The 144,179-nt window shown below is 33.9% G+C and overlaps 4 protein-coding genes across 6 annotated transcripts in view; all 4 read right to left on the reverse strand.

The window, feature by feature from the left end:
• Nucleotides 1–28,701: 28,701 nt before the first annotated feature.
• LOC130050323 (short-chain collagen C4-like) lies at nt 28,702–95,113 on the reverse strand. Of its 3 annotated transcripts, none has more exons than XM_056150048.1 (5): nt 94,927–95,113; nt 34,661–34,901; nt 29,487–29,564; nt 29,152–29,388; nt 28,702–29,001 (listed from the first exon to the last, which is right to left on the reverse strand). In XM_056150048.1, exons 2-5 carry the CDS (start codon nt 34,716–34,718, stop codon nt 28,757–28,759), a joined length of 618 nt encoding a protein of 205 aa, XP_056006023.1. In that variant the 5' UTR covers nt 34,719–34,901; nt 94,927–95,113; the 3' UTR covers nt 28,702–28,756. The 3 variants fall into 3 exon arrangements, with proteins under 3 accessions (XP_056006023.1, XP_056006024.1, XP_056006022.1); XM_056150049.1 differs by lacking the exon at nt 94,927–95,113 and adding an exon at nt 35,638–35,727; XM_056150047.1 differs by lacking the exons at nt 34,661–34,901; nt 94,927–95,113 and adding an exon at nt 30,261–30,934.
• Nucleotides 76,434–81,263, reverse strand: LOC130050317 (uncharacterized). Its single transcript, XM_056150032.1, has 5 exons — nt 81,177–81,263; nt 80,195–80,435; nt 77,224–77,301; nt 76,889–77,125; nt 76,434–76,739 (listed from the first exon to the last, which is right to left on the reverse strand). Exons 1-5 carry the CDS (start codon nt 81,225–81,227, stop codon nt 76,495–76,497), a joined length of 852 nt encoding a protein of 283 aa, XP_056006007.1. The 5' UTR covers nt 81,228–81,263; the 3' UTR covers nt 76,434–76,494.
• Nucleotides 95,114–122,315: 27,202 nt separating the features above from the next.
• Nucleotides 122,316–127,161, reverse strand: LOC125657652 (short-chain collagen C4-like). Its single transcript, XM_048888373.2, has 5 exons — nt 127,055–127,161; nt 126,079–126,319; nt 123,095–123,172; nt 122,760–122,996; nt 122,316–122,621 (listed from the first exon to the last, which is right to left on the reverse strand). Exons 1-5 carry the CDS (start codon nt 127,103–127,105, stop codon nt 122,377–122,379), a joined length of 852 nt encoding a protein of 283 aa, XP_048744330.2. The 5' UTR covers nt 127,106–127,161; the 3' UTR covers nt 122,316–122,376.
• A 16,999-nt stretch (nt 127,162–144,160) lies between these two features.
• Nucleotides 144,161–144,179, reverse strand: part of LOC130050315 (short-chain collagen C4-like) — a 5,077-nt gene continuing 5,058 nt past the window's right edge. The window contains exon 5 of the mRNA XM_056150029.1: nt 144,161–144,179. This exon is cut by the window's right edge and continues 287 nt beyond it. The gene's annotated coding sequence lies outside the window, so the exon portion shown is untranslated.

Below are 144,179 nucleotides of genomic sequence, written 5' to 3' on the forward strand. Positions count from 1 at the left end.
CACCCGCCTTAAGACCTACATCTTTATCAGATTAATTTTGAAAATAAGGACCTCAATTCACTTATTCTAAAAAGTACTAAATACAGAGAACCCCGGTTTTTCATTTTGGAGACAGAACCTCATCTCTATCATGGATTCTGTCGAAAATTATACCCGACGATTGGCTAAATATGAAAAAAAAACCCTTGATGCATTGTAAGAATGGATTAAAAGTACATACATGTATGTATAAGAGGAATATTAAACTCCCGCATTAGACACAATAAAACAAAAGTACGTACAATATATCATCCTGAGTTTAGTACACCAGAAGTGATGAAAGAATTGAATAGGTTACATGACGAATATATTTTGGTTCCAGGTGACAAAGCTTGTAACAACATTGTCTTTGTTGGGCTCATTATTTCAACTGTATTTAAACGAACTTGGCATTAATTCCACTTTTGGTAGTCGTACCTATACTCCAACTGACCTTTCAAAAGACGAAATTCTTCAAAATCATGCTTCAGTTTTAGAAACATTTAATATCCCAGTCAATGTGACGGATAAATATGAGTTACCGTACCTATAATAGAATCCTAAAGTTCATGAAAACCCTTAAAAACAGAGATGCATTGCTGGATCCAGTAAATGTTCTACCAAGCCCCTATCTTTACTCCTCAAGAAAATATTAACAGCAGTGAAGGAGAAACTTCAAACGTACTGTGCGACTACATATGCCAGAAGTGGTGTAAATCAAATGTGGATACTAAAATATTCTAAAGCACTTTAAGTAAACTTGAAATTAAAGACTAGACATTTTGACATCATAGAAAGTTGCTCCTTCTTCATAAAAAGAAAACGAAAATATTCCTCTCTAGTGAGCAGTCATCCAAAACATTACTTGTTAAACGCCACTCTGATTCCACGCACACGTATTCCGAAGTTGAAAAAGAAGACATGCTGGAATTCATTTCAAAATTAAGGATTATCTCCCTCATGCATAGCTCTTATCCTTTGACGAATTTGGCTCAACTTTTTTGGCACGCTGTTTTTGGCTATATTTAGCTCTAAAACTTCATAGTTATTTCGGATTTCAAAGATTTCGGTTGAGCATCACTGAAGAGACATTATTTGTCGAAATGCGCATCTGGTGCATCAAAATTGGTACCGTATAAGTTTTACATTATGACCCCTGGGTCGAGGCCTCTGCTGGTGGACTGTTAGTCCCCGAGGGTCTCTACAGCCCAATAGCTAAGTACTTCGTTACTAGCTTGAAAATACGGATGTATATTTAATTGCTGTTACAAAATTTAGAAATTCATTTCAAAATTAAGGATTATCTCCCTCATGCATAGCTCTTATCCTTGGACGAATTTGTCTCCATTTTTTTGGCACGCTGTTTTTGGCTATATTTAGCTCTAAAACGTCATACTTATTTCGGATTTCAAAGATTTCAGTTGAGCATCACTGAAGAGACATTGATTGTCGAAATGCGCATCTGGTGCATCAAAATTGGTACCGTATAAGTTTTACATTATGACCCTTGGGTCGAGGCCTCTGCTGGTGGACTGTTAGTCCCCGAGGGTCTCTACAACCCAGTAGCTAAGTACTTCGTTACTAGCTTGAAAATACGGATGTATATTTAATTGCTGTTACAAAATTTAGAAATTCATTTCAAAATTAGGAATTATCTCCCTCATGCATAGCTCTTATCCTTGGACGAATTTGAGTCCACTTTTTTGGCACGCTGTTTTTGGCTATATTTAGCTCTAAAACTTCATAGTTATTTCGGATTTCAAAAATTTCGGTTGATCAACACTGAAGAGACATTATTTGTCGAAATGCGCATCTGGTGCATCAAAATTGGTACCGTATAAGTTTTTACACAATAACTTCGGTCTTTAGTGATCAGTTCTTCCAATAGTCTGCTAGAATTCCCATAGACACGAATTTTGCTTCTTTGTTAACTGATCTGTTTTTATATTCCTATGAAACAGAATATATTCAAAAACTTCTACATGAGAAGAAAACATATCTTGCTATCTTCAATTTGACATTTAGATACATTGACGACGTATTATCTATTAACAATAATTTTCATTCATATGTGGATTCCATATATCCCAGTGAACACGAAATAAAACAAACAACAGGGTCGTTCATTTCTTCTTCCTACTTAGATATCTTATTGACAATAGATATATACGGCAAACTAACAACTCAACTTTATGATTTCAGCTTCTCCATCGTCAACTACCCATATTTATGTAGCAATATGCCATTATCACCTACATATGGTGTTTATATCTGTCAACTGATTCGATACTCAAAAGCATGTTTTGATTATGGCCAGTTTTTAAATCGAAGCAGGCTTCTGACAAACAAGTCCAACAGTCTAGTTCAAACAGCATTTCGCAAATTCTATAGTCGTTATAACGATCTAGTTTGCCTTTACAATCTATCATTGGGTCAAATGCTGTCTGGTGTGTTTCCTACCGATTGTTAGGTCGTTCTTGGCACACTGATTTTGACTACGAATAACTTCGTTTACTTGATGAAGATAGAGGGCTCACGGCGGGTGTGGCCGGTCGACATGGAATGCTTACTCCTCCTAGGCACCTGATCCCATCTTTTCGTGTCCAGGCGTCCATGTTTGCCCAAATCTCTTTTGTATTGCTTATAGGAATTGTGAGAATAATCATTGTTCGTTATCAACACCTTACATGGAGTAATTCGCAGTTAACATCAGTCTGTAAAGAACGGCCTAGTAATTGATATGAAACATGTCGGACAGCATTTGACCCTTTCTAGATTTACAAACTGACCGTATGCATAGCAAGCTCTTGTGCATAGAATCACTCGAGAGATACAAACGCCATATACAGGTAATATTGAAATATTGCTATATGGATATTGGAAGTTAACGATAGAGAAGTTGAAGTCACAAACTTGAGTTGCTCGTTTGCCGTTATTATCTATGTTCAATAAAAAATCTAATTACGAAACTGATGTGAAAGATTATGTGGTGTCATTTATTTTGAGCTAACTGGAATATATCGAATCGATATATAAATGAAATTGATTATTGTTAATAGATAAACATTTTTAAAAGTCAAGTTGAAAACCAGAGCAAGATACTTTTTCTTCTCCTGTAACAGCTTTTGAATAGATTTTGTCTTGTTAGGATATAAAAGCAGACCAGCTAACAAAGGGGCACAATTCACGCCCAGGGGAAGTCCAACAGACTGTTGGAAGACCTGATCATGAAACAGTACGACGATATTGTCAGTCGATATTACGGTAAACTAACAACTCAACTTTATGACAAACGGGATTAGTTCAGCCTCTCCATCGTCAACTTTCATTATTTATGTAGCAATATTCCATTATCACCTGCATGTTGGGTTCAAATATCTCAACTGATTCGGTACACAAGGGCTTGCTCTGCTTATGGCCAGATTTTAAGTCAAAGTAGGCTACTGAGAAACAAGTTGATGATGCAGGAGTTCCAACTGTCTCGTTTAAAGTCAACATTTTGCATTATAACGATCTAGTTTGCCTATACATCCTATCATTGGATCAAATGTTGTCTGACGTGTTTCATACTGATTGTTATACCTCGGGTGTGACTAGTCCACAGGGGATGCTTACTCATTCTAAACACCTGATCCCACCTCTGGTGTATCCAAGGATCCGTGTTTATTGAACTCTCTATTTTGCATTGCTCACTGTTCACCTTTCAATTAGGAACTGCAGCATTTTGTTATATCAACTTAAGCGTAGAATCAGAGTGCTGTTTGAAAAAGATTTTTTTTGAATGACTGGTCACTAGCTATGAATACTTCCTCTTTCCATTTTTGGTGAAGAAACAACTGACTATAATGTAAAGAAATATAGTCTTTAATCTATCTGAGGAATGGTCATGGGATATGTTGAAACGTGATACGTTTAAGACTTTTCTGAAATGTTTTGTAATTTCAAACTCACTGCACGTACCTATAACATTTTTGTCTACAGGAATTCGGGGCATTAAAGGTTTATACTGAAGCGAATCAAAGTCTTTGGTATAGGAAATGGAAACATCAAGTTGATTTGTTTTGTCATTCCACATGTTTTATAGTACTACTGTATGCTGTACTGTACTTCGATGCAATGTCCCTCTAAAATGGTGTATTTTATCATATAGACTATCCGTAGCTTCAGAACAAAAATTGCAGAAGAACTTGGACCAATCTGCCTCCCTATCCTATCGATGAAAGTACCCAAACACTTGTACCTGTTACTCCGATTTCTTGATCCGCCCATGTAAAAGAAGTTTGTTTTTATCATACAGTATTTGATCGAAAGTCTCAATGTTTGGATTTTACATTAACAATTCTCTCCTTCTGTCCTCAAGCACCTTATGTGATATATGATCTACATGTAACATGCACTGGCTCAAATTGGATAAAGCCATTTAAAATATATACCTCATTAGATCAGTGTGGTTCAGATGGTAAACATTTAAAATACAGATTGATTGTTTGTATGAAAATCACAATGATGAGCAACGGATAAAAGATCCCATACATCTACCAACAGAATAACTTGGAGTTAAATAGCATCAATTGATTTATTGCTTTCAACTGCAATACCATGCATAGGAGATATATAGGAACTGGTCATTTCACCAATTTAGTTTGGAAGACACCCTCATACTCTATAAATTCCTGAGTGTCAAATCGATTTATATTTTGATTCAAACTGTTTGATTTCACAACAAATTTCCCCCAAATACATGTTGCAAGATGTAACTTATACCTCGTGTCTATTGATTGGCATGTGTTCAATATTCCACCTGTTACAACATATTGATTTTTTCATGGTTTGTTTATGAATTCAAGGTTATGTTGTAGTCGAGGTTTTGTAGCAATTGAGAAATATGTGAAATAAGATGTTTGATAGTAAAGTTAAAAAAGTTTTAGAATTAACTCCACATTTCTGCCACATATTGTTTTTTTTTTAATTGGTAGTTCAAACTCAGATATTTCTTGATCTTATTGTATATGAATAGGTTGTATTTTATTTTTTTCAAAATAATTTGCATCAGTATCTCTGGGAAGGTCGTAGAGAACAATTTAACATTGACCATTAATAAATGTTTCTAAATTAGAATGTAAAAGAGACATGATTTCATGACTGCGTTCTAAGGCATTCAGTTCTGAGGTTTTGATTTGAAATTACGAACATTCACTTTTTGATGTGGGTAGACAATATGCCTCGTAATAAAATCTAGGTCATGGCCATTCTTCCTGTTTTCTCCTCACAACAAATGTTACATCGATCACATATGTACCATCCCATTGACGTCAACTTCTGTAACTCTGTTTTGGTTGTAACCGACGGTGTGTAGCTAAGTAAACTCTATAGCACTCTTCTATGTACCCTTGCTGAATATCCTTTAATTCGATATTTAGTGTGAATATTGCTTTTAATGGGGTTTCGCTCTGTGTTATACGTCGAATAGCTTGTCTTGAAACAAATGCATTTCGTAGTCCAATCATATTCACTCTAATCCAGTTGTCAGATAGATCGCTGTCCGTTACCTTCGCCTTTCATGCTCGAATAATAAATGTAACATCTTCACTAAGAAGAATTTCGAACGTGGAGGTAATTGTAAATAGTAATACCTCGCAATGTCATTTTCTCTGTTACTCTCGATTGTAATGAAAAAAGAAATATATGTGCATATTTGACCTATATGATCCTCTCCCTCAATATATTCCGTGATACAGAAATCTATTGCTGCCTATTATTTATATTAATGTTGTATAATTCAAATACTGTCCAAGTAATACTTGATTGTCAGTGACCGATACGATGAGACAGATCAATTTTAGATATTTAATATAATACAGTCACAATCAATTACGTGTAAACATCAAACCAAACTATGAAACACATACCGCGTATGAGCGTGACATGAAACAAACAGAAATAGTAGCGAAAGATCTGCTACACAAATCAGAAAATAAAAGCAGTCCCACATTATCACGTTAAAATTCTCTAAACTACAGCATCAATGATATGGTTACGGATGAAAGATTTACACGACTCATTGAATATTAATTTACAAACTGAATTTGATACTAAAAGTAGCACGAAATCGAGGAAAAGGGTGGCGAGGACACTTCGTTAGTATCTGATGGAGAAGGAACACAAAAAATATTTTGAAATCATTGACAAAGTGGATCTAATCGAGAAATTGCCACTATTTTACCTTTTTAAAATATTCATAAATTCACTGTGGAATCAACTACAAGATAAATTTGTTCTGTAGTCAATTTGAGTCGTAACAATTCTATACTGGAAAAAAAGTTCTGTTCACCAATTCACATAATTTTCTCGATCATGACCTTCCTATTTATTTTCAGACTTAGTATTGGAACATCTCCATCAAATTAAGATTAGCTTGTGTCATAGTGCATATTTTGATAGCTAATTCGTGTTTTCACAAGTATTTCAAGAATTGTATATTGCAAAATATACCTGGCTTTCTAGATGAAAAAATATCGTGGGGATCCGGGTTAGAATAGGTCCTCAGTATCCCTTGCTTGTTGTAGGAGGTGACTAAATGGGGCAGTCCTTCGGATGAGGTTGCAAAAATCGAGGTACCATGTTACAACAAATGAGGCACGATAGAAAATTCCCTTGCTCAAAGGACGTAAGGCCTTCACTGGTAATTGTGACATCTCCACATGTGAGTAAAAGATTATCGAGATTGACGTTAAACAATATACAATCAATCAATTAAAGACGAAATTGCTTTACTTGTTTTTTATGCAGCAGTATTCTGATTGTATAAAACTTAAGACAGGGTGTATTCTCTTCTCAGGGAAGTAGTTGTAAGTTTCAAAAGTGAACACGAGTTTTAAAATCACGTGCATGCAAGTTGGGTGACAGGAACGATAAGAAGAAAATGGGTTCGTCGTTTGTGGAAAAGAAACAATTATCTACGAAATACAGATAAACAACGCATAGAACCCTTAGCAGTGAGCATTACCTTGAGTTACTCTAGGTTAATTTTAATATAGATTTGGATTGTTATGTCTCACTGCGAACTGTGGAATCAACTAATCAGTCACTCGTTGAGCATTTTCAAAATGCAGTGGAAGAACTCCAAATCAGCAACACGGAAACACAACAGACAAATGTATTCAAAAACCTTAGCTACAAAAGAGAAATCCTGGTTAGATATCGTAAAACACGTATTAATTCAATAGTTTTCTATGAACATAAGCCTTCAAATGAAAATGAACCCATGGATACTACTAATATGTAGAAAAGTATTGAAAAATATGACAATTTGTTTCACTTGTAAAAGTATGTTTCTTGAACAAAGTTAGATGAAAATCTTTGAACTTTTACAAAAATGATATTACGATGACATTCAAGACCTACTTCGGAAGACTTGTATGTTCTTAAAACACATGAAGGAAAGATCATACCCACTGGCAATCCACAAAGTATCAACACAATAGAAGCAAGATAACTCCCAGTAGCAGCGCGGCTTTTCCATGATTTTAAAATCACTTTTCCTGATAATGTGTAGTAATTTATGCGTTAGATAGACTATGCCTTGGAAATGATAATCTTGGATCAAACCCTTTCTACATCGCTCCTTATTAATGTTTATCAATTACCATATTTAATTTTTAGAATAAAAGATTCAGTTTTGTATAAATCAATCGCTCACGTTTAGAGCACACGTTGTCTTCTGGGTTATAGGTTATTGGTTAGCTACAATAATAGTCACCTAATGATACGTGTATTAAACAATGTTTACAGCTAAATACAAGAGTTGCATGTTGTTGATGAAAGGTGAAGATAACGAACAGTTATCAATATCATAGCTCCTATAACCAATACAAAATAAATAGTTGGGTAAAAAGAGACCCCTAGACACACCAGAGGTGGGATCAGGTGCCTTGGAGGAGTAAGAATCCTCTGTTAATGCAATGAATGTATCTTTCAAACTTTACCCGAATGTTGTCATTCAATTATGATTGGATGTAACATTCATTTCTTTTCATTTTCCAATGCAAAATCACGACCAGGACAACTATTCATAACTTTTTACCATCATTCTTTATTTCAGTCACATTAATACATCACATTTTCTGGTAAAAACCAATAAAGATTGTTTGATTCAATCTCTATTTGTTTTACGTCCTATTGAGAAATTGTTGCTCACATTAAGATTTCAGAAATATCATATATGCTTAACATTCAGGACCGTAGCAGTGGCGGTTCAAATAACGTCCAAACACCTGCCTCGACACTGGAGCTCCAATTTTAATGTGATTCTGTTATGGGGCAGAAAAATCCTTTATATAGCGCAGCAGAATTTACTAACAAAATGCAATTAAACAATTAATAGGATTTAATTACAATTAAAAATTGATAGAAAAATTGTAAAAATAGCAAACTACTAACTTAAGGTAGTTGAACAATAATCCAAACAGAATCTACAAACTCAAAAGTAGTAATTCCAGTATAATAATCCAGAGTGTATACAAAGTGTCTAACCAGAGCTTTTTTAATCCTAACAATTTTAATGTATATACATGTATACTAGGCTTGAATTTTCTAGTACAATCTTGAGAGACAATGATGCATCAATTACGTCATCTTTCTCAAAAAAGAACATGAAGCCTTGACCAACCTAGGTCACAGGTGTTAATGACAAGTAAACATATTTTTCTAGAACTATCTAGGCCATTTTAATGCAAATATTAAGATACACAGCACCTCCCCGTTATAAAAGATTAAATGACAATGAAAACTCAAATATAAAATGTACATCAATCAAAGCAACAACAAAATCAGAAAACATACTCAAGACACTCTTGATGAGGCATCTGCCGTAACACGCCCTTTTCCTTTGATATCAATATCATACTTTTTCAATAATAAACTCCATCTTGTGAGTCTTTGATTCTTGTTTGATATTTTATGCAACAAATGAGAGTTGTGATCCGTAAATAAAGAATTGGATGCACAATAACATTCAAATAAATGCCAAAATGTTGCAAAGCTAATGATAAAGCAACACACTCTTTTTCAATGGTCGAATAATTATGTTGAAATTTTGTAAGCTTGCTTGGAAAATAAGAAACAACTCCTTCTACATTGTCACTATGTTCTTGAAATACAACAAAGTAGCACTGATTCCTATATTACTAGCATCTACAGTAAGCTTACTTTGCTTAGAAAAAATCTGGAGCTGAGAGAAGTAGAGTACTCATAACAACATATTTGATTTTACAAACTGATTCGTCTTAGTCCTTTGTCCATACAAATGTAGCCCTCTTTACAAATTTAAAATACGGTATTTTTGTTGGGTCTTTAAATTTGCTTTTGACAGAATGTTGAAGAATGCACGCATGATTTGGAGATGTTCCTCCCATGTGTCGTTGTAGATGATAGCATTTCATTAATGTATGCTTCACATCTTTGAAGGTAATAAAGAAGGGAATGAATTTTCCACTGAAAGGTCGCTGGAACATTTTTAATACCAAACGACATCACTTTGTATTGAAAAAGGACATCAGGAGTCACACATGCAGAAATTTGTTTGGCTCTTTCAGTCAATGCCACTTGCCAGTAAACCTTTTAACAGGTCAAATTTACTCACAAATTTGGCATTTCCAATTTTGTCAATACAGTCATCAATTCTAGGAATCGGATAAGAGTCTGTTTTCGTGACAGAATTCAGTTTTCTGAAATCAGTACATAATCGGTAGGTACCATCAAGTTAAGGTACGAGAATGCATGGTGAGCTCCAGTCACTTTTACTTGTTTCGATAATGTTATTGTTCAGCATATACTGCACTTCTGCTCTTAAGTACTGTAATTTTAATGGATTTAAAACGATGGGGATGCTGCTTGATGGGCAAAGCTTCACCAACTTTAACATCATGAGAAGCGGCATTTGTCTTTTGTGGAACATCCAAGAAGGTTGAAGGATAATTAGCCATAAGACGTTGAATTTGTAAATATGAATATTCAAATGTCCAAGTTTGTTATCCAGATTTGCAAAAATTTCAGAGATGTTTAAAAGTCTTTTTCAAAATATTCTACATTGGTTTTATTCTCAGTACAATTTTGTAATGCTTTAACATTGGTTAAAGTGGAAATTGATTTTACAGAATTTCGGTCACATCTATCAAAATACTCGTTCAACATGTTAATGTGACACACTCGTTTTTCTTTACGTCGACTAGGTGTCTTAAGTATAAAGTTCACATCACTAAGCTTGCTTTCAATTTCACAAGGACCATAATACCTGGCCTGCAAAGGATGACCAGGAACAGGAAAATAAAATACAAGAACCTTATCACCTGGTTTAAAAACCCTGTTCCCAGCACCTTCGACATACCAAACTTTCATTTTAGCTTGAGAACTCTTGAGTGCTAATTTACAAGCATTATAAAGTCTCTCTTTTAAATTTGATAGATAGTCTAAAGATTAAAAACACTAGTTTCAGTTAGCCATTTTTCTTTCAGCAATTTCAAAGGACCTCTAACTGTATGGCCAAACACTTATTCAAAGGGACTGAATCCTAGATACTCTTGAACTGCTTCTCTTGCAGCAAACAAACAACAACAAGGTAAACCCCTTCATGCCTGTCTTTATCATATTGATAAGAGTATGTTTTCATTATAGTTCCAAGGGTTTGATGCAAGCATTCAAATGCCCCCTGAGACTAAGGATGATAAGCAGTAGACTTCAATCTAATTAAAACTAGATCCTATGATCCGCTCATCTACTATTGCTATACTAGGATCTAACAACTCCGCGTTAGGGGTCACCTCAGGATGACCTATGATGTTATCCAATCAGAACGTCGCCTAAGAAATTTTCGGTGTCGTCTCGATCTCTCGAAACAACATACCTTTTCTAAAGCGTCCCAATAAATCCGAGTAAATAAAAAAGAATATGGTCACGCCTTAGTTTCGCTGATAGCACAACAAAGGGTAACAACGAGGATGCATTATGATTAATGTTTTCTTGTTTTGTGAAAGAGAGGGGTGGCGAGGGTAACGTTCTGATCGAGAAATTGTTCAGATTGAAAATGACAGACGAATCAGCAATACACGTCACTTGTGTGTGAAATGTTTCGGTAAGAAATAATCAAATGCAGAAGGGAAATAAATGACATATCAACAGTGTGAAGAAAGCAGAAGGAAATTCAAGTTATAAACACCAGGATTAACCTCATACAGCCTCAAGAAAAATACGACAACCGTGAGTCTGCAATTACTAGAGGTTAGTTATCATTTTGGTTATTCATAATCTTGTTTAGACAGATTGAACAATGGAATTAGAAATTAAAGCCTTTAAATAACACCTATATGTCTATGTTATAGATTCTGTAAACTAAATATTGTACAGCTTAATCATCAAATTATGGTACGTAAGTAAACTGTATTAAACAGGTGTTTAAATTTTGCAGTCCTTCACCGGCAATGGTGACGTCTTTACGAGTGAATATTCTTGAGAGGGATACTAAAAAACATACAACTAACAATTCACAATCAAATTAATCACATGCATTTGTTGTCAAAGTTACAGTTGCATGTTTTCATGGATGTAAGTACAATAATAAATTTCTCGGTCATAGTAAACTCAATTTCATCTTTAAATTATGAGGAGTGGGCAGGTATTTCCCATTTTCAATAAAATGAAATTTAATTGACTGTATCTTGATTCTTGAAACTACATGTACTAAGTAAAGAAAATAATTTGGAAATATTTACATCATTCTGATTAATTTGAACAAAAACAAAAAAGATTTTCCGATTTCTATTCAGCAACATTGTATCAAATGGTAATGAATACTGGTCAGTGAAAGATCCATCAAAGGGTCAGGAGAGTCCCACTTTCTAGCAGTGGTACACTCTTAGTGCTATACATGGCACTCAGTGGGTGCGGGGTCGAGAAAACCACTTTGCCAACCCATTATTTAAAATACAAAGTAAACTTGTCTGCACCCCCACCAACTTTTATAGGCTTTCAATGCATGTACTGTAACTCCCTTTCTTGGTGAAATATGGCTGTATATCGTTACTGATTATCATTCTTCATTTCAGTATACCTCTGGACTATTTAATTGTGATGAGAATAAAACAAAAGAAACTGTTCAACGAATGAAAAGAAAAAATGTGTTCCAATGAAAGACAGAACATATGATAAAGCCAGTGTTTTATGGAGGATTTCTGAATGTACCCGTATATGAATACCTGATAACTATGTATGGACACTCCGATATAGTCCTTGTAAAAGTAATGGAGAGGTACACGGATTTCGAACTACTTGCACTTGCACTTATCCCCCGTTTGAATTTAACTATAATTTTCTCATTAGATTAAGGTTTTTTTTCTAAAATGTAAAATTGCAGTCAAACATGGTATACGCAATACTTCATTTTGAGTGTGTTTTATCCAACAATTTCCATCAACCTCAGTAGATAGCTAGAGTTTATGACTACCATGTGAAAGGTCTTTGGTTTGAATCCTGTCAATGCCTTTGTATTTTAAATTGAAAATGATTTTTAAAAGCTCTTTAGTAACAGAAGAGTATTAGAGTGATTTTATACATAAAAATGATAAAATTGAACTCAGCAGAACAACACTAGTTAATCAACTAATACTCTCCATTCCAGAAGAATAATGTAGCACTCAACCAAAATAATGGATTTGAAGTTGAATCTAATATTTTTTCTTAGATTCTTCCTTTATTCTGTCATTGTTCAAGGCCATTTCCATTTGATAATGGTGACAGATGAACTTTCGGTATTTAGGTGTCTAATAGAAATATCAAATTTGGAATATATCAAAGGAAATTTGTTAAGGGTAAAACTGTATTCAAGTGTATAATGACAAACAAGTTGATGGTACAGGGATTTCAACAGTCTCGATTTAGGTCAGCATTTCGCAAATTCTATGGTCGTTATAACGATCTAGTTCGTCAATACAACCTCGCATTGGGTCAAATGCTGTCTGACGTGTTTCATACCGATTGTTAAGCCGTTCTTGGCACACTGATTTTGACTGCGGATAACTCCGTTTACCTGATCAGGATATGGGGCTCACGGCGGGTGTGACCGGTCAACAGGGGATTCTTACTCCTCCTAGGCACCTGATCCCGCCTCTGGTGTGTCCAGGGGTCTGTGTTTGCCCAACTATCTATTTTGTATTGCTTGTAGGAGTTATGAGATTGATCACTGTTCGTTATCTTCACCTTGCATGTATTAGATACCTCTAGTGTAAAAAAAAAATGACAATTCTCTTTGTATTTTAGGCTGACGCTGTTCACAAACTGACTCACGACACAGGAAGTGAATGTGATCCTTGCACTATGTATTACTACAGAAACATTTTGAATGGGAGAAGTGTAAAAGGACATATGGATAACTCTATAGAACTTCGTCATGTTTATTTTTACTGTATCTACATTCTTTGAGATCAAATACTTCTCTAACAATCAACCATGTCAATAAAATACTTTTCATATACACATAATAACTGTATGTTATGATGTTTATATCTCATAAAATATATCTAATAAGTTTATAGCTTTTTTTAAATAGATATTTAAAAAAAAATGAAAATAAGGAATTTTCTGCATGTAGATTTACTAGATAACATGGATGAGTGCAGGTATAGTTCTTATCAATTTTAACTAAATCTTTGAGACAGTACATGAGAAAGTCACTTCCAAATTTATTGGATTCGAATTTTCCAAAATGTTTTGCATCAGAATCTGACTCTAGTTCATCCATATGTTTGGATTCAATTTTCAAACTTTTTTCTAATGGTAACATCTGGCAATTACCACATTTGAATGCTTTGTAAAACAAACAAACAACTAATCAACAATCCATTTGCTAGTGAATTTTATCTACTTCAGAGTATATCAACAATGACTTCATGACAGAAAGTTCTCTCCATCTGGTATTATGAATGACACTTTAGTTTTACATCAAAATCAATGTCGTGTACATTATATGAATTGTGTAGCAATAATTATATTGCACATGATGGAATACAATCCCTTCCAAAACGAGGGATGTCTCTTGTCATTTGTGGAGGTCCATACAAGCGAATAAAACCCCTGAATGACCACTTCTATGCCCATAGCACGTGTATCAATAATTATCCAGACATCACAATCTGAATTTCCCCAAGCAGATATTATGTCTGTTTAAGTATTTGGTCTTGTTTGCAGATTCTGAATGAGACATTTCCACTTAATGGATAGAATTAAGACACTCTGCTAAAATGTATTAATATATAACTGAAGTGTAATAGAATTGTGTATGTGGTATACTTAAGACTTTGGAAATCTTCTTAAAGCGTTACAAGTCCATCAACTAGCCACAATGAAGTCATCTCAACAGAATTTGACACTTTTTCACAATAAGTCTTACGTTTAATTTATTTCAAGGATGATCCAAATTCTAAACTTTCATGATTTTCTAGTTTTCAAAGACCAGTTTGTACCAAGAGTCAAGTCTCAATTCTGAGATGAAAGTGGAAACCAACATTAGTTGCGGAAAAAAAGAAACTGTGCACTAAAAAATTTAGAATAATTTTTCTATATTTACTGTTTATATTTATAAAATCTAAACAATCCATAAAGGTGATGTTTTTGAACAATATCTGATATTACCCGACTCAGATGCACGGACGTTTTCATGGTAGTGAACACATGTTGTTTGTTGAAGTGTTGGTACGCACGAGTTTTAATGGCCAATACTGTTTGGAGTAAGAGGTGTAAAAAGGTTTGTTTGGACACTATTTGTTAAGAAAAGTACTTTAGTTTTGACAAAATTACCTTCTGTCATGCCACGACTCAGCGAAAACAAACGTAATCGTGCTGTTGGGATGCTTCAAGCTGGAATGGCCCAAAATATCGTAGCAAGACACTTTGGAGTTCATCAGAACACCATCCAGTCATTATGGAGACGTTTCCAACAATCTGATAACACTCAGGATCGACTACGTTCTGGGCATCCTCGTGTGACGTCGTGTCGACAGGACAACCACATTTGACTTGTGCACCTGAGAAACCATTTCTAGACAGGAAGTTTGACTGCTTGTAGCATACCTGGACTTCGACCAATCAGTTGAAGAACTGTGCGTAATCGTCTGCGCGAACACAACATCAGACCAAGACGTCAAGCGGTGTGCCCAATACTGCTTCAACGTCATTGTATCGCTAGACTAGTGTGGTGCAGACGACATCTGCGATTCAGAATACAGGACTTGGCCAAAATTCTGTTCACTGGTGAATCCAGATTTCATTTGGATAACAGTGACGGTCGTTGTAGAGTGTATCGTCGCGTTGGGGAGCGGTACCAGGACGCTTGTGTTGTGCAACGTCGACAATTCGGTGGAGGTAGCGTTATGGTGTAGGGTGGAATAACAGCACATGGAAGGACCCCATTAAAATTGTCAATGTAAATCTCACAGACGTACGCTATTGAGGCGAAATTATTCAGCGCTATGTGAAACCTTTCGTACAGAGACAGCAAAATCACATCACTCTGCAGCAAGACATCGCAAGGTCACATGTTGCACGTGTAGTCAGAAACTTTTTTGTTCAACAGAATGTCGATGTCTAAAAATTTTCTAATTTTACTTTGCCAGTCCTATTAATGAACTAAGGTTTACCGGCATCGGTCAGCAAACATGTTATGTCAGTTGTCGCTTTACAAGAGAGATACAGAGCCCACAATTCTTAAAGCTCTGTTATGTTGACTGATTGATTGATTGGTGTTTTCCGCCACATTCAACCATTTTTCAGTTAGCTGGTCGCGCCCAGGTTTTATTGGTGGAAGAGAGAACCCAGACACAGTTTACCTGGGAAGAGACCACCGACTTTCCGAAACTAAACCCGGAAACTTTCTCACTTACCGGCGCGAGCGGGATTCGAACCCGCACCGACTAGAGGTGAAAGGTTGTGTGATTTTGAGCGCGATGCTCTAACCACTCAGCCACGGAGGCCCGTTTATGTTTACGTAGGTTAAATGTACGTAAAACAATTGGTTTAACCCTTTCTCTACCGCACCGGTCAATTTGACCGGTGGTGCATAAACACAGGACTACGCAAAAGAAGTACCTCTAAATCTTTGAAACTACGGCCATAAGATATATGATCTATATATCATATTTTTGGAAATTTTCTCTATTTTTTACCTATGTAAAAATCAATTAAGTAAATAAAGCCATTAGATAAAAAAGCATTTAAAGCGAAAGATGGCTTCGTCTAAATATGACGCAATGCTTTGTCGCAAGGTCATTTCCCCCCTCGATATGATTTTTTTTTATTTTCGGTATGAATTCAATATTTTTCTATATTTTTGAAAAGCATATACATGTATGTACGTTTTCTTACGACTTTATTTCTCAATGTTTAAACAGATCGGCGTTTTACCTATATTTTACCTTATTGATGGGCCATTATTCATGTTCTAATTCTCCTTAGTTTTTATATTACGATAAGATGAAATTGGGACATGCTGCGCGGTTTTCTTTAAAATTAGCGACAAAACATCGTCGCTAAAAGCAATCGACGCGTGTCACAAGAAAGTAGTGAAAACTATTTGTATTGTCCTCTATTAGTAAATTCAGTACCTTTTGATACACTAACAGAATATACATATATGTATGAAATAGTCTGCCAGGTATTCTCTGCTTTTTTATAAAAAGCATAGAACCATTAATGGTATATAACAGTTACACAACCTACTTGTAACTTTATAAAACATGTTACATCGACAGAGTAAATTTTTTAAAAAGATAAATAAAATACTTCAAATTCAGATATAAACGTTATTTTATTTGAAAATAGTAATAGTAATATTTTTTTACTGCCAAACAAAGAAAATTAAAATTCGCATATAGCTTATATACTTTCATTTTTTCGTGATCCGGATCGCAGGCCCCGCTGGTTATCTGAAAGTGTGCACGAGGAACATACGTGTTTCCGTTTCAACGAAAACAACACAGCTTCACTGCACATGACTGTCACAGCGAACGCTTGTATTTTGCATCTTTAAAACAACCTGGTATCAGAAGAAGATGTCCTGGATCTCCTGTTGCAGGATGACTCAAACGATCATGCATTTAGTATAAACATGTACATGTAAGTTGTTGTAGCCACATAGGCCGACTAGACAGGAAAAAATTGCGGTTTCTCTTTTATCCAAATGCATATATTGTATATACACTTAGTAGCTTATGACCATAAATTACATGTGAACCATACATGCTGGTACTGGTATGCTATGAGCTGATGGGCATGTGTCCCCTTCTTGCCTAGAATTTCTCTAATTTTGACTAAATCCACACCCCATCAGAGTACCATGCAAGGGATTTAGACACTGTGTACCATGAAGAACCAATTTAATTCTACTTTTATACCTGAAGTCATTCACCTACCCTTACAGTTGCAGTATTTTCGCTGGACCCTGTAGGTTTTAACCTGAATTTCTTCAGTATTTGCCCCCATGTATATGCTAGGAATAATGCTGACTCATGATGCATATCTTTTCTTTCATTACGCACTCTGCTACATTCGCAATGTATAATAAAATATTCCATTCGTTTCTAACACATGTATGCAATCCCTTACCAAATGTAACTTCAAATACAGGACATCTCTATCTTTAAATAAATTTATATTAATGCAATAAGTCTTTTTATTGTCCAGTAACCCATTAATTTGCTTCTTTCTTTCCAAAATCCTCTCATCAATAAAATCACCATATCTTATCCTCCTCTAATGAATAAAAAGCCTGAAGAACAGTTTGTCGTGTGTTGCCACCTTTGTGACGTTTAATAATTTGTTTGAAATTCCCAAAAGTATTATTAACAATGTCATATAATTTTAACAGACACAAAATGTAAATATGAAAAATAAACCAATTTTGTAAAGGGAGATAATCCAAATTTCCAGTAATTAAAACTTAGACTTAACCGAAAAATTATGAAAATGGGTCTGAAAACGCTTTACAAATTTATTTGAGCTGTATTGGAGTGCGAAACTGTCCCTTGCTACCATCATACTTATATTTTGCTTTAAAACATAAACCAACAATTCTTAATTGTAATTTCTTTTCATCTTTAAAACGGGTATTGACATCCCAATATTTAGTGGGACGTTCCCAGTTATCATCCGCTAGGGACAGTCTACTGGCAAATCGAGACATGCATTGGAAGGATGCTGATGTGGAGGACACAGGGACACCTGATCTAAGAACTGTAACAACCTAGCATTCAGTTGGTATGACTCTGAGAGGTTGATTATAGGGTTAAATTGGTATACATTTTGGTTAGCATTCAAATAAATCCAGATAATACATTCACAAATGGAACCATGACGTTATGGTACACTGATTTGCATATACCATTTTACTGTTTTTACTGCATTATTAGGTATCACATACATATAAAAAGAGATAAATCATGGAAAATCATTATTCTGTTTCTAATTATAAGGTATGACAAGTTTTCTAAATGCTGACAAATAAGGTGTGGTGGCCAATAGTGATTTTATTTGCAATTTCCTTTCAGATATGGGACCCGATTATTCAGAGAACTGCAGATTTTATGAAGCTGTTTTTGACAGAAGATGTGGTTTTCTCCATCTTTATTGCCACCAATCATTATGCGGAGATGGTCATATCTACGGGAAAGGATTGTCATATGCTTCCCAAGGAAGTTCGCAGCCTCTCACTGAAGAGGAACTGTACATGTATTATTAGTTTTAAAAAAACCGATATTGTGACAGTGATTTCCAGTTTAAAACAAATAATAAAATGCATAATATAAATAAAAAGATAAGCCTTATTAAAATTAATCTGGCTGTGCATCTAACACATTTATTAAATGTGTACTACAATTACCTCTGATAAAATTTCATAAGTAATCAAATGCATAATTTTCAGAGGGCCTTGAATATAGAACACATTTACAGAGACAATTGAGTATTCAAAAGTTCTGACAATACATTAGTATTTAGGGCCAAGTATTAAAAAATACTTTCCCCCTAGATTTTTGTGCATTATCTTACACATGTCTGCCGTGATGCTCCAGTCGATAGACAGATATTGGTCAACGCATGCCGCTATCGGAACAACCTGGTACAGTCTATCAAGAATGACGTCCATAAATAGGTTTTAAGAGGTTGAATATAAGAACATTTTTGTTAAGTATAATGCAAATACATTTAAATCTAGTGATTGAAAGTAAGTAATTGAACATTCGTATACATTGAACTTGGGGAGGAAAAACGGTTAGTACTTTTTGATAACATTTGAGAAGGTGTTGTTGCTTAGCCACCAAATATATTTCAATACAAAAAATTAAATTATTTTAGATTAACAATTAAGATCTTTGTTTTAATGTTTCAATATTTATTCTAATTAGTGGAACATAATGGCAAAACGTCATATCATTAGAAAATTATGGATATGTATATAAAGTACGAAGTTTCCATTTTATGACCTTTGACCTTAATTCTCTTCATCATATTTTTTGTTAAAAAAAACCTTTTAAAATGATTGAGATCTATTTAAAGATTATTTTTGAAATAATGTGACATCTACTAATCATCATGAAATGTAATTATGTTTATATTGTGTCGAATAGATGCAGAAAGGCAAATTATGGTCAAAATTGTACTACGAGTGTTGTTACTTAGCAACCACAAATATTTGTTTGTCAATAAAATTGATCAATTTGATTGTGGTGTTTTTGTAGTATTTTAAAAGGCAAAGCAGATCATACATTTAGAATTTCCTATTTTTGACTCTAATCTAGTGAGAGGGGTCGTAATATATATATATATATATTTCAGAGAAAAAAGATTGCAAAAATGTGCACTTATTTGACCTTTGACCCCGTAGACCTCTTTGAGGTCATGGGATGCCTTGACAAACTTTATAAGAAATTGTTCTCTGTCCAATTCATAACAAAATTATATATCAACTGCCAACCCCAAATCGTGATACATGCAGATTTAAATCGATGTTAAAATATTGTCATTTAGTCTTTAAAAACCTCTAAAAGGTGCCGGTGGAGAAAGGGTTAAGTTAATAGATTTTTCAATTACAAGTTAAATTGTGAAAATAGCTAAACAGTTTCCGGTGTTTGTCACATCTCATTTTGTTTTAAACATGATATTTTCTATTAAGCAATCTATATGTAAAAAAAAACCATGGCATGAGCCTTATTTGCATAACAAAGAATTCTGATTACTGTATCTCAATTGTAACTCGACAACTGGCATTCAAATTTTGCTGACCATAAGAGATACCAATTAGTTAAACGATGCAAATATTTAGAATGTGGAAAAGAATACTTCAGTTCAGATTGTGACCATGCCTCTTTAGCACTAAAACTTTTGATTTATTTTATTTTCTAAATGAGGGAGAGGGGGATTAGGCATGATTTTCACTCTTCTTTATAGTGAGGTGTTAACAGTTTGATATTCTTTTCTCATTATTATTTAGTGTATTCTCTTGGTGTAGAATGGTTGCTATCAATACATTTCCAGAGTTTTTCACTCCAATTTTAAAAGCTATCCAATACTCTGAAAATCACCAACATTTAAAATGAATTTTCAGATGTTTGAAAATTTTGATTTTAACATTAAACATAGAATTGGATTATAACATAGAATTATAACAACATAGGAATACGAATGAAATATTGAATGTCTAGATCATTAGATCATACTTAAGATATTTGTAGAATATTTTTATAAAATCATACCCCACAAGTCATTACATTTCTTAAGTTAAGGGAGTAATATGAATATATATAATTCTCGAAAAAGATTTTATGGAAGAAATTCAGACTATAGAAAAGCGATTTCCAAATTGTGGTTTAAGGAATAAAATCACCCTCTGATATCGCGAAATATATTAGATATGAGGAACTTACAGACAATAGGTCTACGTTAACGTTGTTTTTCTCGATATATTAACTTCAATCACTCAATCTATTGGGCATTTATTAGGAACCATTTTTGAAATCCGGAAGCAATTCTTAAGCTACAGGGGATGCTTACTCCTCCTAGGCACCTGATCCCACGTCTGGTGTGTCCAGGTGTCCGTGTTTGCCCAACTCTCTATTTTGTATTGCTTGTAGGAGTTATGAGATTGATCACTGTTCTTTATCTTTACCTTTCATGTATGGAAACATTGATTGATGATATCCTTTTGTGAGTAATACATTTGTAGCCATCGTAGAAATAACTGACGTGGGACAATTTTCTTCCGTCTTTAAATTAGACATATAATCCTTCGACCTGGTTTGGCATTAACTCACATCTCTTGTATATCTAAACACGTTTAGGTAATTTGGCATTTGATTATTCAAAACTTTGAACGGAAAGACAACCTTTCCAAACATAAAATAATAGGTTTATCTACCATCAGGCAAAAATGACAAGACTTGCAAAATTCAGAAACATCCTTTCTTAACCTAGGCCATTGAAAATAACTCAAAATTCGGTCACAAGTCTTATTGACTCCTAAATTACCTGTCATTAGTGTATCCTGAGCCAACTTCATGATGTCTCTACGATATATCACTGGGACACTATCTGGTGAACTACCCGCCATACCTCATCCGTTGGTGCATCAGGTGGTCGCCACTCTCGCATAAGGATCCCATCGTTGGTATTGAAACAATCTCCAGCTTTGGCGGCCTCTTCTGGTAGAAGTGCCCTTTTGCATGAGTTGGATAATATCAGGGTCCTTATTTTGCTCGGACAGTAGCTGCTCTCTACTGAGGGTGACCTGGCCCTGGTCTAACTATATATTGGGACCAACATCATCACTGGTTTTCAGTGGAGACTCATTGTTATATGGCTGTCTGTTTTCATGTGTACTGTCATTAAGGTCAAACAGGAAAGTGTCACTAAGGTCGATTTTCAAAGATGAACCAGCTGTGTTGAGGGGTTGAACAGAATCAACCTCGACTTCTTTCCTTCTGGTCATCGATCTAGTAACAGTACAGGCTGTATATAGGTCGTCGTCTTCTTCATCGGACGCGACATTAGAAGTGATTTTCTCACAGACTATAAGATATGGTATGACATTACCAACATCTAAATCGTTGTCATTGCCTAGCAATAACGAACTGCCTTGAACAGGAAGAGTAGGTCGAACACCGACGACAACTGGTCCTGTAAATAAATCTGATTTCAGATATATTTTATGTAAAGGAACATTAATGACGCCTAGCTCAATACCCTGGAATAAGACTGACCTACTAGTAGAAGTCTGCTTAGATAAAGGCAAAACATTATCTAACAATAAAGTCTCTCAAAATCTGATCAGGTTTAACTTCACTACAGCCATTGAGTGAATCAAATTCCTAAGACAAAAATGGCTTATAATCCTCCATAGAATTTACAGAACTTGACTTTGACCCCTGAACATTAGGAGTGTCAGAACAAAACGAAACAAAGGCTTTCCTATCATTTCCAAATGCTGTACAAGCAAAATAATAAATTCTTGAGTTGATATTTAAACTGTAGTTTGTTATTATACTTCTGTCCTTTCTATGTTTCGAATTATTCCTAAGGGTTGTTTTAAATTGTTTTATGTTATTAGGGTAATTATATCATTACATTAGGCGCTATATATTAATGATAATAATTATGCATTTTAATTCTGACACTGTGGATATTTTATTCATATGTATTTGAACATCGATTTTATATTATCTTTTCTATCACATTTGTAAAACGCTTTAGAGAACTAAAGTTGATAGGGCTCTATATAAATCTTTTAATTACATTTACAAAATGGCTGCGGTTTGTCAAGGTCACTATTTTCTCTTAAGCATAAACCATTCACTATTCTCTAGCAAACTCTATATATAATTGATAATCAAATTGTCTGTATTTTCTAAATTTTTGTCTTAACGCTTTGTGTACTAATTCATAAGCTTTTAAAATCGCGACCTCGACCTTGTCATAATCTGAACCATCCGTTATGGAGAGCGCCGAGTAAGCATCGATCGCTTTGCAAATCAAAACACTTTGTAACAAAGTGGGAAAAACATCTTGCGGCCATTTCAAATTTTCTGAAATTTTCTCAAAAATGCCGCAAATATTGATGCACTGATATTTCTTGAAATTGTGGTATTAATCTGATATTTTTAGCTGCATCGAAATCAGTTCTGACAAATACAATTTCAGGATTTTTTTTTGGTATTTTTAATTTTTTCTGATTCAAATTATCTTTCTCTGTCTGCTCTTTCAGTCTCTACATCTATTTTTTTTTCTCGCTCAAATTATCTTTCTTTTTCCTTTTCTGTTACTACTCTGTCATTTTCTTTTTCTCTCTCAGTACGCTCTTCTCTTTCATTTTCTAGTATCATTTTCTCAATTTGCTTTTTCTTTTTTCTCTTTCCCTTTCAAATTTCAATTTTTCTAATTCTAACTAAAATTCGAATTCCGACAATTATGCTGGTTCAAATGATTGTTTTGGAAAATTGTTTAACTCAAAAACATTTTCTTCTACAAGTGTTTTAGCGAGCGTAACTTTGATATCTTGTTTACGTATTGAAGATTTAATCTCTAACTCGAAGTGTACAGCTAAACGTATCAACTCAACATTTTTTGAAGGCATCGAACACCTGAACATTTTCTTATGTTTCTTATCTCGGACGAGCCCCCAATTATGTTATGGGTCAGAACAAAGCCTTTATATAGCGCAGCAGAATTTACTAACAAAGGACAATTAAACAATTACTAAGATTTATTGATAATTGATAATTGATGAAAAAATTATAACAATAGCAATAGTTTGTTAGTTTGCAGTTAACATCCATGTTCAATAAAATATCCAAAAATGAAGCAAATATGGAAAACACTGGTGTATCTTATTTCAAGTTTACAGCGATTTATCAGTTCTTAAAACGAGGGAAGCTACTGACAAGTAAGTTGGTGTTGCAGCAGTTTTAATAGTCTGCTTTAAGATCAGCATTTCGCAATTCCTATGCTCGTTGTAACGATCTAATTTACAAATACAACGTGTTATTGGGTTAAATGCTGTCTTACCTATTCCATACGAATTGTCAGGTCGTTCTTTATATATTATTTTGATTACGGATCACTACATTTACCTGATCATGATATAGGGAACACAATAGGTGTGACCGGTCAACAGGGGATGCTTACTCTTACTAAGAACCTATCCCATCTGTGGTATGTCCAGGCCCTAAGACCATAAATTGAGAAAAGACTTGAGTCAAAAATTTGATTACATGTACTTATATCTTAAGATTTATTTAACAAAGATGTTTTAAAAAACTGCAGATGTATAAAACATTGAAATGCAAACATATTGAAAATTTTATTTTTTATTTCTTTATGAAAATTATTTCAAAAGTTAGCTATGATCAGTGTAGATTCTGTTGGAATCTATTGTTCAACTACCGTAGGTTAAGTATTTTGATATTGTTACTAAATGAGCCCACAAATATCTGAAAACGTAATGAAAAACATAACTATATATTGTACTATAAAAATTTTGTATCTTGAATAAAGTTAAACGGAAAATATTTAAGTTTTTACCCAAATGACATTAAGATGACATTTAGGACATGCTTAGGAAGATTTTGATATATACTTAAAACACTCTTAGGGCATATTTAGGGGAAAGGATGCCTGCTGGCAATCCATAGAATTGCAACACGACATTTCAACACGAGATAATCCCCAGTAGCGGCACAGTTCCCCAATCATTTTAAACTCATACGTTAGATAGACTAACATATATAACTGTCCATAAATGACTTGAAAATGATGACCTTGAAACAAACCCATTTTATATCGCCCATTATTAACGTTTATTTACATATTCAATTTATTATTTTCAAGAAAATCAGTTTTCTATTAGTCAATTGCAAGGTATAGAGCATTATTATGTTGTCTGCTAAAATAGAAGTGTTACGTGCTGTTGGTACAATGAATGAAAGGAGATGATACCGAACAGTGATTGTATCTTTCAAATCTTACCTGAATGTGGTCTTTCCATTTCAATCTAAAGTGGTATTCATTTGTTTCATTTTTCAATGCAAAATGAAGACAGGGACAAATATTCGAAATTTTTAATTACCGTTCTTCATTTCAGTCACATTTCAGTCAGATTAACACAGTACACTGTCTGGTAGAAATCAATAAAGATTGATTGATTCATTGTCTGTTTCACGCCCCGTTTAGACGTGAGAAGTACCACATACTTAGATCAATACTTAATGGTAATCGATCCTCGTGTGATGTCATAGGTTTTCGCAAAAATCTTTATCAAATTAAACCTTGCGCATGATAAAAATATATCTTTCAGAGGAATTTTATTTGCTGCATAAAATAAAAAAAAAATGGTAAACTATTGATTTTGAAAAAGTTTATATTTTCCATAGATAATCAATTCTTTGTAATTAAAACATGTTCTCAAGGACAATAACTCCTATGCTGGTATTTCCTCTTTTGTATGCAAGGTGAAGATAACGAACAGTGACCAATCTCATACTCCTATAAGCAATACAAAATAGACAGTTGGGCAAACACGGACCCCTGGACACACCAGAGGTGGGATCAGGTGCCCAGGAGGAGTAAACATCCCCTGTTGACCGGTCACACCCGCCGTGAGTCCTATATCTTGATCAGGTAAACAGAGTTATCCGCAGTCAAAATCTGTGTGCCAAGAACGGCTTAACAATCGGTATGAAACACGTCAGACAGCATTTGACCCAATGCAAGGTTGTATTGACGAACTAGATCGTTATAACGACCATAGAATTTGCGAAATGCTGACCTAAATCGAAACTGTTGAAACCCCTGTAACATCAACGTCTTTGTCAGTAGCTTACCTGGATTTAAAAACTAACTATACGCAGAACAAGCTCTTGCATATCGAATCAGTTGAGATATATAAACACCATATGCAGGTGATAATGGAATATTGCTACACAAATATGGGAAGTTGACGATGGAGAAGCTGAAATCATCCCGTTTGTCATACCTTTGAGTTGTCAGTTTGCCGTTAATGTCTACTTTCAATAAAATATCTAAGTATGAAGCAGAAGTAGACGACTCTGTGTTGTCCTTTATTTCGAGCTCACAGGGATATATCTAATCGACATAAGAATGAAAGCTATATCTAAATGTATATATGTATGTATGTATGTATGTCTATTATACATGGTTTCCCTAATATCCACAATTAATTTATACAAATTTATGAATTAACTTTTTTTTAACTGTTAACATTTGAAATTTGTCATTTCAACAAGTTTTTATCTATTTTAATTATTCTGTATAACGAAAATGTTTGATTTTCTGATGTTAACATATGCTTCCGTTTTTTATGTCTGACATCTTTAAAGATGTGGCAACATAAACATTTTCTTTGGTTATTGATTAAATTCAACTATATTGAATGGATATTGATACAGATTTTGCACTTTTAACCATTAATATTGATAAGTCACACGAGGATCGACCCACCTTAACACTCAGGGCTGTAGCATTGAGGGTTCTGATAACATTAACACCTGCCACGACGAGAAACCTCCAATTTTAGAGCATATATCCCAAGGACCCGTGATAGTAGCTGATCCCACCTCTTGTATGTTCAGCGGTCCGTATTCGCCCTATTCCTAATTTTGTATTTCTTATAAAAATTATAAGATTAATTACTGTTTATTATCTTCATATTTTCTAAATGCCGAGCGTTTGGGGAAGGAACAATCGCTATGTATGCTTACTTCTTTGGTTTGACCATGGCAAAAGAAGGTCTCGAATTTGGAGACCTACTAATTACAAAGCGAGCACTCTAACACTGCGTTACCACATAGAGTAAAATTATTACAGGTGCCATACCTTAAATCAACCTTAAGCCATTTCTTTGAATGGAGCAGGTGCTACCATTAAAATTAAAAGTTTTGATGTGCCTCCTTACTATAAATATAGAAACTGTTAATGCAAATTCACTGTCATGACAACATAATTTAGCCAAGAGCGATGTTTCATATATTTCCAGGTGATTTGTGGAACTATGCGATGCCTGTGATGGGCACATCCATAACTTCATCATTCTGTCTGCATTCTGGTCCTGAAAAGTCCAAGTATGGGCTTCATTTCGTTTCTTCGGATGCTCTATTCATAACTTTTAACGCAACCAAGTATATTTTTGGCTAAATATAATTTAGATATACTTACCTACAACCATATGGAAAAGAAGTGCATAGTCTCCTAATCCAATAATATCCTTCTTGTCTACAAGAAGCATTATTTTTAAAATAAAATTCTAGACGTTGAATAGACAAGAATGGAAAGATCCAAGGAATTGAACTGTTTAAAAGAATTTTATTACCGTCATTACTGACTTGACAAAAAAATACAGGAGAATTTAGCAACCATTTATAGACTGTGATCATGAGTTTTCCCAATTGTGCCTGGGTTTCTGCACCGATGTCACGGTTTTATGTGAACCATTTTATGTTTGATAGAACTTCATGTGAAATTCAGCAACAATTACTGTAAACGTATTATATTTGGCGTGTACGATATTTGGCGGAAATCGTTTTTTCTACAAGTTAGCGTAGATTTGATTTAGCGCATTCCTGAATTACTTTAAACATCTAGATTTACGGATGGCATTTAGCGATGTACTTGATTTAGCGGAAGCTGCGTTCCGCCAAAGGCGCTAAATAGAATACACAGCCAAATGTAATACATTTACAGTAATATTCTAACATTGGGACTAATAGTCCAAAATACAGGTATATCGGGCAAGTGATTTACAAATAACCAAATAAGCGGGCAAAAGTGATCCTCTGTGTACATGTTGGTATCCTCCAGTATCATTTACCCATTCCTTGTACCTAAAGCATTACATTTTGCAGTGTAGAATTCCAACATGAGTTACAAATTACCACAACCCTTTTGTATAGCTAGATATCCAAATTGTTTGATGTATATGAAATCAAATCGTTGTGATTAAAACGAAATATCAACAATAAGTCCGCATTAGAATTACAGAGAATGAAAAAAAAAGTTTCATAAATCCTGGTTATGTCATTCATGCAATATACATGTATCGCCTGAAATTAGTATACTCGTCTTACATTTAAGGGCTAATGTTCAACTAATGAAAGGCGAATATAAAGAACAGTGATTGGTTTCATAAATCCCACAAGGAATACAAGAGATGGGGAAACACGGACCCTGGATATACAAAAGGTGGGATCACGTGTCAAGGAGGGATTAGCACATCTTTTCGTAAGCCCCATGTCTTGATCCGGTAAACGGAGTAATCCGTAGTGAAAACAGTGAGCAAAAGGCATAACACTTCCTGTGGTTTTAAAGTATATCCTTTGTTCAATTTTACAGCTTGCAGGTGTATTTCATAAGACTGAAATTAAACGATCTGTGTTACCATGGAACAAAACTGCAAACAACACAAATATTCTATTTAGGTCAGATCGGAAATATTTTGTTTGGTATCTGCAACACATTGTTGTTTTAAAAGAATTGTGAACGATGCAATGAAACAAATATAAGACATTTCGACGAAATAGATTATATCATTATTCTTATCATTCCCTCAATCAAGTTTGGAAAAGAATAACACATCTATTAATTCTGAAACAACTCTTTTTATTGTGTGAAGATATTTCCACTGTCCTATCGGACACCTCTATGCCTTGGAGCAGACAACGCATACAAGTTCCCGTCCGTTTACGTATGGTGGACATTTCAATGAGCCACATCTTGCTTCCACGGAATAGAAAAGATAACCATTGCGATCAGAATGACCCCCAGTAAAAGTATCAGGGTTTTTATCCACACATTTGTACGTTGTGGCAGCAACATGATTATGACGTCCCGCCATTAGATATCCATCATATTCCAATTTCCAACCTTTGTAACACGTTTTCCTTGCTAAAGTAATGAGAAGCAACAGTTAGATCTTTAGTATTTTGGAAACTATTTTGTATATTTTTCATCTTTGATATCTGTGTGAATGCTTTAAGGTTGGTTAAATCATGATATATTGAATATTAGGAATTGCATGCATTGGTTCAAACTTACCTGGGAATACTCTAAGAACAGATCTATTATGAATCAGACAGACAGCGCACGGTACGTCATGGTCATGGAGTCTACGCAAGTTACTCAGAGAATTGCTAGTTTGGTATTCTGCTCCATATACATAAGTTTTATGGCCGTCGACTCCATCTTTGTACCGACCCCATTCAGGATCTCTTGGTAAACAAAGGGGATCAACAGCCGCTCCCGAATCGGAATAATGTGACCCACCTGTAATTCCTGTCAAAGTAGGATAATGTTTACATGAGTATTGCCACATTGCAATATATCAATTCTTGATAGAAAATCCAGTACCTCTTATCTACATGTACACTTACCAGAAAGAACCAGCTCAGCATTTGAGGGACATGTCTTCTTTCCCCATCTTGTATAGACAACGCTTTTGTTTCTTCTAACTGTATCAAAAAAGACAATACAATCAACAACTTGATGTACTTCAAAAAGGGACTGCAAGACCCGGACCATAAATGTCTGTTTCTAACAGACTTAATATGCTAGGTTGAAATAAAAATGTGCTTTTATTTAACACTTTTAACATCCCTATATCATGATCAGGTAAACGGATTAATCCGAGTTATTATGGTGAGTCTATAACATTTTCAAGAATATTGAATTTTCCATAATTTAAACATGATAGTGATCACTTTTATCGATGTAAATAAAACTAAAAACTGAATTTTGAAAAATTCCCGAATGTAATACCACTTCTGTTTTAGTAAAATTAAAACCCAACCATTGAAATGAATTTCATTTTCATTTTTAATAAATATTTTCTTGAACAATGACATTTCTCCGTCCGAACACGCATTCATATCTATTGGTCATTTAAAACATTACTTTGTTAAACACCATTTTTATTCTACGCACACGTACTCTTAATTTTATATCAAATAGATCCCGAGTAGGGGCGGAACTGGGTATCTAAAATGAAATAAGTGAAATGTCATGTGCTATATATCAATTATTTCACTTAGTGTAGTTATGTTTATTCAACAGTTCATTGCTATTTCCGTGCTTTATATAAATATTTCAAATGCAATCTGCATCTTGTATGATTCTCTGAAATGTGCATTTGCGTTAAATAACTGTACCCCATTTCCAATCTCGATGACCGTGTAGTATGTGACGGCGTGGCGAGAATTCCATCGTCATCAAAAGGAAGTTTTTTACTTGCCTAAATGGTCGAGGGGTTTAGCGTGCTTGTTACATGCTGCTATGAGATTTGGTTCCGCTGGTTGTGAGTTCAACCTCGGGTAGGTGAGGAAGTGGGTATCCAAAACAAAATAAAGGGAAATTTTCTGTGCTTTAGATTTAATATGTATTCATAGGGCAATATAGTTTATCCAAGAGTTCATTGGTATTTCCAATTTTATAACTCCTATAAGCAATACAAAAAAGAAAGTTGGACAAAGTGTGTGTGTGTATATGTGTGTGTGTATGTGTGTGTGTGTGTGTGTGTGTGTGTGTTTCTGATACAAAAAAGCATACAAACCACTAAAATGACCGACGACACGGAGAAACAGATCGTCAAATTTTTGGGACGACTTGTCATTTCTTCAGGACAAACGAAAATAACTACACAATGTAGCCAATTTTAAGAGCGAGTGATAACAAAACAACAAAAACTACATATAAATACACCTAGCATTGCAACTATACTAAATCTACAAACGTATTTACATCGCAAACCTTATGTTTTTGGTTTTTAAGCTTCGCAATCAATGTTAAGGATGGTGTCTTGTCAACTTCAATTTAATTGAAAAGGTTTTCATTTTTTTCACAGAATGTACATTAAGATACACTTAAATCAAAAACATGAAGAAACCATGGGGTGATCAGCCTTAATTTTGCGTTAAAGTGAGCGGAAGTTCACTTTCTAAAAATACCTTTTTTCCGGATAAAATTGCAAAATTGAACCTTACCTTACACAAGTGTTCATAGACAAAATGCTTGATGTTGATTTTCAAATATTTAGTATCAATATACAGTGCACTATGGTAATTGTATATTTAGGGAAAAATTCATTGATATATACCCCAAACTTTTTCCTACTCTAATTCGAATTTCCTCTGTCTAATTTCAACATTTACTTTTTGGAGCCAAACACAATAAAAGTTCTTATGAAAAATATATAATGACCATATAATTACAAGATAGGCAATTCCTTATATTTTATTCTGCAAGAAAAAAATACAGGTCATCACTCATTCAAGAAAGTAATTTTACTTAAGATAATGAGATTTTTTCAAATTCAAAGTTTGCATTCATTTAAAGCAACTATATTTACAATATCAAAATTATTTAGTGTTATAAGCAAATTACTAGAGTTTTCAAGCAGTCTTATCCGCATTTTCTCCATCACTTTATTCTTAAAACTGAAATGCCGTTCTTTTTAAACATTTTTAATCATAACTTAGTTTGATGCATTTTAATGAATAAAAGCCCATTGTGTTGAAATTCAATCACTTTTAATTGAAATGAAAATGGAAATTTATTAGGATAATTTCATTTCTTACATTTGTATCAAAATTCAGAGAACAATATCACCACCGTGTACATCAATACTGATGCAGTTTGCACATACAATTTGCTGTTACTTTCCAATTCTCGCAATGATCTCTCTTTCTCTCATAAACAGAACATGTTAAATTGAGTATAATATACAATAAACATTCATATTGATGCCATTCATAGATTGCAATTGTAAATACAGAATTACTTGGTTTGAAATTTTGAAACAAAATTAAGCAGAACATCCATTGTTGCTGAAATTTTCAATGGATTGACGTCGAAATTTTTGCTAAACATATATCCATTAACAATTTCGTTCCTGTGGTTTCTGAGGCTTTTGCTGTGATAGGGACTTTTGGAAAGGTATAGGTGAAACACTTTTCTTCACCGCACACGGCAGCCAACTGTGTAATATGAGAATATCTGGCTGGAAATTGAATTAACACCAAGATATAATACATCCATTCATTTAAGAACTTATTTTCTCAACTGAACAATATATTTAAATATTGGGCAGGTAGTAAAAAGTAACAAACCTAATCCTGTTGATTCCAAGTCAAAGAATACAAGAGGAAAATGTTGCTGGCTGAAGTGCTGTTTGGCAGTTGCCTCTGGTACCATTGTCATATTAGTCTCATCAAATGCAATCTCACACTTCAAAGTTTCTCCTTCTCCCATCTCCATCACAACTGTTGATTGCTTGCTAAAATTTTGATATTCATCATTATCTAGATTTAATGAAATGTTGTGATGAGAATTCTACATTTTTAATCAAAGAAATGCATCAAGTTTGTTTTTTAATTTGGAAATTAACTCTTCTGCCAGTTCTCGACTGTGAATTTACCCTGGGGGGTTTATATATACCTTGTGAAAAATGCAGTTCAATAATTTAAACATGCATAGAATGTTTTTAATTTTTTTTTTGCAATTTGTAATCAAACAGTGAATACTTATGGGCATTTAAATGCTTATTGTCCTTACCACAATAATTTAGCACATCCTAAAAAGTGAGCATTTAAGTAACATTGGACACATCTGATCAGTTCACCATAGAGAGAACTGTTATTTCAATATAAAATGAAAAGAATTCTATCGATTCATCAAGACATTGCATTTTCACATTTGAAAAAAAAATATTTATAATAGTTAGAAACAATTAATTTCTCAAAGCAATCACTTATTTAGAAAATCAAATCAAAAGACTTCTGTAATGTGTTCATGATTAACCCCATTCCATTCAATAAAAACAATTAAGTTGGTTTTTTTAAAATCGACATCATACATTATGATTTACTATTTTTAGACCTGACTGGGACACCATACTTTTTTTCTTTAATTATAAACACATTTAAAAAAGGGCTTTTGTTGGTAATGATCAACCCTATTACTTTTAATAAGAGCCAATTTGAAAAATCCCACATCAGATAATCTACTAATTTTAGACCTTACTGGGACACCATACTTTTTATTACAAATTATAAACTCATTCATAAGCACTGGATATTTTGTAACTAAATGGCGTTTTGAGAAAATTTGCATCTTTAATGCACGCAATTATCATTATTTCATTGACGATGTTTAATTTGGTTGATACATAATTACGTCAGTTTACCCGGGTATTAAACATTCATGTGAATGTGTGAACAGGTGAAGAGTCATGACGTACAAGCTATAAACAAGTAGGCTTGTATGTGTACACATGCATTTTGCAGGCCTACGATTTAATAGAATATATTCAGGAGTTGTAGTGACCTAACAGAAGAACAAATTAAAAATTTACTATTCCCAAAAGAAGATATGGTGTACATTTCACTTACATTTTCTTTGTGTGCAATAGCATTATTGCCACTTGACATGTCGCCTGCCAGTACCAGGTGTGAAACGGTGCTATTGTTGTCTTTATCGGAAATTCCATAATTTTGCTGTAAAAGAACGATGCTTTTCTCCCATCTTTTTTGCTTGACTTTGGCGACAATGTTGTATCTGTTTGGGGTAACAGACTTCACAAACTGCCTTCGCCGCCTTGATGTTTCCATGTTGTTTACGTTCGCAAAAGCTAAGATGATTATCGTAAGTTTTTTTCGTGCGTTTATCGAAGCAATAAAAATTCATAAATTTTGCTAGTAAATGATACAAATTTGCTATTTCTATTTCAATGTAATCATTTATTAATGGTTTATTCTCCAAAAACTAACAGAGATTTTACGTCACTCAAACAATGGAGACCCACCTACGTTAAAAACGCTGACAAGTCTCCATCCTTAAAGCGGAGAAAATTAGGACATGTTCTATTCGTCCAAAGAGCTGATCCAGAATGTACGAAGTAGTAATAAGTAGTAATAATAGACTTAATTTATCTCAGGTGGAACAAGTTAAGAATATTGCGTTGACAAAGTGTAAAGTTAACTCGTAACCGGAGAAATTCTATTTTACGTGTACAAGATACATATCTATATGAGGGCGGATACAAAAGAAAAGGACTGGAGGTCCGGTTCCCCCTTTTTGCGGACGGAAATGTTTATTCAGTTTTAACAATACGTTGAGTCGGAAGTATATGAGAGGTGGATAGTTTCATATAATGAATTTCAAGATGGTGGCTTTAATTTAAAATGTATTTTATGTTATATATTTATACATATATATTCTTAGGAGATAACGCTCAAAAGCATATGAATTGATAAATATTGCAAGCAATCTTATAGCCACCTGATTTTTCATTATAAATGATTATAGTTGATTCAAACATAATTGTTTACACGTTCCTGTATCTTACATGTAAGGTATCAAACATATATACTTAATCTTTTTGTATTATTTCAATTATATGACGACTTTGTATCTCATCACGTTTTAAATCTCTTGCTGAAGTATGTTGTTTTTTATCAGTTAGAAGTCCTTAGTGTAAAAAATGCATTAAAGAAGCATATATAGAACGGGGGAAATAAACCGAAGTAATTCATGAAAAAGTATATTCATATACCTCTTTTCTCAAATTCAGCTTTCATTTGTTCCTTGAATACATTCATAGATCGCTGCATTGTATTCGTGAACGTTTTAAACTCCTGTTTCAAAGCTTTAATCTAATAATCTTCGAGAGCGGACGACAATTGTCCAGACAGGAAGCCATGTAAGATGTCTTTGCAGCTTTCGGTTTGTGTTTCAGCTTGTAAAATGTGGATCATCAGTAGGAAGGTTGAAAAAATCATCATTTTAGATGGGGTCTATAAAAAAGCGACATAAAAATAAGTATGTTAATAATCATTTTCATCATATCATCACCAAACAAACATAGATATAGCTAATATTCTACAACATACAAGCACATTATAGTATTCAACACGTATTACCCGTACGTGAAAAGTATCTGTGTGGCTTTCAACACTAATACAGCGGTGGATCCAGGGAATTAAAACAGAATACAATGTTGTAGGTCACATATGCGAAATGAAAAACCTCAAAACTTTTCAGAAAATTATTTTCAATTATGAATGTTAGAAAATTTAGGTGAGAAAGATGGGATCGAAGAAGATTACTTTGAAGGTTTCAGAAATATAGCTTTCGAAATTTTCCATTGAATGAAAGGTGAAGATATCGAACAGTAATCAATGAAATACATAACATATCCTAAACATGTATTCGTTCGATTTAGACAATTTACACATTGAATTGGAAAGGGAAAATGTCAAACGCACTTAACTGGTATGATGAATTCTAAGTTTGATTTTGTAAACAATCAAACCAATTAAGCAAATCATATTGAAATGCATTGTTGGCTTTCAAGTATGATACAAATGTCTTTCCTGGAGGAAGGAAAAATTTCGAAATTAAAAACACATCACAATTTTCATAATCCAGATCAATAAACTGACTGGTTCTTGGGAAGGTATTGGATATGTACTTTCTTAATTACAGACAACTTCATTTATGTTGATAAGAAAGTAATATTTATACACTTACATCTTGAGTTATGTTCCAGAATCAAGAAATCAAACATGCATTTATTACACATGCACCAGTCTCAATGAAGAAGTTTTAGGACATATATTTAGGTAACAATATGGTGCATTTCATATATATATGGTACGTGACAGAAGAATATCATTAAAATGTAACTAAATACTAGTATTAGTATATACGATCACTGTTCGTTTTCATCACTTATCCATGTACACAATAACTGAATTATACGTTTTCTAATATATGTTTGCCTTGATAACTAACCTGATTAAAATGAAATTCTTGTGGTGAACGTTTGCTCTACAGACATAAATGACAGAACATGTAATGATATTAAACTGATTTGTTGATTTGCTTTAGAAAAGGTCTTCTCTGGCATACATATAGATAAGTACATTCTTCATTCAGAAAAGTATTAAATTACATTCTTTTCTCTTGGAATAAAAAATTTCGTGATATCTGTGATATACGGGTACGAAACAAAGTCTGCTGCTAAGTATATGTATTATTGTAATTGTAATTATCAAAGATGAAATGCAGAAAATAACTACGGGGAATCACCCAATGAAATGATGATTACGCAACATATATTTTGTAAGTTTATTGGCGAAGATTGGTCATGACTGGTTATAAATGTGGGGACCAGGCATCAATTCTTGCCTTAGAGGGCATCCCCCAAAACAAGCAAAACATTTGAGCCTTGGGAACAAATGCCCAGATTGCTTGCTCACCTAGTCCATGATAGAAAATTGAAAATGTCAATTGTAAAGTTACCATAGAAGCACTACTGGTAAACTAGAATGCCGCCAACATGGGAAAACGTTGTCCGAAGCCATGACGATTGGGACTCCTTGATGGAAACAGTCAAGTTTGACTTAACCTATAATATAAATCAAAAGAAAACGAAACAGCAGTACCCGTTGGAAAGAAATAGATGTAATCAAACAGAATGATAATCATCAACCAGCCTACGAAATTATGCACACGACTATCAGGGTGTCAGATCCCCCCACCCCCTTAAACGAGGGGATTTGGGAGGGAGGGTGAATTTTTTCCAGATGAATGTGACGAAAGCACAATATGACGTCATAGGATAAGCAAACAGCCTGACAGTTACGGGCAGCACTAAAAACCCGGTAACGACTTGTTATCGCTAGTGCAGCAGAACGAGTGAAAAGAAATGGATACAAAATTAACTAATCTGAGAATAGATAGAATCATGTACGAGCAGCAAATCAATATACGTTTCCCTTTGAGAAATGGATTTAACCCCAAGTGGTTAAATCTTATTAAAAGATTTATATAGCGCCCTATCAACATTAGTTCTCTAAAACGCTTTACAAATGTGAGAGAAAAGATAATATATAATCGATCTGCACATACATGTGAATAAAATATTCATTGTTTCAGAATAAAAATGAATAATTATTATCATTAATATATAGCGCTTAATGTAATGATATAATTACCCTACTAACATATAAACAATTTAAAACAATCCTTAGGAATAATTAAATACATAGAGAGGACATAAGTATAATAACAAACTGCAGTTCAAATAGCTACTGAAGGCTTTTGTTTTGCAAAATATGTAACAGCACTGTAAGAACTGTAATGTAAGAGCATCAAGTATGTATCACAAGTTAAAAGCTAATATAAAAAGATGTGTTTTAAGATTCGCTTTGTGAAGTACATTGTCTGAGTTTAAAAGGCAGAGAGTTTCAGATACTCGATGCGGCCTTATCCAAACATCGATCCCCATATGTTTTCGTACGTGCCTGGGGAAGATTGAGAGATTCGGATCTTAGTGATCGTGTGGGATTGTAGACTATGCGGATATCCTTTATGTAAACTGGAGATAGGTTGTTGAGAGATTTGAAAGTATAAAGAAGGATCTTGTACTGAAGGCTGTATTCATGCAATGGGAGCCAGTGAAAATCTATTAGAACAGGAGTAATAAGGTCGATTTTTTTATCGTGTTATTAATCTTGCAGCTGTGTGTTGTGTCCTCTGAAGTTTGGTGGTGTGCTGAGAATGAAAACTATAAAGCAATGCATTTCCGAAATCTAATATGGATGTAACAGAGTATTACATGCTTCATCATTGGTTTTTTTTTATTTGCAAATGATTCATTCATCATTGTTAAATGGACGGATACAGCCAATTCTGCGAATGTTCACATATGCTGAGCGGATAATACAGAGACAGTGTTTTTCAATGGTAAGGGATTTGTCAAAGACTACGTCTATTTGTTTTTTCAAAAGATGAATCACTTACAACACATTCACTAAATTCAAGATCAAAATTGCTCATATCTCTAAGTCTGTGTTTTGGTGCGAAGACTACAAGTTCAGTTTTATCTTCATTGAGTTTGGGAGGTTAATATTCATTCACATACGTATATCCGATAAACAACTTAAGAGTCTTTTAGACATATAGGTCCGATTATCATCAGGTTCAACGATGATATATATCTGGGTGCCATTGGCGTATATATGATAATTCATATCATGACGTCTGCATACTTCCCCTAAGGGTTTTGAAAAAAGACAGCAGAGTTTCGGACCCAGGACTGAGCCTTGCGGTACACCACATTCGAGGGGACAAGCATCGGACAACAATAAACCAAGGCAACACGTTGATATATATCACTACGATAGGATTTAAGCCATTTCAATACAGATCCAGTGACACCGAACATGTGATCCATACGTTGCAATTGGATATTGTGATCTATGACATCCACAGCGGGGTTAAGGTGTCCCGGGTAAAATAACAAGTAAAAACAGCAAATTCATATAAAAGTAAAATTCTTTCAAGCGTCGCATATTTTTAGTAAAAATCGTTTGTCAATACATTAACAAACATCGTATCACGTGGGGAAATCCTTTGCTCACCTATTACGTCGTCATACAAGTGACGTAGAGCTATTTTTATCCGCTAGACTTTTAGTTGTTTATCACCTCGTTCCAGGTGAAAGATGCACTCAAATCATTTGCAGCTTGGGCTTGATATGTCGACATTAATATGGTAAATTTAAAGAGTGATACGGATCGGTACATTATCCTCTCAAATATAGCAATTTCCATAATCTCAACTCAAATGTTGGGCATTTTCCACATTCACATCCAAATCGTATCTAAACGAGGCAAAATATTGTACCTTCCGTATCAAAATCCTAAATCTGCAACTAGTTACCTTTCTGAATATGACTAGGTCGAAATAAAATATCGTCATCTTTCACCTGTAACGAGTCGATATGTACATGCGTTGGTTTTCTTTATTCTAAATGACTACACATCGGGGGCGATATCAAGGTCACAAGGTGATGTAAAGATTACTTTACAGTCTTTTGTTCACATATTATATATAAATATATGAGACTTATATATTATTGAAGAAATTTAGGGGGGGGGGGGATCATCTGACAAACAGATTAAAACACATACAGCTTGAACATTAGATAACGGCAATAAATAGCGAGAAAATATTATGACATTTTCCCCGCGATACAACTATAGACCTGTACGTCGTGACGTACTTTTATATTGTGACGTCATATAGTATGAAGTGCACCGAGGTACATTTTATGATGATTATTTTAACTTTACTCGGGACACCTTAACCCTGCTGCGTCGAAAGCCGCTGAAAGGTCGATCAATGCATGGATAGCGGAACTGTTGATGTCCAGTGCACATACGATGTCATGATCTACCTTCATGAGCGTCCCGTTCTGTACGCGGACTGAAAATTGTTATGTAGTTGATGTATCTCCAAATGAGCTTTGATTCGTTTTACATTAACCTTTTCAAGAATCTTTGAAACGAACGATATATTTGACACAGGGCGAAAGATTTTGAAAATTTCTTTTTCAAGCCCTGGCTTTTTCAGTAATAGTCGAACAATTGCCTGCTTAAAGTCACTAGGAACAATGGATTGCAACAGCGAGTTGTTCATGATTAAAGTAATGGATGGCAAAAAACTCTCAATGCATTATTTCAATAGGTATTATTCCTCAAATCGGATTCATATTGAAAAGCTTTAAATTACGGAGTGCTTTTATCTTCCTAGTTTCCCTGATTGTAGACTGACAATTGCCTTGGTGCAACATGAACTGCACTACTCCTTCTCATTGAGAAAGCAAATAAAGTCACATTTGTTTAATCTTCTATTTTAATAGCAACATCGACATTATGTTTTGAAAGTAGTACTGAATTATGTAGTTCATTTGATATTTTGCTTCACGTTACCTTCTAAGGTAGTGTAACATTTTTCTTCGATGTTTGCATTAATTTTATTTACGAATACAACCTGTCATGAAGTGCGATGTTATCTGACGTGTTTAATACAATTGTTAAACCGTTCTTTACATAATCATTTGACGACAGACTACTTCGTTTACCTGATCAAGAGTGGGACCGGTCAACAGGGGATACTCACTCATCCTACGCACATGATTCCACCTCTGTTGTTTCCAGGGGTGGTTCTTAAATATTTTTAATGTTTATGATATTATGCAATTGATAACTGTTCGTGATCTTAACCTTTTAAACCATGGATTCTGTTTCTCTTATCGTGGATAATCTTTTCCCGAGGATACTTGTCGCTTAATACATGTTTTACCCTGATACGATACAATGTTGGCTGATTTGTCGTAAAGTTTAAAACATTGTCATTCCAGGGAGTCAAAGATTCACACAACTTCATGACAACTTTAATAAATTCTTCATCATCAACTTCCCATATTCATATAGCAATATTACATCATCACCTGCTTTTGCTTATTGTTTGTTGGTTGATTGATTGTATATTGTTTAACGTCCCACTCCAGAATTTTTCACTCACTAGGAGTTATGAGATTGATCACAGTCCGTTATCTTCGCCTTTCTTCTGACATATTTAATACCAACTGTTAGACCTTTCGTTACAAATTTATTTTGTTTGAGGAGTTCGCTGTTTGTCTGATAGTATTTATGAAATTGATCACTGTCCGTTGTCTTTACTTTTGCATGGTATTATAGGTAAGAAGATACACGACTATGTCAATACCTGGTCTTAAAATGAATAGAATGCAAAATAGGTTGATGTCAATACTTTTCGTAAGAGGTTCATATCCATGAGCAATAACACTAATCTCATTAAGTGCTCAATAAGCATACATGTATATATAACAATACGGATGACGTCACAGTTGGCGAGAAAACAACTGATCAAAAACTCATATCGTATATCAGGCCGGCGCTCAAAAATGCATATCAATCACGAAATCATGTATTATCTCATAACAACTCTGGTTTTACTCGCTTGTTACCAGACGAAAACAAATAGCTGCCCTTGGGCCTTTGGGCAAGAAACGATCACTTACGTGCGAACTGAAAGTAGTGAAAAAAAGGTAATTGAAAACCATTGCGTGTAATGAATGATCAGTAGAGGTTTTTAAAGCAAGTTCTGCAATAATATTTACAACGCTTAGTATTATCAAAGTACGAAATTCAAAACAGTAGATTTTTGGTCACATAAAAGGTGAGGATAACGAACAGTGATCAATCTCATAACTCCTATAAGGAATACAAATATATATTATTATTACAGTAACTTGATCCGAAGAGTCGGATCACGTCGAGTTGATAGGCGAGGATCATCAGATCACACGAGACGCGAAGCATCGAGTTTGATCTGATGATCCGCACCTGTGAACGAAACGTGATCCAACTCTTCGGATCAAGTTACTGTAGTAATGATAAATTTATTATGTACCCTCATGCATTTTAAAGCCATTTTTATGAGATAATAAATGTAATCCAAATTATCAAAAATACAGACATACAGTGAAATTATGTTTTGTGTACGCAGTTTTGTTTGCGATGCGGCCAATATTTTAAGCAAAAAAAAAAAAAAAAAAAAAGAACCAAAAAAAAAAAAACACCAAAAAAACCAAACAAAACAACAACGTTGCGTTGATGCATTGTGACATCATTGTGACGTTATCAGTTTCCACGAATACTGATACGGAATCAGAAAACCACAGGGTGGTGATCCGGATCACACGCTGTGAAATTCACAGTATCAAAGAACAATACATTGATGGGTATATAATAAAAAATAAATAGTTGCGCAAGCACTGACCCCTGGACACACCAAAGGTGGGATCAGGTGCCTAGGAGGAGTAAGCATCCCCTGTCACATGTACGTTTGCCGGACTCAAGACCCACCTTCCCTCTTAGATCCCTCTTGCTGGTGCTCTGTATACAATAATACAATACGATACAACATTATAATAACACAATGCAATAAGTTCCTGAATATGTCATACCTCTTAGAAAACTACATTATCATTCATATAATGAAACTAACCAACCTTATATAGGCTTCTGAACCCATTCGAATACGTTTTCGGAATATCGATTTGAACTAATATAATTCTACTACAAACAAAATCGACATAAGCTATTAAACTTATTCACTTTAGCAGCACATGTTAATAGATATACACTGTTGATATATTTCAAAGTAAAGTTCAAGTCCACTGTGAGATTTTTTTTCTATATATAATGTAAAGAAATATAGTCTCTGATTTATCTGAAGAATAGTTGTGTAATGTCGTACGTTTGATACTTTTCTAACAAAAGTATTGTAATTTCAATATTAATGAACGTTCATATCAAGCTTTCAACTACAGCAAATCGGATAAAATGTTTATTTTTAAGTGTATCAAATTCTTTGCCATAGTGAATCGAAAGATCAAATTGATTTGTATTGTCATTCAAAGTTGCACATATTTCATAGTACAACTCTATACTGTATTATACTTAAATGAAATTTCCCTCTAAGATGGTGTAAAGCTTATACGGTACCAATTTTGATGCAACAGATGCGCACCTCGACAAATCATGTCTCCCCAGTGATGCCCAACCGAAACGTTTGAAATCCGAAATAACAATGAAGTTTTAGAGCTATTATATGGACAAACAGTGGTGTATTGTAATTACAAAATCTTCAAAATAAGAACTTCAGACGAAATTGGGTCAATCTGCCTCTCTATGCTATCAATAAAACTACCCAAACACCTGTACCTTTTACTCCAATTTCTTGATCCGCCCATGCAAAATAAGTTCGTTTTCTCATACAGTATTTGGTTGCAAGTCGCAATGTTTGGATTTTACATTATCAATTCTCTCACTCTGCCTCAAACACCGTATGTGATATGTGATATATATGTAACATGTACTGGTGCATATTGGAGAAAGCCATTTAAAACATATACCTCATCAGATCAGTGTGGTTCAGATGGTATAAACATTCAAAATACAGATTGATTGTATGAAAATGAACATGATGAACAATGGATTAAAGATTCCATACATCTACAAGCATAATAAGAGTTTCATAGTATCCATTGATTTATTGCTTTAAGGTGGCTCACTATATCCAGAAATAATTTCTCAAATCAGTACGAATTGAAAACATATGAATGATATACAATAAGTATACATTCCAAAGAGGCAAAAATATACAAATTTGGATAAAAACAGGATATTTCAACACATATGAACAAAAGACTGTGGGATTTGAACTCGAGATCTGCGGTTCACCAGCCCAATGCTTTAACCGCAGATCTACTATGATAGACAAAGAAATCGAGCGACACAATTAAGTTCACAAAAAATCGCCATCTCGTGATGTGGTGCCATAGAGAGTATAAGTTTTAGTGTAGTAAGCTACCTTAAAGTGTAATATCATGAATAGGAGATATATAGCAACTGGAGATTTCATCAGTTTAGTTTGGAAGACATCGTCATACTCTATGAATTCATTGGTGTCAAATCAATCTGTATATTGATTCAAATATTTTGACTTCACAACAGATATCCCCCAAATGTATGTTACAAGATATAACTTAAACGACTTGTCCGTTGACTGCCGTGTATTCAATATTACACCTGTTACAATATATCGATTTTTCCTTGGCTTGTTTATGAATTCAAGGTTAAAAAGTAGTCGAGGTTTTGTAGCAATTTTGAAATATGTGAGATAAGATGTTTGATATTGAAATTGATAAAGTTTTAGAATTAACTCCACATTTTTGTCACATATATTTTTTTTAATTCGTAGTTAAAACCTAGATTTATCTTGATTTTAAAGTATATGAATAGGTTGTATTTTACTTTTATTTGTTCAAAATAATTTGCATCAGTAACGTTGGGAAAGTCGTAGAGAACAATTTAGCATTGACCATTAATAAATGTTTCTAGAATAGAATGTAAAAGGGATATATATTTGGCTCCACTTTTTTGGTACGCTGTTTTTGGCTATATTTAGCTCTAAAACTTCATAGTTATTACGGATTTCAAACATTTCGGTTGAGCATCACTGAAGAGACATTATTTGTCGAAATGCGCATCTGGTGCATCAAAATTGGTACCGTATAAGTTTTACATTATGACCCCTGGGTCGAGGCCTCTGCTGGTGGACTGTTAGTCCCCGAGGGTCTCTACAGCCCAGTAGCTAAGTACTTCGTTACTAGCTTGAAAATACGGATGTATATTTAATTGCTGTTATGAAATTTAGAAATTCATTTCAAAATTAAGAATTATCTCCCTCATGCATAGCTCTTATTCTTGGACGAATTTGGCTCCACTTTTTTGTCACGCTGTTTTTGGCTATATTTAGCTCTAAAACTTCATAGTTATTTCGGATTTCAAACATTTCGGTTGAGCATCACTGAAGAGACATTATTTGTCGAAATGCGCATCTGGTGCATCAACATTGGTACCGTATAAGTTTTACATTATGACCCCTGGGTCGAGGCCTCTGCTGGTGGACTGTTAGTCCCCGAGGGTCTCTACAGCCCAGTAGCTAAGTACTTCGTTACTAGCTTGAAAATACGGATGTATATTTAATTGCTGTTATAAAATTTAGAAATTCATTTCAAAATTAAGGATTATCTCCCTCATGCATAGCTCTTATCCTTGGACGAATTTGGCTCCACTTTTTTGTCACGCTGTTTTTGGCTATATTTAGCTCTAAAACTTCATAGTTATTTCGGATTTTAAACATTGCGGATGAGCATCACTGAAGAGACATTATTTGTCGAAATGCGCATCTGGTGCATCAAAATTGGTACCGTATAAGTTTTACATTTATGAGTGTGTTCTAAGGCATTACATTTTGAGGTTATGATTTGAAATTACGAACATTCACTTATTGATGTGAGTAGATAATACACCTCGTCACAAACCTTAGGTCATGGCCATTCTTCATGTTTTAGCAATCTTTAGATTTTACGTTATCAATTATCTCATTCTGTCCTTAAACACCTTATGTGATATATGATCTACATGTAACATGCACTGACTCAAACTGAATTAAGCCATTTAAAATACATGCCTCATCAGGTCAGTGTGGTTCAGATGGTAAAAACATCTAACATGCAGGTTGATTGTTTGGATAAAAATCAACATGATAAACAATGGATTAAAGATACCATACATCTACGAACAGAATAACTTAGAATTCAATAGCATCGACTGATTTATTGCTTTTAAGTGCAATATATAGGAACTGGTGATTTCGCCAATTTAGTTTGGAAGACACCCTCATACTCTATAAATTAATGAGTGTCAAATCGATGTGTATTTTGATTCAAATAGTTTGATTTCATAACAGATTTTCACCAAATATATGTTGCAAGATGTAACTTACACCTCGGGTTCATTGACTGTCAATATTCCACCTGTTACAACATATTGATTTCTAGATGGTTTGTTGACGAATTCAAGGTTATAAAGTCGTCGATATTTTGTAGTAATTGCGAAATATGTGAGATAAGATGTTTGATATTGAAATTGATAAAGTTTTAAAGTTAACTTCAAACTTCTGCCACATGTCATTTTTTTAATTCGTAGTTAAAACTCAGATTTATATTGATTTTCAAGTATATGAATAGGTTGTATTTTATTTTTTCAAAATAATTTGCATCAGGATCATTGGTAAAGTCGTAAAAACAATTTACCACTGGACATTGATAAATGTCTCTAAAATAGAATGTAAAAGGGATATGTATTCAGGAATGAAAGGCGAATATAACGAACAGTGATCAATCTCATAACTCCTATCAGCAATATAAAATAAAAAGTTAGGCAATGTATTCTAAGGCATTAAATTTTGAGGTTATGATTTGAAATTACGAACATTCACTTATTGATGTAGGTAGACAATACGCCTCGTTATAAACCTTAGGTCATGACCATTCTTCCTGTTTTCTCCTCACAACAACTGTTAGGTGTCACACTTGTGTACCATCCCATTCACATCAAGTTCTGTAACTCTGCTTTCATTGTAAATGATTTTTAGTTATACTCTTCTATCTACCCTTGTTTAATATCATTTAAGTCAATATTTAGTGTGAATATTGCTGTTAATGGGGTTTTGTTCTGTGTCATACGTCGGATAGCGTGTCTTGAAACAAATGTGGTTCCGAGTCCGATTATATCCTCGAATAATAAATGTTACATCTTCGCTGAAAGAAATTTTGACGTGGAGGTAATTGTGAATAGTGCTACCTCGCAATGTAATTTGCTACTGTTGCTCTCGATTGTAATGAAAAAGGAAATACAAGTGCATATATGACCTACATGTATATGATCTCCCTCAATATATTACGTGATACAGAAGCCAATTTGTGACCCATTCTTTATACTAATGTTGTATAATTCAAATTCAGTGACCGATACAATGAGATAAATTTTAGATATTTAATATGATACAATAACATTCAATTACGCGTAAAATCATACAAAAAATATCAAACATATATCATGTATGAGCGTGGCATGAACCAAACAGAAATAGTAGCGAAATATCTGCTAATCACAACAGAAAATAAATGCAATCCCACATTATGCCGTCAAAATTCACCAAACGACAGTGTCATTACTATGATTACGGATAAAAGATTTACAAGACTCGGTGATTATGAATTCGGAAACTGAATTGGATACTAAAAGTACCACGAAATTGAAGAAAGGGATGACGAGGATAGTCCGTCAGTATCCGATGGAGAAGGAACACAGAAACTACGTTTAAAGTGGATGTATTCGAGGAATTGCCACTTTTAACCCTTTTTAATATAATATAAGTTCACTGTCAAATCATCGACAAAATAGATGTGTTCTGTAGTCTCTTTGAGTGGTAACAGTGGCAACTTGGTAAAAGGTTCCTTTGATCTTTTCACATAATTTTTCTGGATCATAACCATGCTATACATTTTTGGTTAGTATTGGAATATATTCATCAAGTTAGAATCGCTTGTGTCATATTGCATATTTTTGATAGCTAATTCTTGTTTTAACAAGTATTTTAAGAATTGTATATTCCCAATATATTCGGTTTTCTAGATGAAAATTTCTCTTGGGATCTGGGTAAGAATGGGTCCTCCGTAACCTTTGCTTGTTCTAGGAGGCGGCTAAATGGGACAGTCCTTCAGATGAGACCACAATAATCGAGGTCCCATGTTACAGCAAGTGAGGCACAATAAAAGTCCGTCCCTTCTCTAAGGCCGTAAGCCCTTCACTGGTAATGGCGACATCTCCACATGAGTGAAAAATTCTCGAGATAGACGTTAAACAATATACAATCGATCAATCAAAGGTGAAAATCTTATAATTTTTTTCATTAGTATGCAGCAGTATCCTGGTTGCATAAAACTTAAGGCAGACCACATTCTCTTTTCAGTGAAGTAGTTGTAAGTTTCAAAAATAAACACAAGCTTTAATATCACATGTGTACAAGTTGGGTGACAGGAACGATGCATAGAAAATGGTTTCTTCGTTGGTGAAAAATGAAGCAATTACCATACCCGTTTCCAAGAAATACAGATAAATAACTCATAGAACCCTTAGCTGTGAACATTAGCTTGAGTTACCCTAGTTTAATACTTAAAGGACACATCTCGTGTTTCGAAAGTATACAGGATTATATGCATTTTGTCTTCCTTATGCTTATAGAAATTAATTGTACTAGTTAGCTTGCTGAAGCATTGCAATAATTAGCCACAATACCGACTTAAATCTAAGCCCCAATTTCAAAAAGCCTAGTTGATTAGACAGATAGTCACGTGGTAGTGACATCATATGCGACCTTCGTCGATCAACTTGTTGTAAAAGTAGTGTTAGATAGTTTTAAAAACTCAGGTTTTAGGGGCTTAATTTATTTACCATGGATAACATTTATATCGATGTTGACAAATTTCCCTAGTCTTATATCTTTTAGGCACCAGTGCATATAAATAGCAACCCAAATGTAGCGAGGAAAGCGAATACGAAATCTGCATTTGCGAATGAATAATGTTTACATGGGATCGCTGTCTAAACACTATTTGGTAATGCCATTTCTTGAACCCTTTCTTTACCGGCACATTTTAGAGGTTTTCAAAGACTAAATGACAATATTTTTAAATTGAGTTAAATCTGCATGTATCACCATTGTAGGTAGGCATGTGACATATACTTTTGTTCAGAATTGGACAGGGAACATTTTGTCTATAAAGTTTGTTCATGTTATCCCACGACCCCAGAGTTATACAGGCTCAGAAGTCATTTAAGTACACAATTCTGCAGTCTTTTTTTCTCTGGAATATATATATTACGACCCCTCTCACTAGATTCGAGTCAAAAATAGGAAATTCCAAATGTATGAGCTGAAGTGTCTTTTAAAATACTACAAAAAATCACAATCAAATTAATCAATTTTATTGAGAAACAAATATTTTTGGTTGCTAAGTAACAACATTCATGGTATACTTTTGACCATAATTTTTCTTTCTACATCCATTCGACACAATTTAAACATAATTACATTGCATGATGATTAGTAAATGTCACATTATTTTAAAAATATAATTTTTGACTAGATCTTAATCATTTTAAAGAAAAAATATAATGATGATAATAAAGGTCAAAGGTCATAGAATGGAAATTTCGCTATGATATACATATTCATCATTTTCTAATAATATGACATTTTGTCATTATGTTCCACTAAATAGTATAAATATTTGCATTATTAAAACAAAGATATTTACTGTTAAAATCTAAAATAATCTATTTTTTGTATTCAAATATATTTGGTTGCTAAGCAACAACATTATTATTATATCAAATGTTATGAAGAAGTACTGCCCGTTTTTCCTCCCCAAGTTCAATGTATACGAATATTCAAGTACTTACTTTCAATCACTGAATTTAAATGTAATTATTATATTTAACAAAAATGTTCTTCTTATATTCAACCTCCTAAATGTAAAACTTATATGTTACCAATTTTGATGCACCAGATGCGCATTTCGACAAATAATGTCTCATCAGTGATGCTCAACCGAAATATTTGAAATCCGAAAAAACAATGAAGTGTTAGAACTATTATAGGGAAAACAGTGTGCCAGAAAAGTGGAGTCGAATTCGTCTAAGGATAAGAGCTATGCATGAGGGAGATAATCCTTAATTTTGAAATGAATTTCTAAATTTTATAACAGGAATTAAATATACATCCTATTTCTAGACATTATTCTTGATAGTGCGTTGTTCCGATAGGGGCATGCGTTGACCAATATCTGTCTATCGACTGGAACTTCTCAGTAGATGTGCATAAGATAATGCCCCTCAAAAATATGGGGGAAAAAGAGATTTCTTTATACTTAGCCACAAATACTGATGTATTCTCAGAGCTTGAATATTCAATGGGCTCTGTAAATATTTTCTATAACCAAGACCCTCTGAAAATTATGCGTTGAATTACTTATGAAATGTTATCAAGGGTAATTGTAGTACACATTTAATAAATGTGTTAGATCCACAGCCATATTAATTTTGGTAAAAGTAATCTTATTGAAATGCATTTTATTATTCGTTTTAAACTGGAAATCATTATTACAATATCGGTCCTTTAAAACTAGTAATACCTGTACAGTTCCTTTCCATGCAGTGACAGACTGCGAACTTCCTTGGGAAACATATGACAATCATTTCCCCTAGATATGACCATCTCAGCATAATGGCTGGCGGCAACACAGATGGAGAAAACCAAATCCTCTGTCAGAAACAGCTAAATAAAATCTACAGTTCTCTGAATAATTCGGTCCCATATCTGACAGGAAATTGCAAATAATCAGTAATAGCCATCATACCTTATTTTTTAGTATTTAAAACACTTATCATACCTCATAATTACAAACAGAATAATGACCAGCGAAAATACAGTAACTCTGAGGGAAATTGAATGGCCCCAGATTTAAAGTAGAATTGAATTGGTTCTTCATTATACACAGTGTCTAAATCCCCTGACATGGTACTCTGATGGGGTGTGGATTTAGTCGAAATCTAGGCAAGAAATGGAAACATGCCCATCAGTTCATAGCACACCAGCATGTATGGATCACATGTAATTTATAGTCATAAGCTACTAAGTGTATATAAGCTAAAAGAGAAAATTATATGATTTTTCAATAGCCTGTCATAACCAGACTTTGATTGATGTTACCCCCCCCCCCCTCCCCACTCCCCGACCTTCTGTCCCGAACACACATATCGTTTTTATTTCGGTTACAATATGAAGAAAACACTCAAATTACGGAAATAAATTCTATTATTACGAAAATACAATAATTTGATATGTGCTTTCCTAACAGATTGTGTTTTCTTTTCACACAAAGATAATCTTTTTATGAACATAGAAAAATCTTGGGAAATAGCCTCCGCACCAGCGGTAATGAGTGTCCAGTCTGATTAAAACCACCCAACCCCCTTCTCATCGTACACTAAATATGACCCCTTCTTACACTCGCGCATCAGGTAATGAGAGACCAAAAATGGCGGGGGGGGGGGGGGGGGCTACATCACCTTACATGTTCATACTGAATGCATGATCGTTTGGGTCACCCTGCAACAGGAGATCCAGTGCATCTTCTTCATCTGACATCGGGTCGTTTTCAAAATCTATGTAAAATACATTACAAGCGTTCGGTGTGGTGTTTTCGTTGAAACGGAAACACGTATGTTGCCGGTGCACAATTTCAGAAAACCCCGTGGCCGCGATCCGGATCACGGGAAAAAAGTATATAAATATGCAGACTGGTTTGTTTTTCTTTCTTTCGCAGAAATAATTTTATTTCTATTCGGAACAAATATTACATAACGTTTATATCTGAATTTGAAGTATTTTATTATTCTTTTTAATTCATTCTACCATGTAACATTCTCATTAGGTGTTTGATGGAGCTACAAATAGGTGGTGTAACTGTTATTCACAAATAATGGTTTTATACTTCTTTTCTTTAAAAAAGCAGAGAATACCTGGCTGATCATTTCATACATATGTGTATATTGTTTTAGTGTATCAAAAATATTCAATTACCAATAGAGGACACACAAATGGTTTTCACTATTTTATTGTGCAACACCCGTCGATCGCTTTCAGCGACAACGTTTTGTCACTAATTTTAAAGAAAACCGTGCAGCATGTCCCAATTTCATTTTATCGTAATATAAAAACTACCAATAATTATAACACGAATAAGGGCCCATCAAAACGAAATTTCCCTCTACTTTTACAGGCTGTGTTTACTTTTCCTTATTTCCATATATAAATGTTAGTAAAACGCCGATCTGTTTAAACATTGAGAAATAAAATCGTAAGAAAGCGTACATGTGCAAAAAATTGCTATTTTCTTATAACTGTGCCAAGCATTAAAAATAATTTTTATATTTTTAAAAGCAGGGAATATATTCTTTTCAAAAATGTGAAAAATGGTGCATTCATACAGAACATAGAAAAAAATCGTATCGAGGGGGAAAATGGCCTTGCGACAAAGCGTTGCATCATATTTAAACGAAGCCATCTTTCACTTTAAATGCTTGTATTAATTTAATTGCTTTATTTATTTAACTGATTTTTACATGCATAGATTATATATCTTATGACCGTAGTTTTAAAGATTTAGAGGCACTCCTTTGGCGTTGCCCTGTTTTTACGCGCCACCGGTCAAATTGACCACCATGGTAGAGAAGGGGTTAAACAACTGTAATTAGCGTTGTTGCTTGTTCAAAATGTACAGTGCAAATATTATTAAATTTATTTTTGGATAAGTTAGATAGCCCTGTATTATGATACGAGTACGTATCATTGATAACTAGGCCTATTGTCATGGGTGCATTTCGAAAAATAAATCATCAAATTTATAGTGAAATTCACAATACTTTTAAATTATTTTATTCAAGCAATTTTATTAATAATTATTGTTTTAATCTGCAAGTTGATACTTAAGAAGTGGGAGCGCTGCGTGCTGTTGTTGTTACGTACGCGTTCCTTAAAAAGATGAAAGCAATATAATTCATTCCAAAGTTGGGAAATATCATATTTCATCATTTATAATTGAAAGTTCAATCATCTTTTATCTTCAAATTTCTTTTTTAAAACTATCAGTTGGTGGAAACTGCGAGCATAAGTTATGTTTATATGTTATTACAAGTTGAAGGTCAGTTGATGCGAGTGTGTATTGAATTTGAGAGCAGAACGAAAAGCATATGCCGTAGGGGATGCTTACTCCTCCTAGGCACCTGATACCACATCTGGTGTGCCCAGGGGTCCGTGTTTACCTAACTATCTATTCGTATAGCTTATAGGAGTTATGAGATTGGTCGATGTTCGTTATCTTCACCTTGCAAGTAACAGTGCGTAGCTTCGATAGAACCATTTTCTCGCAGTTTATCTACGTCTTTGTCCGAGTGCTTGTTTGAAAATATACAGGAACAAATTCTACTGATTTTTTTATGGCAAAGTCGTTGTGCCCCCCCCCCCCCCCAAAAAAAACCCACGTCTTCTCCCCCATACCTTCCTTCGGAAATTGAAAGAAAAACACAGTCCAAATCCTCTCTACTGACAGTAAGTATACCCTTAAACGGCACAAACACCATAACAGTAAACACAGTGTTATTTACAAGCCGTTAATGTGATAATTGGTTGGGGTTTTTTTTGTCAATTAAATCTAATCTGTTTATGAAATGGCTAACAACTGTTTCCAAATCTTATCGCTCGAGATCGCATATGACCTCACAGATAATGGCGCGTAAAATATCGAAGAAAATAAGCATATCCCAAGATTTGAATTTCGTCGCTTTCAAACTCGAAAACTACACAAACTGTTTCATTTAAAAAACATATAAAGTAGTTTCAGGCATGAAGTGAATTAATATTGATGAAAAAATTAAAAAGTTTAGAAACATGCGATATGTCCTTTAAAATAAAGAATTGGATTGTGATGTGTCACTGCGAACTGTGGAGTCAACTAATCAGTCCCTCGCTGAGCATTTTCAAAATGCAGTACAAGAACTTCCAAATCTGTAACGTGGAAATACATCAGACTAATGTATTCGAAAGCCTTAGCTACAAAAGAGAAATCCTGGTTAGATACATTGTACTGTAAAATACATATTAATTAAATTGCTTTCTCTGTGAACATAAGCCTTCAAATGAAAATGAACGCACTGATACTACTAATATGTAGAAAAGTATTGAAAAATATGACCATTTGTTGCACTTTTAGAAGTATGTGTCTTGAACAAAGTTAGAGAGAAATCTTTGAGTCTTTACAAAAATGATATTAACTGTATGACAAATGGGATGATTTCAGCTTCTCCATTGTCAACTTCCAATATTTATGTAGCAATATTCCATTAATACCTTCACATAGTGTTTATATATCTCAACTGATTTGATATGCAAGAGTTTGTTCTGCGAATAGTCAATTTTTAAATCGAGGTAAGCTACTGACAAACAAGTTGATGGTACAGGGATTTCAACAGTCTCGATTGAAGTCAGCATTTCACAAATTCTATTGTCATTGTAACGATCTAGTTCGTCAATACAACCTATCATTGGGTCAAATGCTGTCTGACGTGTTTCATAACGCTTGTTAAGCCGTTCTTGGCACATTGATTTTGACTGCGGATAACTCCCTTTACCTGAACAGGATATAGGGCTCACGGCGGGTGTGACTGGTCGACAGGGGGATGCTTACTCCTCCTAGGCACCTGATCCCACCTCTGGTGTGCCCAGGGGTCCATGTTTGCCCAACTATCTATTTTGTATTGCTTGTAGGAGTTATGATATTGATCACTGTTCGTTATCTTCACCTTTCATTAAGATGATATTCAAGACATACCTCGGGAGATTTTTATATCTTCTTAAAACATATTTTAGGAAAGATCATGCCTACTGGTAATCCATAGAGTATCACCACAACACCAGCGAGATAACCTCCAGTAGCAGTGCAGTTTTTCAATGATTATAAAGTCAGTTTTTCCTGATAATGTGTAGCAATTTATACGTTAGGTAGACTATGCCTTGACAATGATAACTTTGGATCAAACCCTTTCTGTCCCCCCCCCCCTTATTTTTGTTTATCAATTAACATATTTAATATTACATATTCAATCTGTACAAATTCAGAGATTCAGTTTTCTATTAATCAATCACTCAAGTTTAAAGCACATGCTGTCTTCTAAGTTAAGTGTTCTAACACTATATTTAGTGACAATAATAGTCACCTAACATTACCTGTATCGAACAATGTTTACGACTAAATACAAGAGTTGCATGTTGTTGGTGCATCTTTCAACCTTTACCCGAATGTGGTCATGATTATGATTTAACGTAGAATTCATTTTTTTTAAAATTATTTTTCAATACAAAATCACGACTAAGACAAATGTTCATAACTTTTTACCACCATTCGTCATTTCAGGCATAATAATACATTACACTTTCAGATAAAAACCAATAAAGACTGATTGATTCATTGTTTCTTTTACTTTCTGTTGAGGAATATTTGCTCACACAAGTCTTCAGAAGTACCACCTATGCTTAACGCTCAGGACCGTAGCAGTAAGGGCTCTAATTACGTCTACACACCTGCCTCGACATTGGACCCCCGACCTTTAAGGTGATTCTCTGATGGGTCAGAACAAATCCTTTATATAGCGCAGCATAATTAATAATAAAGTGTAATTAAACAATTGATAAGATTATTTTACAATCAATAATTGATAGAAAATTTGTAAGAATAGCAAATTATTTTTTTTTTTTTTTTTGTAATTCATTTATTTTTTTGCTTTCACAATAAATAAACATTTACATATTAACAATACATGATAATATAGTATATACATATTTCAAGCAAGCACAAACATATATGTGTATATTTAGGAGTGCATATGTACATGTATAATGTGAAAAGTATTTAATTTCGAAAAGATGGGGAGAGAGAAGGAGAGACAGGGAGAGAGAGAAAGAGAGAGATAAGGGGAGTAAGGGGAAGAATTTTGCCTGGTCTACTGATCAGTCTCAATCATTTCATATAAAGCAATTGTTATTTGTTAACTGTACATAATTAAAGCAAATCACATATATTCTGCCAGTATTTCTCATATTCAGTATATTTACAGCTTTTTAGCAACATAGATTTTTCTATATAAAATCTATCAATGATATGTTTTTTGACAGCACAAACATTTAGTTTTGAAGCCATTTTATACCTACTTGCAAATATGTAATACTTTACAATAAGTATTAGTAAATTTTGTACTTTGTATAAGTTTCTGTTATTGTATTTGGCAAATATTATGGCTTGTCTATCACATATAATTGGTTTATTAAATTTATTGAGAAACCAGTCTTCAATTGCACACCAGATCTCCTTTACTTCAAAACATTCTACAAACAAGTGATCAATTGTTTCTATGTTACTTTTGCAAAATGTACAAATGTGGGAGTCTATTAATTTAAGTTTAAAAAGATAATTATTGGTAGGAATTGTTCTATGAAGTATTTGAAATTGTAACCATTGATACTTCCGACTCTTTTGTTACCTTAAAGGGGAGAATAGCAAAATATTAACTTACGGTAGTTGCACAATAAATCCAAACAGAATCTACCCACCCAAAAGTAGTAATTTCAAAATCGTAGTTCCCAGTATAATAATCCGGAATGCATAAAAAGTGTCTAACCAGAGCTTTTCTTTCTATAATAATGATTCCAGTATATGTAATAAGAATGAATTTTCTAGTACAATCTTGAAAGACAACAATGCATCCATTACGTCATTTTTCCACCAAAAAGAACATGAAGTCTAGAACAATGTAGATCACAGGTGTCAATGACAAGTAAACATAACTTTCTAGAACTATCTAGGTCAATTTAGTGCAAATAGTAATACACAGAACACCCCCCCCCCTTAAAAAATTTTGAATGACAATGAAAACTCAAACATACAATGTACATCAATCAAGGCAACAACAAAATAACAAAACACCATCAAGACTCTTGATAAGGCATCTGCTGTAGCATTTTCGTTGCTTTGATATGTTTGATATCAATATCATGCTCTTTCAATAATAAACTTCATCTTGTGAGTCTTTGATTCTTGTTTGATATTTGATGCAACAAATGAGAGGGCTGTGATCCGTAAAACAAGTATTGGATATACAGTAACATTCAAATAAACACCAAAATGTTGCAAAGCTAACAACAAAGCAAGACACTCTTTTTCAATGCTTGAATTATTCTGCTGACATTTAGGAAGTTTCTTCGAAAAATAAGAAACAATTCCTTCGACATCGTCACTGTGCTCTTGAAACAAAAGGAAAGTAGCACTGATTAGTATATCAAGGGCATATACAGTAAACTTAAATTGCTTAGAAAAATCTGGAGCTGAAAGAACTCATGATAACATATTTGACTTTGGAAAATTATTCGTCGCAGTCCTTTGTCCATACTTTAGCCCTCTTTTGCAATACGTTGGTAAATGGACTAATAGTTGAAGAAAAAATTAGACAAAAATTTCTGTAAAACCCTGTCATGCCTAAAAATCTCATTAACTCTTTCTTGTGCGTAGGGATCAGGAACTTTGCAATAGCCTCCACTTTTGTTAAACACCACTCTGATTCCACGCACAAGTACTCTGAAGTTGAAATAAAAAATATGCTAGAGTTCCTCATTGACAATATCTTCGTGGTCTTTGGTGATCAGGTCTTCCAACAGTCTGTTGGAATTCCCATGGGCACGAATTGTGCTCCTTTGTTAGCTGACCTGTTTTTATATTCATATGAAGCAGAATTTATTCAAAAACTTCTACGTGAGAAGAAAAAAATCTCTCGCTGTGACCTTCAATTCGACTTTTAGATATATCGATGACGTTTTGTCTATCAACAATGATAGCTTTCATTCATATGTCGATTTGATATATCCCCGTGAGATCGAAATAAAGGACACCACAGAGTCGTCCACTTCTGCTTCATACTTAGATATTTTATTGAAAGTAGACATTAACGGCAGACTAACAACTCAACTGTATGACAAACGGGATGATTTCAGCTTCTCCGTCGTCAACTTCCCACGTTTATGTAGCAATATTCCATTATCACCTGCATATGGTGTTTATATATCTCAACTGATTCGATATGCAAGAGCTTGTTCTGGGTATAGTCAGTTTTTAAATCGAGGTAAGCTACTGACAAACAAGTTGATGGTACAGGGATTTCAACAGTCTCGATTGAAGTCAGCATTTCACAAATTCTATGGTCGTTATAACGATCTAGTTCGTCAATACAACCTCGCATTGGTTCAAATGCTGTCTGACGTGTTTCATACCGATTGTTAAGCCGTTCTTGGCACACTGATTTTGACTGCGGATAACTCCGTTTACCTGATCAGGATATGGGGCTCACGGCGGGTGTGGCCGGTCGGCAGGGGATGCTTGCTCCTCCTGGGCACCTGGTCCCACCTCTGGTGTGTCCAGGGGTCCGTGTTTGCCCAACTATCTATTTTGTATTGCCTGTAGGAGTTATGAGATTGATCACTGTTCGTTATCTTCACTTTGCATTTAGCCATAAAAGGTGTTACATAACCCTGACCTACTTTATGACCTACATACACTACAGTAGCATGAGAAAAGTCACTCTTTGCAAGTTCACTGTTAACTTTGCTTTTGACAGAATGTCGAAGAATGCACGCATGATTTTGGAGATGTTCCTCCCATGTGTCGCTGTAGATGATATCATGTCATCAATGTAGCCTTCACATCCTTGAAGGTCGTGACGAAGGGAATGAATCATCCGCTGATAGCTCACTGGAACATTTTTCATACCACATGGCATCACTTTGTATTGGAAGTGGCCATCGGGAGTCACAAATGCAGATATTTCTTTGGCTCTTTCAGTCAATGGCACTTGCCAGTAAACATTTGAACAGGTCAAATTTACTCACAAATTTGGCATTTCCGTTTTTGTCAATACAGTAATCAATTCTAGGAATCGGATAAGAGTCTGTTTTTGTGATAGAATTCACTTTTCTAAAATCAGTATATACATGTAATCGGTAGGTACCATCAGGTTCGGCACGAGAATACAAGGTGAGCTCCAGTCACTTTCATTTGTTCGATAATGTTATGCGTCAGCATGTACTGCACTTCTTCTCTTAAAAATTGCAATTTTAATGGATTTAAAGGATGTTGCTTGATGGGAAAAGTGTCACCAACGTTAACATCATGACAAGCGGCATTGGTCTTTTGTGGAACATCCAAGAAGATTAAAGGATAATTAGCCATAAGTTGCTGTCCTCTTTAATGAATATTCAAATGTTCAAGTTTGGTATCCAGATTGGCAAGAATTTCAAAGTTCTTTAAACGGACATTCTGGTTGAAATCTTTTTCACTAGTGTCTAAACTAATTTCACTCTCAGCACAATTTTGTAATGCCTTAAAGACCCAATTTTAAGTTAACACCCCCGAATTGTAAGTAGCCTGTCAATCAAACATTTAACAATATATCTCAGGTGGAGTGACACCTGCAGGCACTGTGGTCTGGAGCTACCCCAGAGAGGTGTTTTGATAACAATAACAGCCAGTATCTACAGGCATTCGTTAGATCTTGAGGAAGCCCAGTATACCTGAGTTTTGATAGCATTGACCTGTCCACAACTGCTATTTTCTTGTAATTCAATTGTTTTTAAAAAGACCCCTGAACAATGCAATTCAATATAATTGTAATTTCCCCCTCTATGTACATGTATTATAAATGACACAATCAGAAATCAAACAATAATTTGCACAATAATTTCTATAACTTGTAAGGTACATAAAGACCCAAATTTCGCCACAAAATTAGGATAAATTTAAAATGTGGTTTCACTTGGTTTAATCATTATGATTATGCACTGGGGCATTGGCCCCGATGATACATGCGGAAAATAGTGACGTAATATGTTCTTTGACGTCATTTTCCTTATCTCCGATTGACATGATTTACCGAAATCGCGGAAATAAGCCATTTTTTATGCCTTTGAAACCATTTTTAAGATAGAGCACATGCAACAACCACAAAGATGTTTTGTGTACAAATTAATCATGTTGAAAGTCAGTGATGAGCAAAATTTCGTCTTGGTTGGTAAATGAGCAGACTATTAAATTTAACGTTTAACCATTTCCCGCATTCATCTGTTATACAAATTTCAACGTTGATGGTGTTCATATATACAAGTTTAATGAATAAATTATATGCATATATACAGCATATTAAATTTTATAAAACTCTACTTAGTTTGCATTGAAGAAGATACTGTGTAATCAGAGAATTGGAATCTTCGACACAGATATTTCCGATTCCAATTTTACTCGTTTTATGTTTGATATAGATACGCAATGATATCAACGCAATTAATGTAACACATGTGTTTATAAAATAAAAAGTTTAATAATATCGAACATGAAAGCGCGATAGCTTAATCGGTACCTTTATACCAGAGCATAATAGTGCGAGAGTTCGAATGCAAAATTTGGTTATATTTCCCCCGTAAAAATTGAATTAGTAGAAAGTCAAACATACAGGCTTTAGATATATACACTTGAAAATCAATTCATTACAATATATTGTAGAGTCTGATGCTTCCAATATGCGTTTATATATATGTCATTGTCATGTTAATATAAATAATATACATGTATCTACTGGTAATACAATCGGTTGCTCATTTACTGTCATCAGCTGATTTTGAAATATTTTTGTGTTGTTATACGATCCCTACATTGCCATGTGGCCGATGTTTGTAAATATTAGGGACAACATGAATGTTCATGACTTGATTCATTGGTTTTTGTAACTTGTTTACATTGCACGAGCTACAGTTATTTTAGTGTTGCAGGGATCTTGTCAAACACTAATGATATGTTACAAAAATTACAAAGTTTTAATGTTCTATTTACCTTCGTCACATGTAGGCAGCCATTTTTACCGGAACTGATTATTGTATGGCGCGCAAGAGTTGTAATGTATGCATTTGACCCCGGGTCACTGTCTATTTTCGTCTGGCGGTCTTTATGAATGCATATTGCTATTTTCTTCCGGGTTGTGACATTTATTTGAGAGACGAAGATTGTTGGTAGTAAAACATTTACAATTATGTACTTTGATGTATAATTAAAGTTGTATTAATTGTTTTATTTGGAAGCATCGATAGTGTGTCCGGTGGTTTCCAACCTTGCGCGTGTGTTGCTCCGGTGGGTCTAGAAGTCTATATAAGCAGCCTGCAGATTTTCTCCGGGACTTTTCCTCAACCTAGCTTTTAGAAACGGACGTATAAGAATTAGCACAGTAAGTGTAAGGAAATAGAAGGTTATTCCTTCTGTCCTTAGTTATATAGTAATTTAATTAATGAGTTAATTCCTTATTAATTACTTAATTAGTATAAAGTGTCGGATTTCTCAGTGTATATATAAGACAGGGCAGGGAATTTGCGTATTTAATTAACGGGTTAATCCCTTAATTATTTACTATCTGCATTCTATTAGAAATAGGACTAGGAACAGTTTTATTTATATAAAAATTCAGTTAACATTGCTATTCTGGATAAATTAGAGGTTATTCCTCTGAATTCAGGAGTTTAAGATTGCTGAGATCTCTTGAATATTTTAAGAGACTTTCATAATACTTGTAGGCATAGGAATTTCATAAATATATATTAAGGGTAATTCCCAGGATATATGTTTCAGTGAAAGTCCCCACCCCCCCTCCCTTTCTTTTCCGATTTTTGGTAATGTAATAAAAAGCCAAGGTTGTGTTGATTTTTCTCAAGTTACAGTGTACGTAAAACAAGGTGAATCTTTGTTATATTGACATATTGTGTGCATTTATATCACTGAGATAGTTGAACTTGGACAATAAAGCTGTAAATTGAAAAGTCTGTTTCTTTAGCTGAAAAATCAGTCTGGTCATTCTGGACTTAAAACAAATCCTGACAAAGCTTATGGAAAAGTGAATAAAGAAACCATCCTGACAAAAACCCTGAAAATTAGACAGTAAACATTCCCCTGGAGAGCGCTACAATATTGTTCATTATTTACATGCTGCAGTACCTGTAGTTTTATGACATGCATGTTTCCTATCAAAACAATTCCAATTTCATCGATCTGTCGTTTAGATTACAAAGTTGTCGAACTCATTTAGGAGAGGTTACTCCATGATATAATTCGCATCTACCCTGCTATAAGAGTGAATGTTGGTAGTTGGTAGATGAACGATGTAGTATCTAGATACATGTATCTAAATTATTACTCATTTGTAAGCTAAAAGATAAAGTATACGCTTGCATTGTGTATTCCAAGAGGACAAAACTCGGTGAACCCCGATCATTACATGTAAAAATAGATAAAAACATTTCTTAAGAAAACATTTTTAGTAGAAACAAACGACTCTGACTGCATTTGTAATCAATGTCAACAAATCTACAACTCTAATCGATCCATGCTTAAATTTTCGCAAGCATTCAGTACTACGAAAAGGGGGGGGGGATAAATCAAAATTCGCATGTAAAATTTATGGAAAAACTACATTCTCAAAACAAAAGAATCCCCTGTTGCTACGTCGCTGTAATAATTATTTGTTTATAGAATCGCCTTTAAGTTACATTTGTCGATAACTGACACACGTGTTCTGTGACATAGTCTTATTTAAAAATACATGATAGCTAGTCATTGGTTACTATTTTCATCATTAAATGGTGGAACTGGTGTTGAAGTATTAGAACGCGATTTTCACACATAAGGAGAACTTTCTTTTCCTGTAATTACACTTTAACCATCCCACTCACCTTTGGTCGCTTAGCATTTAGTGGCATGTGCACAAAACACTGCATGCTTAATGACTATATCCGAATCATGCGCGGATCTAGAATGGAGGTCCGGAGACTCCCTCCCCTCTGGAATTAAAGTTGCATGTAATTTGTGCGCAAAGTAATGAGGACTAAACCAAAGCACAATATTATCATTTGTATAAAACTGGAACGATTGTTTAATATCCTTTTCCCAATCTACATAATTACCGGTGATTAATGTAAAGATTCTAACCAAGCAATATTCTTGGCTTTTTTCAATTTCAATTTCACTAGAAATTTTTGTGAAAATAATGTAAGTTCTCAACAAAGCACAGGAATTTGGATACAGCGCGGTAATACTATATTATATATTAATTTTAGCAAAGCATGATATTTTTTAGCATTAAAGTTTGAACACTCGATATTTTCTTTGTTTAAACTTCAAATAATTCAAATAGCCGACGTTATAGAAATAAAGTAAAAGTATTGAACAATTGTTCAATGTGGTATAATCGTACACTACCATTATTTGGAGACTTTAGTGAAATGAAGAATTCAAACATAACTCTCCGAAATTTCGCTGCATTTAGATAGATGAAGTACATCAGTCGCGTGTCATTTACTACAAACGAAAATCGCATATTCCCAGATCCATGGAAATCATGCAGCATGCAGAAAGTACCCTGAATAGGTGTCTGACAAAATCAAGTGACGAAGTCCTTGTACACAACGATGGCTTCGAAAAACATGTGCCGGTCATGGTCACGGTCTGATGATATCGTGGCACTTTTGCACGATGATGAATATCTAATATGAATGTAACACCCTTACTAACGTGTTCGGAACATATTCTTTATCGGTGTTAAGTAGAGCGTAAAATCAAATACTATCGAATGAAATATAATATCGCTGCTCCGAGACTCCAACGCGAGCTACCTGAGACCCGGTGAATTTTCTACCGGATATGGATGTGCTTTAAGGAATTCCAGTGTTAATGTAAGTATCAATTAGAAATTATGGTATATTGTACTTTATTTGTTTTTGCAATATATAGATCTACGTATCAATGCATTATTTTCCCAATGCCATCAGCTAATAAAGCTTAAAGAAGAAATGGTAAGAAAGAGTTATCGTCCTTAGATTTGGACCTAGGCCAACTTTGAAAGAACTCTTGATTATCGTGAAAAATAAATTGAGAGGACTTCTTTCTATTTCAAAGTGCCATAATTAAATTTTAATGTTGCATAGGAATTGTGTTCAAATTATCAAACACTGAAATGTTGCATACAATTTACCATTTTCACGCAGAAAATACTATAGTCTGTTTCATGTTTGAGGTACATGTATATATCACTGTATATATGTATCTGTGAATGTGCACGTTACAAGCAAAGAAGATGCATTGCAAGTATCTTAAAACTTCTAAACTTAATATTTCTTTGGTGGAAACATAATCATTTTCCTAATTTAGCAGTATAGATAAAGTGAATTTATTTTATGAAGAAAGTAAATTTTATTGATTGGATCCATTGTGGTGACCAGGGGGTGTATATTACCCATTCATAATTTTTTGAAATGTAAAGATTTTAATGATTAAACTCATTGATGCATGCAGCACACCTAAGAAAATTAGAATGAATGAAAAGTATATGACATGTGTTTGTATGATTATCATTTGGTACATATGTAAATGAAAAATTCCAACTTTTCCTTATATGATATGATTTAATAATAATACCATATTTATATAGCACCCTTTTCATACACTATGTAATAATGTACGCTCAAAGGTGACCAATTATGGATTGTTTTAAAGTGGAGGGAAAGCAACAATAAATGGAAATTAGAACATGACTAGATGTTGTACAATGCATGTATATATATATTAACCATTGCCAAAGTATATAATGTACCAGTGATAATTTTAAAAGTTGATCACAAAACTGCAAAGGACACCAGGGGACAGTGCATTATATTCAACAGGATCCTCCCTGTATCTAATGCAGGATTGTAATTGTCATTTATAACATGTATATCCAATCTGGTAAAAAAAATGTGCATATTAGACACCAGTGGACAATGCGTTAATTAAAAGAATTTTATCAGATCATACATCAATCTCCTTATATGTAGCAAAATATCGCAGTCTTTAATTTATATAAAATCATAGTAGAAAACATTTAAAATTCCTGAGTGTTGCAGGTCTCATACTCATTTACAGATTGACAGTTTATAGCTCTGAGTTTCTGTAACCACACACATGTATAATTACTAATGTTTATTTATGCAAGCATCTATGATATATATTAATCATTAACACATATATTAATGTGACGGGACAATATACATAGATATACATCATAACTTTTTCCTTTATTGATACATTAAGCAGTAAATATTTTCATAAGTCATTTCTAAAAAAAAAAAATCTCCTTTTATGAATGAAATACCTACATACATTTCTGATCTTTTTAATTAATTTAGATTTACTTACTCCAATTACAAACTTATAATTACAGAAACACACATGTAATAATATCAATAATCTTTTTCATATTTAGATTAGTCATGTATCTGTATGTTAGAGGACAATCTGTACAAAAATTTAAAATCTTAAATCAAATATTGAATCACAATTAGGATTACATTGCACAACACTGTAATTAACTATTGTTTTAATATACATCAACTATATTTTGTCTGTAAGAAACCTTTGCTGTTTCATTTTTAGTATTACATTTCGTAACATAATTAAACAGTTAAGTCTTAGAAATCAAAATTGAGCTGTGATATTAAGGCGTCAAATAAAAATTGTGTTTCTGACCCTAAATTAAACACACTACCCCTAGTTTTTAAAATAAACATATATTGTTGAAGAGATCATTGAAGAAACATTGTTTGGGGGACTTGACATCTGTAATTCAATTTTATCTATAGTAAGTAGTTTTAATCAAACTGAATTTAAAAGTTTCATTGACAAGTGAAAATAAGTTCAATAAGACATGATTAATTTGTTTAAATGGAGATTGTGATCAGAATGTTAAAACTTAATTGTTTACAGTTAAAGAAAACAGATACGAATTATATGTCCCAATCTGAATTAAAATTAGACTGTTATAATATTTGACTCGTCTTCGGTACAAGGAAGTGTATCATAGAGAAGTGGGATTCTTTTTCTTTTGCCATTATTTTGACTTACGCAGCAATTTATATTTTTAGCCTAAATTTCAAATCTTAATACATATTTGTGCATGTGTCTGCTTTCAGTGTACTTTTTGGGGACTTTGAGTGATTCACCACCCTCTGAACAAATGTATTTTGAGATCTTCAAAGGAATCCTAGATTTGTCAAGGTATCACATCTTCCTATAATTGAATGTAATGATTATGTTTTCAAGATTTTAATTAAAAGGAGATTATTCTGTCTACAAAGCGATATCATTTTATCTGTCCTTAAATTTTTAACCAAGCTATACTTTGCATGCAGATAATCATATACTTCTTTAAAAAATGTTATAGTATTTAAACATCTTTTTATGTATGGTTGTATATGTACATGTAACAGAACTTATGAAGTACATGTATATGTGTTCAGTGTTTTATTATGTAAAATCTACTTAGGAGTACAACTACATTTACAAATTATGTACATGCATACAAAGGCATAAACACAATTTCTACCTCAAAACTTTCATCAGATACAAGTCAAAAAATTTAAGATTATAAGAATAAAGCTAATAATTATACATGTAGCAGATCTTAGAAATATTTTCATGAAGAGATAAATTATTGTTTATGCTATCATTTTGCCTGCATGTATTTCTGTCTTGGTTTAGTATATAGTACATTTGCAGATGACACACACTGTTTCATGGAATACTGAATCTTAATTATTGACAAATCGTATAATTTCATAATATTACATTTTTTTGTTACATACTAAATAACTGCATGATTTTTTTCCTTTTAGAAGCCATATGTTTTAATTGCTGCCCATCAAATAGTACAGTGTCTTAGTATAAATGGTAAGTATTTTGAAGCATGATGTTACAGTTTGTTTATTATGTCTCTCCTCTTCCAGGGAAATTGAGCACAGGCACTTGTTTCATACATGAGTCCCCCCTCCTTAATAATACCGTTATTATTAAGGAGGGGGACTCATGTATGAAACAAGTGCCTGTGGGATCGAAACATTGTTTTTGTATTTTCTGTATGTCACAAATTCTTGTGAACGCTTCTCCTCCTATATGGCTTATCCGATAGACTTGAAACTTTGTACAATGCTTCATTGCAATATGTAGATGTGCATATTGTTGGGACGGGAGGATCCAGTTATTTTCCTAAAAGTTATAGTGGATCTAAGAGGGGTGGAAGATGTTTACATAGCTTGTGAATGCTTCTCCTCTGATATGGATTATCTGAGTTAGACTTACACTTTCACAATACTTCAATGCCATTTGCAGATTGGCATATATTTTAGGGATAGGAGGATCCAATTGTTTTCTTATAATCTGAGGGGTGGACGGTATAAAATAATTTGTGAAAACTTCTATATGGCTGATCGGGGTTCATAAATGCTTATATTCTTCTGCTCATGCTTTCTCCTAGCTCAATACCATACAGTACAATAAGGGGCAGTTTCATTTGGAGAACTTCCAATTTGGGGAGCTCAGGGAGACATTTGTATTTCCTAATAAACAATCTTTAGTTTCAAATTGTGATCGTGGTATTTTTGTTTCTCTTCTATAAAATGTTAGTTATATTAGATATCTATTTTTAAAAAATCATAAAATATATATGTAAAGTTATAAATAAGAGTTTTCTTTCTGGTAAAACAGGCATAGTGTATAAATCACATAGCAAAGAAAAATTCCAAATCGATTTTAGCTCACATGAGCTGAAAGCTTGAAAGAGCATTTCTGATCAATTTTTGCTGTCATCAGTCCATTTGTACAACCTTTTCAACTTCTTCTCCAGAACCATAGTGTTAATTTCAGCCTAACTTGCCATCCTTCACAGGGGAGATGATCACAAAGTAGGGTGGGGTCATCAAAAGTCTTCTCAAGAACCACAGGGCCAGAAGAGCTGAAATTTACATGCAAGCTTCCTGGCATAGTGCAGATTCAAGTTTGATAACATCATGCCCCCCGGGGGTAGGATGGGGCAACAATTGGGGATCAAAATTTCACATACAAATATATAAGGAAAATCTTTTAATTTAAAAAAAAAATCACTGGACCAGAAAGTCTTACATTTATGTCAAAGCTTCCCGACATAGTGCAGATTTAAGTTTGTTAACTAAGTTTGTTCAAATTATGCCCCCCCCCCCCCCCCCCCCCAGGGGAAGGGTGTGACCACAATAGGGGATCAAAGTTTAACATACAAATATATAGGGAAAATCTTTTTCTCAAGAACCAGTGGGACAACGAAATTTACATTTAAATGAAAGCTTCCTGACATAGTGCAGATTCAATTTTGTAATAATCATGGTTACGGGGTTAAGTTGGGGCCACAATAGGGATCAAAGCTTTACATGCAAATATACAAGGACAATCTTTAAATATGGGCCAAGGTAACTCATGTGATCAATGTGGTCCATGAGCCTCTTGTCTTTAATGCTATTGATACTAAATTGAAACAGAATAGATATCTAGAAGGAGTAATTAAGACAATTAATCAGTATTCATATTTCATACTGGAAAATAAAATTTAACTTATATTGATCATTGTGAATTTTTTTTTCTCTCAGAGATTCATTTTGAGGAAATAGCTGGTGTGCAGTGCACATTCCTAAATGAATTTATCAGTTTACATTAAGGATCTACCTTCAAATCCTGTAATCTGGAATGCTCTAAAGTGCATGTCACAGACTAAAGTTATAAAAATAACTTCAAATTTGTTTAAAGAAATTGTTATAACTTTAAAATGTATGTATATATACTGATATTGAATTAAATTTTATAAAATTTCAGCATCTGATTTTATGTATATATAGACATATTGTAAAGATTTTCCACTCTAAAGGTTTAATTTCTTTAATATTTAAGACTAAAAAAAATCTTTTATGCAGATACAGTGGGGTAACATTGTCTTACTTTTTGATCAATACATATAGAAAAGAAACCTATGTATATTTCAATAAATGTGGAAAATTTTCAACCATTGAATTTCCATTTATGAGCAGTAACTTGTACATAGTACTTCTTAACCAACTTTGATACTGTATAACTATAACTATACCTGCTTGCATGCATTGCAGAGCACAGCCGTAGTAATAATTCACATTTGCTGATGAATTGCTTTAGCATAAATAGTAAAATTGTTATGATCAGTTTTAACTTTATGAAAATGCATATTAGGCTTTTCACAGATATTTTGTAAGATATATAGAAAATATGTATATATTCATATAATTTGTATAAATCCTGCTAATCTAGCTTCTTCCTAAGTGAGGTGTATGGCACGCCATATTTATATCTACCAGGTATTCCTATAAGGATTTCGTATATAATTTATGAAATATCTTCTATTTCTGATAAGATATCTAATAAATCTTATAAGATATATATCTCATATAATTTACTGTTTATAAAATATTTAAGATATATATTATAAATTATGAAAGATATCTCCTAAGCTTTATAAGATATCTTGTATATCAAATGATATCTTATCATGTTTAACAGATATCTTATAAAAATAGAAGGTATTTTAAATTTATTTTAATGATATCTTATAAAACATAAGATATGTTAAATGTTTTATAAGATTTCTCACAAGCTTTATAAGTTATCTTGCATATCTTATAAGATATCTGATAAACATTTTTTTTTTAAAAATATAGCTCAAGCTTTCATATATCTTATAATATACAAGCAAGATATCTTATATGTTTTATGAGATATCTTATAAAAGTAAATTCATATAAAACTTTAGAAGATATCTTGTAAGTTTTATAAGATATCTTATAAAATTTATGAGATATTTTTAAAGAGGAATAAATCTAAAAATAGCATGCTATAGAAGTGTAGTAATAGTATCTAACAATAACATCAATTTTAATTTGTTAAAAACTTACTACCAAAGATAATTTTTTTTATACAAATTCTCCATCAATACATGCATACATGTTTGCAGTTCTGTCTTTACCCTAAATACCACTATAAATGAAAATGGAAGAAAGCAGTCACCCGAATTTCTTTATTTGCATATGTTATAAACAATGGAATTATAACCGTTGCCCCCCCCCCCCCCCCCCCAGACAAAAGAAAAGACCCTCCCCCCTCATGACACGACAGTAAGACTAAATATCAGTTAAACTACAATCTAGATCTTTAAATAAATTTAACTTTCTGAGCTTTTCACTATTTCAATCATCGCCGGTATGACAGTACTTAATTGAATTTTCTACGTAATGATGATACATATCTATTATACAGTATATAGAAAATGACTATAGCTTTGACAGATTTATTTTCGGTTTCCTTCACTGCGGAATTTGACCTAACCTCTAACCTTTTAATGGGTCAAAAAACCCACGTGGTGTAAATTTAAATAACAATAACGTTAGTAGGGGTGTGTAAGATCGAATGAAACTTATTGGTTGTTTTATAATAATGTTAAGTATAATATTTTCTACAATTTTACGTTCTGTAGTAATTTTCTTGAGATCGATTAGGTGAACAACGTGAACAAGCATACGATATGTCCCCGAGTAAAACATTACTTAACCGCCGAGTTTCACCTAAAAAAAAAACTATTTGGTAAACAATGCGCACCCCTTTCTCACACCAAAAATCCCTACATTTTGATTTTGAATTTTTTCCCCGGACCCTCACCCTTTTTAAGAGGAGACAAGCCCCTCCCGCACTCTTCCCCTCGTCGCAATGCGACTCGGCCGTCTACTTTCAGCAGCCGGACTAGTCACAAATCAGCAGGACTAGTCAATTATAGATTCTAGTAGTCCTTTTCACTAGTATAGTGAAAAAACTTAGTGTCAAAAACTGATTAGATCTTACACCTTTCATTATTTTGACAATTGCTGGAAAATATAAATATCTTTGACTGACGGCATTATATGTGCTGATGCACTGTCATAGTGATTGACGTTGGTACTGTTAATAGACAGTCTCTGCTTCATTCATCATTAGAAACTGGCCGAAAAGGAATTGTTGAATGCTTTATTAGACAGGGAAACCAAGGTTGTTTTCATATCTCCGACTAAATCGGCATGTATCAAAAGTCAGAAGGGGGGGGGGTAAAAATATACGATCCTCTCCCATGCGGACTTCGGACGTGGTTTGAGACAATGAATATGATTTTTGATTCAAACTATTTTCCTTTGCGTAAATACTAATGCATTGAAAGATTTGTTATATAAAGATAATTGTCAGGAGCCTGTATATTTTTTTTTTCAAATAAAGAGTGTAATTAATAGATGCAAGTGTATATGCTAAAACTTTGAATATAATACCGACAAGATATTTTTTATTAGGTTTTTCATGGTGTCAGTGTCAACTCTTGTGTAGAATTTATCACAGTGTTTGTAAATCTTATCATATCCTATAAGGTTTACATTCGGTCCATGTGTTGAATTAAAAAAAACAACAACTTTTCAAGTTCGATTTATAATATTTCTTTTCACATATATTCTGGATGAATTTCATGTTCTTTTTACTATATGTACAATCCAATGTAACATTGGTTAGTGCGTGTTCCTTCGCTGAAAACATTTAATTAGTGCGCTAAAAAAAAAAACAACGAAAGAAGTGTACATATACACACAATAATAACTTAAGGTAACCACGAGCTACGTACATATATGATATTCATTAAATTTAGATTAAAATACTGCAAATTGGATGCAAATGTAAATGCAATGTTAAAATTGAATGAATATATATGGGTTGCTTTACAATTCTTAGATACAATTACACTAATCGTCCTTCAATTCACAGCATCCAGCGCATCCTATCATCTACAATTGATTAAAACTTCTGAAAAAAATAAATTAAACTTTTCAAATAAAAATCATAGTGCACATTTGTTTAATAAAACTTTGAGCATATGGCGACATAAATTGGATTATTTTCATATTTAGCTCATGACATAGCTTTCTTGTTCATGACGTTGCATAAGGTAACGTCAAAATGGCACAACGTTATCGTAAACTATACTGTATTTACATATGTATTATATATAAGTAAAGCTTTTTACGAAGACATCATAATCATTTTATGGAAGTATACACCACATGAAGGAATTTTAAGGAATATCATTTAATTTGGACGCGGGGCCAAATTTGGCCCCAAACATACCTTGTCCTTTATGTCATCAATTTATGATACCTCTATATTTATAACAGATATTATTCATTGATTCAATGAGAGAGAGAGAGAGAGAGAGAGAGATAGAGAGAGAGAGAGAGAGAGAGAGAGAGAGAGGGGGGGGGGTGGGTGTAGAATCGCTCACATCGCTCACATCGCTCACCTGAGTCACCTTGGTTCATATCTGAAGACTTTCCATATATATTTGCATGTAAAACTGTAGTCCCTATTATGGCCCAAACTACTCTTTGGAAACTTGAATCTGCACTATGTCAGAAAGCTTTCATGTAAATGTCAACTTCTTTGACCCAATGGTTCTTGAGAAGAAGATTTTTAAAGCTTTTTCCTATATTTGTATGTAAAACTTTGTCCCCCCCCCCACTTGTGGCCCCACCCTACCCCCCGGGGCCATAACTTGAATTTGCATAATGTCAGAAAGTTTTCTTGTAAATATCAGCTTTTCTAATTCAGTGGTTATTGAGAAAAAGATTTTAACTATATATTTGTATGTAAAACTTTGATCCCCCTTGTGGCCCTATCCTACCCCCGGGGGCCATGAATTGAACAAACTTGAATCTGCATTATGTCAGGAAACTTTCATGTAAATCTCAGTTTTTCTGGCTTAGTGGTTCTTGAGAAGAAGATTTTTAAAGTTTTTCCCTATATATTTGTATGTAAAACTTTGACCCCCCCCCCCTTGAGTCCCCATCTTATCTCCGGGGGCCATGATTTGAAGAAACTTAAATCTGCACTATGTCAGAAAATCTTCATGTAAAAATCAGCTTTTCTGGATCAGTGGTTCTTGAGAAGAAGATTTTTAAAGATTTTTCCTACATATTTGTATCTAAAACTTTGATCCCCCGTTGTGGCCCCATCCTACCACCGGGGGCCATGATTTGAACAAACTTGAATTTGCAATATGTCAGTAAGCTTTCAGGGAAATTTCAGCTCTTCTGGCCCAGTGGTTCTTGAGAAGATTTTTCAATGACCCCACCATATTTTTGCATTTTTGTGATTATCTCCCCTTTGATTTGAAAGAGACATGACCCTTCATTTGAACAAACTTGAAAGTCCTTCACCCATGGATGCTTTTGGCCATGTTTGGTTAAATTGGCCCAGTGGTTCTGAAGAAGTCGAAAATGTGAAAAGTTTAACAGACAGACGGACAGACAGACAGACAGACGAGGGACAAAAAGCGATCAGAAAAGCTCACTTGAGCTTTCAGCTCAGTTGAGCTAAAAAGCATGGACAGGTAGATTTCTACCATGTTCTGTCTCTGTGTATTTCTTTGAGTGTCATGGGATATAGCAATTAACACCTTGGTAGACCATGTTCACTCCAGGTAATACCATCTGTTTAGATTAGGCTCCGCCTACATTTTCACTGACGTACGGTCATGAGATGGGTCTTTAATACTGGTTAAAGTGGAAATTGATTTTTACAGAATTTCGGTCAAATCTATCAAAATACTCTTTCAGCATGTTAATATGACAAACTCGTTTTTCTTTAGAGCCGGCCAGATGTCTTAACTACATAGTTTGCATCGTTAAGCTTGTTTTCAATTTCAAAAGGACCTTAATATCTAGTCCACAAAGGATGACCAGGAACAGGTAAAAATACAAGAACATGATCATCTGGTTTAAAGACTTTGTTCCTAGCATTTTTGTCATACAAAACTTTCATTGCAGCTTGTGAACTCTTGAGTGCTAATTTACAAGCATTATGAAGTCTCTCTTTTAAATTTGATATATAGTCTAAAGATTAAAAGCACTAGTTTCAGTTAGCCATTTTTTTCCAGCTATTTCAAAGGACCTCTAACTGTATGGCCAAACACTTATTTAAAGGGACTGAATCCTAGAGCCCATTGAACTGCTTCTCTTGCAGGAAAAAACAACAACAAAACACAAGGTGAACTCCTTCATTCCAGTCTTTATTATGCTGATAAAAATATGTTTTCATCATAGTTTTAAGGGTTTGATGCAAGCATTCAAGTGCCCCCTGAGACTCAGGACGATAAACAATAGACTTCTATTGTCTAACACTTAAGTCATGCAAGACCTGTTGAAAAAACCCTGACATAAGATTTGAACCTTGGTCTGACTGAATAGCCTTGGACACTCCTAAAAAACCGAAAAACTTGGTAAGAGCCTTGATTATGGTTTTCGCCTTAATATTCCTAAGAGGTATAGCTTTAGGGAATCGAGTGGACGTACACATGACAATACGTAAATACTGGTTCCCTGACCTAGTTTTTGGTAAGGATCCTAACCAATCTACTATCTGGCAAACATGACAAGACTTGCAAAATTCAGAAACATCCTTTCTTAGCTTAGGCGAATACAAATTACTACAAATTACGTTACAAGTCTTATGGACTCCTAAATGACCTGACATGGGTGTATCGTGAGCCAAACACATGATGTCCCTATGATATATCATTGGGACACTATCTGGTGAACGGCCCGCCACATCTCATGTGATGGTGCATCAGGTGCTCGTCATTTTCGCATAAGGATCCCATCGTTGGTATAGAAACACTCTTCAACTTTGGCGGCCTCTTCTGGGAGAAGTGCACTTTTTCTGAGGGTCTTTATTTTCCTCGGACAATAGTTGTTCTCTACTAAGAGTGGCCTTGCCCTGGCCTTTCTGTATATTTGGATCATCATCCTCACGAATTTCAGCGGAGACTCACTGTTATATGGTTGTTTGTTTTCATGTGAACTGCCATCAAGATCAGACAGGAAAGTGTCACTGAGGTCAATTTCCTAAGATGGACCAGCTGTGTTGAGGGGTTGAAGAGCTAGAGTAAGCATCGACTTCTTTCCTTCTGGTTATCGATCTAGTAAAAGCACAAACTGGATATATGTCGTCGTTTTTTTCATCGAACGCGACATTGGAAACGATTTTCTCACAAACTATAGGGTCTGGTATGGCTTTGTTACCGGATAAACCGTTGCCTAGCAACATGGGAACGCCTTGAACAGAAAGAAAATGGTTTCCTATCATTTCCAAATCCTGTACAAGCATGTGGCTGCGGTTTGTCGATGTCATTTTTTTTTAAGCTTAAAGCATTCACTAATCAGAACCAATGTAGGGTGGTGACTGGGAAGTATATTCAAACTTTGAAGCATTCTTTTTATCTGAGTCTACACTCTCTGATGAACTACTAACTTGAGATTTTGCTACAATTTTTTTCTTATAAGAGAGATTATAAATATATGAAATAACTGCGACTTCCTCAAGAGTTCTGACATTCTTATCTTCTAAATGTGTTCTCAAATCTTGATGAACATATTCCTTATAAAAACTCTTCTACTGAGATGAGTTGATGAATATTGTTAAAGTTGTCATTAATTCTATTAGATCTCAACCATTGATCAAATAAATCTTTTTCTCTTGCAAACTCTACATATGTTTGATTGTCAAATGTTCTGTATTTTCTGAATTTTTGTGTGTACACTTCAGGTTTTAATTCATAACCTTTTACAATCGCGGCCTTGACCTTGTCATACTCTGAACTATCCGCTAGGAAGAGCGCCGAGTAAACATTGATCGCTTTGCCAACCAAATCACTTTGTAACAAAGTCGACCAAACATCTCGCAATCATTTAACATTTTCGACAGGGGATGCTTACTCCTCCTAGGCATTTCCCCCCCACTGTTGGTGTGTCCAGGAGTCCGTGTTTGCCCAACCTTTTATTTTGTATTGTTTTAGGAGTTATGAGATTGATCACTGTTCGTTATCTTCACCTTTCACTTTCTTAAAATGCCGAAAATATTAATACCCTGATTATTCTTGAATTTGCGGTACTAACCTGATATGTTTAGCTGCATTGAATTAAGTTTTGACAGGTACAATTTTCGATTCCTTTTGTATTTTTAATTTTTCTAATTCAAATTGTTCTAGGCGTTCTCTCTTTCTGCTCTTTTGGTGTCTAATTGCATTTTTCCCGCTCATATTGTGTTTATATTTCCTTTCTCTTTCTACCCTGTCATTATCTTTTTCTCTTTCAGCACGTTCTTCACTTCCATTTTTAGTTTCATTTTCTCAATTTGCATTTTCTGACTTTCTCTTTCTCTTTCTAATTTCATTTTCTCTAATTCTAACTGAAATTCGAATTCTGACATTTTTGTTGGTTCAACTGATCGTTTTGCAAAATTGTTTGACTCAAAAACATGTTCTTCTACAAGTGTTTTAGCGAGCGTAACTTTGATATCTTGTTTACGCATTGTGAATTAAGCTCTAACCGAAGTGTACAGCTAAACGTGGTAACTCATTTTTTTTAATGCATCGAACACCTGAACAATTGGCAAGTCAAGAATTGAAGCATTTTATGTTTGATAGAACTTCATTTTGTGAAATTCATCAACAATTAATATTCTAACATTGGGAATAATAGTCCAAAATACAGATATATCGGGCAAGTGATTTACAAATAACCAAATAAGAGGACAAAAGTGATCATGTGTGTACATTTTGGTATCCTACATCATCATTTACCCATTCCTTGTACCTAAAACATTACATTTTATTGTGTAGATTTGCAACATGAGTTACAAATTACCACAACCCTTTTGTATAACTAAATACACACTTTGTTTGATGTATATGAAATCAAATCGTTGTGATTAAAACGAAATAGTAGCAATACTCCCGCATTAGAATTTCAGAGAATGAAAAAAAAAAGTTTGATAAAACCTGATTATGTCATTCATGCAATATACATGTATCGCCCGAAATTAGTATACTCGTGTTATATTTAAGGTCTGATGTTCAACTAATGAAAGGCGAATATAAAGAACAGTGATTAGTTTCATAAATCCCACAAGCAATACAAGAAAACAATTGGGGAAACACGGACCCTGGACATACCAGAGGTGGGATCATGTGCCAAGGAGGAGCAAGCTTCCTTTGCCACAAGCCCTATGTCTTGATCCGGTAAACGGAGTACTACGTGGTCAAAATAGTGTGCAAAAGGCATAACACTTGTGGTTTGAAATTATATCCTTTGTGCAATTTTACAGTGTGTAGGTGTATTTCATAAGACTGAAATTAAACGATCTCAGTTACTGTGGAACAAATTTAAAAATGCAAAGAACACAAATATTTCATTTGGATCAGATTGGAAATACTTTGTTTGATATCTGCCAACACATTGTTGTTTTAAAAGAATTGTGAGCGATGCAATGAAGCAAATATAAGACATTTCGACGAAATAGAATATATCATTATTCTTATCATTCCCTCAATCAAGTTTGGAAAAGAATAACACAGCTATTAATTCTGAAACCAATCTCTTTATTGTGTGGAAATATTTCAATTGTCCTATCCGATAACTCTATGCCTTGGAGCAGACAGCACATACAAGTTCCCGCCCGTTTACGTACGGTGGACATTTCAATGATCCACATCTTGCCTCCACAGAATAGAAAAGATAGCCATCATGACCAGAATGACCCCCAGTAACAGTATCAGGGTTCCTATCCACACATTTGTACGTTGTGGCAGCAGCATGATTATGATACCCCGCCATTAGATAGCCATCGTATTCCAATTTCCAACCTTTGTAACAAGTTTTCCTTGCTAAAGTAACGAGAAACAACAGTTAGATGTTTACTATTTTGGAGACTATTTTGTATATTCTTTATCTTTGATATCTGTGTGAATTTTTAAGGTTGGTTAAATCATCATCTATTGAATATTAGGAATGGCATCAATTGGTTCAAACGTACCGGGGAATACTCTAAGAACAGATTTATTATGTACCAGGCAGACAGCGCACGGTACGTCATGGTCATGGAGTCTATGCAAGTTACTCAGAGAATTGCCAGTTTCGTATTCGGCTCCATATACATAAGCTTTATAGCCGTTCGTTCCATCTTTGTACCGGCCCCATTCAGGATCTCTTGGTAAACAAAGGGGATCAACAGCCGCTCCCGAGTGGGAATAATATGACCCACCTGTAAATCCTGTCAAATAAGGATTATTTTTACATGAGTATTGCCACATTGCAATATATCAATTCATGACAGAAAATCCAGTTCCTCTTATCTCCATGTACACTTACCAGAAAGAACCAGCTCAGCATTCGAGGGACATGTTTTCTTTCCCCATCTTGTATAAACAACGCTTCTGTTTCTTCTACCTGTATAAAAAAGACAATAAAAGCAACAACTTGATGTTCTTCAAAAAGGGGACTGCAAGACTTAGACCATAAAAGTGTGTTTCTAACAGACTTAATATTCTGGGTTGAAATGAAAATGTGCTTTTAAACAATTTTTACATCCCTATATCATGATCAAGTAAACGGATTAATCAGAGTCATTATAGCGAGTCTATAAAATTTTCAAGAATATTGAACTTTCCATAATTCAAACATGATAGTGATCACTTTTATCGATGTAAATAAAAATAATAACTGAATTATGAAAAATTATCGAATGTAATATGATAACTTCTGTTTTAGTAAAATTAAAACCCAACCATTGAAATGAATTGATTTTCATTTTGAATATATATTATCTCTAACAATAACATTTTCTCCGTCCAAAATCGCATTCATGTCTAGTGATCAGTCCTTCAAAACATTACTTTGTTAAACACAATTTTTATTCTACGCACAGGTACTCTTAATTGTACATCAAATAGATCCAGAAAAGGGGTGGAAGTGGGTATCTAAAATAAAATATGTGAAATTTTCTGTGCTATATTTTAAATATTTCAGTTAGGGTAGTTATATTTATTCAACAGTTCACTGCTATTTCCGTGCTTTATTTAAAATATTTCAGATGCAATCTGTATCTTGTATGATTCTTTGAAATGTACATTTGCGTTAAATAGCAGTATCCCATTTCCATTCTCAATGACCCTGTAGCATGCAAGGTGAAGATAACGAACAGTGATCAATCTCATAACTCCTATAAGCAATAAAAATAGATAGTTGGGCAAACACGGACCCCTGGACACACCAGAGGTGGGACCAGGTGCCTAGGAAGAGTAAGAATTCCCTTGTGACCGGTCACACCCGCTATGAACCCTATATCTGATCAGGTAAACGGAGTTATCCGCAGTCAAAATCAGTGCACCAAGAACGGCTTAACAATAGGTATGAAACACGTCAGACAGCATTTGACCCAATGCGAGGTTGTATTGACGAACTATATCGTTATAACGACCATAGAACTTGCGAAATGCTGACTTCAATCGAGACTATTAAAACCCCTGTACCATCAACTTGTTTGTCAGTAGCTTACCTCGATTTAAAAAAACTGACTATACGCAAAACAAGCTCTTGCATATCGATTCAGTTGAGATATATAAACACCATATGCAGGTGATAATGGAACATTGTTATATAAATATGGGAAGTTGACGACGGAGAAGCTGAAATCATCCCATTTGTCATATAGTTGAGTTGTCAGTTTGCCGTTAATGTCTACTTTCAATAGAATATCTAAGTATGAAGCAGAAGTGGAGGACTCTGTAGTGCCCTTTATTTCGAGCACACAGGGATATATCAAATCGACATATGAATGAAAGCTATTATTGTTCATAGACAAAACGTCATCGATATATCTAATTGTCGAATTGAAGGCCACAGCGAGATATTTTTTCTTCTCACGTAGAAGTTTTTGAATAAATTCTGCTTCATATGAATATAGAAACAGGTCAGCTAACAAAGGAGCACAATTTGTGCCCATGGGGATTCCAACAGACTGTTGAAAGACCTGATTACCAAAGACCACGAAGATATTGTCAATGAGGAACTCTAGCATATTTTTTATTTCAACTTCAGAATACTTGTGCGTGGAATCAAAGTTGTGTTTAACAAAGTAAGTTTTCGAATGACTGATCACTATATATGATTATTTTCGTTTTCCGTTTTTGTTGAAGATGCAGCTGTATATGATGTCAAAAAGTGTAGTCTTTAATTTATCGTGAAGAATAGTCGTGTATAGTGTTGAAAAGACATAGGTTTTAATGTTATTGATTTGGGGAAAATTCTGCCCTATATCCTGATAAATATATATGTATAGGTCTGATAAAAAAAACCATACAAACCACTAAAATGACCAACGACACGAAGAAACAGTTTGTCAAATTTGTGGGACGACTTCTCATTTCTTCAGGACAAACGAAAATAATTACAGAATGTGGGAAATATTAAAGAGAGAGTGATGATAAAACAACAAAAACTACATGTGAATACATCTAGCACTGCAACTAAACTAAATCTACAAACGTATTTACATCGCAGAATGTATGTTTTGGGGGTTTTAGGCTTGCCAATCAATGTTCAAAGCGGAGCGAATTAGGGCATGCCCTATTCGTCAAAAGAGCTGATCAAGAATGTACGAAGTAGTAATAAGTAGAAATAATAGACTTAATTAATTTCAGGTAGAACGAGTTAAGAGTATTACGTTGATATATAAATAGTAAAGTTAACTCGTAACCGGAGAAATTCTATTTTACGTGTACAAGATACATATCTATATAAGGGTGGATCCAGAGGTCCGGATCCCCCCTTTTATGCGGACGGGAATTTTCTATTTGATTCATTTTTAACAATACGTTGAGTCGAAATTCTATGAGAGGTGGATACTTTCATATAATGAATTTCAAGATTGTGGATTTAATTTGTTTGACCTTAATAAATGTATTTAGGTTATATATGCATATTTGTTCTTAGGAAATAACGCTCAAAAGTATGTGGATTTGATAAATATTGCAAGCAATCTGATAGTCACTTGATTTTTCATTTCAAATAATTATAATTGATTAAAAAATAATTGTTTACATTTTCCTGTCTGTTACCCGGTATTATACAAATAAAAAATTACAGATATACTTAATCTTTTTGTATTATTTCAATTATATGACGACTTTGTATCTCATCTTGTTTTAAATCCTTTGTTAAAGTATGTTGTTTTTGACCAGTTAGAAGTCCTTAGTGTACAAAATGCATTAAAGAAGCATATAGATATAACGGGGGAACTAAGCCGAATTGATTGATGAAAAAGTATAGTATAGTCATGTACCTTTTTTCTCAAAATCAGCTTTCGTTTGTTCCTTGAATACATTCATAGATCGCTGCATGGTATTTGTGAACCTTAGGAACTCCTGCTTCAATGCTTTAATTTGATAATCTCCGAGAGCGGACGACAATTGTCCAGACAGGAAGCCATGTAAGATGTCTTTGCAGCTTCCAGTTTGTGTTTCAACGTGTGAAACATGGACCATCAGTAGGAAGGTTGGTAAAATCATCATTTTATATGTAATCTAACAAAAAGGGAAATATTAATAAGTATGCTAATAATTATTTTCAACCTACGCTGTATCATCACCAAACAAACAGATATAGATAATGTTCTATAACATACAAGTGCATTATAGTATTCAACACGTATTACCGATACGTGGAAAGTATCTGCAAGGCTTACAACACTAATACAGCGGTGGGTCCAGGGAATCAAAACAGAATACGATATTGAAGGTCACGTATGCGAAATGAAAAACCTCAAAACATTTCATCAAATTATTTTCATTTCTGAATGTTAGAAAATTTATGTGAGAAAGATGGGACCCAAGAAAATCGTTTTGAAGGTTTCAGAAATAGAGCTTTCGAAATTTTCCATTGAATGAAAGGTGAAGATATCGAACAGTAATCAATGAAATGCATAACATATCCTATACATGTATTCATTCGATTTAGACAATTTACACGTTGAATTGGAAAGGGAAAATGTCAAACGCACTTAATTGGTATGATCAATTTTAAGTTTGATTTTGTAAACAAAAAAACCAATTAAGCAAATCATATTGAAATGCATTGTTGGCTTTCAAGTATGATACAAATGTCTTTCCTGGAGGAAGCAAAAATTTCGAAACTAAAACCACATCACAATTTTCATAATCCAGATCAATAAACTGACTGGTTCTTGGGAATGTATTGGATATGTACTTTCTTAATTATGGACAACTTCATTTATGTTGATAAGAAAGTAATATGTATACACTTACATCTTGAGTTATTTTCCAGAATAAGAAATCATACATGCATTTATTACACATGCACCAGTCTCAATGAAAAAGTTTTAGGACATATATGTTGGTAACAATATGACGCATTCCATATATATGGTTCGTGACAGAATAATCTCATTAAAATGTAACTAGATACTAACAATAGTATATACGATCACTGTTTGTTTTCATCACTTGTCCATGGACACAATAACTGAATTATACGTTTTCTAATATATGTTTGCCTTGATAACTAACCTAATTGAAATGAAATATTTGTAGTGAACGTTTGCTCTGCAGACATAAATGACAGAACATGCAGTGATATTAAACTGATTTGTTGATTTGTTTTAGAAAAGGTCTTCTCTGGCATACATATAGATAAGTACATTCTTCATTCAGAAAAGTGTTAAATACCATTGTACTCGTGCCAATGATTCTACATTCTTTCTCTTGGAATTAAAAAAAATTCGTGATATCGGTGATATACGGGTATGGAACAAAGTGTGCTGCTACGTAAATGTATTATTGTAATTGTAATTATCAAAGATGAAATGCAGCAGTAGATATGGGGCTCATAGCGGGTGTTTGCCCAACTATCTATTTTGTATTGATTATAGGAGTTATGAGATTGTTCACAGTCCGTTATCTTCGCCTTTCTTCTGACATATTTAATACCAACTGTTAGACCTTTCTTTGCAAATTTATTTTGTTTGAGGAGTTCGCGGTTTGTCTGATAGTATTTATGAAATTGATCACTGTCCGTTATCTTTACTTTTGCATGGTATTATAGGTAAGAAGATATACGACTATGTCAATATCTGGTCTTAAAATGAGTAGAATGCAAAATAGGTTGATGTCAATACTTTTCGTAAGAGGTTCATATCCATGAGCAATAACACTAATCTCATTAAGTGCTCAATAAGCATACATGTATGTATAACAATACGGATGACGTCACAGTTGGCGAAAAAACAACTGATCAAAAACTCATATCACATATCAGGCCAGCGCTCAAAAATGCATATCAAACACGAAATCATGTATTCTCTCATAACAACTCTGTGTTTACTCGCTTGTTACCAGACGAAAACAAATATCTGCCCTTGGGCCTTTGGGCAAGAAACGATCACTTACTTGCGAACTGAAAGTAGTGGAAAAAAAGGTAATTGAAAACCATTGCGTGTAATGAATGATCAGTAGAGGTTTTTAAAGCAAGTTCTGCAATGATAGTTACAACGCTTAGTATTATCAAAGTACGAAATTCAAAACAGTAGATTTTTGGTCACATGAAAGATGAGGATAACGAACAGTGATCAATCTCATAACTCCTATAAGGAATACAAATATATATTATTACTACAGTAACTTGATCCGAAGAGTCGGATCACGTCGAGTTGACAGGCGAGAATCATCAGATCACACGAGACGCGAAGCGTGCAGTTTGATCTGATGATCCGTGCCTGTGAACGAGACGTGATCCAACTCTTCGGATCAAGTTGCTGTAGTAATGATAAATTTATTATATACCCTCATGCATTTTAAATCCATCTTTATGAGATAATAAATGTAATCCAAATTATCAAAAATACAGACATACAGTGAAATTATGTTTTGTGTACTCAGTTTTGTTTGTGATGAGGCCAATATTTTAAGCAAAAAAAACAAAACAAAAAAAAAAACAAAAAAAAAAAACGTTGCGTTGATGCATTCTGACATCATTGTGACGTTATCAGCTTCCACGAATACTGATACCGAATCAGAAAACCACAGGGTGGTGATCCGGATCACACGCTGTGAAATCCACAGTATCAAAGAACAATACATTGATGGGTATATAATAAAAAATAAATAGTTGGGCAAGCATGGACCCCTGGACACACCAAAGGTGGGATCAGGTGCCTAGGAGGAGTAAGCATCCCCTGTCACATGTACGTCTGCCAGACTCAAGACCCACCTTCCCTCTTAGATCCCTCTTGCTGGTGCTCTGTATACAATAATACAATACGATACAACAATACAATAACTCAATGCAATAAGTTCCTGAATATGTCATACCTCTAAAAAAGCTACATTATTATTCATATAATGAAGCTAACCAACCAAACATTTCGGTTGAGCATCACTGAAGAGACATTATTTGTCGAAATGCGCATCTGGTGCATCAAAATTGGAACCGTATAAGTTTTACATTATGACCCCTGGGTCGAGGCCTCTGCTGGTGGACTGTTAGTCCCCGAGGGTCTCTACAGCCCAGTAGCTAAGTACTTCGTTACTAGCTTGAAAATACGGATGTATATTTAATTGCTGTTATAAAATTTAGAAATTCATTTCAAAATTAAGAATTATCTCCCTCATGCATAGCTCTTATCCTTGGACGAATTAGGCTCCACTTGTTTGGCACGCTGTTTTTGGCTATATTTAGCTCTAAAACTTCATAGTTATTTCGGATTTCAAACATTTCGGTTGAGCATCACTGAAGAGACATTATTTGTCGAAATGCGCATCTGGTGCATCAAAATTGGTACCGTATAAGTTTTACATAGTGTAAAACTTATATGGTACCAATTTTGATGCACTCTGAACCCATTCGAATACGTTTTCGGAATATTGATTTGAACAAATAGAATTTTACTACAAACAAAATCGACATAAGCTATGAAACTTATTCACTTTAGCAGCACATGTTAATAAATATACACTGTTGATATATTTCAAAGTAAAGTTCAAGTCCACTGTGAGATATTTTTTCTATATATAATGTAAAGAAATCTAGTCTCTGATTTATCTGAAGAATAGTTGTGTAATATCGTACGTTTTGATACTTTTCTAACGAAAGTTTTGTAATTTCAAAATTAATGCACGTTCATATCAAGCTTTTAACTACAGCAAATCGGATCAAATGTTTATTTTTAAGTGTATCAAAGTCTTTGCCATAGTAAATCGAAAGATCAAACTGATTTGTATTGTCATTCAAAGTTCCACATATTTCATAGTACAACTCTATACTGTATTATACTTAAATACAATTTCCCTCTAAGATGGTGTAAAGCTTATACGGTACCAAATTTGATGCAACAGATGCACACCTCGACAAATCATGTCTCCCCAGTGATGCCCAAACGAAACGTTTGAAACCCGAAATAACAATGAAGTTTTAGAGCTATCATATGGACAAACTGGTGTATTGTAATTACAAAACCTTCAAAATAAGAACTTCAGAGGAAATTGGGTCAATCTGCCTCTCTATGCTATCAATGACAGTACCCAAACACTTGTACCTGTTACTCCAATTTCTTGATCCGCCCATGTAAAATAAGTCCGTTTTCTCATACAGTATTTGGTCGCAAGTCGCAATGTTTGGATTTTACATGATCAATTCTCTCCTCCTGATCTACATGTAACATGCACTGGCGCAAATTGGATTAAGCCATTCAAAATATATACCTCATCAGATCAGTGTGGTTCAGACGGTATAAACATTTAAAATACAGATTGATTGTTTGTGTGGAAATCAACATGATGAACAATGGATTAAAGATTCCATACATCTACAAGCAGAATAACTTAGAGTTTCATAACAGTCATTGATTTATTGCTTTAAGGTGGCTCACTACACCCAGAAATAGTTTCTCAAATCAATATGAATTGACTTAATTATAAAACATATGATGATATATAATAAGTATATATTCCAAAAAGGCAAAAAATCTACAAATTTGGATAAAAACATGATTTTCAAAAACAATATTTCAACACATATGAACAAAAGACTGTGGGATTTGAACTCGAGATCTGCGGTTCACCAGCCCAATGCTTTAACCACAGATCTACGATGATAGACAAAGAAATCGATCGACACAATTAATTTCACAAAACATTTAAATCGCCATCTCGTGATGTGTTGCCATAGAGAGTATAAGTTTTAGTGTAGTGAGATACCTTAAAGTGCAATATCATGAATAGGAGATATATAGCAACTGGAGATTTCATCAGTTTAGTTTGGAAGACAACGTCATACTCTATGAATTCATTGGTGTCAAATCAATCTGTATATTGATTCAAATATTTTGACTTCACAACAGATTTTCCCCAAATGTATGTTGCAAGATATAACTTAAACGACTTGTCCGTTGATTGCCGTGTATTCAATATTACACCTGTTACAATATATCGATTTTTCCTTGGCTTGTTTATGAATTCAAGGTTAAAAAGTAGTCGAGGTTTTGTAGCAATTTCGAAATATGTGAGATAAGATGTTTGATATTGAAATTGATAAAGTTTTAGAATTAAATCCACATTTTTGTCACAGATATTTTTTTTAATTCGTAGTTAAAACTTAGATTTATCTTGATTTTCAAGTATATGAATAGGTTGTATTTTAGTTTTAAATGTTCAAAAGAATTTGCATCAGTAACGTTGGGAAAGTCGTAGAGAATAATTTAGCATTAGCCATTAATAAATGTTTCTAGAATAGAATGTAAAAGGGATATATATTTGGCTCCACTTTTTTGGCACGCTGTTTTTGGCTATATTTAGCTCTAAAACTTCATAGTTATTTCGGATTTAAAATATTTCGGTTGAGCATCACTGAAGAGACATTATTTGTCGAAATGCGCATCTGGTGCATCAAAATTGGTGCTGTATAAGTTTTACATTATGACCCCTGGGTCGAGGCCTCTGCTGGTGGACTGTTAGTCCCCAAGGGTCTCTACAGCCCAGTAGCTAAGTACTTCGTAACTAGCTTGAAAATACGGATGTATATTTAATTGCTGTTATAAAATTTAGAAATTCATTTCAAAATTAAGAATTATCTCCCTCATGCATAGCTCTTATCCTTAGACGAATTTGGCTCCACCTTTTTTGGCACGCTGTTTTAGGCTATATTTAGCTCTAAAACTTCATAGTTATTTCGGATTTCAAACATTTCGGTTGAGCATCACTGAAGAGACATTATTTGTCGAAATGCGCATCTGGTGCATCAAAATTGGTGCTGTATAAGTTTTACATTATGACCCCTGGGTCGAGGCCTCTGCTGGTGGACTGTTAGTCCCCGAGGGTCTCTACAGCCCAGTAGCTAAGTACTTCGTAACTAGCTTGAAAATACGGATGTATATTTAATTGCTGTTATAAAATTTAGAAATTCATTTCAAAATTAAGGATTATCTCCCTCATGCATAGCTCTTATCCTTAGACGAATTTGGCTCCACCTTTTTTGGCACGCTGTTTTAGGCTATATTTAGCTCTAAAACTTCATAGTTATTTCGGATTTCAAACATTTCGGTTGAGCATCACTGAAGAGACATTATTTGTCGAAATGCGCATCTGGTGCATCAAAATTGGTACCGTATAAGTTTTACATTATGACCCCTGGGTCGAGGCCTCTGCTGGTGGACTGTTAGTCCCCGAGGGTCTCTACAGCCCAGTAGCTAAGTACTTCGTTATAAGCTTGAAAATACGGATGTATATTTAATTGCTGTTATAAAATTTAGAAATTCATTTCAAAATTAAGGATTATCTCCCTCATGCATAGCTCTTATCCTTGGACGAATTTGGCTCCACTTGTTTGGCACGCTGTTTTTGGCTATATTTAGCTCTAAAACTTCATAGTTATTTCGGATTTCAAACATTTCGGTTGAGCATCACTGAAGAGACATTATTTGTCGAAATGCGCATCTGGTGCATCAAAATTGGTACCGTATAAGTTTTACATTTATGAATGTGTTCTAAGGCATTACATTTTGAGGTTATGATTTGAAATTACGAACATTCACTTATTGATGTGAGTAGACAATACGCCTCGTCACAAATCTTAGGTCATGTCCATTCTTCTTGTTTTCGCAATCTTTAGATTTTACGTTATCAATTATCTCATTCTGTCCTTAAACACCTTATGTGATATATGATCTACATGTAAAATGCACTGACTCAAATTGAATTAAGCCATTTAAAATACATGCCTCATCAGGTCAGTGTGGTTCAGATGTTAAAAACATCTAACATGCAGGTTGATTGTTTGGATAAAAATCAACATGATAAACAATGGATTAAAGATACCATACATCTACGAACAGAATAACTTAGAATTCAATAGTATCGACTGATATATTGCTTTTAAGTGCAATATCATGCATAGGAAATATATAGGAACTTGTGATTTCGCCAATTTAGTTTGGAAGACACCCTCATACTCTATAAATTAATGAGTGTCAAATCGATCTGTATTTTGATTCAAATAGTTTGATTTCATAACAGATTTTCCCCAAATATATGTTGCAAGATGTAACTTACACCTCGAGTTCATTGACTGTCAATATTCCACCTGTTACAACATATTGATTTCTAGATGGTTTGTTTATGAATTCAAGGTTATAAAGTCGTCGATATTTTGTAGCAATTGTGAAATATGTGAGATAAGATGTTTGATATTGAAATTGATAAAGTTTTAAAGTTAACTTCAAACTTCTGTCACATGTCTTTTTTTTAATACGTAGTTAAAACTCAGATTTATATTGATTTTCAAGTATATGAATAGGTTGTATTTTATTTTTTCAAAATAATTTGCATCAGGATCATTGGTAAAGTCGTAAAAAACAATTTAACATTGGACATTGATAAATGTCTCTAAAATAGAATGTAAAAGGGATATGTATTCAGGAATGAAAGGCGAATATAACGAACAGTGATCAATCTCATAACTCCTATCAGCAATATAAAATAAAAAGTTAGGCAATGCATTCTAAGGCATTAAATTTTGAGGTTATGATTTGAAATTACGAACATTCACTTATTGATGTAGGTAGACAATACGCCTCGTCATAAACCTTAGGTCATGGCCATTCCTCCTATTTTCTCCTCATAACAAATGTTAGGTGGCACACTTCTGTACAATCCCATTCACATCAAGTTCTGTAACTCTGCTTTCATTGTAAATGATTTGTAGTTATACTCTTCTATCTACCCTTGTTTAATATCATTTAAGTCGATATTTAGTGTGAATATTGCTGTTAATGGGGTTTTGTTGTGTCATGCGTCAGATAGCGTGTCTTGAAACAAATGTGTTTCCGAGTCCGACTATATCCTCGAATAATAAATGTTACATCTTCGCTGAAAGAAATTTTGACGTGGAGGTAATTGTGAATAGTGATACCTCCCAATGTAATGTGCTACTGTTGCTCTCGATTGTAATGAAATAAGAACTACAAGTGCATATATGACCTACATGTATATGATCTCTCTCAATATATTCCGTGATACAGAAGCCAATTTGTGACCCATTATTTATACTAATGTTGTATAATTCAATTTCAGTGACCGATACAATGAGCTAAATTTTAGATATTTAATATGATACAATCACATTCAATTACGCGTAAAATCATACAAAAAATATCAAACATATATCGCGTATGAGCGTGGCATGAACGAAACAGAAATAGTAGCAAAATATCTGCTAATCAAAACAGAAAATAAATGCAATCCCACATTATGCCGTCAAAATTCTCCACACTACAGTGTTAATACTATGATTACGGATAAAATATTTACAAGACTCGGTGATTATGAATTCGCAAACTGAATTGGATACTAAAAGTACCACGAAATTGAAGAAAAGGATGACGAGGATACTCCGTCAGTATCCGATGGAGAAGGAACACAGAAACTACTTTTAAAGTGGATGTAATCGAGGAATTGCCACTTTTAACCCTTTTTAATATAAGTTCACTGTCAAATCATCGACAAAATAAATTTGTTCTGTAGTCTCTTTGAGTGGTAACAGTGGCAACTTGGTAAAAGGTTCCTTTGATCTTTTCACATACTTTTTCTGGATCATGACCATGCTATACATTTTTAGTTAGTATTGGAATATATTCATCAAGTTAGAATCGCTTGTGTCATAGTGCATATTTTTGATAGCTAATTCTTGTTTTAACAAGTATTTTAAGAATTGTATATTTGCAATATATTCGGTTTTCTAGATGAAAATTTCTCTTGGGATCTGGGTAAGAATGGGTCCTCCGTACCCTTTGTTTGTTCTAGGAGGCGGCTAAATGGGACAGTCCTTCGGATGAGACCACAAGAATCGAGGTCCCATGTTACAGCAAGTGAGGCACAATAAAAATCCGTCCCTTCTCTAAGGCCGTAAGCCCTTCACTGGTAATGGCGACATCTCCATATGAGTGAAAAATTCTCGAGATAGACGTTAAACAATATACAATCGATCAATCAAAGGAGAAAATGTTATAATTGTTTTCATTATTATGCAGCAGTATCCTGGTTGTATAAAACCTAAGGCAGAGCGCATTCTCTTTTCAGTGAAGTAGTTGTAAGTTTCAAAAATAAACACAAGCTTTAAAATCCCATGATTTTGACTGCGGATAACTCCGTTTACCTGATCAGGATATGGGGCTCGCGGCGGGTGTGACCGGTCAACAGGGGATGCTTACTCCTCCTAGGCACCTGATCCCACCTCTGGTGTGTCCAGGGGTCCGTGTTTGCCCAACTATCTATTTTGTATTGCTTGTAGGAGTTATGAGATTGATCACTGTTCGTCATCTTCAACTTGCATGTGTACAAGTTGGGTGACAGGAACGATGCAAAGAAAATGGTTTCTTCGTTGGTGAGAAATGAAGCAATTACCATACCCGTCTCCTAGAAATACAGATAAATAACTCATAGAACCCTTAGCAGTGAGCATTGGCTTGAGTTACCCTAGTTTAATACTTAAGGATGTTCTCTCCTGGTTTGAATTTTTTCAGAAGTATCAAACGTTTTTTATAAACCATTCTAATTGATACATCTTTATCCGAAAGACATTTAAAACATAAAAAGAGCATGTTAGTGTGGACTTGAAAGAATTGCAGCCTCTCAAAGTTGCCCCTTTGCTGAAACTTAATTTTTCATGAAAATCACCAATTTTCACAAGAAACACACTATAAAACAAATATTAAGGACAGAATAATCTTGGCTTTCTTTTATTTTATGAAAATTAAGCATAATTGATTATTTCAATAACTTTCACATAAAATATATCACCAATTCTACAAAAAATCAAGTATTAATTAACACAATTGTATAAAATATCGCACAAATTTGAAGACCTATTTCATCAAAAAATTCAACCTAGGGAGAATATCTGTATCAAACTTTTTCTGAAATTACTATTGTAGATTTGAATCATATTTTTGCTTAATTTAAATGAAAAAATGTGTGGGGTAGTGTGCATTGCAACAAAGATTTGAACCATTTTGTGTCCCCAACCCCCTTCTTACACTGACATACATTCTACACAATAACAATACACGATTTGTTATAAAATGTGTATTTTTAAATTGATACTTACAAATTCTATATATTTATTTCATTATATGATAAATAATCAGAAAACATAAATAATATATGCATATATACAATACTAATTCATTCATAACTACAGAATGTGTAAAACATATGCCCCCGCATCAGCATTTTCTAATTTCCATGCACTGTGACCTTGATCTTCGACCTTCTAACCCAAAATTGATAGGCATCTTTCCGTTTTTGTATGTATCCATATGTCCAAATTTGGTTTGAATAGAATGCAAAGTATTTGAGTTATTATCCAGAAACTACTTTTAACAGTCAACTTCCATGTGGCCATGAGGAAGAAATCTGCACTTCCTGGTATGGTTCTTCATATGATGATAGCACAACTCATCCCTCTCACTGTGGTTACCAAATGGATGTAGCTAAAAAGCAAACATTAGAACTCAATTTCTATCAATACTGTAAATTCTTAACAATAGAACAGGATATAATATTAGGTTTACCACCATACTGCTAATACACCAACTTCAACTACCGGTAACTCCAATTTTTGTATAGGCAGGGATTATGTTTTAATGCCTTGCCCAACAAATTGTTACTCTAAAATGATTTCTTAGGCAAAATGTTATATATGAATTTGTTAGTGCATAAATGACTGTTGATGAAATATATGCTAAAATTCTAATCTGGATTTTTTTTTTAAATATGCATTTTTAATACCCTATAAACAAATTTTAATGTTATCAAAACTTTTTGACAATTACACTTTGAAGGAATAATTAAAATAAAATTTTTATAAAATAATTTAATTTTAATTTTCTAGAACTGATTAGAAACACATTATTGATCTAGTAGCCCCCTTAAAAACATCTATACATGTATATATAGTCAACAAAATTATCTTTAGTTTTAACTAATTTGAAAACAAATGGCGCGCCATAATTATCTAGATGGAAGACCCCCCCCCCCCCTTTGAACTCTTTTTAATGAATTAAATTCGCTGTATACTTTGGCGATTTTTTAAAACAATGATATAGATTACACTTATTAATCAAAACGATGCTTCAATAATGATACATTGAACGTTAGGAGCGATATTCGCTCATGACCGACTAGGCGGGATCGGGAAGATCGAAGATCAATTTAGGTACAGATCTACAAAGTTTGAAGATTTTATTTTCATAAAAAAAATTCTTGTATATTGAAAAACTTACAAATTCATTCAATACTATATCAGCAGCCTCTGATTCGGGTACTACATCGCTAACATCCTTCCATTCCCCCTCTCGTCTGACACTATGTACAGTACTGTAGTGTGTCACCATGTGCATGGTTGTGTTCGCTTGTCTATAATTTTCTTGATCTGCCACTCACTTGTGAGAATATCGGATGCAGACTGATCTATAATTGCCGTTTTACTTCTAACGAATCGCCCATCTGGACTGCTTTAGAATAGACTAAGTGCGACATCGTACAGTGTGCGTCTTCGAGCTCGAGTTTCTTTACAATCGTAACGTCATCATGAATGTCGTAAAATGAGAAAATAAGTAAAAAATTGTCATGTTTTAATTAATTTTTGTTAGTTAATTAACATTACTTACAAATAAAAACAGATATTAATGTTTTTCTTTGTGCATACGAAATAAAACACACGCATCCCCATAGTTACGACTTTAAAAAGTATGGAGACTCACTCGCGGTAAAAGTACCACGAGTATAAACCCTTAAAGGACACATCTCGTGTTTCGAAAGTATACAGGATTATATGCATTTTGTCTTCCTTATGCTTATAGAAATTAATTGTAATAGTTCGCTGAAGCATTGCGATAATTAGCCACAATACAGACTTAAATCTAAGCCCCAATTTCAAAACGCCTAGTTAATTAGATAGGTAGTTACGTGGTAGTGACGTCATATGCGACCTTCGTCGATCAACTTGTTGTAAAATTAGTGTTAGATGGTTTTAAAAACTCGGGTTTTAGGGGCTTAATTTATTTACAATGGATAATATTTATTTCGATGTTGACAAATTTCCCGACTCTTATATCTTTTAGCCACCAGGTGCATACAAATAGCAACCCAAATGTAGCGAGGAAAGCGAATACGAAATCTGCATTTGCGAATGAATAATGTTTACATGGTATCGCTGCCTAAACACTATTTGGTAATGCCATTTCTTGAACCCTTTCTTTACCGGCACATTTTAGAGGTTTTCAAAGACTAAATGACAATATTTTTAAATCGAATTAAATCTGCATGTATCACCATTTTACGTAGGCATGTGACATATAATTTTGTTCAGAATTGGACAGGGAACATTTTGTCTCTAAAGCTTGTTCATGTTATCCCACGGCCCAGAGTTATACGGGCTCAGAAGTCATTTAAGTGCATAATTTTGCAGTCTTTTTTTTCTCTGGAATATATATATTACGATCCCTCTCACTAGATTCGAGTCAAAAATAGGAAATTCTAAATGTATGAGCTGAAGTGTCTTTTAAAATACTACAAAAAATCACAATCCAATTAATCAATTTTATTGACAAACAAATATTTTTGGTTGCTAAGTAACAACACTCATGGTATACTTTTGACCATGATTTTTCTTTCTACATCCATTCGACACAATTTAAACATAATTACATTGCATGATGATTAGTAAATGTCCCATTATTTTAAAAATATAATTTTTGACTAGATCTTAATTATTTTAAACAAAAAAATATAATGAAGATAATGAAGGTCAAAGGTCATAAAATGGAAATTTCGCTATGATATACATATTCATCATTTTCTAATAATATGACGTTTTGTCATTATGTTCCATTAAATAGTATAAATATTTGCATTATTAAAACAAAGATATTTACTGTTAAAATCTAAAATAATCTATTTTTTGTATTCAAATATATTTGGTTGCTAAGCAACAACACCATTATTATGAAAAAGTACTGCCCGTTTTTCCTCCCCAAGTCCAATGTATACGAATATTCAAGTACTTACTTTCAATCACTGAATTTAATTGTACTTACATTATATTTAACAAAAATGTTCTTCTTATATTCAACCTCCTAAATGTAAAACTTATACGGTACCAATTTTGATGCACCAGATGCGCAAAGAATGTCTCTTCAGTGATGCTCAACCGAAATATTTGAAATCCGAAATAAAATGAAGTGTTAGAGCTGTTATAGGGAATTTTATACATCCGTATTTTCAAGCTAGTAACGAAGTACATGTACTTAACTACTCGGCTGTAGAGACCCTTGGGGACTAAAATTCCACCAGCAGAGGACTCGACCCAGCGGTCATAATGTAAAACTTATACGGTACAAATTTTGATGCACCAGATGCGCATTTCGACAAATAATGTCTCATCAGTGATGCTCAACCGAAATTTTTGAAATCCGAAATAACAATGAAGTGTTAGAGCTATTATAGGGAAAACAGTGTGCCAGAAAAGTGGAGTCGAATTCGTCCAAGGATAAGAGCTATACATGAGGGAGATAATCCTTAATTTTGAAATGAATTTCTAAATTTTATAACAGCAATTAAATATACATCCTATTTCTAGACATTATTCTTGATAGTGAGTTGTTCCGATAGGGGCATGCGTTGACCAATATCTGTCTATCGACTGGAACTTCTCAGCAGACGTGCATAAGATAAATGCCTCCCAAAAATCGGGGGGGGGGGGAGATTTCTTTATACTTAGCCCCAAATACTGATGTATTCTCAGAGCTTTTGAATATTCAATTGGCTCTGTAAATATTTTCTATAACCAAGGCCCTCTGAAAATTATGCGTTTAATTACTTATGAAATGTTATCAAGGGTAATTTAATAAATGTGTTAGATCCACAGCCAGATTAATTTTGGTAAAGGTAATTTTATTGAAATGCATTTTATTATTCGTTTTAAACTGGAAATCATTGTTACAATATCGGTACTTTAAAACTAGCAATACCTGTACAGTTCCTTTTCATGCAGTGACAGACTGTGAACTTCCTTGGGAAACATATGACAATCATTCCCCCTAGATATGACCATCTCAGCATAATGGCTGGCTGCAACACAGATGGAGAAAACCAAATACTCTGTCAGAAACAGCTTCATCAAATCTACAGTTCTCTGAATAATTCGGTCCCATATCTGACAGGAAATTGCAAATAATCAGTAATAGCCATCATACCTTATTTTTTAGTATTTAAAACACTTATTATACCTTATAATTACAAACAGAATAGTGATTTTCCGTATTTAGTCTCCTTTTTGTATTGCATGTTATATCTAGTAATGCTACGATAAACAGTAAAATGGTACACGCATATCAGTGTACCATAATGCCATGATTCCATTTGTGAATGTATTATCTGGATTCATTTGAATGTTAACCAAATGTATATGTATTTAACCTTATATTCAACCTCAAAGAGTAATACCAACTGAATGCCAGGTTGTCGCTCCGAATGAAATGCCACAGTTCTTGGATCAGGTGTCCCTGTGTCCTCTACATCAGCATCCTTCCAATGCATGTCTGGATTTGCCAGTAGACTGTCACTAGCGGAAGATACCTGAAAGCTTTCCACTAAAGATTGGGATGTCAATAACCTTTTTAAAGATGAAAAATTACAAATGTTTATTAAGAATTATTGGTTTATGTTTTAAAGTAAAATATAAGTTTCATGATAGTAAGGGACAGTTTCGCACGAAAGTACTGGTCATATTCAATTTAAGATAGAGATGTCCTTGAAGTGCCATTTGGTAAGGAATGACATACATGTGTTAGAAATGAATGGAATATTTCATTATACATTGCGATTGTGGTAGAGTGGGTATTAAAAAGAAAAGATATGCATCATGGAGGTGTTAACATTACCCCTAGCATATACATGAGGACAAATACAGACGAAAATCAGTTTAAAACATACAGGGTCCAGCGAAAATACAGTAACTCTGAGGGAAATTGAATGGCCCCAGATTTAAAGTAGAATTGAATTGGTTCTTCATTATACACAGTGTCTAAATCCCCTGACATGGTACTCTGATGGGGTGTGGATTTAGTCGAAAGCTAGGCAAGAAATGGAAACATGCCCATCAGCTCATAGCACACCAGCATGTATGGATCACATGTAATTTATAGTCATAAGCTACTAAGTGTATATAAGCTAAAAGAGAAATTTATATGATTTTTCAATAGCCTGTCATAACCAGACTTTGATTGATGTTACCCCCCCCCCCCCCACTCCTCGACCTTCTGTCCCGAACACACATGTCGTGTTTATTTCTGTTACAATATGAAGAAAACACTCAAATTACGGAAATAAATTATATTATTACGAAAATACAATGATGTGATATGTGCTTTCCTAACAGATTGTGTTTTCTTTTCACACAAAGATAATCTTTTTATGAACATAGAAAAATCTTGGAAAAAAGCCTCCACACCAGCGGTCATGAATGCCCAGTCTGATTAAAACCACCAACCCCCCTTCTCATCGTACACTATATCTGACCCCTTCTTTCACTCGCGCGTCAGGTAATGAGAGACCAAAAATGGCGGGGGGGGGGGGGCTACATCACTTTACATGTTCATACTGAATGCATGATCGTTTGGGTCACCCTGCAACGGGAGATCCAGTGCATCTTCTTCATCTGACATCGAGTCGTATTCAAAATCTATGTAAAATACATTACAAGCATTCGGTGTGGTGTTTTCGTTGAAACGGAAACACGTGTGTTGACTGTGCACAATTTCAGAAAATCCCGTGGCCGCGATCCGGATCACTGAAAAAAAGTATATGGAATATGCAGACTGGTTTGTTTTTCTTTGTTTCGCAGAAATAATTTTATTTCTATTCGGAACAAATATTACATAACGTTTATATCTGAATTTGAAGTATTTTATTATTCTTTTTAATTCATTCTACCATGTAACATTCTCATTAGGTGTTTTATGAAGTTACAAGTAGGTAGTGTAACTGTTATTCACAAATAATGGTTTTATACTTTTTTTTAAAAAAATCAGAGAATACCTGGCTGATCATTTCATACATATGTGTATATTGTTTTAGTGTATCAAAAAGTATTCAATTACCAATAGAGGACATACAAATGGTTTTCACTATTTTATTGTGCAACACCCGTCGATCGCTTTCAGCGACAACGTTTTGTCACTAATTTTAAAGAAAACCGTGCAGCATGTCCCAATTTCATTTTATCGTAATATAAAAACTACCAATAATTATAACACGAATAAGGGCCCATCAAAACGAAATTTCCCTCTACTTTTACAGGCTGTATTTACTTTTCCCTATTTCCATATATGAATGTTAGTAAAACGCCGATCTGTTTAAACATTGAGAAATAAAATCGTAAGAAAGCGTACATGTGCAAAAAATTGCTATTTTCTTATAACTGTGCCAAGCATTAAAAATAATTTTCATATTTTTAAAAGCAGGGAATATATGCTTTTCAAAAATATGAAAAATGGTGCATTCATACAGAAAATAGAAAAAAATCGTATCGAGGGGGAAAATGGCCTTGCGACAAAGCGTTGCGTCATATTTAAACGAAGCCATCTTTCACTTTAAATGCTTGTATTAATTTAATTGCTTTATTTACTTAACTGATTTTTACATGCATAGATTACATATCTTATGACCGTAGTTTCAAAGATTTAGAGGCACTCCTTTTGCGTTGCCCTGTTTTTACGCGCCACCGGTCAAATTGACCGCCATGGTAGAGAAGGGGTTAAACAACTGTAATTAGCGTTGTTGCTTGTTCAAAATGTACAGTGCAATTATTATTAAATTTATTTTTGGATAAGTTAGATAGCCCTGTATTATGATACGAGTACGTATCATTGATAACTAGGCCTATTGTCATGGGTGCATTTCGAAAAATAAATCATCAAATTTATAGTGAAATTCACAATACTTTTAAATTATTTTATTCAAGCAATTTTATTAATCATTATTGTTTTAATCTGCAAGTTGATACTTAAGAAGTGGGAGCGCTGCGTGCTGTTGTTTTAACGTACGCGTTCCTTAAAAAGATGAAAGCAATATAATTCATTCCAAAGTTGGGAAATATTATATTTCATCATTTATAATTGAAAGTTCAATCATCTTTTATCTTTAAATTTCTTTTTAAAACTATCAGTTGGTGGAAACTGCGAGCATAAGTTATGTCTATATGTTATTACAAGGTGAAGGTCAGTTGATGCGAGTGTGTATTGAATTTGAGAGCAGAACGAAAAGCATATGCCGTAGGGGATGCTTACTCCTCCTAGGCACCTGATACCACATCTGGTGTGTCCAGGGGTCCGTGTTTACTTAACTATCTATTCGTATAGCTTATAGGAGTTATGAGATTGGTCGATGTTCGTTATCTTCACCTTGCAAGTAACAGTGCGTAGCTTCGATAGAACCATTTTCTCGCAGTTTATCTACGTCTTTGTCCGAGTGCTTGTTTGAAAATATACAGGAACAAATTCTACTGATTTTTTTATGGCAAAGTCGTTGTGCCCCCCCCCCCCCCCCAAAAAAAAAACCCCACGTCTTGTCCCCCATACCTTCCTTCGGAAATTGAAAGAAAAACACAGTCCAAATCCTCTCTACTGACAACAAGTATACCCTTAAACGGCACAAACACCATAACAGTAAACACAGTGTTATTTACAAGCCGTTAATGTGATAATTGGTTGGGATTTTTTTTTGTCAATTAAATCTAATCTGTTTATGAAATGGCTAACAACTGTTTCCAAATCTTATCGCTCGAGATCGCATATGACCTCACATATAATGGCGCGTAAAATATCGAAGAAAATAAGCATATCGCAAGATTTGAATTTCGTCGCTTTCAAACTCGAAAACTACACAAACTGTTTCATTTAAAACACATATAAAGTAGTATTAGGCATGAAGTGAATTAATATTGATGAAAAAATTAAAAAGTTTAGAAACATGCGATATGTCCTTTAAAATAAAGAATTGGATTGTGATGTGTCACTGCGAACTGTGGAGTGAACTAATCAGTCCCTCGCTGAGCATTTTCAAAATGCAGTACAAGAACTTCCAAATCTGTAACGTGGAAATACATCAGACTAATGTATTCGAAAGTCTTAGCTACAAAAGAGAAATCCTGGTTAGATACATTGTACTGTAAAATACATATTAATTAAATTGCTTTCTCTGTGAACATAAGCCTTCAAATGAAAATGAACGCACTGATACTACTAATATGTAGAAAAGTATTGAAAAATATGACCATTTGTTGCACTTTTAAAAGTATGTGTCTTGAACAAAGTTAGAGAGAAATCTTTGAGTCTTTACAAAAATGATATTAACTGTATGACAAATGGGATGATTTCAGCTTCTCCATTGTCAACTTCCAATATTTATGTAGCAATATTCCATTAATACCTTCACATAGTGTTTATATATCTCAACTGATTTGATATGCAAGAGTTTGTTCTGCGAATAGTCAATTTTTAAATCGAGGTAAGCTACTGACAAACAAGTTGATGGTACAGGGATTTCAACAGTCTCGATTGAAGTCAGCATTTCACAAATTCTATTGTCATTGTAACGATCTAGTTCGTCAATACAACCTATCATTGGGTCAAATGCTGTCTGACGTGTTTCATAACGCTTGTTAAGCCGTTCTTGGCACATTGATTTTGACTGCGGATAACTCCCTTTACCTGAACAGGATATAGGGCTCACGGCGGGTGTGACTGGTCGACAGGGGGATGCTTACTCCTCCTAGGCACCTGATCCCACCTCTGGTGTGCCCAGGGGTCCGTGTTTGCCCAACTATCTATTTTGTATTGCTTGTAGGAGTTATGATATTGATCACTGTTCGTTATCTTCACCTTTCATTAAGATGATATTCAAGACATACCTCGGGGGATTTTTATATCTTCTTAAAACATATTTTAGGAAAGATCATGCCTACTGGTAATCCATAGAGTATCACCACAACACCAGCGATATAACCTCCAGTAGCAGTGCAGTTTTTCAATGATTATAAAGTCAGTTTTTCCTGATAATGTGTAGCAATTTATATGTTAGGTAGACTATGCCTTGAAAATGATAACTTTGGATCAAACCCTTTCTGTGCCCCCCCCCCCTTATTTTTGTTTATCAATTAACATATTTAATATTACATATTCAATCTGTACAAATTCAGAGATTCAGTTTTCTATTAATCAATCACTCAAGTTTAAAGCACATGCTGTCTTCTAAGTTAAGTGTTCTAACACTATATTTAGTGACAATAATAGTCACCTAACATTACCTGTATCGAACAATGTTTACGACTAAATACAAGAGTTGCATGTTGTTGGTGCATCTTTCAACCTTTACCCGAATGTGGTCATGATTATGATTTAACGTAGAATTCATTTTTTTTAAAATTATTTTTCAATACAAAATCACGACTAAGACAAATGTTCATAACTTTTTACCACCATTCGTCATTTCAGTCATAATAATACATTACACTTTCAGATAAAAACCAATAAAGACTGATTGATTCATTGTTTCTTTTACTTTCTGTTGAGGAATGTTTGCTCACACAAGTCTTCAGAAGTACCACCTATGCTTCACGCTCAGGACCGTAGCAGTAAGGGCTCTAATTACGTCTACACACCTGCCTCGACATTGGACCCCCGACCTTTAAGGTGATTCTCTGATGGGTCAGAACAAATCCTCTATATAGCGCAGCATAATTAATAATAAAGTGTAATTAAACAATTGATAAGATTATTTTACAATCAATAATTGATAGAAAATTTGTAAGAATAGCGAATTATTTTTTTTTTGTAATTCATTTATTTTTTTGCTTTCACAATAAATAAACATTTACATATTAACAATACATGATAATATAGTATATACATATTTCAAGCAAGCACAAACATATATGTGTATATTTAGGAGTGCATATGTACATGTATAATGTGAAAAGTATTTAATTTCGAAAAGATGGGGAGAGAGAAGGAGAGACAGGGAAAGAGAAGAAAGAGAGAGAGAGATAAGGGGAGTAAGGGGAAGAATTTTGCCTGGTCTACTGATCAGTCTCAATCATTTCATATAAAGCAATTGTTATTTGTTAACTGTACATAATTAAAGCAAATCACATATATTCTGCCAGTATTTCTCATATTCAGTATATTTACAGCTTTTTAGCAACATAGATTTTTCTATATAAAATTTATCAATGATATGTTTTTTGACAGCACAAACATTTAGTTTTGGAGCCATTTTATACCTACTTGCAAATATGTAATACTTTACAAGAAGTATTAGTAAATTTTGTACTTTGAATAAGTTTCTGTTATTGTATTTGCCAAATATTATGGCTTGTCTATCACATATAATTGGTTTATTAAATTTATTGAGAAACCAGTCTTCCATTGCACACCAGATCTCCTTTACTTCAAAACATTCTACAAACAAGTGATCAATTGTTTCTATGTTACTTTTGCAAAATGTACAAATGTGGGAGTCTATTAATTTAAGTTTAAAAAGATAATTATTGGTAGGAATTGTTCTATGAAGTATTTGAAATTGTAACCATTGATACTTCCGACTCTTTTGTTACCTTAAAGGGGAGAATAGCAAAATATTAACTTACGGTAGTAGCACAATAAATCCAAACAGAATCTACCCACCCAAAAGTAGTAATTTCAAAATCGTAGTTCCCAGTATAATAATCCGGAATGCATAAAAAGTGTCTAACCAGAGCTTTTCTTTCTATAATAATGATTCCAGTATATGTAATAGGAATGAATTTTCTAGTACAATCTTGAAAGACAACAATGCATCCATTACGTCATTTTTCCACCAAAAAGAACATGAAGTCTAGAACAATGTAGATCACAGGTGTCAATGACAAGTAAACATAACTTTCTAGAACTATCTAGGTCAATTTAGTGCAAATAGTAATACACAGAACACCCCCCCCCCTTAAAAATTTTCAATGACAATGAAAACTCAAACATACAATGTACATCAATCAAGGCAACAACAAAATAACAAAACACCATCAAGACTCTTGATAAGGCATCTGCTGTAACATTTTCGTTGCTTTGATATGTTTGATATCAATATCATGCTCTTTCAATAATAAACTTCATCTTGTGAGTCTTTGATTCTTGTTTGATATTTGATGCAACAAATGAGAGGGCTGTGATCCGTAAAACAAGTATTGGATATACAGTAACATTCAAATAAACACCAAAATGTTGCAAAGCTAACAACAAAGCAAGACACTCTTTTTCAATGCTTGAATTATTCTGCTGACATTTAGGAAGTTTCTTCGAAAAATAAGAAACAATTCCTTCGACATCGTCACTGTGCTCTTGAAACAAAAGGAAAGTAGCACTGATTCGTATATCAAGGGCATATACAGTAAACTTAAATTGCTTAGAAAAATCTGGAGCTGAAAGAACTCATGATAACATATTTGACTTTGCAAAATTATTCGTCGCAGTCCTTTGTCCATACTTTAGCCCTCTTTTACAATACGTTGGTAAGTGGACTAATAGTTGAAGAAAAAATTTGACAAAAATTTCTGTAAAACCCTGTCATCCCTAAAAATCTCATTAACTCTTTCTTGTGCGTAGGGATCAGGAACTTTGCAATAGCCTCCACTTTTGTTAAACACCACTCTGATTCCACGCACAAGTACTCTGAAGTTGAAATAAAAAATATGCTAGAGTTCCTCATTGACAATATCTTCGTGGTCTTTGGTGATCAGGTCTTCCAACAGTCTGTTGGAATTACCATGGGCACGAATTGTGCTCCTTTATTAGCTGACCTGTTTTTATATTCATATGAAGCAGAATTTATTCAAAAACTTCTACGTGAGAAGAAAAAAATCTCTCGCTGTGACCTTCAATTCGACTTTTAGATATATCGATGACGTTTTGTCTATCAACAATGATAGCTTTCATTCATATGTCGATTTGATATATCCCCGTGAGATCGAAATAAAGGACACCACAGAGTCGTCCACTTCTGCTTCATACTTAGATATTTTATTGAAAGTAGACATTAACGGCAGACTAACAACTCAACTGTATGACAAACGGGATGATTTCAGCTTCTCCGTCGTCAACTTCCCACGTTTATGTAGCAATATTCCATTATCACCTGCATATGGTGTTTATATATCTCAACTGATTCGATATGCAAGAGCTTGTTCTGGGTATAGTCAGTTTTTTTAAATCGAGGTAAGCTACTGACAAACAAGTTGATGGTACAGGGATTTCAACAGTCTCGATTGAAGTCAGCATTTCACAAATTCTATGGTCGTTATAACGATCTAGTTCGTCAATACAACCTCGCATTGGTTCAAATGCTGTCTGACGTGTTTCATACCGATTGTTAAGCCGTTCTTGGCACACTGATTTTGACTGCGGATAACTCCGTTTACCTGATCAGGATATGGGGCTCACGGCGGGTGTGGCCGGTCGGCAGGGGATGCTTGCTCCTCCTGGGCACCTGTTCCCACCTCTGGTGTGTCCAGGGGTCCGTGTTTGACCAACTATCTATTTTGTATTGCCTGTAGGAGTTATGAGATTGATCACTGTTCGTTATCTTCACCTTGCATTTAGCCATAAAAGGTGTTACATAACCCTGACCTACTTTATGACCTACATACACTACAGTAGCATGACAAAAGTCACTCTTTGCAAGTTCACTGTTAACTTTGCTTTTGACAGAATGTCGAAGAATGCACGCATGATTTTGGAGATGTTCCTCCCATGTGTCGCTGTAGATGATATCATGTCATCAATGTAGGCTTCACATCCTTGAAGGTCGTGACGAAGGGAATGAATCATCCGCTGATAGGTCGCTGGAGCATTTTTCATACCACATGGCATCACTTTGTATTGGAAGTGGCCATCGGGAGTCACAAATGCAGATATTTCTTTGGCTCTTTCAGTCAATGGCACTTGCCAGTAAACCTTTGAACAGGTCAAATTTACTCGCAAATTTGGCATTTCCGTTTTTGTCAATACAGTAATCAATTCTAGGAATCGGATAAGAGTCTGTTTTTGTGATAGAATTCACTTTTCTAAAATCAGTGCATACATGTAATCGGTAGGTACCATCAGGTTCGGCACGAGAATGCAAGGTGAGCTCCAGTCACTTTCATTTGTTCGATAATGTTATGCGTCAGCATGTACTGCACTTCTTCTCTTAAAAATTGCAATTTTAATGGATTTAAAGGATGTTGCTTGATGGGAAAAGTGTCACCAACGTTAACATCATGACAAGCGGCATTGGTCTTTTGTGGAACATCCAAGAAGATTAAAGGATGATTAGCCATAAGTTGCTGTCCTCTTTAATGAATATTCAAATGTTCAAGTTTGGTATCCAGATTGGCAAGAATTTCAAAGTTCTTTAAACGGACATTCTGGTTGAAATCTTTTTCACTAGTGTCTAAACTAATTTCATTCTCAGCACAATTGTGTAATGCCTTAAAGACCCAATTTTAAGTTAACACCCCCGAATTGTAAGTAGCCTGTCAATCAAACATTTAACAATATATCTCAGGTGGAGTGACACCTGCAGGCACTGTGGTCTGGAGCTACCCCAGAGAGGTGTTTTGATAACAATAACAGCCAGTATCTACAGGCATTCGTTAGATCTTGAGGAAGCCCAGTATACCTGAGTTTTGATAGCATTGACCTGTCCACAACTGCTATTTTCTTGTAATTCAATTGTTTTTAAAAAGACCCCTGAACAATGCAATTCAATATAATTGTAATTTCCCCCTCTATGTACATGTATTATAAATGACACAATCAGAAATCAAACAATAATTTGCACAATAATTTCTATAACTTGTAAGGTACATAAAGACCCAAATTTCGCCACAAAATTAGGATAAATTTAAAATGTGGTTTCACTTGGTTTAATCATTATGATTATGCACGGGGGCATTGGCCCCGATGATACATGTGGAAAATAGTGACGTAATATGTTCTTTGACGTCATTTTCCTTATCTCCGATTGACATGATTTACCGAAATCGCCGAAATAAGCCATTTTTATGCCTTTGAAACCATTTTTAAGATAGAGAACATGCAACAACCACAAAGATGTTTTGTGTACAAATTAATCATGTTGAAAGTCAGTGATGAGCAAAATTTCGTCTTGGTTGGTAAATGAGCAGACTATTAAATTTAACGTTTAACCATTTCCCGCATTCATCTGTTATACAAATTTCAACGTTGATGGTGTTCATATATACAAGTTTAATGAATAAATTATATGCATATGTACAGCATATTAAATTTTATAAAACTCTACTTAGTTTGCATTGAAGAAGATACTGTGTAATAAGAGAATTGGAATCTTCGACACAGATATTTCCGATTCCAATTTTACTCGTTTTATGTTTGATATAGATACGCAATGATGTCAACGCAATTAATGTAACACATGTGTTTATAAAATAAAAAGTTTAATAATATCGAACATGAAAGCGCGATAGCTTAATCGGTACCTTTATACCAGAGCATAATAGTGCGAGAGTTCGAATGCAAAATTTGGTTATATTTCCCCCGTAAAAATTGAATTAGTAGAAAGTCAAACATACAGGCTTTAGATATATACACTTGAAAATCAATTCATTACAATATATTGTAGAGTATGATGCTTCCAATATGCGTTTATATATATGTCATTGTCATGTTAATATAAATGATATACTTGTATCTACTGGTAATACAATTGGTTGCTCATTTACTGTCATCAGCTGATTTTGAAATATTTTTGTGTTGTTATACGATCCCTACATTGCCATGTGGCCGATGTTTGTAAATATTAGGGACAACATGAATGTTCATGACTTGATTCATTGGTTTTTGTAACTTGTTTACATTGCACGAGCTACAGTTATTTTAGTGTTGCAGGGATCTTGTCAAACACTAATGATATGTTACAAAAATTACAAAGTTTTAATGTTCTATTTACCTTCGTCACATTTAGGCAGCCATTTTTACCGGAACTGATTATTGTATGGCGCGCAAGAGTTGTAATGTATGCATTTGACCCCGGGTCACTGTCTATTTTCGTCTGGCGGTCTTTATGAATGCATATTGCTATTTTCTTCCGGGTTGTGACATTTATTTGAGAGACGAAGATTGTTGGTAGTAAAACATTTACAATTATGTACTTTGATGTATAATTAAAGTTGTATTAATTGTTTTATTTGGAAGCACCGATAGTGTGTCCGGTGGTTTCCAACCTTGCGCGTGTGTTGCTCCGGTGGGTCTAGAAGTCTATATAAGCAGCCTGCAGATTTTCTCCGGGACTTTTCCTCAACCTAGCTTTTAGAAACGGACGTATAAGAATTAGCACAGTAAGTGTAAGGAAATAGAAGGTTATTCCTTCTGTCCTTAGTTATATAGTAATTTAATTAATGAGTTAATCCCTTATTAATTACTTAATTAGTATAAAGTGTCGGATTTCTCAGTGTATATATAAGACAGGGCAGGGAATTTGCGTATTTAATTAACGGGTTAATCCCTTAATTATTTACTATCTGCATTCTATTAGAAATAGGACTAGGAACAGTTTTATTTATATAAAAAGTCAGTTAACATTGCTATTCTGGATAATTTAGAGGTTATTCCTCTGAATTCAGGAGTTTAAGATTGCTGAGATCTCTTGAATATTTTAAGAGACTTTCATAATACTTGTAGGCATAGGAATTTCATAAATATATATTAAGGGTAATTCCCAGGATATATGTTTCAGTGAAAGTCCCCCTCCCTCCCTTTCTTTTCCGATTTTTGGTAATGTAATAAAAAGCCAAGGTTGTGTTGATTTTTCTCAAGTTACAGTGTACGCAAAACAAGGTGAATCTTTGTTATATTGGCATATTGTGTGCATTTACATCACTGAGATAGTTGAACTTGGACAATAAAACTGTAAATTGAAAAGTCTGTTTCTTTAGCTGAAAAATCAGTCTGGTCATTCTGGACTTAAAACAAATCCTGACAAAGCTTATGGAAAAGTGAATAAAGAAACCATCCTGACAAAAACCCTGAAAATTAGACAGTAAATATTCCCCTGGAGAGCGTTACAATATTGTTCATTATTTACATGCTGCAGTACCTGTAGTTTTATGACATGCATGTTTCCTATCAAAACAATTCCAATTTCATCGATCTGTCGTTTAGATTACAAAGTTGTCGAACTCATTTAGGAGAGGTTACTCCATGATATAATTCGCATCTACCCTGCTATAAGAGTGAATGTTGGTAGTTGGTAGATGAACGATGTAGTATCTAGATACATGTATCTAAATTATTACTCATTTGTAAGCTAAAAGATAAAGTATACGCTTGCATTGTGTATTCCAAGAGGACAAAACCTGGTGAACCCCGATCATTACATGTAAAAATAGATAAAAACATTTCTTAACAAAACATTTTTAGTAGAAACAAACGACTCTGACTGCATTTGTAATCAATGTCAACAAATCTACAACTCTAATCGATCCATGCTTAAATTTTCGCAAGCATTCAGTACTACCATAAGGGGGGAGGGGATAAATCAAAATTCGCATGTAAAAGTTATGGAAAAACTACATTCTCAAAACAAAAGAATCCCCTGTTGCTACGTCGCTGTAATAATTATTTGTTTATAGAATCGCATTTAAGTTACATTTGTCGATAACTGACGCACGTGTTCTGTGACATAGTCTTATTTAAAAATACATGATAGCTAGTCATTGGTTACTATTTTCATCATTAAATGGTGGAACTGGTGTTGAAGTATTAGAACGCAATTTTCACACATAAGGAGAACTTTCTTTTCCTGCAATTACACTTTAACCATCCCACTCACCTTTGGTCGCTTAGCATTTAGTGGCATGTGCACAAAACACTGCATGCTTAATGACTATATCCGAATCATGCGCGGATCTAGAATGGAGGTCCGGAGACTCCCTCCCCTCTGGAATTAAAGTTGCATGTAATTTGTGCGCAAAGTAATGAGGACTAAACCAAAGCACAATATTATCATTTGTATAAAACTGGAACGATTGTTTAATATCCTTTTCCCAATCTACATAATTACCGGTGATTAATGTAAAGATTCTAACCAAGCAATATTCTTGGCTTTTTTCAATTTCAATTTCACTAGAAATTTTTGTGAAAATAATGTAAGTTCTCAACAAAGCACAGAAATTTGGATACAGCGCGGTAATACTATATTAATTTTAGCAAAGCATGATATTTTGTAGCATTAAAGTTTGAACACTCGATATTTTCTTTGTTTAAACTTCAAATAATTCAAATAGCCGACGTTATAGAAATAAAGTAAAAGTATTGAACAATTGTTCAATGTGGTATAATCGTACACTACCATTATTTGGAGACTTTAGTGAAATGAAGAATTCAAACATAACTCTCCGAAATTTCGCTGCATTTAGATAGATGAAGTACATCAGTCGCGTGTCATTTACTACAAACGAAAATCGCATATTCCCAGATCCATGGAAATCATGTAGCATGCAGAAAGTACCCTGCATAGGTGTCTGACAAAATCAAGTGACGAAGTCCTTGTACACAACGATGGCTTCGAAAAACATGTGCCGGTCATGGTCACGGTCTGATGATATCGTGGCACTTTTGCACGATGATGAATATCTAATATGAATGTAACACCCCTACTAACGTGTTCGGAACATATTCTTTATCGGTGTTAAGTAGAGCGTAAAATCAAAGACTATCGAATGAAATATAATATCGCTGCTCCGAGACTCCAACGCGAGCTACCTGAGACCCGGTGAATTTTCTACCGGATATGGATGTGCTTTAAGGAATTCCAGTGTTAATGTAAGTATCAATTAGAAATTATGGTATATTGTACTTTATTTGTTTTTGCAATATATAGATCTACGTATCAATGCATTATTTTCCCAATGCCATCAGCTAATAAAGCTTAAAGAAGAAATGGTAAGAAAGAGTTATCGTCCTTAGATTTGGACCTAGGCCAACTTTGAAAGAACTCTTGATTATCGTGAAAAATAAATTGAGAGGACTTCTTTCTATTTCAAAGTGCCATAATTAAATTTTAATGTTGCATAGGAATTGTGTTCAAATTATCAAACACTGAAATGTTGCATACAATTTACCATTTTCACGCAGAAAATACTATAGTCTGTTTCATGTTTGAGGTACATGTATATATCACTGTATATATGTATCTGTAAATGTGCACGTTACAAGCAAAGAAGATGCATTGCAAGTATCTTAAAACTTCTAAACTTAATATTTCTTTGGTGGAAACATAATCATTTTCCTAATTTAGCAGTATAGATAAAGTGAATTTATTTTATGAAGAAAGTAAATTTTATTGATTGGATCCATTGTGGTGACCAGGGGGTGTATATTACCCATTCATATTTTTTTGAAATGTAAATATTTTAATGATTAAACTCATTGATGCATGCAGCACACCTAAGAAAATTAGAATGAATGAAAAGTATATGACATGTATTTGTATGATTATCATTTGGTACATATGTAAATGAAAAATTCCAACTTTTCCTTATATGATATGATTTAATAATAATACCATATTTATATAGCACCCTTTTCATACACTATGTAATAATGTACGCTCAAAGGTGACCAATTATGGATTGTTTTAAAGTGGAGGGAAAGCAACAATAAATGGAAATTAGAACATGACTAGATGTTGTACAATGCATGTATATATATATTAACCATTGCCAAAGTATATAATGTACCAGTGATAATTTTAAAAGTTGATCAGAAAACTGCAAAGGACACCAGGGGACAGTGCATTATATTCAACAGGATCCTTCCTGTATCTAATGCAGGATTGTAATTGTCATTTATAACATGTATATCCAATCTGGTAAAAAAAAATGTGCATGTTAGACACCAGTGGACAATGCGTTAATTAAAAGAATTTTATCAGATCATACATCAATCTCCTTATATGTAGCAAAATATCGCAGTCTTTAATTTATATAAAATCATAGTAGAAAACATTTAAAATTCCTGAGTGTTGCAGGTCTCATACTCATTTACAGATTGACAGTTTATAGCTCTGAGTTTCTGTAACCACACACATGTATAATTACTAATGTTTATTTATGCAAGCATCTATGATATATATTAATCATTAACACATATATTAATGTGACGGGACAATATACATAGATATACATCATAACTTTTTCCTTTATTGATACATTAAGCAGTAAATATTTTCATAAGTCATTTCTAAAAAAAAAATTCTCCTTTTATGTATGAAATACCTACATACATTTCTGATCTTTTTAATTAATTTAGATTTACTTACTCCAATTACAAACTTATAATTACAGAAACACACATGTAATAATATCAATAATCTTTTTCATATTTAGATTAGTCATGTATCTGTATGTTAGAGGACAATTTGTACAAAAATTTAAAATCTTAAATCAAATATTGAATCACAATTAGGATTACATTGCACAACACTGTAATTAACTATTGTTTTAATATACATCAACTATATTTTGTCTGTAAGAAATATTTGCTGTTTCATTTTTAGTATTACATTTCGTAACATAATTAAACAGTTAAGTCTCAGCAATCAAAATTGAGCTGTGATATTAAGGCGTCAAATAAAAATTGTGTTTCTGACCCTAAATTAAACACATTACCCCTAGTTTTTAAAATAAACATATATTGTTGAAGAGATCATTGAAGAAACATTGTTTGGGGGACTTGACATCTGTAATTCAATTTTATCTATAATAAGTAATTTTAATCAAACTGAATTTAAAAGTTTCATTGACAAGTGAAAATAAGTTCAATAAGACATGATTAATTTGTTTAAATGGAGATTGTGATCAGAATGTTAAAACTTAATTGTTTACAGTTAAAGAAAAAAAGATACGAATCATATGTCCCAATCTGAATTAAAATTAGACTGTTATAATATTTGACTCGTCTTCGGTACAAGGAAGTGTATCATAGAGAAGTGGGATTCTTTTTCTTTTGCCATTATTTTGACTTACGCAGCAATTTATATTTTTAGCCTAAATTTCAAATCTTAATATATATTTGTGCATGTGTCTGCTTTCAGTGTACTTTTTGGGGACTTTGAGTGATTCACCACCCTCTGAACAAACGTATTTTGAGATCTTCAAAGGAATCCTAGATTTGTCAAGGTATCACATCTTCCTATAATTGAATGTAATGATTATGTTTTCAAGATTTTAATTAAAAGGAGATTATTCTGTCTACAAAGCGATATCATTTTATCTGTCCTTAAATTTTTAACCCAGCTATACTTTGCATGCAGATAATTATATGCTTCTTAAAAAAATGTTATAGTATTTAAACATCTTTTTATGTATGGTTGTATATGTACATGTAACAGAACTTATGAAGTACATGTATATGTGTTCAGTGTTTTATTATGTAAAATCTACTTAGGAGTACAACTACATTTACAAATTATGTACATGCATACAAAGGCATAAACACAATTTCTACCTCAAAACTTTCATCAGATACAAGTCAAAAAATTTAAGATTATAAGAATAAAGCTAATAATTATACATGTAGCAGATCTTAGAAATATTTTCATGAAGAGATAAATTATTGTTTATGCTATCATTTTGCCTGCATGTATTTCTGTCTTGGTTTAGTATATAGTACATTTGCAGATGACACACACTGTTTCATGGAATACTGAATCTTAATTATTGACAAATCGTATAATTTCATAATATTACATTTTTTGTTACATACTAAATAACTGCATGATTTTTTTCCTTTTAGAAGCCATATGTTTTAATTGCTGCCCATCAAATAGTACAGTGTCTTTGTGTAAATTTTCAGTGTCTTAGTATAAATGGTAAGTATTTTGAAGCATGATGTTACAGTTTGTTTATTATGTCTCTCCTCTTCCAGGGGAATTGAGCACAGGCACTTGTTTCATACATGAGTCCCCCCTCCTTAATAATACCGTTATTATTAAGGAGGGGGACTCATGTATGAAACAAGTGCCTGTGGGATCGAAACATTGTTTTCGTATTTTCTGTATGTCACAAATTCTTGTGAACGCTTCTCCTCCTATATGGCTTATCCGATAGACTTGAAACTTTGTACAATGCTTCATTGCAATATGTAGATGTGCATATTGTTGGGACGGGAGGATCCAGTTATTTTCCTAAAAGTTATAGTGGATCTAAGAGGGGTGGAAGATGTTTAAATAGCTTGTGAATGCTTCTCCTCTGATATGGATTATCTGAGTTAGACTTAAACTTTCACAATACTTCAGTGCCATTTGCAGATTGGCATATATTTTAGGGATAGGAGGATCCAATTGTTTTCTTATAATCTGAGGGGTGGACGGTATAAAATAATTTGTGAAAACTTCTATATGGCTGATCGGGGTTCATAAATGCTTATATTCTTCTGCTCATGCTTTCTCCTAGCTCAATACCATACAGTACAATAAGGGGCAGTTTCATTTGGAGAACTTCCAATTTGGGGAGCTCAGGGAGACATTTGTATTTCCTAATAAACAATCTTTAGTTTCAAATTGTGATCGTGGTATTTTTGTTTCTCTTCTATAAAATGTTAGTTATATTAGATATCTATTTTTAAAAAATCATAAAATATATATGTAAAGTTATAAATAAGAGTTTTCTTTCTGGTAAAACAGGCATAGTGTATAAATCACATAGCAAAGGAAAATTCCAAATCGATTTTAGCTCATATGAGCTGAAAGCTTGAAAGAGCATTTCTGATCAATTTTTGCTGTCATCAGTCCATTTGTACAACCTTTTCAACTTCTTCTCCAGAACCATAGTGTTAATTTCAGCCTAACTTGCCACCCTTCACAGGGGAGATGATCACAAAGTAGGGTGGGGTCATCAAAAGTCTTCTCAAGAACCACAGGGCCAGAAGAGCTGAAATTTACATGCAAGCTTCCTGGCATAGTGCAGATTCAAGTTTGATAACATCATGCCCCCCGGGGGTAGGATGGGGCAACAATTGGGGATCAAAATTTCACATACAAATATATAAGGAAAATCTTTTAATTTAAAAAAAAAATCACTGGACCAGAAAGTCTTACATTTATGTCAAAGCTTCCCGACATAGTGCAGATTTAAGTTTGTTAACTAAGTTTGTTCAAATTATGCCCCCCCCCCCCCCCCCCCCCCAGGGGAAGGGTGTGACCACAATAGGGGATCAAAGTTTAACATACAAATATATAGGGAAAATCTTTTTCTCAAGAACCATTGGGACAACGAAATTTACATTTAAATGAAAGCTTCCTGACATAGTGCAGATTCAATTTTGTAATTATCATGGTTACGGGGTTAAGTTGGGGCCACAATAGGGATCAAAGCTTTACATGCAAATATACAAGGACAATCTTTAAATATGGGTCAAGGTAACTCATGTGATCAATGTGGTCCATGAGCCTCTTGTCTTTAATGCTATTGATACTAAATTGAAACAGAATAGATATCTAGAAGGAGTAATTAAGACAATCAATCAGTATTCATATTTCATACTGGAAAATAAAATTTAGCTTATATTGATCATTGTGAATTTTTTTTTCTTTCAGAGATTCATTTTGAGGAAATAGCTGGTGTGCAGTGCACATTCCTAAATGAATTTATCAGTTTACATTAAGGATCTACCTTCAAATCCTGTAATCTGGAATGCTCTAAAGTGCATGTCACAGACTAAAGTTATAAAAATAACTTCAAATTTTTTTAAAGAAATTGTTATAACTTTAAAATGTATGTATATATACTGATATTGAATTAAATTTTATAAAATTTCAGCATCTGATTTTATGTATATATAGACATATTGTAAAGATTTTCCACTCTAAAGGTTTAATTTCTTTAATATTTAAGACTAAAAAAAATCTTTTATGCAGATACAGTGGGGTAACATTGTCTTACTTTTTGATCAATACATATAGAAAAGAAACCTATGTATATTTCAATAAATGTGGAAAATTTTCAACCATTGAATTTCCATTTATGAGCAGTAACTTGTACATAGTACTTCTTAACCAACTTTGATACTGTATAACTATAACTATACCTACTTGCATGCATTGCAGAGCACAGCCGTAGTAATAATTCACATTTGCTGATGAATTGCTTTAGCATAAATAGCAAAATTGGTATGATAAGTTTTAACTTTATGAAAATGCATATTAGGCTTTTCACAGATATTTTGTAAGATATATAGAAAATATGTATATATTCATATAATTTGTATAAATCCTGCTAATCTAGCTTCTTCCTAAGTGAGGTGTATGGCACGCCATATTTATATCTACCAGGTATTCCTATAAGGATTTCGTATATAATTTATGAAATATCTTCTATTTCTGATAAGATATCTAATAAATCTTATAAGATATATATCTCATATAATTTACTGTTTATAAAATATTTAAGATATATATTATAAATTATGAAAGATATCTCCTAAGCTTTATAAGATATCTTGTATATCAAATGATATCTTATCATGTTTAACAGATATCTTATAAAAATAGAAGGTATTTTAAATTTATTTTAATGATATCTTATAAAACATAAGATATGTTAAATGTTTTATAAGATTTCTCACAAGCTTTATAAGTTATCTTGCATATCTTATAAGATATCTGATAAACATTTTTTTTTTAAAAATATAGCTCAAGCTTTCATATATCTTATAATATACAAGCAAGATATCTTATATTTTTTATGAGATATCTTATAAAAGTAAATTCATATAAAACTTTAGAAGATATCTTGTAAGTTTTATAAGATATCTTATAAAATTTATGAGATATTTTTAAAGAGGAATAAATCTAAAAATAGCATGCTATAGAAGTGTAGTAATAGTATCTAACAATAACATCAATTTCATTTTTTTCTGTGGCGATGATTTACTTATAATGTGATAAATTATTTTGTGCAGTTTATATGAGTCGCAATTATACTGTAAGGGAGGAATCGCACATTTTCTTCACTAATTTTATTTTCAATGCAAAATATTCCCTTTTTTGTTGTAACCAATGCTGAAGATAACTTAATTTGTTAAAAATCCTTGACAAGAGAAAAAAAAAATTCTTTTGTCCTGTGATTTGCCCACTCTACAAAATCCTAAATCGGGGAGGGAGGACTTTTCTCCTAAGTTCGAAAAACTTCTTGATTTCTTAATTCGCTGTGTGTGTGGGGGTGGGTGGGGGTCGGGGGGTGGGGGGGGGAGTGGGGGTGTTGAAAACTTACTACCAAAGATAATTTTTTTTATACAAATTCTCCATCAATACATGCATACATGTTTGCAGTTCTGTCTTTACCCTAAATACCACTATAAATGAAAATGGAAGAAAGCAGTCACCCGAATTTCTTTATTTGCATATGTTATAAACAATGGAATTATAACCGTTGCCCCCCCCCCCCCCCCCCCCGACAAAAGAAAAGACCCTCCCCCCTCATGACACGACAGTAAGACTAAATATCAGTTAAACTACAATCTAGATCTTTAAATAAATTTAACTTTCTGAGCTTTTCACTATTTCACAATCATCGCCGGTATGACAGTACTTAATTGAATTTTCTACGTAATGATGATACATATCTATTATACAGTATATAGAAAATGACTATAGCTTTGACAAATTTATTTTCGGTTTCCTTCACTGCGGAATTTGACCTAACCTCTAACCTTTTAATGGGTCAAAAAACCCACGTGGTGTAAATTTAAATAACAATAACGTTAGTAGGGGTGTGAAAGATCGAATGAAACTTATTGGTTGTTTTATAATAATGTTAAGTATAATATTTTCTACAATTTTACGTTCTGTAGTAATTTTCTTGAGATCGATTAGGTGAACAACGTGAACAAGCATACGATATGTCCCCGAGTAAAACATTACTTAACCGCCGAGTTTCACCTAAAAAAAACTATTTGGTAAACAATGCGCACCCCTTTCTCACACCAAAAAGCCTTGCATTTTGATTTTGAATTTTTTTCCCGGACCCTCACCCTTTTTAAGAGGAGACAAGCCCCTCCCGCACTCTTCCCCTCGTCGCAATGCGACTCGACCGTCTACTTTCAGCAGCCGGACTAGTCACAAATCAGCAGGACTAGTCAATTATAGATTCTAGTAGTCCTTTTCACTAGTATAGTGAAAAAACTTAGTGTCAAAAACTGATTAGATCTTACACCTTTCATTATTTTGACAATTGCTGGAAAATATAAATATCTTTGACTGACGGCATTATATGTGCTGATGCACTGTCATAGTGATTGACGTTGGTACTGTTAATAGACAGTCTCTGCTTCATTCATCATTAGAAACTGGCCGAAAAGGAATTGTTGAATGATTTATTAGACAGGGAAACCATGGTTGTTTTCATATCTCCGACTAAATCGGCATGTATCAAAAGTCAGAAGGGGGGGGGGGGGGTTAAAAATATACGATCCTCTCCCATTCAGACTTCGGACGTGGTTTGAGACAATGAATATGATTTTTGATTCAAACTATTTTCCTTTGCGTAAATACTAATGCATTGAAAGATTTGTTATATAAAGATAATTGTCAGGAGCCTGTATATTTTTTTTTCAAATAAAGAGTGTAATTAATAGATGCAAGTGTATATGCTAAAACTTTGAATATAATACCGACAAGATATTTTTTATTAGGTTTTTCATGGTGTCAGTGTCAACTCTTGTGTAGAACTTATCACATTGTTTGTAAATCTTATCATATCCTATAAGGTTTACATTCGGTCCATGTGTTGAATTTAAAAAAAAACAACTTTTCAAATTCGATTTATAATATTTCTTTTCACATATATTCTGGATGAATTTCATGTTCTTTTAACTCTATGTACAATCCAATGTAGCATTGGTTAGTGCGTGTTCCTTCGCTGAAAACATTTAATTAGTGCGCTCAAAAAAAAAAAAACACGAAAGAAGTGTACATATACACACAAGAATAATTTAAGGTAACCACGCGCTACGTACATATATGATATTCATTAAATTTAGATTAAAATACTGCAAATTGGATGCAAATGTAAATGCAATGTTAAAATTGAATGAATATATATGGGTTCCTCTACAATTCTTAGATACAATTACACTAATCGTCATTCAATTCACAGCATCCACCGCATCCTATCATCTACAATTGATTAAAACTTTCGAAAAAAATAAATTAAACTTTTCAAATAAAAATCATAGTGCACATTTGTTTAATAAAACTTTGAGCATATGGCGACATAAATTGGATTATTTTCATATTTAGTTCTTGACATAGCTTTCTTGTTCATGACGTTGCATAAGGTAACGTCAAAATGGCACAACGTTATCGTAAACTATACTGTATTTACATATGTATTATATATAAGTAAAGCTTTTTACGAAGACATCATAATCATTTTAAGGAAGTATACACCACATGAAAGAATTTTAAGGAATATCATTTAATTTGGACGCGGGGCAAAATTTGGCCCCAAACATACCTTGTCCTTTATGTCATCAATTTATGATACCTCTATATTTATAACAGATATTATTGATTGATTCAAAAAGAGAGAGAGAGAGAGAGAGAGAGAGAGAGAGAGAGAGAGAGAGAGAGAGGGGGGGAGGGTGTGGGTGTAGAATCGCTCACATCGCTCACCTGAGTCACCTTGGTCCATATCTGAAGACTTTCCATATATATTTGCATGTAAAACTGTAGTCCCTATTATGGCCCAAACTACTCTTTGCAAACTTGAATCTACTCTATGTCAGAAAGCTTTCATGTAAATGTCAACTTCTTTGGCCCAATGGTTCTTGAGAAGAAGATTTTTAAAGCTTTTTCCTATATTTGTATGTAAAACTTTGACCCCCCCCCCCCACTTGTGGCCCCACCCTACCCCCCGGGGGCCATAATTTGAATCTGCATAATGTCAGAAAGTTTTCTTGTAAATATAAGCTTTTCTAATTCAGTGGTTATTGAGAAAAAGATTTTAACTATATATTTGTATGTAAAACTTTGATCCCCCTTGTGGCCCTATCCTACCCCCGGGGGCCATGATTTGAACAAACTTGAATCTGCATTATGTCAGGAAACTTTCATGTAAATCTCAGTTTTTCTGGCTTAGTGGTTCTTGAGAAGATTTTTAAAGTTTTTCCTATATATTTGTATGTAAAACTTTGATCCCCCCCCTTGAGGCCCCATCTTATCCCCGGGGGCCATGATTTGAAGAAACTTAAATCTGCACTATGTCAGAAAATCTTCATGTAAAAATCAACTTTTCTGGCTCAGTGGTTCTTGAGAAGAAGATTTTTAAAGATTTTTCCTATATATTTGTATCCAAAACTTTGATCCCCCGTTGTGGCCGCATCCTACCACCGGGAGCCATGATTTGAACAAAATTGAATTTGCAATATGTCAGTAAGCTTTCAGGGAAATTTCAGCTCTTCTGGCCCAGTGGTTCTTGAGAAGGTTTTTCAATGACCCCACCGTATTTTTGCATTTTTGTGATTATCTCCCCTTTGATTTGAAAGAGACATGACCCTTCATTTGAACAAACTTGAAAGTCCTTCACCCATGGATGCTTTTGGCCATGTTTGGTTAAATTGGCCCAGTGGTTCTGAAGAAGTCGAAAATGTGAAAAGTTTAACAGACAGACGGACAGACAGACAGACAGACGAGGGACAAAAAGCGATCAGAAAAGCTCACTTGAGCTTTCAGCTCAGTTGAGCTAAAAAGCATGGACAGGTAGATTTCTACCATGTTCTGTTTCTGTGTATTTCTTTGAGTGTCATGGGACATAGCAATTAACACCTTGGTAGACCATGGCCACTCCAGGTAATACCATATGTTTAGATTAGGCTCCGCCTACATTTTCACTGACCGTACGGTCATGAGATGGGTCTCTAATATTGGTTAAAGTGGAAATTGATTTTACAGAATTCGGTCCAATCTATCAAAATACTCTTTCAGCATGTTAATATGACAAACTCGTTTTTCTTTAGAGCCGGCCAGATGTCTTAACTACATAATTTGCATCGTTAAGCTTGTTTTCAATTTCATAAGGACCTTAATACCTAGTCCACAAAGGATGACCAGGAACAGGTAAAAATACAAGAACATTATCATCTGCTTTAAATACTTTGTTCCTAGCATTTTTGTCATACAAAACTTTCATTGCAGCTTGTGAACTCTTGAGTGCTAATTTACAAGCATTATGAAGTATCTCTTTTAAATTTGATACATAGTCTAAAGATTAAAAGCACTAGTTTCAGTTAGCCATTTTTTCCAGCTATTTCAAAGGACCTCTAACTGTATGGCCAAACACTTATTTAAAGGGACTGAATCCTAGAGCCCCTTGAACTGCTTCTCTTGCAGGAAAAAACAACAACAAAACACAAGGTGAACTCCTTCATTCCAGTCTTTATTATGCTGATAAAAATATGTTTTCATCATAGTTTTAAGGGTTTGATGCAAGCATTCAAGTGCCCCCTGAGACTGAGGACGATAAACAATAGACTTCTATTGTCTAACACTTAAGTCATGCAAGACCTGTTGAAAAAACCCTGACATAAGATTTGAACCTTGGTCTGACTGAATAGCCTTGGACACTCCTAAAAAACCGAAAAACTTGGTAATAGCCTTGATTATGGTTTTCGCCTTAATATTCCTAAGAGGTATAGCTTTAGGTAATCGAGTGGACGTACACATGACAATACGTAAATACTGGTTCCCTGGCCTAGTTTTTGGCATGGATCCTAACCAATCTACTATCTGGCAAACATGACAAGACTTGCAAAATTCAGAAACATCCTTTCTTAGCTTAGGCGAATACAAATTACTACAAATTAAGTTACAAGTCTTATGGACTCCTAAATGACCTGACATGGGTGTATCGTGAGCCAAACACATGATGTCCCTATGATATAACATTGGGACACTATCTGGTGAACGGCCCGCCACACCTCATGTGATGGTGCATCAGGTGCTCGTCATTTTCGCATAAGGATCCCATCGTTGGTATAGAAACACTCTTCAACTTTGGCGGCCTCTTCTGGGAGAAGTGCACTTTTTCTGAGGGTCTTTATTTTGCTCAGACAATAGCTGTTCTCTACTAAGAGTGGCCTTGCCCTGGCCTTTCTGTATATTTGGATCATCATCCTCACGAATTTCAGCGGAGACTCACTGTTATATGGTTGTTTGTTTTCATGTGAACTGCCATCAAGATCAGACAGGAAAGTGTCACTGAGGTCAATTTCCTAAGATGGACCAGCTGTGTTGAGGGGTTGAAGAGCTAGAGTAAGCATCGACTTCTTTCCTTCTGGTTATCGATCTAGTAAAAGCACAAACTGGATATATGTCGTCGTTTTTTTCATCGAACGCGACATTTGAAACGATTTTCTCACAAACTATAGGGTCTGGTATGGCTTTGTCACCGGCTAAATCGTTGCCTAGCAACATGGGAACGCCTTGAACAGAAAGAAAATGGTTTCCTATCATTTCCAAATCCTGTACAAGCATGTGGCTGCGGTTTGTCAATGTCATTTTTTTTCTTAAGCTTAAAGCATTCACTAATCAGAACCAATGTAGGGTGGTGACTGGGAAGTATATTCAAACTTTGAAGCATTCTTTTTATCTGAGTCTACACTCTCTGATGAACTACTAACTTGAGATTTTGCTACATTTTTTTTCTTATAAGAGAGATTATAAATATATTAAATAACTGCGACTTCCTCAAGAGTTCTGACATTCTTATCTTCTAAATGTGTTCTCAAATCTTGATGAACATATTCCTTATAAAAACTCTTCTACTGAGATGAGTTGATGAATATTGTTAAAGTTGTCATTAATTCTATTAAATCTCAAACATTGATCAAATAAATCTTTTTCTCTTGCAAACTCTACATATGTTTGATTGTCAAATGTTCTGTATTTTCTAAATTTTTGTGTGTACACTTCGGGTTCTAATTCATAACCTTTTACAATCGCGGCCTTGACCTTGTCATACTCTGAACTATCCGCTATGGAGAGCGCCGAGTAAACATTGATCGCTTTGCCAATTAAATCACTTTGTGACAAAGTGGACCAAACATCTCGCAGTCATTTAACATTTTCGACAGGGGATGCTTACTCCTCCTAGGCATTTCCCCCCACCGTTGGTGTGTCCAGGAGTCCGTGTTTGCCCAACCTTTTATTTTGTATTGTTTTAGGAGTTATGAGATTGATCACTGTTCGTTATCTTCACCTTTCACTTTCTTAAAATGCCGAAAATATTAATACCCTGATTATTCTTGAATTTGCGGTACTAACCTGATATGTTTAGCTGCATTGAATTAAGTTTTGACAGGTACAATTTTCGATTCCTTTTGTATTTTTAATTTTTCTAATTCAAATTGTTCTAGGCGTTCTCTCTTTCTGCTCTTTTGGTGTCTAATTGCATTTTTTCTCCCTCATATTGTGTTTATATTTCCTTTCTCTTTCTACCCTGCCATTATCTTTTTCTCTCTCAGCACGTTCTTCTCTTCCATTTTTAGTTTCATTTTCTCAATTTGCATTTTCTGACTTTCTCTTTCCCTTTCTAATTTCATTTTCTCTAATTCTAACTGAAATTCGAATTCTGACATTTTTGTTGGTTCAACTGATCGTTTTGCAAAATTGTTTGACTCAAAAACATTTTCTTCTACAAGTGTTTTAGCGAGAGTAACTTTGATATCTTGTTTACGCATTGTGAATTAAGCTCTAACCGAAGTGTACAGTTAAACGTAGTAACTCATTTTTTTTTAATGCATCGAACACCTGAACAATTGGCAAGTCAAGAATTGAAGCATTTTATGTTTGATAGAACTTCATTTTGTGAAATTCATCAACAATTAATATTCTAACATTGGGAATAATAGTCCAAAATACAGATATATCGGGCAAGTGATTTACAAATAACCAAATAAGAGGACAAAAGTGATCATGTGTGTACATTTTGGTATCCTACATCATCATTTACCCATTCCTTGTACCTAAAGCATTACATTTTATTGTGTAGATTTGCAACATGAGTTACAAATTACCACAACCCTTTTGTATAACTAAATACACACTTTGTTTGATGTATATGAAATCAAATCGTTGTGATTAAAACGAAATAGCAGCAATACTCCCGCATTAGAATTTCAGAGAATGAAAAAAAAAGTTTGATAAAACCTGATTATGTCATTCATGCAATATACATGTATCGCCCGAAATTAGTATACTCGTGTTATATTTAAGGTCTGATGTTCAACTAATGAAAGACGAATATAAAGAACAGTGATTAGTTTCATAAATCCCACAAGCAATACAAGAAAACAATTGGGGAAACACGGACCCTGGACATACCAGAGGTGGGATCATGTGCCAAGGAGGATTAAGCATCCTTTGCCGCAAGCCCTATGTCTTGATCCGGTAAACGGAGTACTACGTGGTCAAAATAGTGTGCAAAAGGCATAACACTTGTGGTTTGAAATTATATCCTTTGTGCAATTTTACAGTGTGTAGGTGTATTTCATAAGACTGACATTAAACGATCTGAGTTACCGTGGAACAAATTTAAAAATGCAAAGAACACAAATATTTCATTTGGATCAGATTAGAAATACTTTGTTTGATATCTGCCAACACATTGTTGTTTTAAAAGAATTGTGAGTGATGCAATGAAGCAAATATAAGACATTTCGACGAAATAGAATATATCATTATTCTTATCATTCCCTCAATCAAGTTTGGAAAAGAATAACACAGCTATTAATTCTGAAACCAATCTCTTTATTGTGTGGAAATATTTCAATTGTCCTATCCGATAACTCTATGCCTTGGAGCAGACAGCACATACAAGTTCCCGCCCGTTTACGTACGGTGGACATTTCAATGATCCACATCTTGCCTCCACAGAAAAGAAAAGATAGCCAACATGACTAGAATGACCCCCAATTAAGGTATCAGGGTTCCTATCCACACACCTGTAGGTTGTGGCAGCAGCATGATTATGATATCCCGCCATTAGATAGCCATCGTATTCCAATTTCCAACCTTTGTAACAAGTTTTCCTTGCTAAAGTAACGAGAAACAACAGTTAGATGTTTACTATTTTGTATATTCTTTATCTTTGATATCTGTGTGAATTCTTTAAGGTTGGTTAAATCATGATCTATTGAATATTAGGAATGGCATCAATTGGTTCAAACGTACCGGGGAATACTCTAACAACAGATATATTATGTACCAGGCAGACAGCGCACGGTACGTCATGGTCATTGAGTCTATGCAAGTTACTCAGAGAATCGCCAGTTTCGTATTCGGCTCCATATACATAAGCTTTATAGCCGTTCGTTCCATCTTTGTACCGGCCCCATTCAGGATCTCTTGGTAAACAAAGGGGATCAACAGCCGCTCCCGAGTGGCTATAATGTGACCCACCTGTAAATCCTGTCAAAGAAGGATTATTTTTACATGAGTATTGCCACATTGCAATATATCAATTCATGACAGAAAATCCAGTTCCTCTTATCTCCATGTACACTTACCAGAAAGAACCAGCTCAGCATTCGAGGGACATGTTTTCTTTCCCCATCTTGTATAAACAACGCTTCTGTTTCTTCTACCTGTATAAAAAAGACAATAAAAGCAACAACTTGATGTTCTTCAAAAAGGGGACTGCAAGACTTAGACCATAAAAGTGTGTTTCTAACAGACTTAATATTCTGGGTTGAAATGAAAATGTGCTTTTAAACAATTTTTACATCCCTATATCATGATCAAGTAAACATATTAATCAGAGTCATTAAAGCAAGTCTATAAAATTTTCAAGAATATTGAACTTTCCATAATTCAAACATGATAGTGATCACTTTTATCGATGTAAATAAAAATAATAACTGAATTATGAAAAATTATAGAATGTAATATGATAACTTCTGTTTTAGTAAAATTAAAACCCAACCATTGAAATGAATTGATTTTCATTTTGAATATATATTATCTCTAACAATAACATTTTCTCCGTCCAAAATCGCATTCATGTCTAGTGATCAGTCCTTCAAAACATTACTTTGTTAAACACAATTTTTATTCTACGCACACGTACTCTTAATTGTACATCAAATAGATCCAGAAAAGGGGTGGAAGTGGGTATCTAAAATAAAATATGTGAAATTTTCTGTGCTATATTTTAAATATTTCAGTTAGGGTAGTTATATTTATTCAACAGTTCACTGCTATTTGCGTGCTTTATATAAAATATTTCAGATGCAATCTGTATCTTGCATGATTCTTTGAAATGTACATTTGCGTTAAATAGCAGTATCCCATTTCCATTCTCAATGACCCTGTAGCATGCAAGGTGAAGATAACGAACAGTGATCAATTTCATAACTCCTATAAGCAATACAAAATAGATAGTTGGGCAAACACGGACCCCTGGACACACCAGAGGTGGGACCAGGTGCCTAGGAGGAGTAAGCATTCCCTTTTGACCGGTCACACCCGCCATGAGCCCTATATCCTGATCAGGTAAACGGAGTTATCCGCAGTCAAAATCAGTCCACCAAGAACGGCTTAACAATAGGTATGTAACACGTCAAACAGCATTTGACCCAATGCGAGGTTGTATTGACGAACTAGAACGTTATAACGACCATAGAACTTGCGAAATGCTGACTTCAATCGAGACTATTAAAACCTCTGTATCATCAACTTGTTTGTCAGTAGCTTACCTCGATTTAAAAAACTGACTATACGCAAAACAAGCTCTTGCATATCGATTCAGTTGAGATATATAAACACGATATGCAGGTGATAATGGAACATTGCTATATAAATATGGGAAGTTGATGACGGAGAAGCTGAAATCATCCCATTTGTCATATAGTTGAGTTGTCAGTTTGTCGTTAATGTCTACTTTCAATAGAATATCTAAGTATGAAACAGAAGTGGACGACTCTGTAGTGTCCTTTATTTCGAGCACACAGGGATATATCAAATCGACATATGAATGAAAGCTATTATTGTTCATAGACAAAACGTCATCGATATATCTTAATGTCGAATTGAAGGCCATAGCGAGAGATTGTTTCTTCTCACGTAGAAGTTTTTGAATAAATTCTGCTTCATATGAATATAGAAACAGGTCAGCTAACAAAGGAGCACAATTCGTGCCCATGGGGATTCCAAGAGACTGTTGGAAGACCTGATCACCAAAGACCACGAAGATATTGTCAATGAGGAACTCTAGCATATTTTTTATTTCAACTTCAGAGTACTTGTGCGTGGAATCAGAGTGGTGTTTAACAAAGTAAGTTTTTGAATGACTGATCACTAGATATGATTATTTTCGTTTTCCGTTTTTGTTGAAGATGCAACTGTATATGATGTCAAAAAGTCTAGTCTTTAATTTATCGTGAAGAATAGTCGTGTATAGTGTTAAGAAGACATAGGTTTTAATGTTATTGATTTGGGGAAAATTCTGCCCTATATCCTGATAAATATATATGTATAGGTCTGATAAAAAAAACCATACATACCACTAAAATGACCAACGACACGAAGAAACAGTTTGTCTAATTTGTGGGACGACTTCTCATTTCTTCAGGACAAACGAAAATAATTACATAATGTGGGCAGTATTAAAGAGAGAGTGATAATAAAACAACAAAAAACTACATGTGAATACACCTTGCACTGCAACTAAACTAAATCTACAAACGTATTTACATCGCAGAATGTATGTTTTGGGGGTTTTAGGCTTGCCAATCAATGTTAAAAGCGGAGCGAATTAGGGCATGCCCTATTCGTCAAAAGAGCTGATCCAGAATGTACGAAGTAGTAATAAGTAGTAATAATAGACTTAATTAATCTCAGGTGGAACGAGTTAAGAACATTACGTTGATATATAAATAGTAAAGTTAACTCATATCCGGAGAAATTCTATTTTACGTGTAAAAGATACATATCTATAAAAGGGTGGATCCAGAGGTCCGGATCCCCCCTTTTATGCAGACGGAAATTTTCTATTTTATTCAGTTTTAACAATACGTTGAGTTGAAATTATATGAGAGGTGGATACTTTCATATAATGAATTTCAAGATTGTGTCTTTGATTTGTTTGACCTTAATTAATGTATCTAGGTTATATATGCATGTATGTTCTTAGGAAATAACGCTCAGAAGCATGTGGATTTGATAAATATTGCAAGCAATCTTATAGCCACTTGATTTTTCATTTCAAATAATTATAATTGATTAAAAAATAATTGTTTACATTTTCCTGTCTGTTACAAATAAGGTACCCGGTATTATACAAATAAAATTTTACATATATACTTAATCTTTTTGTATTATTTCAATTATATGACGACTTTGTATCTCATCTCGTTTTAAATCCTTTGTTAAAGTATGTTGTTTTTCGCCAGTTAGAAGTCCTTAGTGTACAAAATGCATTAAAGAAGCATATAGATATAACGGGGGAACTAAGCCGAATTGATTGATGAAAAAGTATAGTATAGTCATGTACCTTTTTTCTCAAAATCAGCTTTCGTTTGTTCCTTGAATACATTCATAGATCGCTGCATGGTATTTGTGAACCTTAGGAACTCCTGCTTCAATGCTTTAATTTGATAATCTCCGACAGCGGACGACAATTGTCCAGACAGGAAGCCATGTAAGATGTCTTTGCAGCTTCCAGTTTGTGTTTCAACGTGTGAAACATGGACCATCAGTAGGAAGGTTGGTAAAATCATCATTTTATATGTAATCTAACAAAAAGGGAAATATTAATAAGTATGCTAATAATTATTTTCAACCTACGCTGTATCATCACCAAACAAACAGATATAGCTAATGTTCTATAACATACAAGTGCATTATAGTATTCAACACGTATTACCGGTACGTGGAAAGTATCTGCAAGGCTTACAACACTAATACAGCGGTGGGTCCAGGGAATCAAAACAGAATACGATATTGAAGTATGCGAAATGAAAAACCTCAAAACATTTCATCAAATTATTTTCATTTCTGAATGTTAGAAAATTTATGTGAGAAAGATGGGACCCAAGAAAATCGTTTTGAAGGTTTCAGAAATAGAGCTTTCGAAATTTTCCATTGAATGAAAGGTGAAGATATCGAACAGTAATCAATGAAATGCATAACATATCCTATACATGTATTCATTCGATTTAAACAATTTACACGTTGAATTGGAAAGGGAAAATGTCAAACGCACTTAACTGGTATGATCAATTTTAAGTTTGATTTTGTAAACAAACAAACCAATTAAGCAAATCATATTGAAATGCATTGTTGGCTTTCAAGTATGATACAAATGTCTTTCCTGGAGGAAGCAAAAATTTCGAAACTAAAAACACATCACAATTTTCATAATCCAGATCAATAAACTGACTGGTTCTTGGGAATGTATTGGATATGTACTTTCTTAATTATGGACAACTTCATTTATGTTGATAAGAAAGTAATATGTATACACTTACATCTTGAGTTATTTTCCAGAATAAGAAATGATACATGCATTTATTACACATGCACCAGTCTCAATGAAAAAGTTTTAGGACATATATTTTGGTAACAATATGACGCATTCCATATATATGGTTCGTGACAGAATAATCTCATTAAAATGTAACTAGATACTAACATTAGTATATACGATCACTGTTTGTTTTCATCACTTGTCCATGGACACAATAACTGAATTATACGTTTTCTAATATATGTTTGCCTTGATAACTAACCTAATTGAAATGAAATATTTGTAGTGAACGTTTGCTCTGCAGACATAAATGACAGAACATGCAGTGATATTAAACTGATTTGTTGATTTGTTTTAGAAAAGGTCTTCTCTGGTATACATATAGATAAGTACATTCTTCATTCAGAAAAGTGTTAAATACCATTGTACTCGTGCCAATGATTCTACATTCTTTTTCTTGGAATTAAAAAAAATTCGTGATATCGGTGATATACGGGTATGGAACAAAGTGTGCTGCTACGTAAATGTATTATTGTAATTGTAATTATCAAAGATGAAATGCAGCAGTAGATATGGGGCTCACAGCGGGTGTTTGCCCAACTATATATTTTGTATTGATTATAGGAGTTATGAGATTGTTCACAGTCCGTTATCTTCGCCTTTCTTCTGACATATTTAATACCAACTGTTAGACCTTTCTTTGCAAATTTATTTTGTTTGAGGAGTTCGCGGTTTGTCTGATAGTATTTATGAAATTGATCACTGTTCGTTGCCTTTACTTTTGCATGGTATTATAGGTAAGAAGATATACGACTATGTCAATATCTGGTCTTAAAATGAGTAGAATGCAAAATAGGTTGATGTCAATACTTTTCGTAAGAGGTTCATATCCATGAGCAATAACACTAATCTCATTAAGTGCTCAATAAGCATACATGTATGTATAACAATACGGATGACGTCACAGTTGGCGAAAAAACAACTGATCAAAAACTCATATCACATATTAGGCCAGCGCTCAAAAATGCATATCAAACACGAAATCATGTATTCTCTCATAACAACTCTGTGTTTACTCGCTTGTTACCAGACGAAAACAAATATCTGCCCTTGGGCCTTTGGGCAAGAAACGATCACTTACTTGCGAACTGAAAGTAGTGGGGAAAATAAGGTAATTGAAAACCATTGCGTGTAATGAATGATCAGTAGAGGTTTTTAAAGCAAGTTCTGCAATGATAGTTACAACGCTTAGTACTATCAAAGTACGAAATTCAAAACAGTAGATTTTTGGTCACATGAAAGATGAGGATAACGAACAGTGATCAATCTCATAACTCCTATAAGGAATACAAATATATATTATTACTACAGTAACTTGATCCGAAGAGTCGGATCACGTCGAGTTGACAGGCGAGAATCATCAGATCACACGAGACGCGAAGCGTGGAGTTTGATCTGATGATCCGTGCCTGTGAACGAGACGTCATCCAACTCTTCGGATCAAGTTGCTGTAGTAATGATAAATTTATTATATACCCTCATGCATTTTAAATCCATCTTTATGAGATAATAAATGTAATCCAAATTATCAAAAATACAGACATACAGTGAAATTATGTTTTGTGTACGCAGTTTTGTTTGTGATACAGCCAATATTTTAAGCAAAAAAAAAAAACAAAAAAAAACAAAAAACGTTGCGTTGATGCATTGTGACATCATTGTGACGTTATCAGCTTCCACGAATACTGATACTGAATCAGAAAACCACAGGGTGGTGATCCGGATCACACGCTGTGAAATCCACAGTATCAAAGAACAATACATTGATGGGTATATAATAAAAAATAAATAGTTGGGCAAGCATGGACCCCTGGACACACCAAAGGTGGGATCAGGTGCCTAGGAGGAGTAAGCATCCCCTGTCACATGTACGTCTGCCAGACTCAAGACCCACCTTCCCTCTTAGATCCCTCTTGCTGGTGCTCTGTATACAATAATACAATACGATACAACAATACAATAACTCAATGCAATAAGTTCCTGAATATGTCATACCTCTAAAAAAGCTACATTATTATTCATATAATGAAGCTAACCAACCAAACATTTCGGTTGAGCATCACTGAAGAGACATTATTTGTCGAAATGCGCATCTGGTGCATCAAAATTGGTACCGTATAAGTTTTACATTATGACCCCTGGGTTTAGGCCTCTGCTGGTGGACTGTTAGTCCCCGAGGGTCTCTACAGCCCAGTAGCTAAGTACTTCGTTACTAGCTTGAAAATACGAATGTATATTTAATTGCTGTTATAAAATTTAGAAATTCATTTCAAAATTAAGAATTATCTCCCTCATGCATAGCTCTTATCCTTGGACGAATTAGGCTCCACTTGTTTGGCACGCTGTTTTTGGCTATATTTAGCTCTAAAACTTCATAGTTATTTCGGATTTCAAACATTTCGGTTGAGCATCACTGAAGAGACATTATTTGTCGAAATGCGCATCTGGTGCATCAAAATTGGTACCGTATAAGTTTTACATAGTGTAAAACTTATACGGTACCAATTTTGATGCACTATGAACCCATTCGAATACGTTTTCGGAATATTGATTTGAACTAATAGAATTCTACTACAAACAAAATCGACATAAGCTATGAAACTTATTCACTTTAGCAGCACATGTTAATAGATATACACTGTTGATATATTTCAAAGTCAAGTTCAAGTCCACTGTGAGATATTTTTTCTATATATAATGTAAAGAAATCTAGTCTCTGATTTATCTGAAGAATAGTTGTGTAATGTCGTACGTTTTGATACTTTTCTAACAAAAGTTTTGTAATTTCAAAATTAATGCACGTTCATATCAAGCTTTTAACTACAGCAAATCGGATCAAATGTTTATTTTTAAGTGTATCAAAGTCTTTGCCATAGTGAATCGAAAGATCAAACTGATTTGTATTGTCATTCAAAGTTCCACATATTTCATAGTACAACTCTATACTGTATTATACTTAAATACAATTTCCCTCTAAGATGGTGTAAAGCTTATACGGTACCAAATTTGATGCAACAGATACACACCTCGACAAATCATGTCTCCCCAGTGATGCGCAAACGAAACGTTTGAAATCCGAAATAACAATGAAGTTTTAGAGCTATTATATGGACAAACTGGTGTATTGTAATTACAAAACCTTCAAAATAAGAACTTCAGAGGAAATTGGGTCAATCTGCCTCTCTATGCTATCAATGACAGTACCCAAACACTTGTACCTGTTACTCCAATTTCTTGATACGCCCATGTAAAATAAGTTCGTTTTCTCATACAGTATTTGGTCGCAAGTCGCAATGTTTGGATTTTACATGATCAATTCTCTCCTCCTGATCTACATGTAACATGCACTGGCGCAAATTGGATTAAGCCATTCAAAATATATACCTCATCAGATCAGTGTGGTTCAGACGGTATAAACATTTAAAATACAGATTGATTGTTTGTGTGGAAATCAACATGATGAACAATGGATTAAAGATTCCATACATCTACAAGCAGAATAACTTAGAGTTTCATAACAGTCATTGATTTATTGCTTTAAGGTGGCTCACTACACCCAGAAATAGTTTCTCAAATCAATATGAATTGATTTAATTATAAAACATATGATGATATATAATAAGTATATATTCCAAAAAGGCAAAAAATCTACAAATTTGGATAAAAACATGATTTTCAAAAACAATATTTCAACACATATGAACAAAAGACTCTGTGGGATTTGAACTCGAGATCTGCGGTTCACCAGCCCAATGCTTTAACCACAGATCTACGATGATAGACAAAGAAATCGATCGACACAATTAATTTCACAAAACATTTAAATCGCCATCTCGTGATGTGGTGCCATAGAGAGTATAAGTTTTAGTGTAGTGAGCTACCTTAAAGTGCAATATCATGAATAGGAGATATATAGCAACTGGAGATTTCATCAGTTTAGTTTGGAAGACATCGTCATACTCTATGAATTCATTGGTGTCAAATCAATCTGTATATTGATTCAAATATTTTGACTTCACAACAGATTTTCCCCAAATGTATGTTGCAAGATATAACTTAAACGACTTGTCCGTTGACTGCCGTGTATTCAATATTACACCTGTTACAATATATCGATTTTTCCTTGGCTTGTTTATGAATTCAAGGTTAAAAAGTAGTCGAGGTTTTGTAGCAATTTCGAAATATGTGAGATAAGATATTTGATATTGAAATTGATAAAGTTTTAGAATTAAATCCACATGTTTGTCACAGATATTTTTTTTTAATTCGTAGTTAAAACTTAGATTTATCTTGATTTTCAAGTATATGAATAGGTTGTATTTTACTTTTATTTTTTCAAAATAATTTGCATCATTAACGTTGGGAAAGTCGTAGAGAACAATTTAGCATTAGCCATTAATAAATGTTTCTAGAATAGAATGTAAAAGGGATATATATTTGGCTCCACTTTTTTGGCACGCTGTTTTTGGCTATATTTAGCTCTAAAACTTCATAGTTATTTCGGATTTCAAATATTTCGGTTGAGCATCACTGATGAGACATTATTTGTCGAAATGCGCATCTGGTGCATCAAAATTGGTGTTGTATAAGTTTTACATTATGACCCCTGGGTCGAGGCCTCTGCTGGTGGACTGTTAGTCCCCGAGGGTCTCTACAGCCCAGTAGCTAAGTACTTCGTAACTAGCTTGAAAATACGGATGTATATTTAATTGCTGTTATAAAATTTAGAAATTCATTTCAAAATTAAGAATTATCTCCCTCATGCATAGCTCTTATCCTTGAACGAATTTGACTCCACCTTTTTTGGCACGCTGTTTTTGGCTATATTTAGCTCTAAAACTTCATAGTTATTTCGGATTTCAAACATTTCGGTTGAGCATCACTGAAGAGACATTATTTGTCGAAATGCGCATCTGGTGCATCAAAATTGGTACTGTATAAGTTTTACATTATGACCCCTGGGTCGAGGCCTCTGCTGGTGGACTGTTAGTCCCCGAAGGTCTCTACAGCCCAGTAGCTAAGTACTTCGTTACAAGCTTGAAAATACGGATGTATATTTAATTGCTGTTATAAAATTTAGAAATTCATTTCAAAATTAAGAATTATCTCCCTCATGCATAGCTCTTATCCTTGGACGAATTTGGCTCCACTTTTTTGTCACGCTGATTTTGGCTATATTTAGCTCTAAAACTTCATAGTTATTTCGGATTTCAAACATTTCAGTTGAGCATCACTGAAGAGACATTATTTGTCGAAATGCGCATCTGGTGCATCAAAATTGGTACCGTATAAGTTTTACATTTATGAATGTGTTCTAAGGCATTACATTTTGAGGTTATGATTTGAAATTACGAACATTCACTTATGGATGTGAGTAGACAATACGCCTCGTCACAAATCTTAGGTCATGGCCATTCTTCCTGTTTTTGCAATCTTTAGATTTTACGTTATCAATTATCTCATTCTGTCCTTAAACACCTTATGTGATATATGATCTACATGTAACATGCACTGACTCAAATTGAATTAAGCCATTTAAAATACATGCCTCATCAGGTCAGTGTGGTTCAGATGGTAAAAACATCTAACATGCAGGTTGATTGTTTGGATAAAAATCAACATGATAAACAATGGATTAAAGATACCATACATCTACGAACAGAATAACTTAGAATTCAATAGCATCGACTGATTTATTGCTTTTAAGTGCAATATCATGCATATGAAATATATAGGAACTTGTGATTTCGCCAATTTGGTTTGGAAGACACCCTCATACTCTATAAATTAATGAGTGTCAAATCGATCTGTATTTTGATTCAAATAGTTTGATTTCATAACAGATTTTCCCCAAATATATGTTGCAAGATGTAACTTACACCTCGAGTTCATTGACAGTCAATATTCCACCTGTTACAACATATTGATTTCTAGATGGTTTGTTTACGAATTCAAGGTTATAAAGTCGTCGATATTTTGTAGCAATTGCGAAATATGTGAGATAAGATGTTTGATATTGAAATTGATAAAGTTTTAAAGTTAACTTCAAACTTCTGTCACATGTCTTTTTTTAAATACGTAATTAAAACTCAGATTTATATTGATTTTCAAGTATATGAATAGGATGTATTTTATTTTTTCAAAATAATTTGCATCAGGATCATTGGTAAAGTCGTAAAAAACAATTTAACATTGATCATTGATAAATGTCTCTAAAATAGAATGTATAAGGGATATGTATTCAGGAATGAGAGGCGAATATAACGAATAGTGATCAATCTCATAACTCCTATCAGCAATATAAAATAAAAAGTTAGGCAATGCATTCTAAGGCATTAAATTTTGAGGTTATGATTTGAAATTACGAACATTCACTTATTGATATAGGTAGACAATACGCCTCGTCATAAACCTTAGGTCATGGCCATTCCTCCTATTTTCTCCTCATAACAAATGTTAGGTGGCACACTTCTGTACAATCCCATTCACATCAAGTTCTGTAACTCTGCTTTCATTGTAAATGATTTGTAGTTATACTCTTCTATCTACCCTTGTTTAATATTATTTAAGTCGATATTTAGTGTGAATATTGCTGTTAATGGGGTTTTGTTCTGTGTTATGCGTCAGATAGCGTGTCTTGAAACAAATGTGTTTCCGAGTCCGACTATATCCTCGAATAATAAATGTTACATCTTCGCTGAAAGAAATTTTGACGTGGAGGTAATTGTGAATAGTGATACCTCGCAATGTAATTTGCTACTGTTGCTCTCGATTGTAATGAAATAAGAAATACAAATGCATATATGACCTACATGTATATGATCTCTCTCAATATATTCCGTGATACAGAAGCCAATTTGTGACCCATTATTTATACTAATGTTGTATAATTCAATTTCAGTGACCGATACAATGAGATAAATTTTAGATATTTAATATGATACAATCACATTCAATTACGCGTAAAATCATACAAAAAATATCAAACATATATCGCGTATGAGCGTGGCATGAACCAACAGAAATAGTAGCGAAATATCTGCTAATCAAAACAGAAAATAAATGCAATCCCACATTATGGCGTCAAAATTCTCCAAACGACAGTGTCAATACTATGATTACGGATAAAATATTTACAAGACTCGGTGATTATGAATTCGCAAACTGAATTGGATACTAAAAGTACCACGAAATTGAAGAAAAGGATGACGAGGATCCTCCGTCAGTATCCGATGGAGAAGGAACACAGAAACTACTTTTAAAGTGGATGTAATCGAGGAATTGCCACCTTTAACCCTTTTTAATATAAGTTCACTGTCAAATCATCGACAAAATAAATTTGTTCTGTAGTCTCTTTGAGTGGTAACAGTGGCAACTTGGTAAAAGGTTCCTTTGATCTTTTCACATACTTTTTCTGGATCATGACCATGCTATACATTTTTAGTTAGTATTGGAATATATTCATCAAGTTAGAATCGCTTGTGTCATAGTGCATATTTTTGATAGCTAATTCTTGTTTTAACAAGTATTTTAAGAATTGTATATTCGCAAGATATTTGGTTTTCTAGATGAAACCACAAGAATCAAGGTCCCATGTTACAGCAAGTGAGGCACAATAAAAATCCCTCCCTTCTCTAAGGCCGTAAGCCCTTCACTGGTAATGGCGACATCTCCATATGAGTGAAAAATTCTCGAGATAGACGTTAAACAATATACAATCGATCAATCAAAGGATAAAATGTTATAATTTTTTTTCATTATTATGCAGCAGTATCCTGGTTGCATAAAATTTAAGGCAGACCACATTCTCTTTTCAGTGAAGTAGTTGTAAGTTTCAAAAATAAACACAAGCTTTAAAATCACATGTGTACAAGTTGGTTGACAGGAACGATGCATAGAAAATGGTGTCTTCGTTGGTGAGAAATGAAGCAATTACCATACCCGGCCGGTTTCCAAGAAATACAGATAAATAACTCATAGAACCCTTAGCAGTGAACATTAGCTTGAGTTACCCTAGTTTAATACTTGAAGGACACATCTCGTGTTTCGAAAGTATACAGGATTATATGCATTTTGTCTTCCTTATCCTTATAGAAATTAATTGTACTAGTTAGTTCGCTGAAGCATTGCGATAATTAGCCACAATACAGACTTAAATCTAAGCTCCAATTTCAAAAAGCCTAGTTGATTAGATAGATAGTCACGTGGTAGTGACGTCATATGCGACCTTCGTCGATCAACTTGTTGTAAAAGTAGTGTTAGATAGTTTTAAAAACTCAGGTTTTAGGGGCTTAATTTATTTACCATGGATAACATTTATTTCGATGTTGACAAATTTCCCGAGTCTTATATCTTTTAGCCACCAGTGCATACAAATAGCAACTTAAATGTAGCGAGGAAAGCGAATACGAAATCTGCATTTGCGAATGAATAATGTTTACATGGGATCGCTGTCTAAACACTATTTGGTAATGCCATTTCTTGAACCCTGTCTTTACCGTCACATTTTAGAGGTTTTCAAAGACTAAATGACAATATTTTTAAATCGAGTTAAATCTGCATGTATCACCATTTTAGGTAGGCATGTGACATATAATTTTGTTCAGAATTGGACAGGGAACATGTTGTCTATAAAGTTTGTTCGTGTTATCCCACGACCCCAGAGTTATACGGGCTCAGAAGTCATTGAAGTGCACAATTTTTTTTGCAGTCTTTTTTTTCTCTCTGAAATATATATATTACGACCCCTCTCACTAGATTCGAATCAAACAAAGGAAATTCTAAATGTATGAGCTGAAGTGTCTTTTAAAATACTACAAAAAATCACAATCAAATTAATCAATTTTATTGACAAACAAATATTTTTGGTTGTTAAGTAACAACATTCATGGTATACTTTTGACCATAATTTTTCTTTCTACATCCATTCGACACAATTTAAACATATTTACATTGCATGATGATTAGTAAATGTCACATTATTTTAAAAATATAATTTTCGACTAGATCTTAATCATTTTAAACAAAAAATGCAATGAAGATAATAAAGGTCAAAGGTCATAAAATGGAAATTTCGCTATGATATACATATTCATCATTTTCTAATAATATGACGTTTTGTCATTATGTTCCACTAAATAGTATAAATATTTGCATTATTAAAACAAAGATATTTACTGTTAAAATCTAAAATCGTCTATTTTTTGTATTCAAATATATTTGGTTGCTAAGCAACAACACCATTATTATATCAAATGTTATGAAAACGTACTGCCCGTTTTTCCTCCCCAAGTCCAATGTATACGAATATTCAAGTACTTACTTTCAATCACTGAATTTAAATGTACTTATTATATTTAACAAAAATGTTCTTCTTATATTCAACTTCCTAAATGTAAAACTTATACGGTACCAATTTTGATGCACCAGATGCGCATTTCGACAAATAATGTCTCTTCAATGATGCTCAACCGACATTTTTGAAATCCGAAATAACAATGAAGTGTTAGAGGTATTATAGGGAAAACAGTGTGCCAGAAAAGTGGAGTCGAATTCGTCTAAGGATAAGAGCTATGCATGAAGGATATAATCCTTAATTTTGAAATGAATTTTTAAATTTTATAACAGTAATTAAATATACATCCTATTTCTAGACATTATTCTTGATAGTGGGTTTTTCCGATAGGGGCATGCGTTGACCAATATCTGTCTATCGACTGGAACTTCTCAGCAGACGTGCATAAGATAATGCCCCCCAAAAAATCTGGGGGGGAAAGAGATTTCCTTATACTTAGCCACAAATACTGATGTATTCTCAGAGCTTTTGAATATTCAATTGGCTCTGCAAATATTTTCTATAACCAAGGCCCTTTGAAAATTATGCGTTTAATTACTTATGAAATGTTATCAAGGGTACACATTTAAAAAATGTGTTAGATCCACAGCCAGATTAATTTTGGTAAAGGTAATCTTATTGAAATGCATTTTATTATTCATTTTAAACTGGAAATCATTGTTACAATATCGGTACTTTAAAACTAATAATACCTGTACAGTTCCTTTTCATGCAGTGACAGGCTGCGAACTTCCTTGGGAAACATATGACAATCATTCCCCCTAGATATGACCATCTCAGCATAATGGCTGGCGGCAACACAGATGGAGAAAACCAAATCCTCTGTCAGAAACAGCTTCAACAAATTTACAGTTCTCTGAATAATTCGGTCCCATATCTGACAGGAAATTGCAAATAATCAGTAATAGCCATCATACCTTATTTTTTAGTATTTAAAACACTTATCATACCTTAAAATTACAAACAGAATAGTGATTTTCCGTATTTAGTCTCCTTTTTGTATTGCATGTTATATCTAGTAATGCTACGATAAACAGTAAAATGGTACACGCATATCAGTGTACCATAATGCCATGATTCCATTTGTGAATGTATTATCTGGATTCATTTGAATGTTAACTAAATGTATATGTATTTAACCGTATATTCAACCTCAAAGAGTAATACCAACTGAATGCCAGGTTGTCACTCCGAATGAAATGCCACAGTTCTTGGATCAGGTGTCCCTGTGTCCTCTACATCAGCATCCTTCCAATGCATGTCTGGATTTGCCAGTAGACTGTCACTAGCGGAAGATACCTGAAAGCTTTCCACTAAAGATTGGGATGTCAATAACCTTTTTAAAGATGAAAAATTACAAATGTTTATTAAGAATTATTGGTTTATGTTTTAAAGTAAAATATAAGTTCCATGATAGTAAGGGACAGTTTCGCACGAAAGTACTGGTCATATTCAATTAAAGATAGAGATGTCCTTGAAGTGCCATTTGGTAAGGGATGACATACATGTGTTAGAAATGAATGGAATATTTCATTATACATTGCAATTGTAGCAGAGTGGGTATGAAAAAGGAAAGATATGCATCATGGAGGTGTGAACATTACGCCTAGCATATACATGGGGACAAATACTGACGAAATTCAGTTTAAAACATACAGGGTCCAGCGAAAATACAGTAACTCTGAGGGAAATAGAATAGCCCCAGATTTAAAGTAGAATTGAATTGGTTCTTCATTATACACAGTGTCTAAATCCCCTGACATGGTACTCTGAAGGGGTGTGGATTTAGTTGAAATCTAGGCAAGAAATGGAAACATGCCCATCAGTTCATAGCACACCAGAATGTATGGATCACATGTAATTTATAGTCATAAGCTACTAAGTGTATATAAGCTAAAAGAGAAATTTATATGATTTTTCAATAGCCTGTCATAACCAGACTTTGATTGATGTTACCCCCCCCCCCCCCACTCCCCGACCTTCTGTCCCGAACACACATATCGTTTTTATTTCTGTTACATTATGAACAAAACACTCAAATTACGGAAATAAATTCTATTATTACGAAAATACAATAATGTGATATAACGGAGTGTGTTTTCTTTTCACACAAAGATAATCTTTTTATGAACATAGAAAAATCTTGGAAAATAGACTCCGCACCAGCGGTCATGAATGCCCAGTCTGATTAAAACCACCAACCCCCTTATCATCGTACACTATATCTGACCCCTTTTTACACTCGCGCGTCAGGTAATGAGAGACCAAAAATGGCGGGGGGGGGGGGGGGGGGGCTACATCACCTTACATGTTCATACTGAATGCATGATCGTTTGGGTCACCCTGCAACAGGAGATCCAGTGCATCTTCTTCATCTGACATCGGATCGTTCTCAAAACATATGTAAAATACATTACAAGCGTTCGGTGTGGAGTTTTCGTTGAAACGGAAACTCGTGTGTTGCCCGTGCACACTTTCAGAAAACCCCGTGGCCGCGATCCGGATCACGGGAAAAAAGTATATACAATATGCAGACTGGTTTGTTTTTCTTTGTTTCGCAGAAATATTTTTATTTCTATTCGGAACAAATATTACATAAAGTTTATATCTGAATTTGAAGTATTTTATTATTCTTTTTAATTCATTCTACCATGTAACATTCTCATTAGGTGTTTTATGGAGTTACAAGTAGGTAGTGTAACTGTTATTCACAAATAATGGTTTTATACTTTTTTTTTAAAAAATCAGAGAATACCTGGCTGATCATTTCATACATATGTGTATATTGTTTTAGTGTATCAAAAAGTATTTAATTACCAATAGAGGACATACTAATAGTTTTCACTACTTTATTGTGCAACGCCCATCGATCGCTTTCAGCGACAACGTTTTGTCACTAATTTTAAAGAAAACCGTGCAGCATGTCCCAATATCATTTTATCGTAATATAAAAACTACCAATAATTATAACACGAATAAGGGCCCATCAAAACGAAATTTCCCTCTACTTTTACAGGCTGTATTTACTTTTCCCTATTTCCATATATGAATGTTAGTAAAACGCCGATCTGTTTAAACATTGAGAAATAAAATCGTAAGAAATCGTACATGTCCAAAAAATTGCTATTTTCTTATAACTTTGCCAAGCATTAAAAATAATTTTTATATTTTTAAAAGCAGGGAATATATGCTTTTCAAAAATATGAAAAATAGTGCATTCATACAGAAAATAGAAAAAAAATTGTATCGAGGGGGAAAATGGCCTTGCGACAAAGCGTTGCGTCATATTTAAACGAAGCCATCTTTCACTTAAAATGCTTGTATTAATTTAATTGCTTTATTTACTTAACTGATTTTTACATGCATAGATTATATATCTTATGACCGTAGTTTCAAAGATTTAGAGGCACTCCTTTTGCGTTGCCCTGTTTTTACGCCCCACCGGTCAAATTGACCGGCATGGTAGAGAAGGGGTTAAACAACTGTAATTAGCGTTGTTGCTTTTTCAAAATGTACAGTGCAATTATTATTAAATTTATTTTTGGATAAGTTAGATAGCCCTGTATTATGATACGATTACGTATCATTGACAACTAGGCCTATTGTCAAGGGTGCATTTCGAAAAATAAATCATCAAATTTATAGTGAAATTCACAATACTTTTAAATTATTTTATTCAAGCAATTGTATTAATCAATATTGTTTTAATCTGCAAGTTGATACTTAAGAAGTGGGAGCGCTGCGTGCTGTTGTTGTTACGAACGCGTTCCTTAAAAAGATGAAAGCAATATAATTCATTCCAAAGTTGGGAAATATCATATTTCATCATTTATAATTGAAAGTTCAATCATCTTTTATCTTTAAATTTCTTTTTTAAAACTTTCAGTTGGTGGAAACTGCGAGCATAAGTTATGTCTATATGTTATTACAAGGTGAAGGTCAGTTGATGCGAGTGTGTATTGAATTTGAGAGCAGAACGAAAAACATATGCCGTAAGGGATGCTTACTCCTCCTAGGCACCTGATACCACCTCTGGTGTGTCCAGGGGTCCGTGTTTACCTAACTATCTATTCGTATAGCTTATAGGATTTATGAGATTGGTCGCTGTTCGTTATCTTCACCTTGCAAGTAACAGTGCGTAGCTTCGATAGAACCATTTTCTCGCAGTTTATTTATGTCTTTGTCCGAGTGCTTGTTTGGAAATATATAGGAACAAATTCTACTGATTTTTTTTATGGCAAAGTCGTCGTGTCCACAAAAAATCACGTCTTGTCCCTCATACCTTCGGAAATTGAAAGAAAAACACAGTCCGAATCCTCTCTACTGACAGCAAGTATACCCTTAAACGGCACAAACACCATAACACTTTGTATTTTTTACAAGCCGTTAATGTGAAAATTGGTTGTTGTTTTTTTTTGTCAATTAAATCTAATCTGTTTATGAAATGGCTAACAACTGTTTCCAAATTTTATCGCTCGAGATCGCATATTACCTCACAGATAATGGCGCGTCAAATATCGAAGAAAATAAGCACATCGCACGATTTGAATTTCGTCGCTTTCAAACTCGAAAACTACACAAACTGTTTCATTTAAAACACATATCAAGTAGTTTTAGGCATGAAGTGAATTAATATTGATGAAAAAATTCAAAAGTTTTGAAACATGCGATATGTCCTTTAAAATAAATAATTGGATTGTGATGTGTCACTGCGAACTGTGGAGTCAACTAATCAGTCCCTCGCTGAGCATTTTCAAAATGCAGTAGAAGAACTTCCAAATCTGTAACGCGGAAATACATCAGACTAATGTATTCAAAAGCCTTAGCTACAAAAGAGAAATCCTGGTTAGATACTGTAAAATACATATTAATTAAATTGCTTTCTATGTGAATATAAGCCTTCAAATGATAATGAACCCACTGGTACTACTAATATATAGAAAAGTATTGAAAAACATGACCATTTGTTGCACTTTTAAAAGTATGTGTCTTGAACAAAGTTGGAGAGAAATATTTGAGTCTTTACAAAAATGATATTAACTGTATTACAAATGGGATGATTTCAGCTTCTCCATTGTCAACTTCCAATATTTATGTAGCAATATTCCATTAATACCTTCACATACTGTTTATATATCTCAACTGATTTGATATGCAAGAGTTTGTTCTGCGAATAGTCAATTTTTAAATCGAGGTAAGCTACTGACAAACAAGTTGATGGTACAGGGATTTCAACAGTCTCGATTGAAGTCAGCATTTCACAAATTCTATTGTCGTTGTAACGATCTAGTTCGTCAATATAACCTATCATTGGGTCAAATGCTGTCTGACGTGTTTCATACCGATTGTTAAGCCGTTCTTGGCACATTGATTTTGACTGCGGATAACTCCCTTTACCTGAACATGATATATGGCTCACAGCGGGTGTGACCGGTCGACAGGAGATGCTTACTCCTCCTTGGCACCTGATCCCACCTCTGGTGTGCCCAGGGGTTCGTGTTTGCCATACTATCTATTTTGTATTGCTTGTAGGAGCTATGAGATTGATCACTGTTCGTTATCTTCACCTTTCATTAAGATGATATTCAAGACATACCTCGGGAGATTTGTATATCTTCTTAAAACATATTTTAGGAAAGACCATGCCTACTGGTAATCCATAGAGTATCACTACAACACAAGCGAGATAACCTCCAGTAGCAGCGCAGTTTTTCAATGATTATAAAGTCAGCTTTTCCTGATAATGCGTAGCAATTCATATGTTAGGTAGAGTATGCCTTGAAAATGATAACTTTGGATCAAACCCTTTCTGTATCCCCCCTTATTTTTGTTTATCAATTAACATATTTAATATCACATATTTAATTGAAACAAATTCAGAGATTCAGTTTTTTATTAATCAATCACTCAAGTTTAGAGCACATGTTGTCTTCTAGGTTAGAGGTTCTAACATTATATCTAGTTACAATAATAGTCACCTAATAATACGTTTATCGAACAATGTTTACGACTAAATACAAGAGTTGCATGTTTTTGGTGCATCTTTCAACCTTTACCCGAATGTGGTCATGATTATGATTTAACGTAGAATTCATTTATTTTTTCATTTTTCAATGCAAAATCACGACTAGGACAAATATTCAGAACTTTTTACCAGCATTCGTCATTTCAGTCATAATGATACATCACATTTTCAGATAAAAACCAATAAAGACTGATTGATTCATTGTTTCTTTTACTTTCTGTTGAGAACTATTTGCCCACACAAGGCTTCAGAAGTACCACCTGTGCTTAACGCTGAGGACCGTAGCAGTAAGGGCTCTAATTACATCTACACATCTGCCTCGACATTGGATCTCCGGCTTTTAAGGTGATTCTCTTATGGGTCAGAAGAAATCCTTTATATAACGCAGCAGAATTAATAATAAAGTGCAATTAAACAATTGAGAAGATTATTTTACAATCAATAATTGATAGAAAAATTCTAAGAATAGCAAAAATATTAACTTACGGGAGTTCAACAATAAATCCAAACAGAATCTACCCACCCCAAAAAAGTAGTAATTTCAAAATTGTAGTTCCCAGTATAATAATCCAGAATGCATAAAACGTGTCTAAGCTGAGCTTTTCTTTCTATAATAATAATTCCAGTATATGTAATAGGAATGAATTTTCTAGTACAATCTTGAGAGACATGAAGTCTAGAACAATCTAGGTCACAGGTGTCAATAACAAGTAAACATAACTTTCTAGAACTATCTACGTCAATTTAGTGCAAATAGTAATACACAGAACACCCGCCCTTAAAAACGTTTGAATGACAATGAAAACTCAAACATACAATGTACATCAATCAAAGCAACGACAAAATAACATAACATCCTCAAGACTCTTGATAAGGCATCTGCTGTAACATTTTCGTTGCTTTGATATGTTTGATATCAATATCATACTCTTTAAATAATAAACTCCATCTTGTGAGTCTGATTCTTGTTTGATATTTGATGCAACAAATGAGAGGACTTTAATCCGTAAAACAAATATTGGATATACAGTAACATTCAAATAAACACCAAATATTGCAAAGCTAACAACAAAGCAAGCCACTCTTTTTCAATGTTTGAATTATTCTGCTGACATATTGGAAGTTTCTTTGAGAAATAAGAAACAATTCCTTCGACGTTGTCACTGTGCTCTTGAAACATTTATATTTAAGGTCTGATGTTTAACTAATGAAAGACGAATATAAAGAACAGTGATTAGTTTCATAAACCCCACAAGCAATACAAGAAAAGAGTTGGGGAAAAACGGACCCTGGACATACCAGAGGTAGGAACACGTGTCAGGAGGAGTAAGCATCCCTTGAAGTAAGCCCTATGTCTTGATCCGGCAAACGGAGTACTCCGTTGTCAAAATATTGTGCAAAAGGCATAACACTTCTTGTGGTTTAAATTATATCCTTTGTTCAATTTTAAATGATCTGAGCTACCATGGAACAAACATGCAAACAACACAAATATTTTATTTAGGTCAGATTGGATATATTTTGTTTGATATCTGCCAACACAGTTATTGTTTTAATAGAATTGTGAGCGTTGGAATGAAGCAAATATGAGACATTTTGGACGAAATTGAGTATAGCATTATTCTCATCATTCCCTCAATCAAGTTTGAAAAAGAATAACACAGCTATTAATTCTGAAACCAATTT

Source organism: Ostrea edulis, chromosome 9, assembly GCF_947568905.1.
Source record: "Ostrea edulis chromosome 9, xbOstEdul1.1, whole genome shotgun sequence".
Lineage (NCBI taxonomy): Eukaryota > Metazoa > Mollusca > Bivalvia > Ostreida > Ostreidae > Ostrea > Ostrea edulis.

Coding starts and splice junctions, on each gene's coding strand:
- LOC125657652 (XM_048888373.2), bottom strand. CDS start 127,105: ATGTGTAATAAATGCATGTATCATTTCTTATTCTGGAAAATAACTCAA. Junction 126,320..127,054: donor TCTGGAAAATAACTCAAGAT/GTAAGTGTATAC, acceptor CCTTTTTGTTAG/ATTACATATAAAATGATGAT. Junction 122,622..122,759: donor TGTTGTTAGAGTATTCCCCG/GTACGTTTGAAC, acceptor TCGTTACTTTAG/CAAGGAAAACTTGTTACAAA.
- LOC130050323 (XM_056150047.1), bottom strand. CDS start 30,321: ATGACGATGGAATTCTCGCCACGCCGTCACATACTACACGGTCATCGA. Junction 29,389..29,486: donor TGCTGAGCTGGTTCTTTCTG/GTAAGTGTACAT, acceptor CTACTTTGACAG/GAATTACAGGTGGGTCACAT. Junction 29,002..29,151: donor TGTTCTTAGAGTATTCCCAG/GTAAGTTTGAAC, acceptor TCATTACTTTAG/CAAGGAAAACGTGTTACAAA.
- LOC130050317 (XM_056150032.1), bottom strand. CDS start 81,227: ATGTGTAATAAATGCATGTATGATTTCTTATTCTGGAAAATAACTCAA. Junction 77,302..80,194: donor AGCTGATTTTGAGAAAAAAG/GTACATGACTAT, acceptor TTTTTTATACAG/GTAGAAGAAACAGAAGCGTT. Junction 77,126..77,223: donor TGCTGAGCTGGTTCTTTCTG/GTAAGTGTACAT, acceptor CTTATTTGACAG/GATTTACAGGTGGGTCATAT.